The 125,209-nt window shown below is 37.6% G+C and overlaps 2 protein-coding genes across 7 annotated transcripts in view; both read left to right on the top strand.

The window, feature by feature from the left end:
• Positions 1 to 3,866: 3,866 nt before the first annotated feature.
• Bltp3b (bridge-like lipid transfer protein family member 3B) lies at positions 3,867 to 75,558 on the top strand. 2 transcript variants are annotated; one of them, XM_090328477.1, is made up of 22 exons: positions 3,867 to 4,095; positions 15,428 to 15,574; positions 30,443 to 30,605; positions 31,516 to 31,554; positions 35,179 to 35,270; positions 38,950 to 39,139; positions 40,174 to 40,314; positions 43,098 to 43,268; positions 45,297 to 45,477; positions 46,295 to 46,378; positions 49,039 to 49,221; positions 49,942 to 50,060; positions 53,345 to 53,486; positions 53,930 to 54,123; positions 58,230 to 59,728; positions 59,993 to 60,168; positions 64,607 to 64,749; positions 66,670 to 66,820; positions 70,090 to 70,343; positions 70,666 to 70,774; positions 72,140 to 72,306; positions 75,317 to 75,558. In XM_090328477.1, exons 3-22 carry the CDS (start codon positions 30,543 to 30,545, stop codon positions 75,434 to 75,436), a joined length of 4,218 nt encoding a protein of 1,405 aa, XP_090184603.1. In that variant the 5' UTR covers positions 3,867 to 4,095; positions 15,428 to 15,574; positions 30,443 to 30,542; the 3' UTR covers positions 75,437 to 75,558. The 2 variants fall into 2 exon arrangements, with proteins under 2 accessions (XP_090184603.1, XP_090184602.1); XM_090328476.1 differs by lacking the exon at positions 15,428 to 15,574.
• Positions 75,559 to 108,919: 33,361 nt separating this feature from the next.
• The window catches only part of Anks1b (ankyrin repeat and sterile alpha motif domain containing 1B), a 905,411-nt gene continuing 889,121 nt past the window's right edge, over positions 108,920 to 125,209 (top strand). For all 5 annotated transcript variants that reach the window (XM_090328468.1, XM_090328467.1, XM_090328466.1 and 2 more), the window contains exon 1: positions 108,920 to 109,107. In XM_090328468.1, coding sequence (XP_090184594.1) covers positions 108,974 to 109,107 — 134 coding nt within the window. In that variant the 5' untranslated portion in view covers positions 108,920 to 108,973. The remainder of the gene's footprint in view (positions 109,108 to 125,209) is intronic.

Raw genomic sequence — 125,209 nt, 5'->3', positions numbered from 1 at the left:
TTGTTTAGGCAACTGAAGACACCCAAGCAATGCCTGGTACATGTGTGAGTGGATAGTCATCCCCACACATTACCATCTCTATTCCCAAAGCATTGTCTTTCTTCCTTATGGGACAGAATTTCACAGTTTTGCCTAGGCTGTCCTTGAACTACAGTGGTCAAGAGTTTTCTTGCCTTACCCTCCTGAGTTGCTAGAACTCTAGGCACAAACATCCACGGTCTACTCCATACATTTCCATTCTTCAAGAGAAACAAAAACTATGGGCCAGGAGTTTGGCCTAGTGGTTAAAGTGCTTGCCTAGCATACATGAAGACCCGGGTTCGATTCCTTGGTACCACATACATAGAAAAAAGCCAGAAGTGGTGCTGAGGCTCAAGGGGTAGAGCTCTAGCCTTGAGAAAGTCCAAGGACAGTGCTCAGACCCTGAGCTCAAGCCCAGGACTGGCAAAAAAAAAAAAAAAAAAAAAAAAAAAAAAAAAAGATGGGCGCAATAGTAAAGGAGGGTGAAAGAGGAAATGAGATTAAATGGTACACATTGATACATGTATGAAAACGTCTCAATAAAACCCCACTTGTACAACTAATGTATGCTAACAAAAATTAAAAAAAAAGAAACAAAAACTAAACAACCCCCCACCCTTTTCTTATACATCCCTCAGCAAGTAATTTCTTTTCTTGCTTTAGACATCACTTTGTGGTCATTTTTAGCCTCTGAAATGTTTGTTTGAGCTGGTAGTGTGGAGGTGCAGAATTGTAACAGTTTTTCCTCTTTCAACAATTTCCTTTCTACAGAAAATTTCAAATAACACTGACATACCTATTTCTTTAGATACAATCTAGCCAAGTGGTAAGGCTAATATGGTTAACCTATTTTTATTTTACTTTATTTTATTCATAGTTTTTATATTTCACTTGTATTTTTATAACTCCTGTTTGCTTTTTTATTTAAAGAATTTATTAGCAGAGGTTTTTACATCATATTTCAAATGCCTTGTTTAACAAACAAGTATTCAAGAAACTCCCATTTACTTTTATTTTCTTTTTTGTTGATAGTTTTTCCAAGATTATTATTATTTTTTTTTTGCCAGTCCTGGGCTTGAACTCAGGGCCTGAGAACTGTCCTTGGGTTTTCCCTCAAGGCTAGTACTCTACCACTTGAGCTACAGCACCACTTCTGGCCTTTTCTATGTATGTGGTACTGAGGAATCGAACCAGGGTCTTCGTGCACATGAGGCAAGCATTCCATCACTAGGCCAAACTCCTGGCCCCACAAGATTATTTGGAAAACAATCTTTTAAAAAGATTAATAAGAGTATAAATCTATAACCTCAGCAATTGGATGTGGCTTAGATAGGATCATAAGTTTGAGGCCAGCTTTCAGACTACATTGGAAATGAGGTCTATTTCTCATTTCACTCTCTTCCCCAAAGAGATATTGTCTGGCCCAAGTGGCTCAGACCTGTAATTCTCCTGTTCAGCAAGCTGAGATCAAGGGAATTATGGTTCAAAGTCAGCCTGGGTAGGAAAGTCTTCAAGACTTTATTTCCAAAGAGATGAGCAAAAAAAAAAAGCAAGACTGACAATGTGGCTTCAGTAGCAGAGGGCCAGCCAAGCAATCAGAGCAAGTAAGAATCTCTGGATTCAAACCCCTGCACCAGTAAAAATTCTTTTGTGCTCAAGTGTGTACTAAGGGGCTGGCTGTGTGACCTAGAAGTTGTAGAATGCTTGCCTAGCATTCATGAAGTACTGAGTTTGATTCCTCAGTACCACATACATAGAAAAAGGGCAGAAGTGGTGCTGTGGCTGAAGTGGTAGAGTGCTAGCCTTTAGAAAACTCAAGGACAGTGCCCAGGCCTTGAGTTAAAGCCCCATGACTAGCAAAAAAAAAAAAAAAGTGCACTGAAATTGCCTATATGTGGCTATAATTATTAAATGCTGACTAAAGAATATTAACATATATTTTAAAATACTAATATAACAGAACTTTCTGCAACCTTTTGTTGTTATATTGAACCTAGAATATTGTCTATACTAGGCTAGTACACTTACTATTCATACCATTCATATCTCAGCCTACTCAGCCTCAAAAAGCTGAGATTGCAGATATGCATAGTCACTATAGAACCTTTTTTTTCCCCCTTTTTTTGATGGTACTGGGAACTCAGAGCCTTGTGTTTACTAGGCAGGAAGTCTACTGCTGCAGCCAGTTAGTATTTGCCATTTGGGCCACATGTGAGTATAAAACAGACATATATCCTTTAGTTGACCTTAAACTGCATACAAGTGCTCTTTCAGATACAACTTTTTAAGAGTGCAAATGGTTCAAATGGGAGCGAATAACGTAGTAAAAATTAAGGTACTAAAGATTACTTTTACCAGTCCCTTTCTCCTGTCTTTTCAATATATCATGAGTGTGTGTGAATTAAAACACTTTTAAACATAAGCCAAGAGTTACCATTGGCAAGGCTATTGTGAGATTTGGGGCAGAAAGATGCACTCTGGCAAGAGGTCACCTACTGTAGTTCACATGAATTTACTTGAGATAGACCAGTCTGTCCAGTTCATGTTGGGCTCAGCGACTGATATAAGCCTTCAGGCCATTTTCACCTTATTGTCTTCTGTTGTCCCACGGTTGGCTTGTTCTGCTGTTTGGTAATAGTCTAAGAATGTTTAGTGTATCCAATAAACTGGCTGAGTTAAACATTTTTTATTCTGTGCATGCAACTGATTTTTACCTACAGTTAACTTCAAGATAAGAAGCAGAAAGTCAGCTGATAAGACAGGTAGGGCCTGTGGGTAAGGAATGTTACCATACTTGAGCATAGGAACTGAGCAAACTGAAGCTTCAGCAAGACATGGGTAGCCCTTGTGGGCCTTTCCAGCAAGGTTTGTGTCAAGGCCCTTGGTTCTCAGTCACAGTGGTTCCCATGACAGGCATTTTCATAATGAGTGGATTCTAGGCCAAGTAGTTTAGCTTGGCAGTTTCTAACTTGATTACTTTTTTAAAATTCACATCACAGATTGCTTTAATTGACCCACAAATTATATAGTATGCATATAATTTATAAAATCATAAAACTCATGGGAATGCCATGCTAATCTTGCTACTCCATAATGGCTTATTTGACTATCTTCCAATTGTCTGAAACATTTTGATCAGTTATAGGTATTTAAAAAACAAAACAACTGCTACTGCAGTCATTGACCAGCAAATGCTGCTCAAACATATCTAAGCACCTGTTTGAGCTCCACTCCTGGGTGCGCACTAATCTTATTTTATAGATAATTAAAATAAAGTAAAAAGTAAAGAAATCCTATCTAGGTTAAAATAGCTAGAAAATATTCGAGCTACAACTTGTGTTTTGCTTTCTAATGAGTAGGTTTAGATTTTATTAAGACATATTTTCAACCCTCACTTCCTTTAGGATTAGAATAACCAAGGGAAACATAAATTATAGCATTTAGCTAAATGAAACATTATATTATAGCATTTAGCTAAGGGAAAGATCTTAGCAAAAGGGAGGAAAACTGGGAATCATGTGAATAAAGCTGAGTAGGTCTGGAAAACAAAGCAGACTGAGCAATTATGTCTGGAAGGCATGAAAAAAAAGAAGTAGGATATGGAAGGGAAACTCAGTGACACAAGCAGAAATAAGACCAAGAGGAAAGGCAGGGAGAATTCAAACCAAGCGGGTTCCGGGATCTGGAGTCAAAGGAGCCTGCTGAAGACCTTTCCAGGGAGAGAGGCCTGGCTTCCAAGGAGTCCGTGTTAGCCCCGCCTCCCCCGTGCTAGCCACGCCCCCTCCGCCTAGGCCCGCCCCCTCCCCGCCTTCCCTCTGGTCTCTTAGGTGATGCTGCAGCCAAGATGGCGCTGGCAGCAGCCGTGGCGGCCTGAGCGTCATGCTCCCGGTCCTCGCCGACAGCGGCGCCTGTGGCCTCGGCCAAGGCCTCGAGTCTCTTCCGGGAGAGAGCGCTCCGGCTCCTCTCCTCTGGCCCGGTTAGTCCGGACAGAGAGGAACAGCGAGCGAGCGGCTGCCCGCTCCCCGGCACCATGGCTGGGATCATCAAGAAACAGATCCTGAAGCACCTCTCCAGGTCAGTGAGCGAGCGCCTCGGCCTCGGGGTCCAGTCCGCCTGCGTCCTCGCCCGCCCGGAGGCAGCCAGCGGGCCTCGGGCACGGCCTGCCAGGTGTCTGGAAAGCGACCTTCAGGGATACTCGGCTCCGGAGCGGAGGTGGAGGCTCCCGGAGGCGCGGGGCGCTGGGCTTCCCGGGTCCGCCCGGGGGCGGCTTCCGCGGTGCCGGCGGGGGAGCGGCGGGCTGGGGGCGTCCCGGCGCGGGGGCTGGAGTTGACTCGGTGTCCCGCCGACGCCGGCCGACGGCGGCTCGGTGCTGGGCTCGGCGCACCGCGGTTCCGTTAACCGAGGGCGTGTGGCGTGGTGTGTGTACTCTTGGGGCCGAGGCTTGTCTTTCCCCGGGGAAACGTTCACCTTCGCCGTCCTCACCACCTGACGTTCCTGTTCGGATCCATTGAAGGGTGTGTGCTTGTTTGCACTGTTAGGATTTGTTTGAGATAAACAACCAGACTCCCGAGCTTTGGCTAAGTTCTTTCTGGGAGTCATTTTTTTTTTTTTTAAGTCCCTACATCGTTCTTAAAGAGTTTTTTTTTTTTCTTTCCCCTTTAGCATCGCGACCCTTTAATTCAGGTTAACATCTGTGGTGATTAAACTGAAGATATGTCATTCTTTCCATTTCATAACAGTTTTTAGTCAGAATCATGACTCAGTGAACTGGCAATTTATTACTGCTCTTGGCTTCTCCACATGTATCTCAAGACACAAGCTAAATGTAGGACCTTGTTCCAAGTAACAGGGGGATTCGAAGCTCTTCGTTGGATTCCTTTTCTCTTCTCTGTTGTTTGCAGGTTAATGATTGCTTTTCAGAAGGGTCCTGGGAATGATTGACTTGTATAGTAAGAATGATTGTTGATCCTTGATTCAGATTGTTTTATATCACAGGTGATATATTGGGGAAGGAAAACAGTACTGTAATTCAGCAAGTATTTCTGACTTGTAACACTGAATAAGGTACAGCAGATATATTTGGAGTAGCAAATTATAGTAATACTCTTGAATTTTTTTGTGGGTGCATGTACTTCAGTACTGAGACTTGAACTCAGAGCTTGTGTACTCTCCCTTACTTTTTTCACTCTAGGCTGGCACTCTACCACTTAATCCACAGCTCTACTTCTGGCTGTTTACTTAATTGGAGATAAGAGCCTTACTGGTCTTTTCTTACCTGGCCTGGCATCAAACCACAATCCTTAGATTTTAGCTAGGATTAGGATTAGGATTACAGTCCTGAGCCATTGGCACCTTTCTTCTTCGTCTTCTTTTTTTTTTTTTTTTGCCAGTCCTAGGCTTGAACTCAGGGTCTGAGTGCTGCCCTTGGGTTTTCTCAATGTTAGTACTCTACCACATGAGCCCCAGCACCATTTCCAGCTTTTTTTTTTTTTTTTCTTCCTGTGGTATTGAGGAATTGAACCTGAGTCTTTGTGCATGCTAGGCAAGCACTCTACCAATAGACCAAACTCCTGGCCTGGCTCTTCATTTTTTGATATCACTAAGTTTTGATATTATCACTAATTAGAGGGTTTGTTTTTGAGACAGTCTTGCTGTGTATCCCAGACTGGCCTGCAACTCATTGTGTAACCAAGCTGGCCTTGAACTCCCAATCCTCCTGCCTCGGTCTCCTAAGTACTGGGATTGTAAGCTTGCATGAACACCCCTGGGTGGAAGATTTCTTTTAAAATTGTACATGTAGTTCAATACTGAACTATCCCATGTGGAAGAAGGTTTTACCTGTTTATTTTTATTTGTTATCTAAGTAGTGTCTGACTCATAATATGTCTTCAATTCTCTCTTTTCAATTCCATAAGAAAATTCAAAACCACAATCTGAATAGCTTGTCATTCTCACAAGGATTGAAGAAAATTTAATTCAATTGATAAATATTTTAGTGCATACCCATTTCAGTTCTCTTGAAGTAATCCACTTGGGAAATACTGAAAATCAAAACCAGCAGAGCACTGATGTGTTTACCATTGTAATTCTGGCTAGTCAGGAGGCTGAAATTGGGAGGCTCAAAATTTGAAGCCAGTCTGGGGGAAAGAAAAGTCCTTGAGATTTAATCTCAGACCTCTACTCCTAGGTACTTATGAGGTGAGATATGACAATGGAGATTTGAAGCCACTCCAGCAGACAAATCCTTGAGATTTCTTCCTCTAAATAAACAAGAAAAAGCTGGAAGTAGAGCCTGGCTCATTTGACTCACACCTGTAATCCTAGTTATTCAGGAGGCTGAGAATTGAGGATTGCAATTCAAAGCCAGCCCACAGAGATAAATCTGTGAGACTCTTATCTCCAATTAAGCAAAAAAAAAAAAAAAAAAAAGGCCAGAAATGGAGCTATGGCTCAAGTGGTAGAGCACTAGGCTTGAGCAAAGAAGCTCAGGGACAGGACCCAGGCCATGAGTTCAAGCCCGATTACTTTTACCAAAAAAAAAAAAAAATATATATATATACATATATATATACATACAGACAGACACACATACACACACATATATATGCATATATATGTATATGAATGGAAGGGCATAGCTAAAGTGGTAGAACTTCAGCAAAGCAAGATCAAGTCCTTGAGTTCGAATCCCAGCAACAGAAAAAAAAAAGTTAAGAGCAAAGTATAATGGGTTAATATGTCAGATATACACTTTTTTTTTGTCTCAGTTCTGACCACTGTCCTTGTGTCAAGGCTATAGCTCTACCACTTGAGCCACAGCACCACTTCCAGATTTTTCTGTGTATGTGGTACCGAGGAGTCAAACCCAGCTCTTTGTGCATGCTAGGCAAGCACTCCACTGCTAAGCCAAACTACTGGCCCCAGATACACACTTTTTATACATTCCGAATTAAGTCTTTAGGGTTAGTATGATAGCTTTGTGGTAAATAATGATAAAATTTTTGGATGCCTTTTTTTTTTTAGTGGCACTGGGACTCAAACTGGGAGCCTTGTCCTTGAGCATGCTAGGCAAATACTGGGCCACTGGGACCATATCCTTGTCATTTTGTTTGTATTTTCTTTTGACCAGGCTGACCTCAAACTTGGCATTATCCTGCCTATGCCTACTGAGTGGCTGGGCACCACACACTTGACACAGTAATGTCTGTTAAAACTACAGTTTTCAATTATTTCATACTTCACCATGTCTTTAGGTTACCTTTAAAGGGTATCAGTTTTATAATTTGGTTTATATATTGTAATTATTGCTGACATCTTTCTAAGAAAATGATTATTCATTATAGACAAACAAGGTAGATGTTGTGATAAATTATACTGGTTCCAGTAGGAATGAACTTTTGAAAGTCAAGTTTAATTGTGTACGTTCCTTGTTGCAAAGCTGTCTCGGTATTAATCTGGTGGTCTGCAATACAGTTTACTATGCCTTAACAGAACATATGCAAAAGATGTTACTTTCTATTAACAGACATCTCATGTAACCCATGGCATCTACTCAAATGAAACTTTTCTAGATGTTCAGTTTACAATTGTGAACTCTGATACCCCTACTACCCAACTCTTTTAGGTACTGGGGTTTGAGCCCAGGGCTTTGTTCTGGAAAGGCAAGAGCTGTCTGCCACTTGAACCACTGCCCCTGCACCTCATCTTCCATCTCTCTTACTTGCTTTACTTTTTTCTGTAGCACTTATTTTCCTCTGTTGAAATACATTTTTATTTATATCCCACTCTCCACTTGAATGAATATAAACTTCATGGCAAGAGGTTTTTTTTTTTTTTGCTCTTTTGTAATTAATAGAAGGGTTACATTATATTCACAAGAGAGAAGGTGCATTATTTCACATACATTGATACCCTTGATATGGTCCCCATTTCCTTTCCCCCTCTCCCCTGCTCATCTTGATATGGCAAGAGTTTTTTTTCTTGAGGATACCATAGTCATTTAACAGCTATTAGTTGAATGAATAGCATAGATACTGACTTTCCTTTAAGTTGCTAAATCTTTTTAACTGAGACAAAATCATATGACACCAGTATTTTCATAGATTTGAGAATGAGTTGTTTTCTTGTAGTTTTCGTCAATCATTAAATAATATGGTACCTTTCATGTTCCACAAAGGAAGAGGTAGAAAAATAAGCTAGGATTTTATAAGGAGTCTTTTTAGCAAAAGCAAAGACTGTAAGAACCAAAAGGAGAAAAGAGAAAATTCATTCTGCGCCTGAGGTTGAAGTATAATGCAGCTAGTATTGTTTTGGATGTAGGGACTTGAGGAGTTGGTGGGTTAGAAAGGTGTGAAGGAGGAATTGTTCTTTAACAGATTAACAAATGCTTTAAGTAAATGCTAAACTACTCGAAAATAATAAACCTGTATGTTTGTTTCTTGTCTAATCATTGTTGTGTGTAATCTAAGAGTCTCTTTGATTAATGAAAGTTGTTTCTGTACTAATCTGAGTGGAAGGTTGTGCTTGTAGAGGAAATAGAGGAAGTCCTCCTGCCTCCCCAGTACCAGGGTTTCAATTTAGGGCCATCAACTTGCCAAGCAGGCACTCTAGCATTTGAGCCATATCCCCATTTCCAGTTACATTAAGTAATTAATGTTTGCCCGTCCTGGGGCTTGATCTTGCGCTTTCTCAAGGCTAGAGCTCTACCACTTCAGCCACATCACCACTTCCTGCTTTTTCTTGTATGTGGTACTGAGGAATTGAACCCAACTCTTCATGCATGCTAGGGAAGCACTCTACCACTAGGCCAAACTCCCAGCCCCCAGGAAAACACTTTGAAGAAGAAATTACCATAATCCTTCAGACAGGATATGTGTTGGAGGTGTTTGTAGGTGAATCTTTTTTCATCAGAGAATAAAACATTTAAAAAAATCATTAAAACCAAGTAAGAAAGGAAATAAAAGTCAGGGCTTTCATTTAGCTCACGGCTTTATCATACAGGTGTGTAAAGGTCCGTGTGCAGGGACAAAGACGATGTATTTAATTAAGCCAGGATCTGAAAAGGGGCAGAGAAGATTGACATACAGATACTTCCCTTTCTTCTCATTCTAAAGGTTATAATAATAAAGCTACTACACATAGGTTTTCTATGGGTAGCGAGATGGCCAGACCAACTTATGCCACAGTGGATGACTCTGTTTTAGAGCAATAATTTAAAGACATTTTTTATTGTTACGACTTGGGAGTTGTGCTACTGGTAACTGGTGGAATGGAGGGATACAGCTCAACATCCTGAAGTACACAGCATATTCTCCTAAAATTAAATGCGCGCACACACACACACGCGCGTGTGCATGTGTGTGGCCAAATATTAGTAGCTTTGAGATTGAGAAACTAGATGTGTATCAAATGATTGATGTAGGGCACTTTGCTGGTTAAGGTTATTTTGTCTACAAACACAGAAAACTTTTTCTAAGCAAAAAGGCATATGTAATAGGAAGCTATAGGGATGGGTCACAGAATCAGAAGATATGAAGAGCAAACTAAGGGAACAGGAACCAATCAGCAACTCAGATCTCATTGGAAGAGCTGCTGGATTTCCTCCTTAGAATGGAATTTTTCCTCCTCAGTACTACTGACATCTTGAACCTGCTAATAATTCTTTCTTGAGGAGGGCTGATCTGTACATTGTAGGATGTTTAATGCTTTCAGACAATGCCAAACATACTTGAAGGGACAGAATCACTCCTGGTCTACAGTTTTAGGGTACTGACCCATCTCTCTTGTCTGATTTCAGCTTCTTAGGAGGGTGAATCTGTATGACCCAGTTCTAGCTATTCATGGATCAATTAGCAGTAGTAAAGTTGTACAGTAAAGATATCATTTGAGGGAGAATTAGTTTGAGTCAAAGTTGCTGTTCTATTTAATGTCAGTAATAGGTCCTGAAGTAAATTAGATTTCCACAGCCCTCGTTTGCCACAATTAAAGAAATTGAATTTCATCTGTGGAATGGAGACTGACTACTTATAAAGAATTGAAGTCTGAATTTTGGAGGCTCAGGCTCAGGAGCAATAGCTAGTAACAAAAAGTTAATGATGGAAAGATATTGATATCTCTGAGAACTTCCCCCCCTTAGGGTTTAAACTCAAGACTTTAATTTGTTTGGCTTATTTCTCAAGGCTGTCATTCTACCACTTATTTGAGCCACATCTCCAGCCCAGCTATTTGCTGGTTAGTTAGAGATGAGTCTCTTAGACTTTTCTGCCTAGTTTGGCTTAGAGCCTCGATCCTTCAGGTCTTAGCCTGCTAAGTAGCGAGGAATTCAGGTATGAGTCTCGAGTGCTGGCTCCCCTCAGAACTTCTTTGTTACTGTGTGGTTAGAGAACCAGATTTAAGAAGAGACCGGATCCATACTTGCTCTTGTTATATAAAGGAGTAGAAACTGCTTGAAGCACTTAATATGACTTACTCCAAAAACCAAGGTGAAAGTATAATTAGTAAAGGTGAGTGGCCTGAGAAGATTGTTGAGTATTCAGAACATCCATTATGGAGGTCAAGAAGGAATGAGCACCTTCAGAATTTTGTGACTATGTGACAAAGTGATGTAAGGATGTAAGTTTGTAGTACTTCACAACTAACTGACTGAATGGACCTCTGAAGAAAGGAGAGAGCAACAGCAAGCAACCTGGATATAAAAAGAGGATTAGGAAGCTCTCTGGATGGAAGAGCAGTGGAGTAATAGAATGAATAAATTGGAAGAATTAAAAGTTTTGCTTGAGGGGCCCAGAGTTTGACCTAGTGGTAGAGCCCTTGCCTAGATGTACCAAGACCGGGTTTGATTCTTCGGTGTATCACATACACAGAAAAAGCCGAAAGTGGTGTTGTGACTCAGGTGAAAGATGACATTTAATATTAATATTTTGAATTAAGATTTTAGAAGTAGTAGAAGTAGATCTAGTTTAGCATAAAACTTTCAGATATGCCCATATAAATGAGTTGCTGAGGGAAAAGTAAGTTTTGTGTAATCAGAAATAAGTACTACTAGGTTTATAATCTTTATAAAATAGTCTGTCAAAATTATTTTCACAAATAATAACTTCATCATTCTTCAAAGACTAGTATCCATATATGTCACTCTGATGAAATTTTGTAGAGTGTGTGTGTGTGTGTGTGTGTGTGTGTGTGTCTGTCTGTCTGTCTGTCTGTCTGTCTTTGTGTCTTTGTCTTTGTCTGTGTTTGCTGGTACTGGTTTGTGAACTCAGGGCCTCATGCTCTCACTTGTCTTTTTCACTTAAGGCTGACATTCAACTATTTGAGCCAAGTCTCCACTTGGAATCTTTTTTTTTTTTTTTGCCAGTCCTGGGCTTGAGCACTGTCCTTGGACTTTCTCAAGGCTAGAGCTCTACCATTTGAGCCCTAGCACCACATCTGGCTTTTTTTTTTTTTTTTCTTATGTATGTGGTATCAAGGAATTGAACCCAGGTCTTCGAGCATGCTTGGCAAACACTACCACTAGGCCAAACTCCCAGCCCCCACTTGGAACCTTTTTGCTGGTTAATTGGAGATAATAGTGTTTCAGATATGTCTTCCTGGGCTGGCTTGGAACTGAGATTCAGCCCCCTCAGTAGATAGGATTACCAGCATGAACTATCAGTGCGCACCTATTTTTGTTAAGAAATATTTGAGTTCTCGTGTGTGTGTGTGTGTGTGTGTGTGTGTGTGTGTGTGTGTGTGAAATTAGAGATACAGAATTGGAAAACATGGTCAGAGATCTAGAGAAATTTCAGTGATTGTACTAACAAGAATCAATTAGCAATAATCACACCTTGAATTAACCTCAGAGGCTAGAACATTGCCACTCTGCTGAGCTGGCATTCTTCTTGATAGTACTGAGGTTTTGAAATCAGGAGTGGCACTGTCAGCCCTCAGTGATTCTATACTGACCTAAGCATGATAGGTTTGGGATTTCTTCCCCCCAGCCCCTTTTCTAAGTTTTGAGCTGGGAATTAGAGCTCAATCCTGTAACCCTATCTATTCAAGAGGCTGAGTTATGAGGATTGTGGTTCAAAGCCAGCTCAAACAGGAAACTATAAATGAGGCTTATCTCCAATTAACCACCAAAAAGTTGAAAGTGGAGGTGTAGCTCAAATGCCAGCTTTGAATGAAAGAGCAAAGGGAGTAAACTTAGGGTGCCCAGGCACTGCTTTTTTTCTTTTTAAGGTAAACTTTGGTTTCTTTACATTGACAGCATTCCGTTTTATATAATCTTTGTGTATTTTGACACTAGATATATTAGTTGTCAAATATACTAGTTAACAGATAAGTTACTACATACTACTTCACACCAAATACTGATCCATAATGCTGGATATGTAACAGTGGACAAAGCAGACAAAAATTCCTCCATTCACTGTGCTTACGTTTTAATCAGAGGAGGAAAATTTAGTAAGTAAATACATAATCTATCAGTACTGTTATGTTAAATAACAGAATGTTATTTAATGTTAGCATTAAATGCTATAGCAAAAACTAGCAAGGAAAGAGCATAGGAACTAGGACTAGTAGTTTTAAAATCAGGAACATTTAATTGAGGACAGTCTCTTTCTTTGAGAAGCTACCCAAGAGAGCAAAGGCAGAGTCCAGAGGTGGAAATTTGTCATTTTGAAAATATGTCAAGGCCTCTACTAGATGTAAAGTGGGTAAAGGAAGAAGAAACCAAAAAGAAAACACATGGCTGGCAACATAGACAAGCTCAGTGTGGTAAAACAACTTTGAGGCCTTGGGCTTGATCATAAGCACTACAAAAACAACAAAGGCGAGATCATTTGGAACTTTGTAATGATATTGGCTTTTATCCTGACATGAGTTGGAAGCTGTCTTTTAGCCAAAGTAATCTTCTAGCCACCTACTCTTAAGTAGCTGTGTGGGAAATGGGAAGGACAAAGGCAGAAGCAGAAAGCCAGTGAAGATAAAGAGATGGGAGACATTATCAACAGTTTCTAGATAGAGCCAGGATTAAATGACAAATGAATAGAGAGAAAACAGTAATGCATGTCTTCAAAATTTTTGACCTAGGTACCTGGTATGATGAAATTGCCATAAACTCAACTGGGAAAGACATTAGAAGGAGTAGGTTTATGGGAGATACTAATTTGGGTGAATCTTATCCAAAAGGAGATTCTCTGATTTAGACCACACATTTTAGTGGGCAACAATAATAAAATTATTTTTATGTGGATATCCTTTGGTTTATATAGTAAAGTGAATTGTGAGTTGAATTTTCTGAAAGCATGTAGGGTTGCTAATAAGAGTACTATATAGAAATGTCTGAAATAGAGCAAGTATTTCTTTCACTAGATATTGGTTCTTTTTTGGTAGGGGGAGAGGGAATACTGAGATTTGAACTTAGTCGTATACTTGCTACACTGTCATTTTACCATTGAGTCACATCTCCATTCCTTTTTTTGTTTTTTTGTTTTTTTGGTAATGGGGCTTGAACTCTCTGGACCTGGCATTGTCCCTGAGTTCCAGCTCAAGGCTAGTGCTCAACCACTTGAGCCATAATGCCACTTGCAGTTTTCTGGTAGTTAATTGGCAATAAGAGTCTTACAGACTTTAGTGCCTGGGTTGGCTCTGAACTGCGATCCTCAGATCTCAACCTCCTGAAGTAGCTAGGATTATAGGCATGAGCCACCGACACCTGGCTAAAACAGCACTTTTAATAAAATTTTTGCCTAAATATTTACTTCGGTTATATGTAACTTTATGTATAACTGAGATATACTATAAAAGGGCAATTATAAATGTGAGCTCTATTTCATCTTGAAGAAATGTTATTGTCTGATTATCCTCACTACTAGTTTATCCAGTTTGCTTAGGTTTTTGTTTTTTGTTTTGCCAGTCCCTGGGCTTGAAATCAGCATGGGCACTTGAGCTTTCTCAAGGCTAGAGCTCTACCACTTGAGCCACAGCATCTCTTCCAGCTTTTTCTATGTATGTGGTACCAAAGAATTGAACCCAGGTCTTTGTGCATGCTAGGCAAGCACTCTACCACTAGGCCACACTCCCAGCCTGTTTGGGTTTTTATTTTCTATTACTGTCTTTTCTTCCTTTTACTCCTTATCTGTATTAGGTTGTCTTACTCATACAGTCATGTTGTCTTCATATAGTCATGACAGCTTCATTTCCTCACTATATAGCAGTTTTAACTAAGCAACTATATTAAGTCTTTACTGAGCTTTGTTTTTAAGACCTTTAGGTATTCAAATATATATTATTTTATTTTAAAAATGAAATCAGACTTTTAGTTTATCATTTTTTTAGGGCTTCTCCATAGAACACATAAGGCATAAATTGGTTACATTGAATGCATGTTGTTAGGTTTAAGAAGTCTCGTGGGCCAAGAGTTTGTTTGGCCAAGTGGTAGGTAAAGTGCTTGCCTAGCATGCATGAAGTTCAGGGTTGGATTCCTCAGTACCACATATACAGAAAAAGCCACAAGTGGCGCTGTGGCTCAAGTGGCAGGGCGCTAGCTTTGAGCAAAAACTCTCCAAGGACAGTGCCCCAGCCCTGAGTTCAAGCCCCAGGACTGGCATAAAAAAAACATGCACTCAGATTCAGAGAATTGAAGTTAAGATTTTTATTCTGGACAAAACTATCCTTTAATATGTATTTTTTTGTGTTGGAATTTTTTTGGTGGGGACAGTACCATGGGCTTCATGCTCTCTTTCAGCTTGCTCACTCGTAGATAAGCTCTAGTATGTCTGAGTCAAGCTTTCAGCTTGGCTTTTTGCTAGTTAATTGAAGATGGAGTCTCACAAACATTTCTGCTTGAGCTGGCTTTGAACCTTGAGCTCTTGGGTCTCAGCTTTCCCAGTAGCTAGTATGACAAGAGTGAGCCATTTGCACCTAGCTTCTCATATGCTTTTGAATATATAGATATAGTCTCATTTGATTTTGGGTTTATATGAGTTTTCATAGGAAGTCTGTGAAGTACAGATTGTAGTTTTACTTGAGATTTTTGATGGTTTAACTAATTTATAACTTGTATTTGTTAGATGCTTGTTTTCTGCAGTTCCTTGATTGATTTAATGTTAAAAAGTTGAATTTTTATATATCTTGTATACAGAATAGCTATCTCGTAATCAGTCAACATTTTCATTTGGAGGTCTCTTTAAAATATGAATGTAATGTAGAAGTAGTAATACCAGTGGCAGAGAGAATGAAGAAAATTAAAAGACTAATTTATCTTAGAATTTAAACAGTGTTTTTCATTAACCCAGTGTAAAATACGACTGTATTTCTAAAGTGCATCACAGCTAAATATTTTTTTATCATATCATTCCTTTCCTCTTCCCTCCCTTAAACTTGCTCCCTTCTGTATTCCCTGTGTACCCATTCCCTGCAGCGTTCCCTGCTGGCTGTGGTGGAGATTGGTGTGCTGTGAATTGCATAACCACCTAAATGAGTACCTGAAGAGTCTAAGAAACACTGGCAACTGACTACTTGCTTTCATCAGGAATAGGGAGCTTTTGTCTGAATTTCCTGCCCTCAGGTAATACTTCTATTCCCCATTTTTTTCCTTTCTGTAAGTGCAAACACTAATCATGCCCCACAGAAGGTTACCTTGAGACTATTTCTGATTCTTAATGGCTTAGTCAGATACCTATTTCATTTTTCTACTAGGTAGGCAACAAGTTCATTTAATTCCTCTTTTAAGAGTCTTTTTTTTTTAAACAGATCAGATTTGGCAATAGAATTAAAAGTTGTAGAAAAAAATGTTGTAACTAGTTCTTTCTGATGTTGCAGGAGTTTTATAATTTATAGCCAGTCATTTGTAAATAGTAAGTAGTATGACATTTTACTCATTAACTAGATCAAATCCTCTATTGGTCACGAGAGTGTTTTGATCAGTTCTGTGATTCATCATTGAAGGACTTAATTTATTTTACATTTACTGTTAGTTATAATGTTTATATAAAAGAGACTAAAATAAGACTTACAATAACAGTGATAATAGAATTTAGTTTTTTGCAGTTTGTGCTTTCCACCGTTCTGTTCTTCTGGGTTCCTTTTAAAGATTCGTTGTTAGCTGGGACCTATAAGTGCATACCTATAGTCCCAGCTACTTGAGAGATGGCAAAAAGTTTCCTTGAGTTTAGGAGTTCAAGATCAGCCTGGATAACATAATAAAATACCATCTTAGAAACAAACAAAAAAGTAAATGAACTAAAAAGTAGCCTTGAGTGAATTTTGTTACTCATTAGTATACCTCAGTAGTAATGGAACCATTGTAATTTTGTTGTCCTATACTAGCTAGCAATTGTGTAGATAGATGACCTAAATACTAATTTTTTCATGCTTCCTCCCCCATGATTTCATGTTATCATTTGGGAACCTAGATATCAACAAAAACTACCAAAGGAAAGATTCTTGAAGGAAATGTTGACATTTACTTTACTTTTAGTATAATTTAGACAGTTAGGATATGGTTTCTCTCTGGAATATCCTCTCTTCAGAAAACCAAATCTTACATTATTTAAAATAGCATTCAAAGATGGCTCTGATTTTTTTGTATACATTTAGCAAATCCTCTGGGACAGTTAGCTCATAGCCATTATGCTTTGCATCATCCTGATTATATCTCCTTATATGTTTTTGGCACGATTATGGTTATGATTGTGTTCTATGTTTAAAATACAGCTGTCTAATATTTACTTATGTCAGTCAACATGTTTAACCACCCTGCTGTTTTGTTTTACCTTCCCACTTTAACCAGTCATAATTTTTTATGTTAGTAATTATTGAATTTATGTTTTTATCCTGAAGCTAGGATATAGCAGACTACTTGGCACAAATTTAAGTAGCTGTTGTCACTACCCAAATTAATCATTTGTTGCATCCGTTATTGTCACTGAATGTTCTCATTTCCTTCTGATCTCCTAGTTCTCTCTTTCTATTCTTGGCACTGTTACTGGAGAAATGTTTTGGAAACTCTTTATCCTATTAAGGTATTTCACTATTTTTTTTTTTTTGGTACCATTCTTGGGGCTTGAACTCATGGCCTAAGCACTGTCCTTGAGCTTCTTTGCACCACTTAAGCAACAGCTTCACTTCCAGCTTTTTGATAGTTAATTGAAGATCATCAGAGTTTCACGGACTTTGTTGCCCAAGGCTGACTTTGAACCATGATCCTCAGATCTCAGCCTCCTGAGTAGCTAGGATAAGGGGTGAGACACTGGTGTCTGGTGTTAACAACTGTTTTAATAGCTCCTATTTAAGCTTAATTTTTTTTGTTTGTTTTCTCAAAGAATTATGACAGGTGAAAGTAGACTCTTATTCTTTGAATTGGAAATGAGAGAAGAAAAGTCATCTGTCATGTTCTTTCCCTTTTTACTACTTCTTCTACGTGGGTTGAACCAAATTCAGCCAGTCTGCTGAGGGATAATACAGGAACAACATTGATTCATAGGATGAAACCCATTTTCCTTGTCACAGGAAACAAGAGTCCTTTCTGGCTAGTTCTCTAGTTACGTTGTCACAGTGAAAACACATAATACTACATTATAATATACTGCTGTACACACCTTACACTATGCACTGTGTATTTTTACCTACTCTATGTGATCTTGGAACAGGATACTGTTACTATCTGAAATGTCTCCTCTGTCTTATTCTCTAGGCAAAAACTTACTCCTAAAAGAGCTCAAAAACGTGCCAGGAGTTTGGCCTAGTAGTAGAATGCTTGCCTACCATGCATGAAGACCTGGGTTCAATTCCTCGGTACCTCACATACATAGCAAAAAAGCTGGAAGTGGTGCTGAGGCTCAAGTGGTAGAATGCTAGCCTTGAGAAAGTCCAAGGACAAGGTTCATGCTCTGAGCTCAAGCCCAGGACTGGAAAAAAAAAAAAAAAAGCTCAAAAACACAACTCCCTTACTTCCTAACATCCACCCCAACCCCCTCAAAAAACAACAACAACAAAAACATAAAAATCCCGAAGTAGTCTTCTTTACAGTTAAAAGAATTTGGGTGTCTCCATTTTGTTTTCTTTTCATTTTTATTGTTTTGATTTAGTGGCACTGTACTTGATGGAGCTTCTGTTTGTATTTTTATTGTAGTATCTATTGCACAGTACCTTCCATGTAATGTTCTACAATGCTTTATGTGTTTGTTCCTGGTAATAAACTGTGAGATTCCTGAAAGCAGTAGCTGTGTCTTGTCTCATTTCCCAAAGACCTAATAGTCCTTTGTTATGAAACATGCATGCTTAGTTTTGTCACACCTTGATATTTCAATAGATATATAATAGTTGATGAAGGGTCTACCCATTTGCTATTATCAACAAGCTGAGATTTTTACAAAGCATAGTACAGATCAGGGAAAACATATTTGTGGGCAGAACTTAGCTCAAGATCTGTTGGTAAATTTATCAGTGTTAGAATGGGAAATGCCTCTAAAATACCTTTAACTTTATATCAATTTGTTTGTAGTCCTGGATATGTTTCAGTGTGACTTGGAACAGTTAATATAGACCCTCAGGCCTTACACTCTCTATAAAATGAGGAAATTGTTGTAGAAGAACTTTTCAGAAACTAAAATTCTAAAATTATTTGATATTTTTTGCTAGTATGATGTCCTCCCGATTGCTCTTGTTTTGTTTTTTAGGTGTTTTTTTTTTTTTTTTTGTCATGAGGCTTGAACTCTGGACCTGGGCGCTGTCCCTAAACTCATCGGCTCAAGGTTACCACCCTATCCTTGGAGCCACAATGCACCTTCCTGTTTTCTAGTGGTTAGAGATAAGCAACTCATAGACTTTAATACCTGGGCTGGCTTTGAACTTCGATTCTCAGATCTCAGCTTCATGATTAGCTAAGAGTATAAGCATGAGCCACCAAGCCCAGCTTCTACTCATTTTTTAAAAATATAGCTTATAGTTGCTGCTAAGGTCTTCATTAGATGCCAAATTCAATAGAATGTTTTTTAAAAGCCATAAATACCATACATATTATTTTTTTCCTTGTATTTTATTAAATACTTTTTAATTAAGCTATGTATATAGTTGATTTAAACAGGTTATATGATTTCAACCTATATCTAAACTCTGAAACTACTACTATAGCAAAGAAAATGAACATTTTTACCATCTTCTAAAATTTCTTCATGCTCTTCTGTAATCTTCTACCTCTCTTGCCTCAACCCTGGCATTCACTGATCTTCTACTTGTGATAAACATGTTTTCCTAGAACCATTGAATTCACAACAGTAATCAAGAAAATAATTGTCTCAGTAATGCAAAATTTACTTCTGCAGAAAGGTACACCATCAGCCAAAAAATCAGGCAAGCAAGCAGGCTGCTTTTGTGTTTATGCTTAAGGTTGCACATCCTGCTCCTCTGCTCAAATTGGTTCGCAGTCTGCTTTTTTTTTTTCTTTTCTTTTCTTTTTTTTTTTTTTTTGCCAGTCCTGGGGCTTGAACTCAGGACCTGAGTACTGTCCTTGGGCTTTCTCAAGGATAGAGCTCTACCACTTGAGCGCATCACTTCTGGCTTTTTCTATGTATGTGGTACTGAGGAATTGAACCTGGGTCTTTGGTGCTTGCTAGGCGAGCACTGTACCAATAGGCCAAACTCCCAACCACCATAGTCTGCTTGTGACTGGCTAGTTTGTATTGGGTAAAATGTACATAAGAAATAATTCACCTGAAATAACTGTATACAAGTCATCTCAAAATATACCCATACTCTTGAACCATTTCTTGAACAATCTGAGGTTCCTCTTTAAAAGTTTGTGTTAATTCCATTTTGCAGTAACCAGTTAAGATAAAACCTTACATTTCAAAGATTCTTGCTTACCATCAAAGCAGTTCCTCTTTCAATTTCAGGCCAAAGTTAGAAGCAACATACTTTGGTAGAAAAGATAATTTTTTTTTTTTTGTAGGTTGAAGGACTTGAACTCTGTTCTTGGGTGCTATCCCTGAGTTCTTCAGCTCAAGGCTACCACCCTACCCTTTGAGCCACAGTGCCACTTCCTTTTTTCTAGTGGCTAGTTGGAGATGAGAGTCTCATGGTCTTTAGTGCTAGCTTTGAACTAGGATCCTCAGATCTCAGCCTCCTGAGTAGCTAGGATTACAGGTGTGAGCCACCATGCCTGGCAGAAAAAATAGTTTTTCTTGTAAACTTTACTTAGATTTATTAGTTTATAGTTCATAATATAGTTTGCCATATAATGTACATTGTTCTGACTTATTTTGCATAGTGTAATTACTTGAAGTTATTTTATTTTGCAGTTGTATGTGTACCTTTTTACTGCTGAGGGATATTATGAATATTCTACAGTTTATTAGTTTATCTGTTGGTGAATATTTGCGTTGTTTCTGGTTATGGTTATTATGAATAAAGCTGTCACAAACATTCCTGTATAAGAATTTGTAAGAGCATATTAAAATAACAAATAAAAAAAGCTAACATTCTTTTTCCTATGTTTTATTGTTGTTTCACATGTTATATGGCTATTGCCATATCGTTTGATGAAAAAAATGATCTTTTTCACATTGAATTGTTTTTGTTCCTTTTTTGGATCTATTTCTGGACTTTGTTCCATTGATCACTTACTTATATCAATATCAAACTGTCTTAATTACTGTAGCCTTTTGATAAATATTGCAATTAGTGTATAATGTCTTCAACTTCATTTATTTTTTTAAGTTATTGGATATTCTTTTTTATTGCAAGTTTTTATTTTTTTATTGTATTTTATTGTTGGGATTATGTATAGAGGGGTTATAGTTACATTTATCGGTTAGTGGGTATTTCTCAAACCTTGCTACCCCTTCTCGTGTTTTTGTCTCCCTTTCCCTCCCAGTCATCTTGTTTTTCCCCTTCCCTTCCCTATTTCAAATAAACAAGTGTATGTATATTATACAGTAACCTCAATCTTCTAAATTTCTCCTCCTTTCCTTCCTTCCTCTCTCCCTCTCTTCTTTTTGTTCTAGGCTAATGCTCTACAACTTTGAGCCACTTCCCATTTTCTGGTGATTAATTGGAAATAAGGGTTTCTTGAGCTAGTTTTCTTAGATCTTAGCCTCCTGAATAGCTAGGAGTATAGGCATTAGCCACCAGTGACTGGCTTATTATAAATTTTTTTTGGCCAGTCCTGCCCAGGGCTTGGGTTACTGTCCTTGAGCTTTTTCCAAGGCTAGCACTCTTATCACTTGAGCCACAGCACCACTTCCAGCCTTTTCTGTGTTTGTGGTAACAAGGAATCGAAACTAGAGCTTCATGACTGCTAGGCAAGCACTCTACCACTAGGCCATGCTCCTGGTCTATGAATTTTATTTTATTTTTATTTATTTATTTATTTATTATTTATTATTTTTGTGGGTCATGGGGCTTGAATTTGGCCTGGGTGTTGTCCCTGACCTCTTCAGCTCAAGGCTATTACCCTACCCTTGAGTCACAGCGCCACTTCAGGTTTTCTGGTGCTTAATTGGAGATAAGAGTCTCAGGTCCTTTTGTGCCCTGGCTGACTTTGAACCTTGATCCTCAGATTTTAGCCTCCTGAGTAGCTAGGATTACAGGTGTGAGCCACTATGCCACTGTGCCTGGCTATAAGAATTTCTTTTTTTTTGCTTGAACTCAGGGCCTGAGTGCTGTTCATGGGCTTTCCTCAAGACTAGCGTTCTACCACTTGAGCCATAGCACCACTTATGGGGCTTTTTCTGTGTATATAGTACTGAGGACTCGAATCCAGGGCTTTGTGTCTGCTAGGCAAGTACTCTACCGCTAGGCCACTCTCCCAGCCCCCAGCCTGTAAATTTTTATTGGATGAAATTTACATAAAACTATATAGAACTTCATCCCCCCCCCAAGGAAAAAAAAAGAAAAGCTTTTCATCTTGGTTTGATATTTACCAAAAAATTGTAAAGGGTATAAAGGGTATACAGAGTTCTCATTTTCTCTAAATATTCTTTTATTATTAACACATTTGTAGAGAATACTTGTCACATTGTCAGAACATATATTGATTAGTTAGCTGTATCAAGAGTTTTTAAAAATCTGTTTTTACTCGTTTCATATTCTAAATACTCTTATATTTAGTTATCATATCTTTTTAGGTTGCTCTTGAGTCTCACATTTTTCTCCAACTCACTTTGTTTTTTTATGCCAGTGAGAATTTCAGGTAGTTCTGCCAGATTTGTGTGTGTGATGTATGTGTGTGTGTGTGTGTGTGTGTGTGTGTGTGTGTGTGTGTGTACGTACGTGTGTGCACGTGTGTGCATGTGCCCACACTTGTGTGTATGTATGTGTATGTTCAAATGAGCTCTGGTACTGGGGCATGACCTCGGCCTCACACTGTTGTTTAGCTTTTTCACTGAAGACTGGTACTCTACTACTTTACCCACAGCTCCACTTACGGCTTTTTGGTGGTTAACTGAAGATTGAAGAATAGGTGTACAGGCTTGAACTCTGGTGCCAAGTTGTGATTTTTTTTTCCTGATGATCTGATAATTGAACTAGGTTATGAGTTTTTATAAGAAGATAACAGTGTCATAAAAAAGATAAGTTGTTTTTGTTTTGTTTTTTGAGCCACCATCTCTAGCCCAGTCTGGCCTCAAACTTATGATCCTCCTGAAGTGCTAGGATGACTAGTGTGTACTATCATGCTTGGCCATGATTTTTGTTTTCTTTTAGTGAATAATTTTTGTTAGCATAAATTAATTGTGTGAAGGAGTTTTATTGATAGTTATATACATGCATATTATATACTTTGCTCCCCAAATCTTTCTTTTAAAACAATGTTTTACTGGCCGGGAACATAGCCTAGTGGTAGAATGCTTCCCTAGCATGCACAAAGTCCTTGGTTCAATTCCTCAGTACCACATACACAGAAAAAGCCAGAAGTGGCACTGTGACTTAAGCAGCAGAACGCTAGTCTTGAGCAAAAAAAAGTGTTCAAGGACAGTGCCCAGATCCTGAGTTCAGGTCCCATGACTAGCAAACAAACAAATAACAAACAAACAAAACCAAAAACAGAAAAGCAGTATTTTGCTAAGTGTTGCATGAACTTTTGAGTTCAAGCTGTCCTTGGGCTCACCCACTAGCATAGCTAAGGTTATAGGCATGAGGGCCTGGTCTGAGTGCTATTTTTATGATATCAAGGGTATATATTATAACATGGTTTATCATTCTTGATGTTGATTTTGATCACTTGGCTGATAGCTTAGAGTCTCCATTCCAGAGTTACTGCCTTTTCCAGCTATTTTACTGTGTATTTTGAAAGAGATACCATGTGCAATACAAAGTACTTTGTGCAGCCTACATCATATAAGTAAGGAATTATATATCACTTCCTTGAGGTTAAAGTATCAATGTAAATTATTTTGTGTCAATGTGTACAATGCATATTTATTCTATAGTCTGGGCTAATATCCAGTACTGTCTTATTTATTTTGTTTTTCAAAATTGTTCCAGCTTTGGCTTTTGAGTGCTCTTTTATTTGGCTTTTCTGTTCTTTCAGCTTTGACTTCATGTCCTGCAATCTTGCTAAAATTCAGTTATTGGTTCTGGTAACATTTTCTAAAGATTATGTAAACTTTCTATGTTGGTGATCATGTTGTCTGGAAAAGAAAAAGACAGCTTTTGGGCTAGGATATAGCTCATTGGCAAAGCGCTTGCCTAGCAAGTGCAACATTCTGGGCTTAATCCCTAGCACAAAAAAACCAAAAAGACCAAAAAAATACAGTTAAAAAAAAAAGAAACCCAAATGAAAAAGACAGTTTTACCTGTCTTACCTTCTTTTACTCAGGGCTCAGGGTTAACACTTAGCTACTTGGGCCACTGCTCGGCTTCTAGCTTTCTAGTAGTTTATTGGAGATGAGAGTTTCATGACCTTTCCATCTTGGAAAGCTTTTAATCATGATCCTCAGATCTCAGTCTCCTGAGTAGCCAGGATTACAGTATTATTAAAATGAACATTATTATTATTATTATTATTATTTTTTTTTTGGTGGGTCGTGGGGCTTGAACTCAGCCTGGGCACTGTCACTGAACTCAGTTCAGGGCTATCACCGCCCGCTCCCCCCCCTCCCCCCCCCCCAGGCCTGGATCCTGGATGTTGTCCTTGAGCTCTTCAACTCAAGGCTACCTACCACCCTGCCCTTGAGCCAAGCCCCACTTCCCCTTTTTTTCTAGAAGTTACTTGGAGAAGAGTTTCAGGTCCTTTTGTGCCTGGCTGGCTTTGAACCTTGACTCTCAGATCTCAGCCTCCTGAGTAGCAAGGATTATAGGCGTGAGCCACCCTGCCCAGCTTTTTAAATTTAAATCTTTTTTTTTTTTGGCAAGTCCTGGGGCTTGAACTTGGGGCCTGGGTACAATCCTTGGATCTTCTCAAAGCTAGCCCTCTACCACTTGAGCCACAGCACCGCTTATAGCTTTTTCTGTGTATGTGGTACCGAGGAATTGAACCCATGCTAGACAAGCACTCTACCACTAGGCCATGCTCCTGGCAAGATGAACATTCTTGTACATATCCAGACCAGGTCCTGCCTGGTTTCTCCACTAACAATATTCCCTTGTCACTGACACACATATTGTCACCCAAGAATATAGTAAAATGTTACTACATTTGTGAGTTACTCAGATTAGTCTGTCTCTATCTCATTTTAACTCCTTCCCTCTCTTTTCTTTCTCCCTGCTCTTCCTTCTTTCTTTCCTTCCCTTGTCATTTTGTCACTGGAAAATAAATCACTGATGAGTCCATCTACTTTAGTTCTTAGGCAGGGTAAGAAAAGATTAAAGCAAGATGCGAAAGAATGAAAGTGATAGAAAAAAATTATTGAAAGTTTAAATGAGCCCTGCTAGAGCACAAGGGTGAGCTCCCTTGAGAGTGCTGGTGCAGCAGAGATAATACTGTTTTAGGAGGGAATCAACAAAGGCAAGTTGATCTGTCTTTGCCTGACCTTTGGGCAGTCCATTGTTTGGCAAGAAATGGAATTGGGCAGGTTGATTGACTGGGGGAGCTTATGTTCACAGATGTACATTTGTGCACTATCAGGTTTGTTATATGCTGGGATGACTGTGCCCAAGCTTCTCAGAGATTGTTTAATCTGTAATGGAGAACCTCTCCATTCTTCTCACTTAATTAACTTAATTAGTTACTTTGAGACAAAATCTTGCTGTGTTGCTCAGTATTTCAGAGCCAGTGATAGATTTGAACTTCCTGTGAAAAAGAAAAAAAGTTGAATAGTCAGGTCTCGAAAAGATAGACTATGCTGTGGAGGAGTGGGATGTTGAGAAGGCTGAAGAACTCAGCCACGAACTAGCCACCCCAAGCTCTATGTAAAAATTGCCAAAGCAATTGCATGCCACAGGTTTGTAGGAGCCAAAAAGGAAGCTGAAAATTCACAAGCTGCTCGAAAGAGGAAGCTGGCATGTGGGTTTAAAGCAAAGATGAAATGGGAAACCAAAAGCAGCATGGGCTATATATATATATATATATATATATATATATATATATATATATATACCCTTGCAGAGCTCAGAACACTTACTGTCTCACATGTTCACATTAACAAGACTTTCCTGCTGAAATATGTTGGAAATTGAAAGAAATAGGAAAAAAATGTGCATAAAATTTAGGATTATCAATTCTTGGGCTTTTTCTAAAGAGTTTGTTTTCCTTCCTTCCTTCTTTCCTCCCTCCTTCCCTCCCTCTCTCCCTCCCTTCTTTCCTTCCTTTTTTTCTTTGTTTTTTTTTTTTTTTTTTCTTTTCTTTTCCTTTGCCAGTTCTGGGGCTTGAATTCAGGGCCTTGGCACTGTCCTTGAGCTTCTTTTTATTCAGAGCTAGCACTCTACCACTTGAGCCACCCACTATTTCCAGCTTTTTCAGTTTATATGGTACTGAGGAATCAAATCCTAGGCTTCATGCATCCAAGCCAAGGAATTTATTGGGAAATGAATGTTTTTGTTATTTTATTTATTTATTTATTACTTATTTTTTGGTGGGTCATGGGGCCTGAACTCGGCCTGGGCACTGACCTTGAGCTCTTCAGCTCAAGGCTACCACCCTGTCCCTGGATCTGGGTGTTGTCCCTGAGCTCTTCAACTCAAGGCTACCTCCCTACCCTTGAGCTAAGCCCCACTTGCCATTTTCTAGAGATTAATTGGAGATTAAGAGTCTCAGGTCCTTTTGTCCTTTTGTGCCCGAGCTAGCTTTGAACCTTGGTCCTCAGATCTCAGCCTCCTAAGTAGTTAGGATTACAGGCATGAGCCACTGCACCCACTGTTTTTGTTACTTGTGTAAGAAATCTAGACATATGCAGAGGAAAAAAAGTATGGGATTTTTTTGTTACTTATTTATTGACATAGACCTACAGCCTAAAATCAATCTGCTTTTCATTTTTTTGGTATAGCAAAGCCCATTAGGTTCTTGGACCTTAAAAAAAATCTATTCTAGGCATGTCTACATGGATTCTGGAATTGTCATTTTAGGATTGAGACACTATTTACAAATTACTTTAATAAAAACTTTTTTTTTTTTTTGCCAGTCCTAGGGACTGAACTCAGGGCCTAAGAACTGCCCTTGGGTCTTTCCTCAAGGTTAGTGCTCTACCACTTGAGCCACAGAACCATTTCCAACTTTTCTAAGTATATGGTACTGAGGAATCGAACCCAGGTCTTAGTGCATGCTATGTAAACACTCTACCACTAGGGCAGTTTCCCAGCCCCCCAAATAATTATTGATCCCTTATTGGTGGCCATAGAATTTATATTTTTATTATCATATAGTAAAATAATTTTTGTATACTTTAGATGAGATAATTATAAAAGGAAGATAGAATGTAGTATGTGGGGGTGAGGAGGTTATTTTCAATTCTGTATAGAAATGACCCTCTGTCTCAGCTCTGTTCTTTAAATTATTAGATGGTATAGTTATATTAGATATATATATATATTAGATGTATAAACAGATGCATTAAACAGGTAATTATAATGATAAATAACAGAAAAATCAGCAGCATGGCCCAGTACTATACAAAATGTTACATGGTAGGAAATAGTAAGTGGACTATTATTTCTTGGAAATATTCTCCAGTGTAATCTCCCAGCTGAGCTATTTATTTGGCAGTTAAGAAATATTTTTTCTTAAAGTATAGGGAAAATATTTTCATGTCCTGGAGTGTGAAAATCACACTTGGACTCTGGGCCTGAGCGCTGTCCCTCAGCTCTTCAGCTCAAGGCTACCACCCTACTCCTTGAGATAAAATGCTACTTCCAGTTTTCTAGTGGTTAATTGGAGATAAGAATCTCATGGTCTTTAGTGCCTGAGATGGCTTTGAACTGCGAGCCTCAGATCTCAGCCTCTAGAGTAGGTAGGATTACAGGTGTGAACCACCGTGCCCAGCTCTCCTTTTCTTTCTACAAAGTGAAGTACACTGTATAAACTTTCTGTTAATGCCTCTACTTAACTGGCATTTCTTCAGTTTGCTAGCTATGACCATGAAAATGAGCCTATAAGAACCCTGCTTCATGTCTGGGCTCTTGGACTTGGGATTGCAGACTTGACAATGTTCCCAACAGTCTTTATTCTTTTATTCTGTGTCTAATGAGTTCTCAGTATACCTTCAGAGGACATACAGAGAGATGATCCTGGCCTCACAGAACTGGTAGGTTGGTTTCTTTCTTTCTTTCTTTCTTTCTTTCTTTCTTTCTTTCTTTCTTTCTTTCTTTCCTTCCTTCCTTCCTTCCTTCCTTCCTTCCTTCCTTCCTTCCTTCCTTCCTTCCTTCCTTCTTTCTCTCTTTCTCTCTTTTCTCTCTTTCTCTCTTCCTTTTTTTGTGCTGGTCTTGGGGCTTGAGCTCTGAGCCTGGACTCTGTCATTTAGCCACATAGTTTTACTTCTAGCTTTTGGGTGGTTAATTAGAGATTAAGAGTCTCATGGGCTTCCTGCCAGGGCTGGCTTGATCTTGACCCTCAGCTCTTAGCTTCCTGAGTAGCTAGGATTACTGGTGTGAGCCACCAGCTTCTAGCATGAAGGTAGATTTTTATCTGTTTTGTTCATATTAAAATCTCCAGTGCCTATTAAAAGGCAAAGGCACTGGAGAGTTTTCCTTTTTAAGAAAGTAACACTAAAACTCTGCATTAGGACGTATGTAATATTCTTTCTTATTCATGCTATTTGATATTTTGTCTCTGGAAACTGAGAACTCCATTAGTCCAAACAAGAACCTTAGTTGTACTGCTTATCAGTGCACATGTCTCAGTTGTGAATCCTCAATAAATACGTGTTGGTTGCTTCTTCCAAGCCAACTCAGTATTCAGCATTTAAGAATGTGTTTGTTGGGGCCGGGAGTTTGGCCTAGTGATAGAGTGCTTGCCTAGCATGCACGAAGACCCGGGTTCGATTCCTCCATACCACATACATAGAAAAAAGCCGGAAGTGGTGTTGAGGCTCAAGTGGTAGAGCTCTAGCCTTGAGAAAGTCCAAGGACAGTGCTCAGGCCCTGAGCTCAAGCCCAGTACTGGCAAAAAAAAAAAATGTGTTTGTTTTTAGTTTTTAAGTTATATTTAGAAATGGCAATCACTGAAACATCACTATATTGAGTCAAACATGATTTATTGGGAAGTAAAATGCAAGCTAACATTATTGGTCAAATCTAGCTTAAGAGTAAACTTTGTATGTCTAATTGGCATTCTGTGAGAAGATATAAATTCAGGTAGAATCTGTCTCAAGAAATTTTGGTTTTGAGTTGATGGATAAGCATGTATTGACTGGTATTCTTATAACCATGTAGAGCTTGCAGTGACCCCAGTGAGTTTCAGAACAAGTGAAAGATTTGGAACTCTTGTTAACCAATAATTAATTTTTATCATTCGCTTCATTTTGAAAAATCATAAAAACATTTTTTTCATTTTATAGGGGTGAATTCAATAACAGATTTAATAATGTACCTAAAAGTATTTCAAAGTGCATTTGTAGCTTATCCTTGTAGTTGCGGTATTAGACAAATGAATTTGTCATTACGTTTGCTCATTCAAAAGAGAGGATAAAATTAGTAAAGGTTCTAATAAATTACAAGTGGGAATTAGATGTTTTAGTAATACTAAGATCTTGGAATACCAGGGATGGGGAACCTTTATCTGTTTAGAAATTATAAGATCATTCTTGGGACATGTGAAATTAGCATGGCCAAGGGCCACGGGTAGCCAACAAGAAAGAAGCCTGTGAGCCTGTCCCTTCATGTACCAAATAATTTTGAAGGCCAGATGCTCTCCACTCCTGGAACCCTTGGAACAGGGTTCATTATGTTGATTGCTATTTTTCCCATTTTATATCATTATAAAAGATCTTAACTAGGGGTGGGGAGTTTGGCCTAGTGGTAGAGTGCTTGCCTAGCATGCACGAAGGCCTGGATTCGATTCCTAGGTACTCTATGTTTCTGTTTATCTTAACTCCTATAGTTAATCCTTTAAAAAGGATAATGGTATTTGCAAGCTAATTGAGATTTTTAATAATCGGTGTTTTAAAGAGACACAGATAACACTAAAATAAGCTATAAAAATGAGTCACATAATCCCTTTCCTCAGAGACTATAAAATAAGATATATGTTATATAATTTATTTTTTGAATGATTATGATCATTTTCTAACATTGGTAGTCACTGAATAATTTTGAAAGGGGATCTGATGTCCTTTAACAATCGTTCTTTGTATGGTGAATGACATCTGATGCTACCCTACTTCTGCTGAAGGGTCCTCTTGTTCACTTATCTTCTTTGTTGGAGATTTCTAGTCTGAAGTGAACTGACTATACTACTTTGAGATTGAGTATGTCTAAGCTATTCCCATTGTCTTGCATAGTCTCCAGGAAACAATGGTTTATATCCACTATTAGATAAATAATAATCTAGAGTAAAAAAGGCAGTCGTGACTGAAGCTTGATTGTTTATGGAAGTATGACATAAAAATTCATGTCCCTAAAATTCTAAGATTTGAGAAAGCTATGGATAAGATACTAAAACCACAAGATACTAAACATGTGTTAAATTAGAGCCTCTTACTGATTTTGTGCTTAGACCTTTTATTAATTTTTTTTTTTATCTTTCTTTGTGCTGGTACTAGAGCTTGAACTTAGGGCCTGCTCCTCTTGCTTAGTTTTTCACTAAGACTGGCTCTCTGCCACTTGAGCTACATCTCCAATTGTGGCTGGTTAATTGGAGAAAAGAATGTGGGGGATTTTTCTTCCTCAATGGCCATTGGCTTTAAACTGCTGTCTTCAGATCTCAGCCTTCTGAGGAGCAAGGATTTTAAGTATGAGCCACCAGCACTAGCTGCTGATAGATTTTTAATGATTATTTATATTTGCAAGGATGACTTAGAAGTATAGTTTTGATATAAAATTTAATGTAATACATATTGTCTTTCAGATTTACCAAAAATTTATCTCCTGACAAGATAAATCTAAGTACCCTTAAAGGAGAAGGTGAGCTGAAGAATTTGGAGTTAGATGAAGAGGTGCTACAGAATATGTTGGATTTGCCCACATGGCTTGCAATCAACAAAGTTTTTTGTAATAAAGCATCCATTAGGGTAAGACTTTAATATTTATGGAGGACCTTCCCTGTTTGTATTTTTTCTTTCATTTATCTCCTTTAAAATATTATGATAGATAATTCCATAAAGAAACATTCATGTAATTTAGGAGTAAATTTTTTTTGCTTAAATCATTTTTTGACTGTCTTAAAATATATTAAGTCAAATATAAAATTGTCTAATCGTTTAATCTGACTTTAACTTTGTTCAGACTTTATTTTTATTCAACATTTTGTAAGTTTAAAGTTTTCTGTTAATCATTGTTAACATCATCTTCCTTATTACCAACATCCCAGCTTACTATTTTACTTGTCTTTGATTATCTTGCTCTGAAAGACCAGACTTAAATTGAGTCTATTTAGTAGAAATACTGAATGATGATTTTCATAAAATTAAAAATTTGCTTCCTTAGGAAAAATTATAGAGGAGTTGATACTGTTTCCTTTTGGTGCTACTTTCCACAAACATATATCTATAAAATGGTTTAATGTGTATTTGAACTTTATTTTTTGATATTATTGCATTTTATATTAGTGATGTTGCTTTTGAATTTTTAAAATATCTACAAAGATATTGTTTAGAATTCTAGGATTAAACAAAATTTAATAAAAGAACAGCCTTCCTGAGAACTCTTAGTTAAAATTAAAATGTGTTTTTAGGACTGGCAATAGATTAAAAAAAATTGAAATTCTTATTTAAATAGCTGGATAGGGAAGGAGAGCTAATATTTCCTTCCACAAATAGATACATTTAATTTTAAAAGCACAAATAAGCTGCTCAGTATATTTTAGTCTATGAAAAAAGTCATTTAAGTTTGTATCTGTCACTGTATGTAGTAAACCTCTGTTGCTTATGTTTTACATTATTTCCTAATAATTCTTTTTAAATAAACATTTTCTATTTGTAGATCCCATGGACAAAACTGAAAACACATCCTATCTGTTTGGTGAGTTCCGAAACATACTAAAAAAAAAAAAAAACCAAGCACTTATATATACAAATTAGTTACTGTTGATATTAATCTTTTGTTTCATAAACTGTTTCCTGGATTTTATATCCATTAGCTTCTTTTTTTTTTTTTTTTTGGCTTTGCCATGGGGCTCAGACATTGGGCCTGGTCGCTGTCCCTGAGCTCTTCAGCTCAAGGCTACCACACCTACCCTTTGAGCCTTTTGGTTTTCTAGAGGTTAATTGGAGATAAGAGCCTCAAGGTCTTTAGTGCCTGGGCTGGCTTTGAGCCCAGCATTACTTCCGGCCTTTTCTATGTATGTGGTACTGAGTTGAACCCGGTTTTTGTGCATGTTAGGCAAGTACTGTTGAGTGCCAAACTCCTGGCTTGAAAAGTTCTTAGTAGCATACATTAACTGTATGAAAGGATTTAATTTGATATTTCTATACATGCATATGAAGTACTTTGATCACATTTATGTTCTCTTTGCACTTTCCCTACTTCTACATCACCCAGTTCTTGTTACTGCAGTTTGAACTGAAGGCCTTGCAATTGTTAGGCAGGTATTCTACTGCTAGAACCCATACCAGGCACTTTTAGATTTGGTTATTTTTGAGATAGAGTTTTTGTGGTTTTGCCTAGCTCAGATAGGGCAGCAGTCATATTTATACTCTGCCTATAGTGGGGATGACAGATGCAAATGATCACCCCCAGTTTTGTTGTTGTTGAGATGGGAACCTTGCTAATTTTCTTGGTCAGGCCAACCTTGAACATTGCTTTTCCTAGTCTGTTTCCTGAGTGGCCAGCAGGGATGATAGTCATGAACTTTTTCCAGCCCTCTAAATTTATAGGGAGTTTTATAATAAACATAGGCTCTTTTATACATTCATATAATGTAGAGAATTTTACATTTTAAAATAGAGGTTATTTAAAGCTTATCAGGTCTAGAAAGTCATGATCTAAGTTGGTAATCATTTAACTGTAAACCTGCTTTTTTAAAAATTTTTTCCAGTTCTGAGCCCTAAGCTTCTTCTTCTTTTTTTTTTTTTTGTGAGTTCTGGACCTTTAACTCAGGGCCTGAGCACTGTCCTCGGGCTTTTTCCTCAAGGCCAGAGCTCTGCCACTTGAGCCACAGCACCACTTCCGGCTTTTTCTATTCATGTAATATCAAGGAATTGAACCTGGGTCTTCATGCATGCTAGGCAAGCATGCTACCTCTAGGCCAAACTCTGGGCACCTAAGCTTCCTTTTAAAGCTCAAGGCTAGTACTCTACCACTTGAGCCACAGCACCACTTTCTGCTTTTTCTGTCTATATGAAGAATCAAACCCAAAGCTTCATTCATGCTAGGCAAGCACTTTACCACTAATCCACATTCCTAGCCCCAAATCGAAACCTTTTTTGGGGTGTGTATCAGAATTGAGTCTTTTAACTTAGTGCTTTGCACACACACACACACACACACACACACACACACACACACACTCTCTCTCTCTCTCTCTCTCTCTCTCTCTCTCTCTCTCTGTATCTCTCTCTCCCTCCCCTCCCCTTCCCTCTCCTCAACTTTTTTACTCAGACCAGAGACTCTATCTTTTGAATTATGCCTCCAGTTTCAACTTTTTGGTGTTTCAGATAAGAGTCTCCTAGGTTTATCTGCTTCAGTAGGCTTCAAACTGAGATCCTCAGTGTTATTTAACTCATAATTGATACATTGTGGAATTCTTTTACCAACATTTGCCTTTGCTGGTCTAACAAATTCAATAACATGTTCTTTAGTATAATTTGCTTTTTAGGGAAAGTTGAAGAGAATTAATTGTATCACTTATTGATTTATTTATTTCACAAAGGTTTTCTGTTTTTTTGGTGTTGAAGATTAAACCCAGATTCTAGCTGGGTTTAGTGCTAAACTGAACTACTCTATATATATCTATCTATCTGTCCATCTGTCTATTATTATTATTATTATTTTTGCCAGTCTTGGGGCTTAGACTCAGGGCCTGGGCACCATCCTTTTGCTCAAGGCTAGCGCTCTGCTATTTGAGCCATAGTTCCACTTCTGGTCTTTTCTGTGTATGTGGCACCAAGGAATCAAACCCAGGACTTCATGCACGCTAGGTGAGCATGCTACTATTAGGTTACACTCCCAGACTGTTCATATTTTTGAGTATTTGTTTTGAGGAAATTTACATTTTAATGGAGGACACTAGACATGTATATGAATAAAAATGAAACAATAATTTCAGATAGTGATAAATGCTCTGTGTAAGGAGATTGAGAAATGGCAGGAGTTACTAAGGACATTAGATATTGATTTAAAATTTTTTTTCTTTTTTTTTGAAGTCATGAGGCTTGAATTCAGAGCCTAGGCATTGTCCTTGGACACTTTTTGGTCAAGGCTAGCACTCTACCACTCGAGCCACAGCTCCTATTCTGGGTTTTTCTGAGTATGTGGTACCGAGGAATCAAACCCAGGGCTTCATGCATGGTAGACAAGCACTCTACCACTAGGCTATGCACCCAGCCCCTTAATTCTTTTTAATTGGTATTGGGGCTTGAACTCAGGGCCTCATTCTCTTGCTTGAAATTTTCTCTCAAGGCTGGTACTCTTCCACATGAACCATACCTACTTCCATAGTTCTTTCTTTAGAGTTTACCCTGAAAAGACACTTAGATTTTTTTTTTTTTTTTTTTTGCCAGTCCTGGGCCTTGATCAGGGCCTGAGCACTGTCCTTGGGCTTTCCTCAAGGCTAGTGCTCTACCACTTGAGCCACAGCACCAGTTCTTGCTTTTCTATGTATGTGGTACTGCCGGAGCCTACCGGCAGCAAATTGGGGTTCCTGAAATAGGGGGGCAGGTACTGGAAAAAATAGAGAGACAAACACATGGGGTCCGGGAGGTCTCCAGCCCAGGTAAAGACTGCAGCCCCGTTTATTGTCAACTCAAGGCTTATATCCCTTCTTGAAACCAGGGAACTTCCAGGTGTTACATTCATATGGTAAATCTCAGATCATTTAAACAGAATAAGGCCAGAAAACAATAAGACAATAAAGCAATTGTCTGATGCAAATCAAGGTACAGTTTGATTCCACTCTGGCTCCCAACATGGTACCAAGGAATTGAACCTGGGTCTTCGTGCATGTTAGGCAAGTACTCTACCACTAGGCCAAACTCCAGGCCCTGCTGACACTTAGATCTTAACCTGAGAAAGAACTTTTTCCTTTAGGGGAATTTTATATTTTCACATTTTCTGCATATCTAATAATTTTTCTTAGTTTTATGTCTTATATTTCAGGTCTCAGATTGGGATAAACTTTTTAGGAATGGTTCAGTTCTCTTACTATAATTAACTAATGATGTAATACATAATGGTATAAGAAATTTCATAAGATACAGTGATGTCATTTGTCAGTGGCACCTCTGGACTTTCCCCCCATACTGATATAATAAGTATGCACAGTTTTCCCATCAGATACTAAAGGCCTCGAGATAGGACTGAGTGTATTTTTTCCCTTTTTGCCATTTTTAGATTAGTTTACTCCTAAAGAAACAAAAGAGAAAATTGTCTGAATACTCTCAGTAATACACATACAATAGCCACTTATTATTAAAATTTTGTTATTAGTCTCTAGATAAAGTCATAATGGAAATGAGTACCTGTGAAGAGCCCCGTGCTCCAAATGGTCCATCACCAATTGCAACTGCTTCAGGACAAAGGTAAGGTATGTCCTTGAAACTGTGTGACTGCCAAAGAGTATAATTTCTGTAGTCAGCTCTATTATTAGCAGTGATACGGACATAAATAAAACATTTTAACTTCAGATTGCTTCTATTTCAGTTACTTGTGAGCCCTGTAAGGCTGCAGCTAATATTGTTTTGTTTCAGCTTCTTCCACATGAAATAAATATTTGTTGGATTGAATTGGAAAATGTATAGTTTTTCTGATTTTAAATTACGACATTACATTCCAGCTGAACTCTGTAGCCTTCTTTGTGTTATGAATTTAACTCTTGTTTACTTCATAGATGCTTATTGACTAAGGCTTTTTGAGAATGAATAATAGTATGTATTAATTATAGTAAATTTAAAAATCTTGTATGTTTTATCCAGAATTTTTTTTCATGTATTTTTTTATTGTAATTAATAAAAGGGTTACATGATATTTGCCAGATAGATGGTGCATTAATTCCCACACATTGATATTCTTTCACATGTCTTGGTCCCCATTTCCCTCCCCCCTACCCCCACCCCTCATCTTGTTTTCCCCTGTTCCCTATCCAATTTCAAATAACCAAATAAAATATAACCGATATATCAGGTAATAAAGTGAGATAGTGTAACAATATGAGATAACCAAGAGACAGCAAAAGTGATGAGTGATAACATAGTACCTTAAGAACAACAATCATTCATTATATGTCTTATGTTTATATCATATTTTAAATGACAAGTTTAACAAACAAGTGTTCAAGGAGGGAATCTCTGATTACAATCACTGGGACTTAGTATTTAGAACTTAATCAAAATTAGGCTAAGGGTTTGTATGTCATAGAAACATAGTAATTTATGAAATAAAACATGTCTGTAGAGTCATAGGTTTTTATGTCTATATAGTTATGTTTGTATTTCCATTACCATGTCCATAGCTTTGGGTATGCAGTGATTGAGACCTCACTCTTGTACTCTTTGGATTTAATAGCTGCATATTAAGGATACCATGCGCCTTTTGTTCCTTTGGTCTTGACTTGTCTCACTCAACATGATTCGCTCTAGATTCATCCACTTCCCTGCGAATGCCATTATTTTATCTTGTCTGTTGGCTATGTAGAATTCCTTTGTGTATATATACCACATTTTCTGTATCCATTCATCTGCAGTAGGGCATCTGGATTGTTTCTATCGCCTGGCTATTGTGAATAGTGCAGAGATGAACATAGCTGAGCAGGTGTCTTTATAATATCCTGGGTCATGCTGTTCAGGATAGATGCCCAGAAGTGGTATGGCGGGATCATAGGGAAGGTCTATTTTCAGTTCTTTAAGAAATCTCCACACTGCTTTCCAGAGTGGCTGGACTAGTCTGCATCCCTACCAGCAATGTAGTAGGGTTCCTTTTTCTCCACAACCCCGCCAGCAACTGTCATTGTCTGAGTTTAAGCTGGCCATTCTTGTTGGGGTAAGGTGGTATCTTAGGGTTGTTTTTATTTGCATTTCCTTTATGACCATAGATGATGAACATTTTCTCATATGTTTTTCTGCCATTTTAATGTCTTCTTCTGATAGGTCTCTCTTTAGTTCCCTTGTCCATTTAGTGAATGGTTTATTGGGTTTTCGGGGGATTAGTTTCTTGAGTTCCCTGTAGATACTAGATATTAAGCATTTGTCAGATGTATTGTTTGTGAATATCTTTTCCCAGTTGGTTGGCTGTCTCTCTACTTTTGCAACTATGATTTTATCTGTACGGAAAGTTTTTATTTTTAGGTAGTCCCATTTATTGAGTCTCTCTCCAATCTGTTGTGACCCTGGGATTCTGTTCAGGAATCTTTTGCCTGTGCCTATGAGTTCCAGTGTCTCTCCTACTTTATCATGTAGCAGTTTCACGGTTTCCGATCTGATGTTGAGGTCTTTGATCCACTTTGAGTTAATGCTTGTACATGGCGAAAGACTAGGGTCAATATTTAGTTTTCTGCATGTGGCTGCCCAGTTTTGCCAGCACCAATAATTGAATAGACTGTGTTTGTTCCACTGTATGTCTTTGGCTCCTTTGTCAAATACAAGTTGCCTATAGGTATGTGGTTCTATTTCTGGGTTTTCTATTGTGTTCCACTGATCTTCTGGTCTGTTTTTGTGCCAGTACCAAGCAGTTTTTGTTATTATGGCTCTATAGTAGAGTTTGAAGTCTGGTATTGTAATACCACCTGCATTGCTCTTTTTGCCTAGAATTGTTTTGTCCATTCTAGGTCTTTTCTTGTTCCATATGAATCTTTGGATTATATCTTCTGTTTCCGTAAAGAATGTCTTTGGGATTTTGATGGGGATTGCATTGAATTTGTATATCAATTTTAGCAGTATAGACAATTTCACTATGTTGGTTCTCCCTACCCTTGAGCATGGGATGCCTTTCCATTTTCTGGTGTCCTCTTTAATTTTGTTAGGATTTTATAGATTTCATTAAATAATTCCTTTACATCTTTGGTTAAGTTAATTCCCAAGTATTTTATTCTTTTGGGGGCTATTGCAAATGGGGTCGTTTTCTTAACTTGGCCTTCTGTTTGTATATTGTTGGTGTACAAGAAGGCTACTGACTTCTGAAGATTGATTTTGTATCCTGCCACTTTGCTAAAATGGTTTATTAATTCTAGAAGTTTGGGAGTGGAGTTTGTTGGGTCACTCAAGTAGAGGATCGTGTCGTCTGCGAATAGGGATAGTTTAATTTCTTCTTTCCCTATGTGGATCCCTTTGATGTCCTTTTCTTGCCTTATTGCTCTGGCTAAGGGTTACAGCACTATATTGAAGAGAAGTGGAGAGAGTGGGCATCCCTGTCTAGTTCCTGATTTTAAGGTGAATGGTTCCAGTCTTTCACCATTTAGTATAATACTGGCTGTAGTTTTTTCATATATGGCTTTCACTATTTTGAGGAATGTACCTCTTATTCCTATTTTTTCTAGTGCTTTCAACATGAATGGATGTTGTATTTTGTCAAATGCCTTCTCCGCATCCAGAGAAATTATCATATGATGCTTATCCTTAACTCTATTGATATGATGTATTACATTGATTGATTTGCGAATGTTAAACCAGCCTTGCATTTGTGGGATGAAGCCCACTTGATCATACTGTATAATTTTTTAAATTTGTTTCTGGATTCTGTTGGCTAATATTTTATTGAGGAGTTTTGCGTCTGTGTTCATTAGAGAGATAGGTCTGTAGTTTTCTTTTTATGTTGGGTCTTTCCCTGGTTTGGGGATGAGAGTAATATGAGCTTCATAAAATGAGTTTGGTATTGCTCCTTCTGTTTCTATTTCTCGGAAGAGTTTCAAGAGTATAGGTGTTATTTCATCTTTAAATGTCTTGTAGAATTCTGCAGTGAATCCATCTGGACCTTATCCAGAAATTTTTATTTGAAGCAATGTTGTAAGTCTAGATTGACCTCAAACAGGTGATTCTCCTGCCCTAAGCCTTCAAAGTGCAGGGATTTCATATCTCTAAGGCTGGCTTGAGAGGGACATTTTTATAATTTATATGTAACCACTTTATTGTTTTAATAACAAATTGTTCTTTTTTAAACAAATATGAATAATATACTACTAATATACATATATGAATTTATGTGAAAATGCTAGCAAATATTTTAATTTCTTAATGCATTACATTTTTTTCTTTTTTCTTTTTTTTTTAGTGAATATGGCTTCGCTGAAAAAGTGGTTGAGGGAATTACTGTTTCTGTAAATTCTATTGTCATCAGAATTGGAGCAAAAGCCTTCAATGCATCCTTTGAACTTTCTCAGCTAAGAATCTACAGTGTAAATGCAAATTGGGAACATGGAGATTTAAGATTTACTCGTATACAAGATCCACAGAGAGGAGAGGTAAAGATTCTTTTTCTTTAAAAACAATGTCTTAGTGGAGCCAGGAGTTTGGCGTAGTGGTAGAGTGCTTGCTTAGCATGAAGACCCGGATTCCATTCCTCCATACCACATATATAGAAAAGCTGGAAGTGGTGCTGTGGCTCAAGTAGTAGAGCTCTTGCCTTGCGGAAACCGTATGGACAGTCTCAGGCCCTGAGCTCAAGGTCCAGAACTGGCCAAAAAAAAAGTCTTAGTAATGAATTAAATAAAAATACTTAAAATAGTAGTTTATGTTTTAAGGCTGAGGGTTTTTAGTTCAGTGGTAAAGAACTTGCCTAGCATGTATGTACAAGGCCCTGGATTTGATTCCAGTACTGTAAAACAAAAGTGTTTTTTAATCAAATCATCATGTTGGGCATTGTTCATACCTATAATTCTGGCTACTCAGAAGGCTGAGATCTGAGGATCATGGTTCAAAGCCAAGCCTGGGCAGGAAAGTCCATGAGACTCATCTCTAGTTAACTACCAAGAAGCTAGAAGTAGAGCTGTAGCCCCAGTGGTAGAGCATCAGTCTTGAGTAAAAAAGCTCAGGAGCAATACCTAGGCCCTTAGTTCAAGCCCTAGGACTAGCACAATAAATAAAATAAATAGTCATATGCTTTCCTTTTATTACTCTTGATGGTTTAAATCTAAACTCTACATACTTTAAGATTTTTAATGTAATTCATTGTTGAATTAATGAACTCTTAACTTCACAGCTATTTGAATGAATTTTGAGTGTACAAAACTAAAGTACATTGCAATGCATTACAATACATTTTTGTCATAATTCATGTATGTCTTAGAAAAAAATGTACTAATGCATAGTTTTAAAATGATGAATATAATTATGAATATACTTTTGATGGAAGTATACAATTAGAAATAAAAGTAATTGGTTGGATATATCTCAAATATCATGAAAATCAGTGGGGAAGATTGTATTTTTTATGGATCTACATTTTTCTTATTTTTACTTTGTTTTCATGTGTGAAACTATTCTCTATTTTCTTTAGGTTTTGACATTCAAAGAAATGAATTGGCAGATGATTCGAATAGAGGCAGATGCTACCCAAAGTTCACATCTTGAAATTATGTGTGCTCCTGTTCGATTAATAACTAATCAATCAAAAATCAGAGTCACACTTAAAAGAAGAGTAAGTCAACCAAATTACCTTTCAGATTTATTTGTTGTCTATTAGAATTGGCCAAAAAATTGTAATGCTTTAGTATTGATAGAATATGAATGGTATATTAAAACAATGCCAAATAAACTATTTATGGAAAGCTCATAATTAATTACAACATTCTTCACGTCATATGTACATCTCCAAATAGTTTTATTCTTAATAAATTGAGTTGAATTTTCAGAGCCAAATAGCTGTTGTACATTTACCATCTTATGATTTTGTTTCCTGGACTGGGGAGTACAGCTTGTTGGCACAATATTTACTTAGCTATATGTATGATCTTGAGCTCAGTTATCACACAGCAAAAAAGCAGAAAGAAAAATAATTTTATTTCTCTTGCTTGTTCAGAAACAAACATCAAAGCCTTCATTATTGGTAACCAACATTCTTACTAAAGATGTAGCTATAATCTTAGCTATTCATGTTGAGATTTTAGGAGTTTGGTTCAAAGCCAGCCTGAGCAGGAAAAGTCCATGAGGCTATTCAATCTCCATTTAGCCACAAAATATTATAAGTGGAGCTGTGGCTCAAGTGGTAGAGCTCTAGCCTTGAGCAAAAGAGTTCAAGGACAGAAGCCAGGCCCCAACTTCAAACCTCAGTACTAGCACAAAAGAAAAGATGTAGCTAGTTACTTAGATAAATAGGGAAAATAGTATTTTAAGAAGTATCTGAAGTTGACAGTTTGCTCAGCTTGGCAATGAAATTTAATGTGGCGGTGATTAATAACTTTTTGAAAGCATGGCATCTTAAAGACTCAACAATAAACTTTGTATAACCAGGTGCAAATAATTGTATTCAGTTAGAACAAAAACATTTTTTTCCAGAGTTTAGTACTGAACATTGATGCTCTGAATGTGGATAAAAGAACATTTTAGTTTTTGTTTTTTTTTTTTGCCAGTCCTGGCTTGAGCTCAGGGCCTGAGCACTGTCCTTGGACTTTCTCAAGGCACCATTTCCAGCTTTTTTCTATGTATGTGGTTCCAAGGACTCGAACCAGGGTCTTCATGCATGCTAGGCAAGCACACTACCACTAGGCCAAACTCCCGGCCCAAGAACATTTTAGTTTTTAAGTAGTTTTTTTTTTATTTGTAGTATGATTCTTTAATATTTGAATACAACATCTATTGATTCAGAAGAGACCTTTTACCTGTTTCCATACATATACCAGGTATAAATCAAATTACGGAAGTTTTCCAAGGATATTACATGTAAGGAAATCAGAATAGTATATAGGAAATGAGTGATTAATTTTACTACTACTAACATAGTAACAAACCTCCTGACATGTCACAGTAAATCAAGGGATTTTAATGTGCTTTCAAGAGCTTTATCGTATGTGATTGTTGTTCTTAATGTACTATGTTATTTTTCTTCTCTTTGGTTGCCCTTTGGTTAGTCTCATATTGTTACTGTATCTGACTTTGTTACTTGACATATTGTATATACATTTATTTGTTTTTTTAATTTTTATTTTATTGTAATTAGTAAAAGGGTTACATGATATTTGCCAGATAGAAGGTACATTAATTCACATACATTGATACCCTTTCACATGTCTTGGTACCCATTACCCTCCCCCCCACACCCTCCACCCTACATTTATTTGTTTTAACTAGTTTTAATGCTTCTTTCTCTGGCAGAATTAATTAAAAACAGGTAATTAACTGATTTATCAAATATAAATGCAAAAATATATAAATGTTATATACACTGTACTGGTTAAGGCACAGGAATTTGTCATTCTATTATTATCACTGTTACATTTAGCACTAGGAGATGAAAAGTATTAAGTGAAAGAATTGTTCATATCTTGGAACCAACCCAGGTGCCCTTCAATTGATGAGTGGATCAACAAGATGTGGTATTTATACACAATGGAATTCTGTGCTGCAGTCAGAAAGAACGACATTGCCCCATTTGTAAAGAAATGGAAAGACTTAGAAAAAATTATGTTAAGTGAAGTAAGCCAGACTCAAAGGAACATAGGCTCAATAGTTTCCTTCATTTGTCATAATCTGTAGAAACCTTGGGCTCTCCTAGCAGAGATTTACAATAGAACAAAACAGATTCATAAAGTCATATAGAATGACACTAAATGAAAGGACCTCTAGGATATAGACACAAAAGCCATATAATAAATGATTGTTGTCCTTAATGTACTATGATATCTTTCATCTCTTTTGCTGTCCCTTGGTTATCTCATATTGTTACAATATTTCTCCTGGTTATCTGATATATTGTATATATGCGTATTTGGTTATTTGAAGTCAGATAGGGAAGGGAGGAAAATAAGATGAGGCGCTGGGGTGGGGGAGGGAAATGGGGACCAAGACACGAGAAAGGGTATCAGTGTATGTGAAGTAATGTACCGTCTATCTGGAGAATATAATGTAATCCTTCTATTAATTACAATAAAAACATGAAAAAAAGAATTGTTCATATCTTTTAAATTTTATTATAAACTTTAAGTTTTGGGTTTTTTTTTTGCCAGTCCTGGGCTTGGGCTCAGGGCCTGAGCACTGTCCTTGGACTTTTCTCAAGGCTTAGCACTCTACCACTTGAGCCTCAGCACCACTTCCAGCTTTTTTCAATGTATGTGGTTCCGAGGAATCAAACCCGGGTCTTTGTGCATGCTAGGCAAGCACTCTACCACTAGGCCAAACTCCCGGCCCCAAGCTTTAAGCTTTTTAAAAAATATAAGTACATTGTTTTAGTTTTGCTTTAACTTTGTCAATCTTTTTTTTTCACAGTTAAAGGACTGCAATGTTATAGCAACAAAGTTAGTTCTAATATTGGATGATTTATTATGGGTTTTAACGGATTCTCAGTTGAAGGCTATGGTACAATATGCAAAATCTCTTAGTGAAGCAATAGAAAGATCTACAGAACAGAGGAAAAGTATGGCTCCTGAACCTACACAGGTATGGTATAAATTTACATATATAATTTTTTTTTACATATAAGTGGTTTAAATTATGTGAAATTGATTGTAAGACTGAATTTTTTTTCCTTTTTTTTTTTTTTCTTTTGTTGGTCATGGGGCTTGAACTCAGCATCTGGGAAGTAGCCCTGAATTCTTTTTGCTCAAGGCTAGCATTCATCCACTTTGAGCCTTTTCTGGTGGTTAATTAGAGATCAGAGTCTCTAGGGGGCCAGGGGTGTAGCTTAGTGGTAAAATGCTCACCTAGCATATAGAAAGCTCTGGGTTTGATTCCTCAGTACCACGTATTCAGAGCAAGCCAGAAGTGGTGCTATGGGTCAAGTGGCTGGGCACTAGCCTTGTCCAAAGACAGTGCCTAGGTCCCGACATCAAGCCCCAGGACTGGGGGAAAAAACAGCTGGACACAGTGGTTCATGCCTGTAACCATAACTACCTGGGAGGCTGAGATCTGAGGACCATGGTTCAAAGCCAGCCTGGGCACTGAAGACCATGAGACCCTTATCTCCAGTTAACCACTAGAAAACCAGAAGTGGCATTGTGGCTCAAGGGGTAGGTGTGCCAGCCTTGAGCTGAAGAGCCCAGGGACAGTGCCCAGGCCCACAGTCCAAGCCCCACCACTACCACCACCAACAACAAAAAAATAAGAGTCTCTAGGATATGGAAAGAAGAGGTTTGTCTTTGTGATTGTTGTTCTTAATGTATAATGTATGTAAAGTTATTTCTTTTCTCTTTTTTTCCCCCCTTTATGGTTAATCTCATGTGGTTACTGTGTCTGACTTTGTTACCTGGTATAGTGTATATAAGTTTATTTGTTTTTATTTGAAATAGGGAAGGGAAAGGAAGGGGGAAAACAGATGATTGGGATAGGATGAGGGGAGAGAAAGGGGGACAGAAACACAAGAAGGGGTATCAAGGTTTGAGAAGTAATATATCATTACCTGATGAATGTAACTGTAACCCCCCCCTATACATTATCCTGACAATAAAATACAATAATTTTTTTTTAAATCATCTCAGGTCTTTCCTTCTCAGACTGGCTTCCAACTGTAATCTTTGGATCTCAGCCTTCTGAGCAGCTAGTATTAAGTATTACTCATGTGAGCCACTGGCACTCAGCTAAGACTAAATTTCTTATTATAAGATAAGAAATATAATTTTATATATGTTATCTCTAGGAGATATTAATATGTGTCTAATGCTTTTGTTTGGAATGTTTTTTGAAGCATCAAGAGTTATTGATGATATAAAAGCATCTGATACAGTGTGGTGCAGTGTGGCTCAAACCCATAATCCTAACCACTCAAGAGGCTGAGATCTGAGATTTGAAGCTACCCGGGCAGAAAAGTACATAAGACCCTTTCTTATCTCCAGGTAACCAGAAAAAGCCAGAAGTGAAATTGTGCCTCAAGTTGTAGAACACTAGCCTTGAACAAAAAAGCTAGGCCCTGAGTTCAGATCCCAGCATTGGCACAAAAAAATTAGAACTAAGCTACCCTAGTAGTTAATAACGGTATTTTGTTATGAGTCATAAATATATGAACAGGACTTAGAGCATTTACTGAAACCTACTTGGTTCATACTCAAGTTGCAAAGTTTAAATTTTTTTTTTTTTGTGCTGGTCCTGGAGTTGGAACTCAGAGCTGCTTGTTTTGCTTGGCCTTGTCACTCAGAGCTGATACTCTGCCACTTGAGCCATATCTTTGCTTCTAGCTTTTTTGTATTTGGCTAATTGGAAATAAGAGTCTTAACTTTCCTGGCGTGGTTGGCTTCTCTGAGGATCCTCAGATCTCTGCCTCTTTAGTTCAAAGGACTATGAGTATTAACTACAAGTACATAATTTTTAGTTTTCTTTTACTATAATTCAGAAAAAAATTAGGGGAACCAAATTACTGATACAAATGAAATTGTATTTTTTATGACTTTATAATTGCAAATCTTCATGTTTGCTTTTGTGTAAAATTTCTAGTGTGTAACTTGGCAGTGGTAATGCAGTCTTGAATCTCTCTAGAGCTCTACAGTAGCACCTTCTACTCAGCAAGTGAAGACACCACAGACTTCAAATGCTCCTGATTTGAATGATGCAATTGTGAAACTATTCAATGACTTTGATGTTAAAGAAACCTCCCATCATTTAGTTATTTCTCACCTAGATCTCCACATCTGTGATGATATTCATGCAAAAGAAAAAGGTAATATAATTTGCTCATTTCAAATATTTTGGCCTACATAGAATTAACTATAAAACTGAATTGTTGATTATATATTTTACATATAACATGTAATATGTAAATAAGGTAATTTTTTTGTATAGATTTTTTTTATATAGATTTTTAAGTGAAAGGCAAAACTTGTAGCTTTATATACTGTTATAAATTTTTATTTGGTCTTAGTAGTTTGTATTTAAAGCTTAAGTGTTAGTCTACCAATAGTTAGCTGTAAAATCAAGTTTAAAAAAATCTCAGAGGTTGTAAATAGATTACTGCTAGATAAAATATCTTGAATTTATCTTGGCATTGACTCTTTCTTTCTTTCTTTCTTTCTTTCTTTCTTTCTTTCTTTCTTTCTTTCTTTCTTTCTTTCTTTTTTTTTGTTGTTGTTGTTGGTAGTGGGGATTCATCTCTGGGCCTGAGTACTGTCCTTGGGCTTTCTCAAGGCTAGAGGTCTACCTCTTGAGCCACAGCACCACTTCTGGCTTTTTCTATGTATGTGATACTGAGGAATCAAACTTGGGTCGGTCTTCGTGCGTGCTAGGCAAGCACTCTTACCATTAGGCCAAACTCCCAGCCTGGATGGTGTATATTTTTTGTATCCTCTTCTTGTCTAGTACCTATCAAATGATAGGTACTCAGTGGATACAAATTAGATTGCATTATTCATGACAAAAGAGAATCACTACTACTTAGATCCCAATTATTTTAACAATTTTCATGGTATATTAAGTGCTTCTGATATTCACATAATACTTTCTTAATATTTCTTTCTCAGTCTCATTCTTTATTTTTTCAGAGTCAAACAGACGTATTACTGGAGGTGCTATGCAACTCTCTTTCACACAGCTGACCATTGATTATTATCCTTATCATAAAGCTGGTGTGTATAACTATTTCTTCAAATGTGTTAATCTTATTTTATAGTGACATTGTCAATTTATTATTCTTTTTAATTCTTTTGTTTTAATTTAATATGTTAAGAAGCAAAGAGGTCTTTATTGGTTTTCTTCTACAGTATTTTACCAGGAAAATAGAATTGTCTTAAAAATAGTCATATATTTTATGTTGGGATTCATTTAGATTATTAGAAACTAAATTTTTTAGAAATGGAAAATTTTAAGTGAATTCTATATATCTTCAGTGTCTATTGTAGTTCAGTACATTACTTTTTAATTGTATTGTATTTTCTTTCTATTTTTCTAGTACAGTCATTTTACTTTTTAATTTTCTGTCACTGGAGCTTGAACTCAGGGTCTTTGTGGTGTTGCTCAGCTTTTACAAGCATACCATTTGAGCCATACTTCCAGTCATACTTCCAATTAATTTCTAGTTAACTGGTGATAGAGTCTCATGGACTTTTTTGTATGGTCATGCTTTGAAGATTTATTTTCACATCTCACCCTCCTGAATAGTTGAGATTATAGATAGGAATGAGCCACTACATCATTCTTTTGAATTATGATTTAAAAAAAGGAAAAGGATGGAGGGAAGGAGGGAAAAGGACATAAATGGGAGGGAAAGAGGAGGGAGGGAAAGAAAGAAAGAGAAGGGGAGGAGAGGAGAGGGGAGGATAGGGAAGAAAAAATGGATTTTGTCTTAGAGTGTATTTCAGTAGTGGAGGGCATTTCTAGAATGCTCCAGGCCATGTTCAATTCCAAGCACCAAAAATATAAGGGAAGGAGTATGGGAAAAAAGGAAAGAGAGAGAGGGAAATTATTTTCTAAATAACTTATTTAAAACCTAAGATTTGTACTATTTTTTGTATATGACTAATATTTTGAGTTTTTCATGACATTTTGTAAGTATTATGAATTTAGGAACTTTTTCACTTACATATTTTCTAAATTTCATTGGTAAGATTTAGTTGTGCTGATGGTTCTTTAATCCCAAATATTAAAAACAGAAAATGTGTGAATATTTATAACCAAATTAAGTAATGTAACCTCAGTACCCATCTTTTTTAGATAGCCTTTTGATATAGTGTATGCTCTTATTGTTTTTAAAATTTTACGCAAATAGGAAAAGACTAAATAAAAAAACAAGACTTAAAACCAATGATTTTTTTCCATTACTTTGTAAAGACAGAAAAATTTTCAGATTCATATTTTCACCTCCAAAATTGGTTTATAATTTCTATAATGCCACCTTACGGAATGTAAAGGTTAGACGTAGGTACCAGAGGCTCACACCTATAGTACTAACTATTCAGAAGACCAAACAAAATTCAGATGAACAGCAAAGATAGAAAGAATTCTTAAGATTCCATCTCCAAAATAACCAATAAAATGCCAGTGTGGAGGCTTGACTGATGGGTAGAATGCTAGCAATGGACAAAACAACTGAGTAAGAACACAAGGCCCCGAGTTCAAATCCCTGTACTCAAATGCATACATGTGTGTGGACCTGCACCCACCCATGCATGTGCACGCGCACACATATACATACAAAGTTGTACTATTTATTTTGATTTCCTTTTATAAAAGTTTTGTAAGAAAGATGCTTATAGACTTTTATAATCTTACAGCTGTAGAGATTGTTAACATTTTGGAAGATAAGACTTAAAGTCTTATCTTTTTATAATCTCTTCATGAACACATTTTTAGTTGATGTGAAGAAGTCTAATGTTATTTTTGTATTTTCTTTTATTTATTTATTTTTTTGCCAGTCCTGGGCTTGGGCTCAGGGCTTGAGCACTGTCCTTGGACTCTCTCAAGGCTAGCACTCTACCACTTGAGCCTCAGCACCACTTCTGGCTTTTTGCTATGTATGTGGTACCAAGGAATCGAACCCGGGTCTTCGTGCATGCTAGGCAAGCACTCTACCACTAGGCCAAACTCCCGGCCCTGTATTTTCTTTTCTCAATATATATGACTGAGTTTATTTTGAGAAGTTCTGTTGGTTTCTTACTACATTTTATCAGGTTTTTTTTTTTTTTTTTTTGTCGGTCATGGGGCTTGAACTCTGGGCCTGGGTGCTGTCTCTGAGATCTTCAGCTCAATGCTAGTGCTCTGCCACTTGAGTCACAGTGCTACTTCCGGTTTTCAGGTAGTTAATTGGAGATAAGAGTCTCACAGACTGTAGGGACTTTAGTGCTGGGGCTGGCTTTGAACTGTTATCCTCAGATCTCAGCCTCCTGAGTAGCAAGGATTACAGGTGTGAGCCACCACACTGGCAACATTTTTTTAATCAGTTTTATAGATTAAATCTGTAAATTCTATATGTCTTTGATGAAAGGATTTCATGCCTTGTTATTTTCTGAGATTCTGTCCAGACAATTTAACAACTATTAAAGATTGACAGTCCAATGGGTTTGAATTAAAACTTTGAGTGCTATTCTATCAGAAATACTTCTAGATAGAAAGTCCTCTCTTCTTTCATTCTAAATGTCTTGCTCTGATTTGGAAAAGTAGTAGGTGAAGACTGTAAGCTTGCTACAAGATTAAAGATTACATTGGAAAAACTGACCACATCTCATTTAGAGCATGAGATAATAAATGGAAATTGTGTATTATTGGTGAAAAGATGTTATTCATTTTACAGGAGATAGTTGTAGTCACTGGATGTATTTTAGTGATGCAACCAAAACAAAAAACGGATGGGCCAATGAACTGTTACATGAATTTGAGTGCAACGTTGAAATGCTTAAACAGGCTGTGAAAGACCATAATATAGGTTCACCTCCCAAATCTCCCACACATGCCTCTCCCCAGCACACACAAACAGGTATTTTACCTATTAACATTATAGCATTTTCCTAATTATGTGTGTGTGTGTGTTCATAATGTATTTTTTATAAAGTAGGTTTATATACTTTTATAATTAATATAACCAGTCAGAGTAAAGAATTTTTCAGACTGATGGTAGATCTCTCATTTTTAACATTGTAGGAGAATAACTTCAATGTGTGAAAAATAAGATTCCTATTTACACAGGGGTAATTAGTCAGGTGCTAGTAGTTCACACCTGTCATCCTAAGATCTGAAGGATCAGGGTTCAAGGCCATCTGCCAAAAAAAAGAATGGTTATAAAAAGCATCATTTCTGTGTTGTTTTACAAAGAATTTTCAGATATATAATCTTGTTTGAGAAATTAATGTTCGCCTACATTTTCAGTGACTCTTTTTGTTTTTTTGGCAAGACTGAGATTTGAACCTTGAGCCTTGTACTCCACTCCTTTGACTTACCCATTTATTATAACATGGCTGACACTACTACTTGGGTCATGCTCTAGTTCAGCTTTTTGCTGGTTAATTGAAGGTGGAATTTTGAGTGTTTTTCTCCTGGGTTGGTTTAGAATTGTGATCTTCCAGAGCTTAGCCTCCTGAGTGGTTAGAATTATAGGTGTGAACAACTAGTACCAGGCTTCTATCAGCTTTCTGAATAACATAGAGAAACTATTAAAATGAATGTTGTTATAAATTAAAAAGAATTTTTTTCCTTGTAGAGAAGGATTCCACTCTGAAAAGCAGTTCTAGAACATCTTCAGTATTATCTCAACAATCAAAAGCCAAGCTTATGTCTAGTTCTGTTGTGGTTAGACTTGCAGATTTCAATGTATACCAGGTATGTTTTATTTTTTATCATTAATCTTCTCATGAACACTTTCAATGTCTTTTACAAGCAACTTAAATAACTAATTGCCACTGTTTTATTTTAAACACATTTGACCAGTTTTGTAAAAAGACTCAAGAAGGGGGCCGGGAGTTTGGCTTAGTGGTAAAGTGCTTGCCTAGCATGCACAAAGACCCAGGTTCGATTCCTTGGCACCACATACATAGAAAGAAAAAAGCCAGAATTGGTGCTGAAGCTCAAATGGTAGAGCTCTAGCCTTGAGAAAGTCCAAGGACAGTGCTCAGGCCCAGGACTGGCAAAAAAAAAAAAAAAAAAAAAAAAAAAACTCAAGAAGATAGAAAATATCAGCTCATAATCTTTGTTTAAATAGTTACTTAGAATTAGCCAAACTCTGATGACAAGGACACATTACTTGAAGCTGCCAACACTGTCTTAAGATGTCTCATATCACAAAATCTACCAACTCACTATTACTTTTATTATAAAGAAGTGGCAGAAATAAGAACCAACTGTAGGACAGAATGCATGAAGCAGAATCTGGAAGGGTTCCGAATGTTAAACTTTAGGCTGGGGATGTAGAGATAACTAATAACATTTATGAAGTCCTAGAGTCAAATCCCAACACCACATGTAGGTGTGTGACAATATACTTGAAATTTGTATTTGAATTCGGTGTAAGGATAGATTGATAGCAGATTACATGAAGCTTTCAGCCTCTATCAAACTGTCAAATGTGACCATCCTCACCGAAGTCATTTTGCTAGCAGAAATGACCAGTTGCACACATGAATAGGAAATGACAATGCCTAGTTAACTCAAAGTAGCAAGGACAAAGAGCTCCTCTTGTGACCAAATTTTTTATTGTATAGTTGTCTGTGTGGGAGAAACTAAAGTGCTTTTTCTATTTTATTAAACTAGTATGTATTGGCCAAAATATTCAACAGATAGAAGCATTACTTCACACACATTGATACCCCTTCTCATGTTTTTGTCCCCGTTTCCCTCCCCCATATCCCCTTTTTTTAAGCAAATAAAAGTTCATTTGATAATCAAATAAAGCCATGAAAGTAGCAAGACAAGAGCCCCCAAAAGCAATCCTGGTTTAGTTTTACTTATTTATTTTTTGACACAGTGTATTATGTAGTTCAGGTACTCCTCAAACTTGTGATTTTCCTCCCTCATCCTTCCATGTACTGATGTTGTAAGATACATGCCACCCTATCTGCCTTTGTGAACTATTTTTTTTTTAAATAACAGAGTTCAAGCCAGGTGCCAATATCTCATGCTATCTTAGAAGGCTGAGATCAGAGGATTATGCTTTAAACCCCAGAATGTCTTTGAGACTCTTCTGTAATTAACTACTCAATAACCACAAATACTACCCAATTAACCACCCAATAGCCATCCTGAGCAAAGAAGCTCAGGATGATGACTCAGGACCCGCATAAAACAACAACAAAGCCTAGCAAATTTCAGACATACCATTTCTAAATTGTTCCAATTTATGATGTCTGTGGCCTTATCTGAAAAGTATTCATTTAACTTTCATTGTCTCCCAGGTCACATTTGATAGTTACAAAACAGTATTGTCATACTTGAGAGGCGTGCTGCTGACATCTAGTGGGTAAAGACCAGCAATGCTGCAGGACAACCTCTCCATTAAAATAGTGCCAGTTTTGAGTAACCCCAATTTAAGTTATTTTCTCATTGTGCAATTCTATGTTGTAAGACAAGTAAAATCATAGAGTAATAGACAATGGGAATCACTCATAATAACTTAATTACTGAATAATGAAACCTCATAGGGGCTAGTGTTGTAGCTTAAATGGTAGAGTCTAACAGGGCAAGGTCCTTAGTTTAATCCTTAGAACATGAGAGAGGGAGAGAAAGGGAGAGAGAGAGAGAGGGGGGGGGGGGGAGGGAGGGAGGGAGGGAGGGAGGGAGGGAGGGAGAGAGAGAGAGCGAGCGAGCGAGCCCTCTATACACATACCATGCATGCACTAAAAAATAAAATAATAGTAAATAATAGATAATAAAATCTTAGACTGAGCTATATGTGGTGGCCTATAATACCAGTACTTGGGAGATAGGACAAAAAGATCATCAACTCCATGTCGGATTGCGTTATGTAGCAAATTCTGTGACATCCTGGGCTACGTAAGAAGGTTTGTCTCCCAAAATAATAGATAGACAGATAGAATATTCTTTCTAATTTGTATAACTTACTGAGGGAGAAATATATCTATTATAGTTTTTATATGTGATAAAAGTATTTCTAACTATGTAATGTAAGAATTTGATTTAATGTTATAAAATATACTGATAGAATGTTTAGCTATTACAGGATGAAACACTGTCCATGGAAAAAGTATTGTTCTCAATGTGAGAAATATATACATCTGTTGTGTTGGGTACAGGTGGCTTGTACCTGTAATTCTAGATACTCAGGAGGCTGAGATCTGAGGATGACAGTTCAGAGCCAGCCTAGACAGGAAGGTCTGTGAGACTGTTATCTGCAATTAACCACCAGAAAACTGAAGTGGAGCTTTGGCAAAAAGTGTTATCTTTGAGCAAAAGGGAAGAAATATGTACATTTGTTGAATTAATGGGAAAAAATAAAACAACTTTGAGGTCCATATAGGTCTAGTAAATTAGCATAAATAAATGTATATGGTACTGAGGAATTGAACTCTGGTGCTTAGGCAAGTACTCTACCACTATGCCAAACTCCCAGCCCTAGTTATGTTATTTTAAATTAATTATTTTGGTATATGGCAGTTTTCAATTCAGTAGAATTGAAATTCAGTGAATTCAGTATATTCAGGATGTGCAATCCATACTACCATTCATTTCATGAAACTCTTAGATACTTGTATTGGTTCTTATAATAATAGAGAAGTTATGGTGAAGAATTATTATGAAGAACATTCTAAAGAGGCATTTGGTCTTGAGGTCTACATCTTGACTCTGCCATTTATTATATCATCACTTATTTTCTTGTTATTTTACGGCTCAAAATAAACTTGTAAGGAATATTGTACAAAGCTAATTTTGTAATTGCTAAAGATTCAAAATAATTATAGTGTTTTCTGAATATTTTATTGGTATTATTTTAATATAATATGAAGTTAAATATAGAAGTTTACATTAGCAGTAAACCATTGACAAACGATTAAAAATAGTTTTACAAGACTTTGAAAATAATGTCTAAGATGAATAAATTCTTTGGAAAAAGCCTTTGTTCAGTACTACTGCAGCACATACATTTTTTCCAGGTCTCTACAGCAGAACAATGTCGTTCTTCCCCTAAAAGTATGATTTCCTGCAACAAAAAATCCTTGTATCTTCCACAAGAAATGTCAGCTGTCTACATAGAATTCACAGAATATTACTATCCAGATGGAAAGGATTTTCCAAGTAAGAGAGTTTACTGTTTTGCTATTAATTTGTCAGCTATTTGAATTTATTTTTGCTAAATTTTGGAGTTTTATAAGTATATGAAAGGCAGAAATTACTCTTACCACTGTTTATAGATCATAATTATAATATAGCATTTGTGCTGATATTATTTGTTCATGTTTTCTTTTCCCTCCTTGTTATGGCATTCTTTTTTGGTGCTGGTCTTGGTCACTGTTCCAGAGCTCTTTGGCTCAATGCTAGCACTTTTCCACTTGGGCCAGAATCCATTTCAGGTTTTTTGATGGATTAGTTGAGGACACGAGTCTCACAAACATCCTGCTCTGGCTGGCTTTGAATCTTGATCTTAGATCTCTGCCTCCTGAGTAGCTAGGGTTACAGGCACAAGCCATGGTACTTGGCTTTTTTGTTTATTAATACTTAAAAAAATTTTTTCTTCACAGTTCCATCTCCTAACCTATATAGCCAGCTGAATGCCCTGCAATTTACTGTGGATGAAAGAAGCATTCTATGGCTAAATCAATTTCTTCTGGACTTAAAACAGAGTCTTAATCAGTTCATGGCTGTGTATAAGTTGAATGACAACTCAAAATCTGACGAGCATGTTGATATTCGAGTGGATGGATTAATGCTAAAGGTATTACATAAACAAGTGGCTATGAGCACAGACCATTTTTATGGAAGATAACTTGAATGCATTATAATTTCTAGTCTATAAGATGAAGGTTCAAATAGGAATTTACTTCCTCAAAGTACTAATTTTTATTTTGAAATTTCAGATATAGTTTTGATTCTCAGTTATAGAAACTTTAAGAGACTGCTCCTTCCCCCTCCTATTTGTGTGTGTGTGTGTGTGTGTGTGTGTGTTCATTTGGAACAAAGCTATAGCCATAACATTTAAATATTGAGTAATTTTTTCTACTTGAGAAGTGGTAAAAATTTTTTTCTGAGAAAAGTATATAACAAAATTTTAAATAAGATGAGCTGTATTTCTTTTTCATTTATACCATATTCAGTGTTAGTTTCCAAGATAATGGAAAGCTTTCATTGTTGTTTGTTGTGGGGCTTAAACTCAGGACCTGGGCTTTTTTTTTTTTTTTTTTTTTGCCAGTCCTGGGGCTTATACTCAGGGCCTGAGCACTGTCCTTGGGCTTTCTCAAGACTAGCGCTCTGCCACTTGAGTCACAGCACCACTTCCGGCTTTTTTTCCCCCTATGTATGTGGTACCGAGGAATTGAGCCCAGGTCTTCATGCATGCTAGGCAAGCACTCCTGGCCACTAGGCCAAACTCCCGGCCCTCTCCGAGTTCTTTTGCTTAAGTTCTTTTGCTCTACCACTATGAGCCACAGCTTTACTTCTAGTCTTTGAGTGGTTAATTGGAGGTAAGAATCTCACAGGGACTTTTCTGTCCAGGCTGGTTTTGAACTGTGAAGCTCAGATCTCAGCCTCCAGTATCTCCTTTATAATTGTTCTTCATTCCTCCCAACTTCACTCATCCCCTTGATTTTGCTTTGATTGCATAGAATATAGGTTGAATATTATGATGACTTCTTTCCCCTCTTCCTGTCTTTATTTATCTTTTATTTATTCAATTTTTTAAACTAGTACTAGGGCTTGAACTCAGGGCGTGAGCACTGTCTTAGTTTGTTCACTCAAGACTGGCACTCTGCCACTTGAGCTACAACTCTACTTCCACCTTTTTAAATTAATTCAAAATAAAGGTTTCACAGAGTTTCCTGCTGGAATTTGCTTCAAACCTTGATCTCAGCCTTCTGAATAGCTGAAATTACAGGTGTGACTTACTGGTACCCAGAAAAATGCTGTTTTCTTTTTTATTTAAAGGGCTTATACTTGGGGCTTTGGCACTGTCTGTGATCTCTTTTGCTCAAGGCTAGTGCTCTACCACTTTGAGGCACAACAGTGCCACTTTTCTAGTGGTTAATTGTAGATAAGAATCTCCTAGACTTTCCCGCCTGTGATTCTTAGATCTCCTCCTTCTAAGTAGCTAGGTATGAGCCATCAGTGCCTAGGTCAAATTTTTTTTCATATATTTTTTTATTGTAATTAATAGAAGGGTTACATTATATTCACCAGATGGAAGGTGCATTACTTCACATACATTGATACCCTTTCTCATGTCATGGTCCCCATTTTACCACCCCCCCCATCGCTCATGTTGTTTACCCCCTTTCCTATCCAATTTCAAATAATCAATCAAGCATATATACAGTGTATCAGATAACAAGGTGAAATACTGTAACAATATGAAATAACCAAGGGACAGCAAAAGAGATGAAAGATAACAGTACATTAAGGCCACAATTACTCATTATATGGCGTTTGTTTCTATATCTGGAGGTCCTTTCATTTAGTATCATACTATCTAGGTTTTGTTCTATTGTAAATCTCTGCTAGGAGAGCCCAAGGTTTCTACTGATTATATCCAATGAGGGAAACCATTGAGCCTATGTTCTTTTGAGTCTGGCTTACTTCACTTAATATGATTTTTTCTAAGTCTTTCCATTTCCTTACAAATGGGGCAATGTCATTCTTTCTGACAGCAGCATAGAATTCCATTGTGTATAAATACCACATTTTGTTGATCCACTCATCAACTGAGGAACATCTGGGTTTATTCCATATCTTTGCTATGGTAAAAAGTGCTGCAGTGAACACCGTTGTGCTAGTGGCTTTAGTATGTCCTTGTTTCTGGACGGTTGGGTAAATGCCAAGTAGTGGAATTGCTGGGTCATAGGGGAGTTCTATGTTTAGTCTTTTGAGGAACTGCCATACTGTTTTCCATAGTGGTTGAATGAGTTTGCACTCCCACCAACAGTGTAGTAGTGATCCCTCCTGGCCACATCCCCTCTAGCATCTGTTGTTATTAGATTTCTTGATCCTGGCCATTCTAACTGGAGTGAGCTGGAATCTTAGAGTTGTTTTGATTTGCATGTCTTTTATGCTGGCTCAAAATTCTATAGATATTTATTTATTTATTTAGGTCAGTTGGTTGTGAGGCTTGGGCTCTGGGCCTGGGCACTTTCCCTGAGCTCTTCAGCTCAAAGCTATTGTCCTACCCTTGGGCTTGGGTGTTGTCCTTGAGCTCTTTAGCTCTAGGCTAGTGCTGTATTCCTGGAGCCTCAGTGCCACGTCCAGTTTTCTAGTGGTTAATTGGAGATAGCTTCATGAACTTTAGTGCCCAGGCTGGCTTTGAACCATGATCCTCAGATCTCAGCCTCCTGAGTAGCTAGGATTTACAGGTGTGAGCCACAGTGCCTAGCTAAAATTCTCATTATTAAAACAACAACAAAAAACCCCACCTCCCTTCCACTATTTTAGCAAGTAAAATAAAAATTGGAGATAGATGAAAATGTCAATTTCTAGGCCTATTATTGGTATATATACTATATGCCTTTAGTCTATTTTCTGTGAAATGATGTTAGTAAAACTCAAGAATTTTATGGCAGGAATTTTGGAAAGATTCAATCAAAGATTTTATAGAATTCTGTATTAAGTGGCATGTTTTCTAATGTATAGTTTGCCAGATTAGAATTACATAGTAATCTTCACATTTTTTTGGCCAGTCCTGGGGTTTGAACTCGGCCTGAACATTTTCCTTGATCTTCCTCAAGGCTAGAGCTCTACCACTTGAGCCACAGCACCATTTCTGGCTTTTTTTTCAATGTATGTGGTACCAAGGAATCGAACCCGGTCTTTGTGTATGCTAGGCAAGCACTCTACCACTAGGCAAAATGCCTGGTCCTACTCTCTTTGCTTTTTTTTTTTTTGCCAGTCCTGGGCCTTGAACTCAAGGCCTGACACTGTTCTTGGGCTTTCTTAGGGCTAGATCTCTACCACCTGTGCCACAGCACCACTAATGGCTTTTTTCTATGTATATGGTACCAAGGAACTGAACCAGGAGGCAAGCACTTTACCACTAGGCCAAACTCCTGGCCCCAAGTCTTTGCATTTTTGAGTATGAATAGTAATAAAACAAGTCACTGAACTCTTTGTTGTAAATATTTTTGAGGATTGGATCATCTCTTGAGAATTAGTATAGTAAGTAATTTGACCTATCATGTTAGGGTTATTTTCTTTCTTTTATTTTGAATGTAAGTTTATTGTAAAGGTGTTGTACAATTACATAAGTAAGGTAATGAGTACATTTCTTCTCAAACATTGTTAACCCCTCTCTCATTTTCCTTCTACATTCCCTTCCCACCCTGAGGTCCCCGGCAAGTTGTAAAGTTCATTTCCAACCTAGTGTCTTGTGAATATTGCTGTTGAATTGGTTCACCTTTTATCCCTTGTCTCTCACCATTTTGTTATTCCCCTACCCTTTCCCAAATTAGGTAAGTATAGAAATACTTGGAGCTAAAGTACTTTTTTATGAAATTTTCAAACTTGGCATTTTTTTGTGTGTGTACTTAAGAGCATAATACACATTAAGTAAAAACTCATTTAAATGTATTCTTTTTCTGATTTATCATACTTTGTATACATTTTACATGTTTTCTTTTTGAAGTTTATTTTTAGTTGTCAATCCTTTAGTTCTCTTATATTCAGTTTGTAAAAGATTTGAAAGAGAGGTAGTGTTTTATGCCTGGACAAGAAAATAATACTTGTGGAGAAAATGTCAAGAAAATCTTCCTAAGTTAAGTCATGTTCTTCTTTAATCTTCAAGATATGTGGGCTTATAAATTGGACTAGATTGTTATTATTATTTTTTTTTTTACTTTCTAGATTGTCATTCCCTCTGAAATGAAATCTGAATGTCATCAAGATCAACCACACACCATTTCTATCCAGAGTTCTGAAATGATTGCCACAAATACAAGGCACTGTCCAAACTGTCGGCATTCTGATCTAGAAGCTCTATTTCAAGACTTCAAGGATTGTGAATTTTTTAGTAAAACTTATACTAGCTTTCCTAAGTCTTCTGACAATTTTCATCTTCTACATCCAATTTTCCAGAGGCATGCCCATGAACAAGATACTAAAATGCATGAAATTTATAAAGGGAATATTACTCCTGAGTTGAATAAAAACACTCTTAAAACTTCTGCTGCCATGGATGTTTGGGCAGTGCACTTTTCTCAATTTTGGATAGATTATGAGGGCATGAAAAGTGGGAAAGGAAGACCAATAAGTTTTGTAGATTCATTCCCTCTATCTTTCTGGATATGTCAACCAACAAGATATACAGAGTCACAAAAAGAGCTGCATAATTGTAATCAAGTATCTCTAAATACATCCCAAAGTGAATCTAGTGATCTGGCTGGCCGACTAAAGCGTAAAAAGCTCTTGAAAGAGTATTATAGTACAGAATCTGAACCCTTGACAGATGGTGGTCAGAAACCTTCATCAGATACACTTACAAGCGTTTCCTCTTCAACTTCAGATGCAGATATTCATGTCCTGGTTCATGTTCATAAACATGTTAGTATGCAGATCAACCACTACCAATATTTGCTCTTGCTTTTCCTACACGATTCACTTATTCTTCTTTCAGATAATTTAAGAAAAGATGTGGAAGCTGTGACTGGAAGTCCTGCTAGTCAGACATCTATTTGTATTGGTGTTTTACTTAAAAGTGCAGAACTGGCTCTCTTGCTACATCCAGTGGATCATGTCAATACTCTTAAGTCACCTCTGTCTGAAAGTGTGAGCCCAATGGTTCCTGATTACTTGCCTACAGAAAATGGAGAATTTTTATCTTCAAAAAGAAAACAATTTAGTAGTGGTATAAATCAAATAAGAAGTGTAACTGTTAATCATATGTCAGACAACAGATCTATGAGTGTTGATCTTAGTCATGTCCCTTTGAAGGATTCTTTGCTTTTTAAATCAGCTAGTGATACAAATCTGCAAAAAGGTACTTCTTTTCTGGAGTATTTATCAGATAAGCATTTAGGGAAAATAAGTGAAGATGAAAGTAGTGGACTTACTTACAAGAGTGGCTCAGGAGAAATTGGATTACAAATAAGTGACAGAAAGGATTCATCTCACGCAGATTCAAATAGTGTCTTGAACTACAGAGAAGGCTCAAAAATGTCATCGTTTGGTAATGACAGTCATCAAAACACCTTTTCAAATAGTTTAACTAATAAAGGAAATGAAACCATAGAGTCCATCTTTAAGGCTGAAGATTTGCTTCCAGAAGCAGCTTCACTCCCTGAGAGCATGGAAATGAGTAAAGAAGGATCCACGGTTAAAACACTTAAGTCTCAGTCATCTTTAAGGTAACAACATGCTAGTAAAATTTGGCATTCCTTTGTTTCACTAAGTATTTGTGCATATGAATGTATGTGTTTTGGGGCAGATGACTCACGACCAAGAATATTTTTAGAGTTGCTGGAAGGGGTAGATTATTGGAAATTTGGGAATTCTTTGAACTTACACATGGAAATAAATTCAAAACCTTGTGGAAACTATGTATGTATTTAATAATTTGTAAGATAAATATATATCAATGTAACAATATTCTGTTAATTTTGTTTTAACAGTGGAAAGCCTAAGGAACGTTGTCTACCCAACCAGGTTCCACTCTGTGTTTCTTATAAGAACATGAAAAGAAGCTCCTCACAAATCTCATTGGATACCATTTCAATTGACAGCATGATACTAGAAGAACAGTTGTTAGAAAGTGATGGAAGTGATAGTCAGATGCTTTTGGAAAAAGGTAAAGCAGTACAGTTTAAACTTTCTTATTATACACTTAAATAGTTTTATTTATACATACTCCCCTAGACTACCTTTCTGACCGTTGTTCTCATGTTTCTTTTAGCCAGAAACTCCTGTCCGTTTATGACTGACATCCAGCAATTATTTGTACAGTCATTTAGATTATAAAGCAACCAACACCAAAGCTGTTAACCTCTATTACAGATATATATCTTCAGCAAATGGTTCTGGGAAAATAATTGGTTATCTGCACGTAGAATTCATGTAGACTAAAAGTAGGCCTTTATCTCTCACCCTGTACACAAATCATCTGCAAATAGATCAAATATCTGTAAGTAGGGCCTAAAACTTTGAAGCCTCCATGGTAGAACATAAGGACAATTCTGAAGAAACAGGCACAGTAATTATTTTCTGAGGGAAACTACAGTTGCTCAGAAAATAAGAGCAGGAATTGAAATAGGAACTCTCATACACTGCTGGTTGAAAGTTAGATAGCTAGGAAGCAGTAGAGACAGATTTATCAGCTAGTTGGACTGAAGAGTTCACACTTTTAGTTTTATGTTATACCCATTCCTCAGACTCAGGGAATGATTATTATCATATGTAAATTAAAAAAAATCCCTAATCTGACCTTAGTTCGAGTAATTCATGGCAATCTCCTTTCCAGCAAAGCATTGTAGTTGTATTTCTGTATTATAAGTTGTAAAAAGACTAGAGAGCTTTAGAATTGATAGCTGTAGTTGCTGCCTGTCCCCTTATGGCATCAAATCTTTCCTTAATGAGATTTTCATTCTATGATCTAAGTATATTTTTAAACTATACCAATGGCAAATATCCTTATTCTTCCACAGAAAGAATAGTGATTTCTTTATTTCTGTTAAGTAATAAAAATAACTACCAAGACTTAATGTGAGAAACCTAGGAAACACAACTATAATTTAGAAAATAAAGTCATACTAAATTTCACATTTAGGGATATCTTCAGTCTAAAAATTTGTATATATGTAATTATTGTTATGTTATAGACACTTTTAAAAATAATCTTTTTCACCTGTAAGCATTATCTAATATTATTTTGATTACTTTGGAGATGTTTTTCAGCCTTCATAAAGTTGACATAGGAATACTATGGTCTTTTAGTCATTTCCTTAATGTGAAGTTTTAAATTGCTTATAATTTCTGAGTTATAAAAATGCTATCAGTAATTTCCTTGTTTTATAAATTTTGCCTATAAATTTCTGGTTACTGTCTTAGAATAGATTCAAGGAATGTGTTATTTGCAGGATCTTGAAAAAAAATGACTATATAGAACATTTAAATGTTACACATTCCTGGTTCTCCTGAATTTTTAATTATTTTGTTATGTTAGAGGAATTTATAACTCATTGGGAGGAGTTTCTCACTTTTCTTTTGTTTAATTTTATAGGAAATCTATGAATACTCTCATTGTAAGAAAAACATCAGCTAATATGAACATACCTAGAATACAAAAATAGCATATTTTATTAAATAATTTATTAGTGTTGATTTTTACATCATATTTCAAATGATGTATTTAACAAACAAGTATTCAAGAAGGGAATCTCTATATGCAATCACTGGCACTTAGATTTTAGAACATAATTAAAATTAGGCTGAGGGTTTGTATGTCATAGACACATATTAATCTATGTAATAAAACATGTCTATTGAATAATAGATTTTTATGTCTATGTAGTTGTGTTTATATTTCCAATACCATGTCCATAGCATTAGGTATGCAAATATTGAGTTCTCGCTGTACTGTTTGGATCTAATAGCCACATATTAAGGATAGCATGTGCCTTTTGTTCCTTTGGTCTTGACTTGTCTCACTCAACATGATTCGCTCTAGATTCATCCATTTCCCTGCAAATGCCATTATTTTATCTTGTCTGTTGGCTATGTAGAATTCCATTGTATGTATGTATGTGTATATATATACATATATATATATATTCCACATTTTCTGTATCCAAAAAATAGCACATTTTTTGAAGAGAACAACATTTTTTTGGAGGGGGTTGGTTGTGGAACTTGAACTCTGGGCCTGGGTATTGTCCATGGGCACTTCTGGTTTTCTGGTGGTTAATTGGAGAAAAGAGTCTCACTTTAGTGCCTGGGCTAGCTTTGAATCTCAGTCCTCAGATCTCAGCCTGCTTAGTTAGCTAGGACTACAGGCATGAGCTATAGTGCCCGGCGAAAACAACATCTTAACATCATCTTTATTCTACCTTGATTCCATTCCCTACTCTAGAGGTAACTATCATCAGTTTTGGGCACATATATGTCTAGACCTTTAACCATGTATTTTTATATGTGTGTGTGTCATATATGTATGTCAGTGTGGAAACAGGTATGCATATATACATGCATACGTACTTATGAATATGAACACATTCCTATGAACACACACATAGTTAGGCGTCAGCTCCTATGTGGTCTCCTACATCTGTTCTTGTCCATCTGTTCTTATTCCATAGACGGAATACTTCTCTAAAAACATGTTATTTTCCCAGTTTAATCCTTATAAGTTCTTGTTACTATAAGGCTATTAAGTTTTAAATCCTTAATGTTATTTATAGTGTAACTATTTATGTAACATTACTTATAGTAGTGTAACATTGCTTACAGTGTAATACTAATTACAGTATTGTGAGTGATTTGATCCTGACTGACTTGTTCTGGTGTTTTTGTTTGTATTCACTACACTTCTTAGTTTCTGTACTGACAGTATTTTCCATCTCGAATTTTGTATCTGTGCTTGGAAAACTTTTTTCTTTCTTTCTAATTACTTTAGCAAAAAAGCTTTTATTACCTTATCAAAGAAGCCTTGGATGAGTCGGCCACGGTGTCTCACAACTGTAATCCTAACTACTCAGAAGGCTGAGAATTGAGAATCGAGGTTCAAAGCCAGCCTGGGCACTAAAGTCTGTGAGACTCTTATCTCCAGTTAACCACCAGAAAACCAGAAGTGCTCTGTGGCTCCAGAGGTAGGGCAGTACCTTGAGCTGGAAGAGCTCAGGAACAGCACCCAGACCCACAGTTCAAGTCCCATGACAAAAGAAAAAAAAAGAAAGAAAGAAAAAAAAAAGCCTTGGAAAACTCCCAACTAGAAGAAAGAAAGAGCTTTTAAGGTGTTTCCATTAGTTCTCTCATCTAAAAGTAGAAACTTTAGTAAAGCACCTGCTTGTTTGTAACGCCTGTGCTAAAGCTGGTTATATGGCTGTGAATAAAATAATGAACTTCTGGTTTTCTGGTGGTTAATTGGAGATGAGTCTCACATACCTTTTTTTTTTTTTTTGGTAGGTCATGGGGCTTGAACTCTGGGCCTAGGATTATCCCTGAGCTCTTCAGCTCAAGGCTCCTGCTTTACCCCTGGGCCACAGTGCTACTTCCAGTTTTCTAGCGATTAATTGAAGACAAGAGCCTCAAGGTCTTTAGTTCCCAGGCTGGCTTTGAATCACCATCCTCAAATCTCAGCTCTTGAGTAGCTAAGTTTATAGATGTGAGTTACTGTGCCCAGCTCTCATGGACTTATTGTGCTCCGGCTGGCTTTGAACCGCTGTCCTCAGATCTTAGCCCTCTGAGCAGCTAGGATTACAGGAGTAAGCCACCAGCGCCTGGCATAGGTTTTAATTTTTTTCTCCCTTGGGTCTTTTGGCTTTTCTAACAATTCTGCTTATAATAGATCACTTTAAAGGATTACTGTGTGTGATAAACACATGTTTTTTCCCTTTTTAGCTTGAGAAATACTGAAGTACAACAGAGATAGATAGAAATGAGAATAATCACATAAGTATAGAGTTAAGTTCTTATCATAGATAGTTAAGAGTTGTTGTAGGATGCTGTAGAGAAAAATGATGTGGTCACACTAAAACTTAGAACTGTTTAATGTGGACAGGTAGTGGGGTAGTAGTGAGGGTAGACTCTCAGCTGCCACAGTACTGTAGCTATAGCGGGAGAACCTATCTACATTGTGTTCAGCAATGTGAGATCTTTTCACACGAAGTTTATGGCTTACAGGAAATTATTTCTCATTATTTGATAGCTATCCATAATCTGACTCTTTGCCTACTGCTTTTAAATAATGAGTGGAAATGATAGTCTGTTTTGATTAAATAAACATAACATTGTTAGATCAGTATGAAACTCATTTCAGTCTGTTATTTTGTTCTGTGTGTGTGTGTACTCAGCACTTATGTGCTGTCCCTAAACTTTTATGCTCAAGTCTAGTACTCTACCACTTAAGCCACAGTTCTACTCCTATCATTTTTTGGTTGTTAATTGGAGTAGGTCTCATACATTTCCCTGCCTGGGCTGGCTTTGAACTATGATCCCCAGATCTCAGCCTCTTGATTAGGATTAGAGACATGAGCCATCAGTGCACTTGGCTTTACTTTACTTTTGTATTTCAGGAATTAAAAAGAGCTCAACTACAAATTATCAGAGCCCGGCAGAATGTATGAATGCCAGTGCAAGCGTGCAAAATTATGGGGAAAACTCTCCAGATGCCATTAGTACAAATTCAGAGGGTGCTCAAGAAGCCCGTGATGACCTGGTAATCATTTCAGGGGGAGTCGTGAAAAAAAAAAAAGCTATTTCATATGTGTATGTTTTAAGATACAAATATATAAAGTGAATTCAATATGGTAGATGAATTACTTTGTTCTTCCTATTCTAGCAAAAAATGTTTCCTTCTTGCCTGATGAAGTAATTTTTTCTATATTTTTGCTTTTCTAATTTGTTTTATGCGCAGAGAGAGAGGGTCTGTTTTTCTTTTATTTATTTTATTATTATTATTTTTTTTTTTTTGCCAGTCCTGGGGCTTGAACTCAGGGTCTGAGCACTGTCCTTGGGTTTTCTCAAGGCTAGGGCTCTACCACTTGAGCAATATCACTATTTTTGACTTTTTTCTATATATGTGGTACCAAGGAATCGAACCTGAGTCTTCATACATGCTAGGCATGCACTGTACCACTAGGCCAAACTCCCGGCCCCTTTCTTTTATGTTTAACTTAACATTTTTGTTCTTTAATGGAAAGGAAGAAGGAAAGGCAAATCTTTGTAAGAAGGAGATGAGATTATTATTATTATTATTTTTTTTTTTTTTGTAGTTTTGAGGCTTCACTCTGGGCCTGGGCACCATCCCTGATCTCTTCAGCTCAAGGCCGTACTCTTTCAGCCATATCACCACTTCCAGTTTTTCTAGTGGCTAATTGGTGATGAGAGTCTCACAGTCTTTGGTGCCTGGACTGGCTTTAAACCTCAGTCTTCAGATCTCAGCCTCTTAAGTAGCTATGATTACAAGAGAGAGCTACTGTGCTTGGCTTAGATTTTTAGTTTTTGAGACAGGGTCTCATTATGTAATGTAGGTTGGCCACAAACTTCTGATTCTGCTTCAGACTCCCAGGTGCTGAAATTATAGGCATGTACCACTATAACTAGATAATGAGGAGCTTTCTACAAAGGAAATAGGTTGCTAATTTCTTGTAAGCACTTAATTACCTAATGAAATATTCTTTTTAAAATTGTTATTATTGAAGAGTTGTACAAAGGGGTTATAATTCCATTAATCAGGTAATGAGTACAGTGCTTCTTGGACTACATTACTCTTTCCTTCATTCTCCCCCATTAAACCCCTCTTGTTCTTGCCCATAATTACATAGCATATATTGAATGTATAACTGCATTTGCTCACCCTCTATATCTGCACACTCATTTTGCCCCATATAGAAAGCAACAACAAAAGTATTCTTATGAGGTAACTAAAAATATATTATGATCTACTGTTAGTGAAAATCATTTGAAAATTAATATCATCTCTGTCATTTTCAAGAGAGATAAGTGAAAAAAAGAAGCTGAACTTGATCTCTCCAGGTTGAATATCCTTTATCCAAAATTCTATGATGAACTGTCTTGCATTTCAGATTTCTTAATTAATTAATTAATTAATTTTTTTTGCCAGTCCTGGGCTTGAGCTCAGGGTCTGAGCAATGTCCTTGGACTTTCTCAAGGCTAGAGCTCTACCACTTGAGCCTCAGCGCCACTTCCGGCTTTTTTCTGTGTATGTGGTACCAAGGAATCGAACCCGGGTCTTAATGCATGCTAGGCAAGCACTTTAACCACTAGGCCAAACTCCCAGCCCCAGATTTCTTAATTTATATATGTACATAATGAGATATCTTGGGAATAGGACCCAAGTCAAAATATGAAATTTATTTATATTTCATGTAGCTTGAAGAAATTTTTTTACAATATTTTTAATAATCTTTTGCATGAAACAGAATTTCATTATGTGGAATTTTCTACCTGTAGTAATATACTGTCATGTAAAACATTTCAAATTTATGATTTTTGAATTAGAGATGCAACAACCGTAGTCTGCAGGTCAGCAATTTGATAAGTCACAGTTGTATTTTTAGAGATTAATGGTTCTTTTATTTTTTTCTAAAACTTACATTTATGCAACCATTACTAGATGTCTGTTGTGGTGTTTAAAATTACTGGTGTGAATGGGGAAATTGACATTCGAGGAGAAGATACAGAGATATGTCTTCAGGTGAACCAGGTGACACCAAATCAGCTAGGCAATATCAGTCTTCGCCATTACCTTTGTAATCGTCCCACTGGTAAGAACTTTAAAAAAATACCTTTTTTTTACATGAAGTAACGTGATTTAGACTCATTTTATATATGACTCATCAGAGTTTTGTCTTTTATGTATCTGAACTCCAGTAAAATTTCTTTTAAGACTAAAAGTTGGTGGTGGGCAGGGGGTGGGGAGTAATGGGGGAGAAAAATGAAGGAATGGGTAACAATGTTTGATAAGAAATGTGCAGAGGGGTTGCCATTATGTAAGTAAGGAAATGAGTACATCACCTTTACAACAAAATAAAATATAATTTAGAAAGAAAAGACCAAAAGTCAATGAGCTATATTATTTTTGCTAGTCTCTTATCTCCAATTAACCACCAGAGCCACCCACCTCCCCCCAAAAAGCTGTAAACGGTGCCATGGTTAAAGTGGTAGAACCAGCCTTGATCACAGTTTTTAGTCAGTGCCCAGGCCCTGAGTTTATTAAGCTCTAGAACCAGTACTAAAAATATTATTTTTGTACATTTAATTCTATGTTTGGTACATAATATATAGAAATCAATATAGTCTTGTATCAGGTAAATATGTTACCTTGCAACTTGGAAATTGCAGATAAACATACCATTTGTTTATAAAGCCAACACCTTAGGTAAATTTACCTTGCATTTACCATATATCTGCTATCAAGAGATGTTTTTTTTTGGTGTGTGTAGTGGGGGGCGTAGAGGGATTGGTAGGGCTTGAACTCAGCTTAGGCACTGTCTCCAAGCTTTTGCTCAAGACTAGTCTTGTACTACTTTGAGCCACAAGTCTATTTCCAGTTTTCTAGTGGTTAATTAGAGATGAGAGTCTCATGAACTTTTTCTGGCCAGGCTGGCTTTGAACTGCACTCTTCAGATATTAGCCTTCTAAGTAGTTAGAATTATAGCTACCAGCACCCCAAAAAATTCAAGAATTTTATATTAGTAAGTAAAAATCTTAATAGCTTGCAAAATGAAAGAAGTTGAATTTATTTAAATTTATGTTTGTAAAGGATTCATATTTCATATGATTTAAAATAAAATTTCAAACTTGGACCCCATTTTTACCTAATGCCAGATTGTACTCAGATTATTTTCAGGTGCCTACCTTTTACCTTTTTTTCGTTTCTTTTTCTTTTTCTTTTTTTTTTTTGCCAGTCCTGGAGCTTGAACTCAGGACCTGGGCACTCTCCTTGGGATTTTTCAAGGCTAGTGCTCTGCCACTTGAGTCACACATGCTCCCGGCACCTTTTCTTTTTCTTTTTTTTCTTTTTCTTATTTATAGCTCACTTGTACCTTACTCTACGCTGAGTGTAGTGGCTCATACCTTCATTTCACCTAGTTGGGAAAAGAAGATGAGGAAGATTGTGGTTTGAAGCCTACCTGGAAAAATAGGCAGTGGTTATGGTGGGGCACATCTGTGATCTCAGCTGTGTGGGAGGCATATGTATTATAATTTAAGGCCAGCTCCAGAGAAAATGCAAGACCTCAACCTGAACAGTATCTTCAAAAAAAAAAAAAGGCAATATGGATTGCAGGCATACCTCACGTGAGTCTAGGTCCTGCATTAAAACATAATTATATGTGTTGTCGTTCCTTCCTTCCCCCTCCCCCCAGTTATGGTTCCTTTCTCCACCCCTTCCAGGGCATCATATCCTATTCAAAGTTATTATTTGCCAGTCCTGGGGCTTGAACTCCGGGCCTGGACACTATCCTTGAACTTTCTCAAGGTTAGAGCTGTACCCCTTTAAGCCACAGACCACTTCTGGCTTTTTCTGTGTAGGTGGTACGGAGGACTCGAACCCAGGGTTTCGTGCATACTAGGCAAGCACTCTCTCCGTAGGCCACACTCCTGGCTCCCTAAATTATGTTTATTTTTTAAATTTATTATTATTTTTTATTTTTCCCAGTCCTGGGCTTCAGCTTAGGGCCTGAGCACTGTCCTTGGACTTTCTCAAGTCTAGAGCTCTACCACTTGAGCCACAGCACCACTTCTGGCTTTTTTCGATGTATGTGGTGTCGAGGAATTGAATCTGGGTCTTCATGCATGCTAGGCAGGCACTCTACCACTAGGCCAAACTCCTGGCCCCCCCTAAATTATTTTTAAATACTTACATGTGAGGCTTAAAATATCAGTGCTAATACTTTATGGTTTTCAACTGTCCTTTTTTTTTTTTTTTCTCGCTCTGTAGCCCAGCCTAGCCTTGACCCTGGTGATTCTCCTGCATCAACCTCCTGCACATTGGGGTTATTAATGCACTACACAGATTATAACGCTCGGCTAGATTTGTTTTCTAAGAGAGACATTTTAAAAGGATACATTCTCTGTTTACTTTCCTGTTATTTTAAGACCACATTTAATAGGAAGGTGCCAAACCTCAAGTTTTGTTGTTGTTGTTGTTTGTTTCATCAGTTTTGGGGGCTTGAACTCTGGTCCTGGGCACTGTCCCTGAGACCTTCAGCTCAAGGCTAGTGCTCTAACCCTTTGAGCCACAGCACCATTTCTACTTTTCTAGTGGTTAATTGGAGATAAAAGTCTCATGAACTTTTGTGCCTGGGGCTGGCTTTGAATGGTGATCCTCAGATCTCAGCCTCATTAGTAGTTAGGACTATAGATGCGAGCCCTTGGTGCCTGGCTAAACTTTGTTTTAAATGCCACGATTTTCTTCATTACAGTCATCTATTTATTTATTTTTGCCAGTCCTGGGGTTTGAATTCAAGGCCTGCGCACTGTCCGTGAGCTTCTTTTTGTTCAAGGTCAGCACTCTACCACTTGAGCCATAGCGTCTTTTTCTGTTTATGTGGTACTGAGGAATTGAACCCAGGGTTTCATGCATGCCAGGCAAGCATTCTACCATAAGTCACATTCCTAGGTCCATAGTCGTCTAATATGCAATACTACAGATGTATAGATAGGTACTCACCTAAAAACATTATATATCTGATATGGGTCAGTCATATCAACACACTTAAATATCTGATATGTATTGTATAAGATTTATATCATGATGTGTTTTCCTGTTATCAAAAAAACCTAAAAATAAAGCTTAACATTATTACAGTAGAAAGTTACCAAGAAAAAAGATGGCATCATAGTATACACCGAATATGTTTTATATATACTATAGTTATCAGCTAAATTGGGGTAATTATTAAAATAATTTTTATTTCTTATTGCTTTAACATACAAAGCAACTAACCTCATTTTTAGCATAGCTTCTTTATACTAATAGTGATATTAGCTCTATAAAGCTATGATTTTTTTCCTATGATCATTTCCTTAGGTTCTGACCAGAAATCTACAATTCATTCCAAATCCTCTCCTGAGATTTCTCTGAGGTTTGAAAGTGGGCCTGGTGCTGTAATGCACTCTTTGCTTGCAGAAAAAAATGGGTTTCTGCAATGTCATATAGAAAACTTCAGCACCGAATTTCTTACATCTTCTCTTATGAACATTCAACATTTTTTGGAAGATGAAACTATTGCAACAGTAATGCCAATGAAGATACAAGTTTCTAACACAAAAATAAATTTGAAAGTATGTTAATGGATACTTTTATATTTTATAAATGTTCATAGTGTCTACATGGACTTTGATTCATGACTAATTATGCTTTCTGTATAATACTCCATTAAGATGAAATTTACTGGTCTTTATGGTATATAATATAGAGATCCTTAGAAATTAGAAAATATCAGAATAGAAGGCAATTTTCTTAATGTATCAACTCACACTTGTTATCCACATGTTTCTAACTCATTTAAAATAGTAATGATGGAAATGACTTATTTAAATTGATTTTTCTGATTTTGTCACCTACTTAGTACTAAGAAGATATAAATATTTCTTATACCTACAGGATGACAGTCCTCGGAGTAGTACAACATCCCTTGAACCAATGCCTGTAACTGTACATATTGATCATCTTGTGGTAGAGAGAAATGATGATGGCTCTTTTCATATCAGAGGTATGAATGAAAAATGAGGCAAATAACCATCTCAGATTTTGAAGTTAAATTACTTACCTTCAGATTGTTTCTGGTGTTTTGTTTTTTTTTACCCCCCACTCATTCTTTATATGTGTGTGTGCTTGCAGTAGAAGATGATTGAAGGATACTTTAGCTGTATTACAATAAAATGCCATTAGTACCTGAAAACATAGAACTTGGAAACAACTCATCTTTAGTTGTCTAAATACTTGTTTTGCAGATGTATCTTGAATGAAAATGAGAGAGATTTTTATGGTTCTTAGTCTGCCTCTATTTGAATTTTTTGCTTTGTTTCTCATTTGGTTCTCTCTCCCTCCTCCCCTCCTTTTTTTTTGGTGGTTGTGCTTGCTCTTGAACTCCAGGCCTTGAATCTTGTTCAGATTTTTCACACATAACTTGTTTTCTATCACCTCTACTTCTGTTTTTGTTTTTTTTTTTTGCTAGTTAACTAGAGTTAAGTAACTCTAGAATTAACTAGAGTTGTATTTATCTGCCTAACTGGTTTGAATTTTGATCCATAGATCTCAGCCTCCTGAGTAGCTAGGATTATAAGTGAGAGCCACAGATGCCTGGCCCCACTTTTTAGTTGTTGTTTTTTGATGATTGTGAAGATTGAACTTAGGGCCTGAGCACTGTCACTGAACCTCTTGAGACACAGAGCCAATTCCAGTTTTTGAATGGTTAATTAGAGATATGAGTCTCACAGGGACTTTTCTTCCTGGGCTGGCTTCAAACTGCAATCTACCCTGGTGTTCCCCTTGTAGTTGTGTGGAGTTTTTTTCTTTTTTTTTTTTTAATTGTATATTACTAGGCATTTAATTCATTAATGCTTTTATTTCTACCTTAATATGTAATTATTCCATTATACTTCTTTCTGTTCCTATAATGTTGGCAGTATTTTTTTTCTTGGTTCTAATTTCTTTTTTTTTTTCTTTTCTTGGTTAGTCTAAAGATTTGTCAGTTGTCCTGTTTTTTCAAAGAATGAGCTTTTGATTTTGCTGATTTTTCTATTTTTATATCATATTATACCCAAATATATTTATATATATATATATATATATATTTTTTTGCCAGTCCTGGAGCTTGAACTCAGGGCCTGAGCACTGTCCTCGGGCTTTCTCAAGGCTAACGCTCTACCACTTGAGCTACAGTTCCACTTCTAGCTTTTTCTATGTATGTGGTACCGAGGAATCGAACCTGGGTCTTTGTGTATGCTAGGCAAGCACTCTACCACTAGGCCAAACTCCCAGTCCTAGAGATACCATTTTTAAAATATTTTTTACAACAGTTTAAAGACATCAGATATTTGGAAATGTTACTTCAGTGTTTTATTTGTTTGATCAGATTCTCATATGTTTAACACCGAAAATGACTTGAAGGAAAATTTCAAAAGTGACTCAGTGTTGATGACTGATGAGAAGTATGATCTGAAGAAAAAATCTAGTGTCACTCAAGCCACTCAGACAAGCCCAGATGTTCCTGAGTGCTCATTTCACTTTACCAAGAAACAGGTAACAGGAAGCCTAATTTAGACTAACCAAATAATAATATATTAATAGTTAAAATGTTGATTTGCTTAAATAAAATATAGTGAATGCCTGTTGTGCACAAGCACTGTGCTAGAAACTCTTAGTGCTAAGATAAAACACTTGTACATTCTTGCAGTGTATTTGTTGTTTTTACTCTTGGAGTCTTTAAAAAAAAACAGATTCAAGTGTGTTTTTGTATATTCAGGATGCTTCTCATATGACTATATTTGCTTCATACAAATGATAATATATCCTCAGCCATTGTAATGGCTGCCATCCTCCTAAATTTAACAGCCTTTAGAATGGCTGAGAATATATTATCATTTCTGAACTCTCTTAACATTTGTTAACATTCACATTATTTATTTTCTGTCACTATAAACAAAAATGGTTAACAGAATTTTCTCTGTGGCAGAACCACATATTAAGTTCATTCATCTGCTAATTGCGGATTTGGTAGCTTCTTGATCAAACATTATGTAGTCCCTGTATTGAAAAACTGAAAATCTAATAGGAAAGGTAAGAGTTTACAATCACTGGTTAAGACATTTTGTCTCAGGGACTACACTTCTGATTAAGAGAATTATAAGGAATTATTCCCATTTAATTTGAGAGCTCTTTGAAATTAGAAGCTATGATTTAATACATCTCTGTTAATATAGGAAGACCATGGCTTTATCGTATCCTCATCCTTGGGGATTAGCAAATTGATCTAAGGAGACAAAATGCTTGAACTAAGTCTTAAGAAAGGAGGACAGAGCTATTGGTCCATCTGTAATAAAACACCTACTGGAATATATTCAGAATGTGAGTCTGGAACTCAAGAGAAAGGTTTGTGCTAGGTCAGGCTATATATAGATGAGATCATGCAAGAGAATGACTTAAGTGACAAAAGAAAACAACCAACCATTATATCTAATAGAATGAGAATATAAGCATTCTTAACAAATTTAAAAAAAAAGGGATGCATGGCAGCTGTGGTTCACTGTAATCTTAGCTCTTGGAGGCTGAGATCTGAGGATTTAGGTTCAAAGGCAGCCCAGGCAGGGAAAGTCTGTGAGACTCTTATCTCCAATTAACTATGAAACAGCTGGAAGTGGAGTTGTGGCTCAAGTAATAGAATGATAGCCTCGAGCAAAGAAAGCTTAGGAACAGTGCCAATCCTGAGTTCAAGCCCCAAAACTAGCAGAACTAGCAGGCATGTGTACGCACAGCACATGTGTACATGCATGCATTCGCACGCACGCGCGCGTGCGCACACACACACACACACACACACACACACACAGAAGATGAAAAGTGCGGGGGCCAGCTGGCAGCAAACCAGGGTTTGCAGACTGGGATTCCTGAAATAGGGGGCAGGGACTAGGAAAAAATAGAAGAGAGACAAACAGATGGGGTCCGGGAGGTCTGCAGCCCAGGTAAAGACTGCAGCCCAGTTTATTTCAAGTTCCGACCTTAAATACTCTTCTTAAAACTAGGGAACTGCCAGAGGCTACATTCATACAAAATAGTAAACAAGTCACATATAGGATAAAGAGAAAGGATTAACATTGCTTAAAGTCATCCTGATAAGAACTGATTGACATTGCTTAAAGTTATCCTGATAAGAGTTACTTCCTTGTGTATACAGTTGTGTAGGTCCAAGGTCAGGTCCAAGGTCATTGACCCCACAGTCGGTCCCCAACAGAAAAGTAGCATAGGTCAAAAGGAATAGACATGAAAGAACTATGGCATAAAAGCTGGAAGTGGGTCTAAGCATGGTGATTCACATCTATAATTCTAAGCAGCTTGGGGAGCTGATACTTGTAGGATGACAATTCTAAACCTTCCAGGCAAAAAGTTTATAAAATTCCTCAACCAATAGCTAGATGTGATAGCACTTGCCTGACTGTAACTGTGCAGGGGTCAAAGGTTGGAGAGCATTCTGTTCTAGGAGAGCCAGAGGAAAATGTTCAAGAGACGATCACCACAGAAAGAAGCTGGGAGTGTTAGTGTGCACCTGTTATCCTAGTTAAATGGAAAACATTATAAATAGGAAAATTGTGGTCCAGGCATGGACCCTATACTGCACAAAAGATCTTATTTCAAAATAGATGTTGTAAAAAAAAGAAATGGCTGGATTCATGGCTCTCTAGTAAGCACCTCCATAACAAATACAAAGGCCTCAGTTCAAATCCTTTTTTTTCTCCCATTTATTTATTTATTTATTTATTGCCAGTCCTGGGCTTGAGCTTAGGTCCTCAGCACTGTTCTTGGACTTTCTCAAGGCTAGAGCTCTACCACTTAAGCCTCAGCACCACTACTGGCTTTTTTCTATATATGTGGTACCGAGGAATCGAACCCGGGTCTTCCTGCATGGTAGGCAAGCACTCTACCCCTAGGCCAAACTCTCAGCCCTCAGTGCCATTCCTAATACCACCAATTAAAAACAAGCTCACAAACTGGAAAAGGTAAAGCTTAAGGAGAAAGAGGTCTGCAATGCCTAAGGCCACAGAGAAGTATAGAGATCCTATATTAAAATTGGAAATGAAGAGTTAGATTTTTAAATTGCTGGGTAAAAACTTAAAACATTTGTGGGCACAGTGGCTAATGCCTGTAAATCCTAACCACTCAGGAGGCTGAGATCTGAGGATCATTGTTCAAAGCCAGCCCGGGCACTAAAGACCGACTCTTACCTCTAATCAACCACTAGAAAACCGGAAGTGGCATTGTGGCTCAAGGGGTAGGGCGGTGGTAGCCTTGAGCTGAAGAGCTCAGGGACAGTGCCCAGGTCCAGAGTCCAAGCCCCAGAATCTACAAAACAAAACAAAAAGCAAAATATTTTTAATTGCATGTGTTTCCCTATAGCTTCTCAAAGCAGTTTTTAGCTCAAGTAGGTCCTTTACGATAGTGGATTTTTTTTTTTAAATCTCAAATGTCACACCTTTGGATAAGCTGTATTTCTTGGAAATGATAAAGTTTCTTCTATTTTCCAAATATATTATTTCAGCTCATGGAAGAGAATGAATCTCTTAAACAGGAACTGGCTAAAGCTAAAATGGCTCTTGCAGAGGCTCACTTGGAAAAAGATGCACTTCTTCATCATCTAAAGAAGATGACTGTTGAATAGCAGGAGGGGCTATCAAAACTCAGGTCACAGCTATGGAGTAGGAAAGTTATGTTTACAATTCAGATGTTACCAATTAATGGAAGACTTTCCTTATCTTGAAAATAAAATGAAATGGAATGTGATGATGTTGTGACTGTTCCAAAGCCATTTTTAGAAAGTTACTATGTATGAACTTTACAATCTTTCTGTTGTTTTATGTTTAGGGCTTAACTTTCTTCTCAAGTGGTATGAACTAGGGAAATCAGCACATACTGTAAAATAATTACATGCCTAGTGAAAAAAGATATTTCCTCATTTCAGTATCATATACATTTTTAAAAAGAAAATGGAAATTTATATTTATGCAGATTGCTGAATTTATTTCTATTTGTTAATAATTTACTGTTATTACAGAGTCAGATGCTTCTAGGGCTAATGTAGAATAAAGAGGCTTACATTTAAGTGTTATTAAAATTATGTACTTAAATCTATAATTCTTTAATTACTGTAAAATTTCTAAACAGAGTAATTATATAATTATTGAGTTTATGAACTCTGAATAATCTTCACCTTACTGGACTTACAAATTAACTTGAAAATGTGAAAAAAAAAACACTTTTTAAAATGATGGGTAGACTCTGTGGAAGCTATAATTTTCAATAAAAAGATGGTACAAATGTAAAAATAAAAAGCACAAATATTAGAGTATGCCAGGTAACTTACTTGTACATTCCTTTAAACATTATTATTAGAAGAGTAATTTAACTATCCTGCTAAATTTGACAGCATTTGTTACTATAAAATTTTTAATGATTACTATTTATATTATTTCTTTATCTTTTCTCTTTAAGAAAAGTGGTTTTGGAGAATTTGCTTTTCACATACATAAGACAATTTCATACCATTGTATCATTTTACATGGGTATTTGCACATTCTAAATTTATGAAGCGAGTTTTGATTAAAGCTCTATATGATATATATATGTGTGTGTGTGTATACACACATAAAATCTAATAAACGAGTCATTGGTAAATTTTGAGTTCTATTTTCTAGGGATTAATGTTGAAAGCATGAGAGAATCTCAACAATCAAGTTTTATGAGCTAGAAGTAGGAGAGTGTTTAAGAAAAGCAGGCTTTTGAAAAAAGATTTAAGGTATATTTCCAATAGAATGAAACTAAATGCTGTCTATTTTAAAATTGGCATTATTTTTTTCTTTTTAAAAATATTATATGTATATATATATATACTTAAGATATATGGTATAATGTTTTGGTACACAAAAACATAATAGAATGATTAGTATAGTCAAACAAATTAATGTACCTACCATCTCACAGTTAACTTCTTAAAAAGTTGGCATTCTTAAACATATACATATCTAAGTAGAACATGAAATAGTTGTAACAGCTTTCTTTAGGATACTTGAGAATTCTAAATCACATTGCAACACTTGATGGTGCTTTGCTTGTTTGGCATGACTTACATAGCTGTCCCTATACTGAGTGCTTGGGAGAAGTACCCATTTCATTTCTGTTAAGTTAAAGTGGGGAGTGATTTAAGTTGTACTGAAAACAACGGTGACTTCCTCACATTTTCTGTCATTTTAATTGACCTTACTTAGAAATACATGCACTGTTTGGGAAGCTGAGGCTCTATAGCTCAGCACATACTGTTAAAGTTTTACTTTGGGGTATTTAAAAAATTGTGTTAAACTGTATTAATCTAAAACTGTATTGTAGCCGTAGAGTCAATGCAAAGGTATAGTTAACAGTTTTAAATGTATAGCTTAGGTCCTTTTATTTGTATAGGTACATAAGCAGCAACAAAGGCCGCCACTCTCACTGAAAAGGAATGATGATACATGAACTTCTTTTAAGCCAATTGTGTTGATCTCAAGATTGACCTTTCTGTATAAATTTAAATTTTTTCTATGGAATATTATAATTGTTTGATATTATAGAAGCTAAATATTTCCTTATTCCTTTACAAGGTACATGGCTTTCCCAAGCATATCACAAACAACAGAAATGGTAATATTTGAGCATTATATATGCTTTGTTAGATTTCTTTTAATTTATAAGGAGTCCTATTTTTTATAGAACTTTAAACTTTATGAAGCACCTCCAAACTTTTACCCAGCGTAATTCCTACAACCAACCTGAGAAATAGGTTTTATTTGTTTTTGGAAGTTTGGGAAAAAACAACAATCCTCAAGACAGGAATACCAAGTGCGTCAGCTAGGCCTACAGTCAGGCTTTTGACATAAAGCCTATTATATGCCTTTATTTTAGCTTCATAATTAATTCACAGGTTTGCTGGGTCAGGAATAGGGGAAGAATCACTTTCTTATCTGTTTGCCTTTTGAAATGACTAATATTTTTAGTAGTATGTATTCAGACTACTTGAAAAGTAATGAAGGAAGTTAACTTCAAAGTATTTAACAGGGTGAGAAATACAAGACGTGACTATTAATTAGAAATAAAGCTGTCATATCTTAAATTGTGTTGGTTACATCTCAAACAAATAGATGCTAGTGAACAGAGATGGAAATGGTAAATGTGTTTTGCTTTTTTATTTTTCTTTAGGGGAGCTATGTTTTTTTAAAATTTTTAATTGGTAAGTAAAAGTGAAATCTTTATGATATATGATGTTTTTGCTATTGGTATTTATTGTGGAACGGCTAAATCAAGCTATTTAACATGCATATTACCTCACTTTTTTGTAATACTTAAAATCTACTCTCACCAGTTTTCAAATAAATAGCAGCATATTGTTATTGGCTATGGTCACCGTGATGTATATAGGTCTCCTGAATTTATTCCTCCCAATTGAAGTTGTATATCCTTTGACAAACATCTCCTTACTCCAAGCATTGATAACCACCATTTTTAGTATCTGTTCCTATATGAATACAACTTCTTTGCAATCCACATAAAAGTTAGATCATGCAGTGTTTATGTCTATGCCTGGCTTATTTCACTTAACATAATGCCCTCCAGGTTCATCCATGTTATCATAAATGGCAGGGTTTCCTTTTTACAAAAGACTGAGTATACCTATAATCCTAGCTGAACATTGATACTGAGGTTTGAAGCCTGCCCAGGAAAGCGTATGAGACACTATCTCCAGTTAACCAGCAAAAAGCCTGAAATAAGTGGTTCAAGTAAGAGTGCCATCAAAAAACAAAGCAAAACAAAAAAACCCAAAAGTATGAGCAGGAAGCCCTGAGTTAAAGCTACAGTATATAGCACAGTATATAGTATATAGTGCTGATATAATGAGTGTGTGTGTGCACGTATGCGCGCGCGCACACACACACACAGAGGCTGAGTAGTAGTTACTGTATTTATATTCTACAGTTCCTTCATTAGTTGGACATAGGATTGCTGATAGTTCTTTTTTTTTTTTTTTTGCCAGTCCTGGGCTTGAACTCAGGGCCTGAGCACTATCCTTGGGTTCTTTTTCTCAAGGCTAGAGCTCTACCATTTGAGCCGCAGCACCATTTCTGGCTTTTTTTCTATGTATGTGATACCAAGGAATCGAACTTGGGTCTTCATGCATGCTAGGCAGATTGCTGACAAGATCTAAAACATACTATTATATTTCATAGTCTTTGGATCTGTAGTAAGTAGGGTTACTGGATGATGTATTCTATTTCTGACTTTTTGAGGGGCTCTCACACTGTTTATCATAATGACTAATTTTTTTTGCTAGTGCTGGGGCTTGAACTCATGGCCAAGGCACTGTCCATGGACACTTTTTGCTTAAGGCTACTGCTCTGCCACTTGAGCTCAGCACAACTTCCAGCTTTTTTCTGTGTATATGGTACTGAGGAATCAAACCCAGGGCTTTGGGCATTGCTAGGCAAGCACTCTACCACTAGGCCACACTTCTGGCAATGACTATAATATTTTACATTTCTACCAACAATACACAGGGGTTTCCCTGTTTCCACAATCTTGTCAACACTTATCTGTTGTCTTTTTTTTTTAAATCATTCTAACAGGTATGAGGTGATATCTCATTATAATTCAGTTTGCACTCCCTAGTGATTAATGAAAGGAGTAGATTTTCCTTTCTTTCTTTCTTCTTTCTTTCTTTCTCTTTCTTTCTTTCTTTCTTTCTTTCTTTCTTTCTTTCTTTCTTTCTTTCTTTCTTTCTTTCTTTCTTTCTTTCGTTCTTTTGTCAGTTTTGGGGTTTGAACTCTGGGCCTGGGTACTGTCCCTGTGCTCTAGCTCAAGGCTAGTGCTGTACCACTTTGAGCCACAGTGTCACTTTGGTTTTCTGGTGGTTAATTGGAGATAAGATTCTCACGGACTTTTGTGCTCAGGCTGGCTTTGAACCATAATCCTCAGATCTTAGCCTCCTGAGTAGCTAGGATTACAGTTGTGAGCTTTGTGTATTTCATTTTAAAAATATTGCTCATTTTTATAATTAGATCATTTCTTTGCTATTGAGTTCTTTACATATTTCATGTAGTCACCCTTATCAGATATACAAATGGAGGTTGTACATTTCTTATCCTCTCTCCTGATCGTTGCTTTGTTGGCCAGAAGCTTTTTTTTTTTTTTTTATCAGTCCTGGGTTGGGCTCAGGGCCTGAGCACTGTCCTTGCCTTTTCTCAAAGCTAGAGCTCTACCACTTGAGCCACAGCACCACTTCTGGCTTTTTTTTTTCTATGTATGTGGTACCGAGGACTTGAACTCGGGTCTTCGTGCATGCTAGGCAAGCACTCTTATCACTAGGCCAAACTCCTGGCCCCCAAGCTTTTCTGTTTGATACAATCCTGTTGGATGTTGCTTTTGTTGTTTGTGCTTTGGGGTTATATTTAAAACAAACAAAAAGCAACCACTTCTCCAGCACCATTTGTTGAAGAGAGTATCTTTTCCTCATTGTGTGTTCTTAAAATTTTTGTGAAAGCCCAATTGATCCTAAATGCATGAGCTTATTTCTGGGCTGTGTATTGTGTTCATTGTTTGTTATAGTGTCCGTATTATTTTTTCCAGTCCTGGGCCTTAAACTCAAGTCCTGGGCACTGCCCTTGAGCTTTCTTAAGGATAGCGTTCTACCACGGGAGCCACAGCACCACCTGTGGCCTTTTCTGTGTATGTGATACCGAGGAATCAAACCCAAGACTTCTTGCATGCTAGGCAAGCACTAGGCCATGTCCCCAGCTGCCTCTCTGTATGTTTTTAATGCCAGTGCCACACTGTTTTGTTGATAGTGTAGCTTTGATGTAGATTTTGTTTTGCTTTTTAATAACATGTATGAGAAAAACTTTTTTTTGTCAGTCTTGGAACTTGAACTCTGGGCCTGGGCACTGTCCCTGAGCTCTTCAGCTCAAGACTACCGCCTTACCCCTTCCCCTTGAGCCACAGCACCACTTCTGGTTTTCTGGTGATTAATTGGAGGTAAGAATCTCACGGACTTTAGTGCCTGGGCTGGCTGTGCACTGTGATCCTCAGCTCTCAGCCTCCAGAATAGCTAGGATTACCAGCATGAGTCTGCTCCCAGCTTTTTTTTTTTTTTTTTGCCAGTCCTGGGGCTTGAACTCAGGGCATGAACACTGTCCTTGGACTTTCTCAGAGCTAGTGCTCTACCACTTGAGTCTCAGCACTGTTTCCAGCTTTTTCTGAGTATGTGGTACCAAGGAACGGAACCTGGGTCTTCATGCATGCTAGGCAAGCACTCTACCACTAGGCCAAACTCCCAGCTCCTGGAGAAACATTTTCGAGGGTATCCTTTCTCTTTTATCATATTACCCAAGAACCTCAAATTACTACCATATGCTAGTTCTTCCTTACTAGTCTGTGGATAATCACCGTCAAATACATATGGAAACATGTAACTGCAAAACTTTTTCTGTGTTTTATATTTTTATTGTTCAGTGCATGCCATTACAAAAGTTGCATTTACTCAAATAATTTTCTGTTTTTGTCTAGTCGAGGAATTTTTCTTGGTGTCTGCCATCATTAACCAGTCCTGGTTCCCAAACTGGTAGCCTATGACTTGTGTTGGGACATCTTTTACTTCCCAGCATGTCATCACCAAGTCCTATCATTCCACTTTATAAACATCTCTCCAGCTTGCTTCACTTCTCACCGCTCCAAATCTAGACCACCTCATCACTTTTGTCTGTAGCACTGCATTGTTTCCTCTTTGGTCTTCTTGCTGGTCCTCTTGGAACTCTCTCTCCCTTCTATACCAAGAATTTTTTTTTTTTGAGGTCCTGAGGCTTGAAGTCTGGGCCTAAGTGCTTACTCTGAGCTTTTTTTGCTCAGAGCTAGCACTCTACTACTTGAGCCACGGCACCACTTCTGGCTTCTCTGAGTAGTTAATTGGGAGTAAAATTCTTAACAGACTTTTCTGCTTGGGCTGGGTTCGAACCGTGGTCCTCAGATTTTTGCCTTCTGAATAGGTAGGATTACAGGCATGAGCTACTGGCGCCTGGCCCAGACTGCAATTTTTAAGGCAGTTCTGCTCCAACTTTAACCTGTATCTTAAAACCCTTTCATGATGATTTACCTGTATTAAAATAACTCAGCAAAGCATTTAGTATGAACGCATACTAAGTCACAGATATTGAAAATAAGTCGAATTTTGGAGATGAGCACTTGAATAAAGGATTAAATAAGAAAAGGAGAGGTCAAGGCAGGGCAAACACCTGTTCTTCCAGCTGTTGAGAAGGTAAGAGACAGGAGGATCTTGAGTCTGCCCTGAGCAGTTACACCTATCTTGAAAAGGGCTTGAAATAGGACTCAAGTAGTACAACACTTGCCTGACAAGGGCCTTGGGTTTAAGCTTCTGTACTGTCTAGGTGTATACTTTTTAAGAAGAATGAGAGGAAAAATGAAAAGATCAGAAGTATCCTTGAAGGGTATGGGTAAATTAAATCACAATGGTGTGATGAAATTCCATTGTTTACAATAGTCAAAATCATTTCCAACTAAAATAGATATATTTAAGAGCATGAGCTCTGTAAAGTAGTCAAGATGAACAAGTGTAAGGAGATATGTTGAACAAAATTCCAATAATTGCCAGATGCAAGTGGCTCATACTTGTAATCCTAGCTACTCAGATGTCTGAGATCTGAGATCAAAGCCAGTCTAGATGGGAAAATCTGTGAGATTTGTATCTCCAATTAACTGCCCCCCCCAAAAAAAACCCCCAAAACTTGGAAGTGGAGCTGTGGCTCAAGTGGTAGAGGGCTAGCCTTCAGTGAAGCTCAGGGATAGCACTCAGACCCTGATTTCAACTTAGGATCTATATACACACACACACAACATAAACTGCATACATGATCTATGATTAAGAATTCACTTGGGGTTGTCCTATTTGGATTAAAACCTAAAGCAAGAAAATTAATGTTTTGTAGTAAAACTTCATGTGAAAAAAATTGCTGCATGCAATTTAGTTTTCAGTGAATGATCCACACCATCTGTATATATGTGTATGTGTGTATATGTACATATATATGTATATATGGATACATGATACATAGATATATGATTTTTTTTTACTTTTCCCTCAGTCATTCCTTTGCATATTATAAAGCAAAAGAATAAAGTCATGGCATCTTTGGTGTGCATATGTGTGTGTATATGTATGTTTGTATATATGTATGTTTGTATATATATATATAAATGCATATTATTCTAATTTTACTGTGAAATGAGACTCAGGATCCTTGCTCCTATTGCAAACCATCTATGGTACCAGTAAAGTTGGAATCATTTGTTTGAATTCAATATATTTGTTATATAATTCTTATTAGCAAATTTGACACAGGTATGTATAATAATGTTTTTTGCTCTCTTTCCTTGGGTTACTTTTACTCTCCATTCTTTGGAATTGAATAAGATTTTCAATATTAAAAATTTAGAAATATGAAGGAAAAAGACGTTGGGGAGTGATGTATTGCAAGTTAATCAATCTTTAATATTTTGTTCCTATAAATTTCCAGAATTTATAACATTCTCATTAAGATAAAACCATGCTGGCCTGGGGGTTTGGCCTAGTGGTAAAGTGCTTGCCTACCATGCACAAAGACTGGGTTTGATTCCTCAATTCAGAAGATTTTATCTTCATATTTGATGTTAGGATTTATAGGCAGCGCCTAACAAAACTCCTTCAACAGGCCACGTTCAAAGGTAAGAAGGAAAAGTTGTTTTCCTCTGCACCTTTTTTTCTTTTGAAAGTCTTGCTAACACATTTGCTTGTTTTTGCCATTCCTGGGGCTTGAACTCAGGGACTGGGCACTGTCCTTGGGCTTTCTCAAGGCTAGAGCTCTACCACAGCACCACTTCCGGCTTTTTCTGTCTTTATGGTTCTGAGGAATTGAACCCAGGGCTTCATGTACGCTAGGTAAGCACTGTACCACTAGGCCATGCTCCTGGCCCAGAACACATTTTCTTTTTTTTTTTTTTTCTTTTTTTGTCAATTGTGGGGCTTAAACTCTGGGTCTGGGTGCTGTCCCTGAGCTCTTCAGCTCAAGGCTACAACCCTCCTAGTTGAGCCAGAGCGCCACTTCTGGCTTTCTAGTGGTTAATTGGAGATAATAGTCTCACAGACTTTAGTCCCTGGGCTGGCTTTGAATCAAAATCCTCTGATCTCAGCCTCTTGAGTAGCTAGGATTACAGACATGAGCCATTGCGCCCGGTGGCCAGCCCATTTCCTTTTTTCATATTTTTTTAATTGTAATTAATAGAAGAGTTACATTATATTCACCAGGTAGAGGGTGCATTACTTCACACACATTGATACCCTTTCTCATGTCTTGGTCCCCATTTCCCTCCCCCCACCTCTGCCCCTTATCTTATTTTCCCCCCTCCCTATCTGATTTCAAATAACCAAATACGCATATATCCAATATATTAGATAACAAGGTGAAATACTGCAACAATATGAGATAACCAAGGGACAGCAAAAGAGATGACAGACAACAGTACCTAAGGACAACAATCACTCATTATATGGCTTTTGATTCTATATCTTGGAGGTCCTTTCATTTAGTGTCATACTATATGGCCTTATGTATCTAGGTTTTGTTCTATTGTAAATCTCTGTAGGAGAGCTCTAGGTTTCTACTGATTATGTCAAATGAAGGAAATCATTGAGCCTATGTTCCTTTGAGTTTGGCTTCACTTAATATGATTTTTTTCTAAGTCTTCCATTTCCTTACAAATGGGGAGATGTCGTTCTTTCTGACAGCAGCATAGAATTCCATTGTGTATAAATACCACATCTTGTTGATCCATTCACCAACTGAGGGGCATCTGGGTTGGTTCCATATCTTTGCTATGGTAAATAGTGCTGCAATGAACATTGTTGTGCTGGTGGATTTAGTATGTCCTTGTTTTTGGATGATTGGGTAAATGCCAAGTAGTGGAATTGCTTGGCCAACCCATTTTTAAGTAAAATTTCTTCCCCAAAATGCCTAAGCAGACAGTCTTTTACATTCCATCTTACTTAAATGCATCTATTACATTCCTGTAAAAAAAATACTATTGGATCTGGGCACAGTGGCTCACATCTATAATCCTAGCTACACAGAAGGTTGAAATCTGAGGATCATGGTTCAAAGCCAGCCCGGGCACTAAAGAAGATGAGATGCTTATCTCCAATTAATCACTAGAAAACAGGAAGTGAGGCTGTGGCTTCCGAGTAGGGTGTAGCCTTGAGCTGAATTGCTCAAGGACAACACCCAGGCCCAGATTTCAATCCCCATGACTCACAAAACCCCCCCAAAACAAAAAACAAAATACTGTTGGTTAGGATGAACCTCCTCTAGAACTGAGGACTGATTCTACTCCAAATACATGGACACACTAAGGAGAGCACCCAGTTAAACTTTGTACTCTGCCTACAGGAATGAGATACATTTGAGTCTGGGAATCCCCAAAGCAGTGCTTATATCAGGCAAAATGATTCATGAGGAATATAATAGGGGTACTATTCATTTACTAAGCCAATAACTAAAATTTTTTTTATACTGAAGTTTAAACTGGACCTCATGCTTGCTAGGCCAGTTCTCTTACCAGAGTCATATTATTTTTTTTTTGCTTTTTTAAATATATTTTTATTGTAATTAATAAAAGGGTTACATGATATTTGCCAGATAGAAGGTGTATTAATTCACTTACATTGATACCCTTTCACATGTCTTGGTCCCCATTACCCTCCCCTCCACCCCCCACCCCCCATCTTGGTTTTCCACCCTTCCCTATCTAATTTCAAATAACCAAATACAAATAAATCCAGTATATCAGATAACAAAGTGAGATACTGTAACAATATGAGATAACCAAGGGACAGCAAAAGAGATGAGAGATAACCTAGTGCATTAAGGACAACAATCATTCATTATATGGCTTTTGTTTCAATATCCTGGAGGTCTTTTCAATTAGCTTCATACTATATGGCCTTATGTATCAAGGTTTTGCTCTATTGCAGATTTCTGCTAGTAGGGCCCAAGGTTTCTACTTATGACAAATGAGGGAAACCATTGAGCCTAAGTTCCTTTGAGTCAGCCATATTATTTTTGCACTAGTTGTTTTAGGGAAAGTCTTGTTCTTGTTTGGGCTTGTACCTAGACTATATTCCTCCTACCTTGAGCTTCCAGCTACTTCCCTTGAGAGGGTGTCTCCTATACTTTTTTCCCTACTGGCTGTGAACTGTAATCATGTTATCAATCTCAGCTTCCCAAGTAGCTAGGACTACAACTCTTGGACCAATAAATGTGTTTTTTAAAAAATTAATTACTGGACCAGACACGATGGTGTACACCTGTAATGTGAGCTACTCCACACCTAGAGACATGGATTGGGAGTTTGAGGCCAACCCAGGCAAAGTTAACAAGGCTATATTAAAACAGAAACCAAGGGCTATGCATGTGGCTTAGTGGTAGAGTGCTTGCCTAGCATGCATGAAGCCCTAGGTTCAATTCCTTGATACTACATACACCAAAAAAGCTGGAAGAAAGAATTCTCAGACAAGATGACATCTGAGCTAGTCTGAAAAAGTAACCATCACAGATTAGGTGTTAGACCAAGTGCTGAAAGTTTGGCCTAGAGGTAGAGTGCTTGTCTAGCATGCATGAAGACCAGGGTTTGATTCCTCAATACCACATACACAGGAAAAAGCCAGAAGTGGTGCTGTAGCTCAAGTGGTAGAGCTCAAGCCTTGAGAAAGCCCAAGGACATTGTTCAGGTCCTGAGTTCATGCACCAGGACAGACAAAAAAAAAAAAGAAAGAAAGAAAGAAAGAAAGGTGTTAGACCACGTGGCGAATAGTAAGGACTAGTCCAAATATTGTATTTATTAAAGGAAGTCTAAGATTATGTTGATTCAAATATTAAACCGTAACAGGTATTATTTGTGCTGGTTTTGTAACCATCAGGACTTTTTCATTCAAGCACATTCCTGCCTGTAATTTGTACACACACACACACACACACACACACACACACACACACACACACGGCTTGCTTCTACCACTTTGAGCCACAGTGCCACTTCTAATTTTCTAGTGGTTAAGTGGAAATAATTTCAAAACTGCCTTGGCTGGCTTTGAACTGTGATCCTCAGATCTCAGCCTCCTGAGTAGATAGGATTATAGACATGAGCCACTGGCATCAGAAAATCTATTTTACTTCATTTTTGTTTAGGCTCAACATTTATTAGGTGTGGAGTCAACAGTTGTTTTTTTCTGCAGTGGATCAGAGTATTTTGTGATCTTTTTTGCAGCTATTTTATTCTGCCTAACACAGATTCCTTATACTTCTTTTTTCCATTCAGGTTGGTTTTAGCATAATTGCTTTAATTGGCTACTTAGATCTAAAATATTAGTACATTTTTGGAGCAAACTAAGTATTTTTTAAGGTTACTGCTTTTATTCAGTTATGACATTTAAGCAACCATAGAATTTTTTTCTCTTCCATTATGGACATTTCCCTATGTGTTTATGAGTTTTTTATAAACAGTTTTAATCATTATATTTAATTATATTCATAAAGTAGCCATAGTAAAATTGATTGCCAGTCTATTATTAATCATGCGGGTTTTCTCTAACATCTCACAATTGTACATAACTTTTCACAAATGCTCAAGCCACATTCTCAGACCCTGTAATGAACATCTTTGTACCCAAAGGTTGTCTATACATTGAGTTAGTCTCCTAGGATTGATTTCCCAAAGTATAGCAACACAATTAAAGGGTATTAATTTTCTGATACAAAAATTGCTACCCAAGACAAAGTTTAACACTCTTCAGCCCATAGGGAACACATTAAAAACAAATATACTTTGTAAAACTGATAGGTAACTCTACATCTTAGTCTTTAAATTTATTTCCTATAATTACCAGTAAGGATAAACATTGTATTTAATTAAATGTAGCATATTCTGTGAATTATGTGTTTTTGTCTTTTGAGACCTCATTATTTACTTCCCAGTTATATGGTTTGTTTATATATACAGTACTGTAACTACTATCACATTTAATAGAAATTCTGCCCAACACATTTGGTTCTGCAGTCAAAACTTCACTGAAGGAAAAACAAAAGGGAAACAGGTTTTTTTTTTTTTTTTTGGTTGTTGTTTCTTGTTGTTTTTGTGGGTCATGGGGCTTGAACTCTGGGCCTGGATGCTCTCCCTGAGCTCTTCGGCTCAAGGATACCATGCTACCCCTTGAGTCACAGCCCCACTTCACATTTTCTAGAGGTTAATTGGAGATAAGAGTCTCACAGTCTTTAGTTCCTGGGCTGGCTTTGAACCACAATCCTCAGATCTCAGCCTCCTGAGTAGCTAGGATTACAGGCATGAGCAATCACGCCAGGCATTTTTATTCTTTAAAATTCTCATTTCTATTTTACTGTGAAAGACTGTTTCCTATGCAAAACTGGAAAGATTTATTGTTCTCCAATATTCCTTCTCACTTTCTTCTATGATAATGGCAAGTTTTTGGTTGATTGCCTAGAATACATGCTTGCTTATGAATTAGCATAGATTAGCATACTTCCCTTGACTGGATACTTAGGTGACATGTATATATGAATAATGAAATTCCAAGCTTCTTTTATAGGTAAGGTGGCCATGTGCCCAAGGAGAGAGATTTATGGGAATTTTCCTTAAAGGGAGGGACCTGATTTTCCATATTTTTTTTCATTTCTGTTGGTTAGAACACATTTCCTCCTGAAGTCAGGGAAAATTGGAAGTGTCATAGCTCTGAAAGCTAACTGAAGAAATACAGATTTAACAACATGCACTTGATAAATGACCCAGGAAATGATCTGAAAATAGCAGTTTCAATGGACTAGTGAAGGAAGACCTGTTTTTATTGGGGTCCAAGGGAGAGTCTAAAGTGAGAAATTGCAGCTAATGAACATAGAGAGCTTTCAGCAGTTTTTATATTGAAAGGGAAGTTAATCGCATAGACTACAGTTCAATTGAAACACATTTGAAAAGGGCACCATTAATAATTAAGCCAAGAGTTAATTAAGTATAATGTGGAATTGCCATGACAACTGGATTGTGCATCTCATTTTGTGAAGGAAAGGAAAGAGAACTAAAGAAGGTAAGTAGGATGTTGGTTGGTTTTTGTAATAAGGGAGAAATAAAAGTTGAAGGGAAGAGAAATTTTTATGGTAGCAGAAAGACTTTTTGGACAATGTCCATTTTTTTGGATTGATAGGAACTTTTTTTGAACAATGTCCATTTTAAATTTTTTTTCTCATTTTAGTAAATGGCATTATCACTCCTGGCCAAAAATCTGGACCTTTGATTTTATAATTTCCTTCAACTCATTCCTCTACACATGCCATCCTTCCTCCTGTCCTATTGAGTCTCCAATTTATCAACTTCTTTCTATTTTTATGTTCCCTTATAAAGACAAAAATCTCTTATCTTCCAACATCCCCCTCATCTGTCTTTTTAAAGAGCAACCTGTATGATCTTCTTAAAATAGATCCAGATATGTCATTCTTTTACTTAAAACATCAATTTTTAATATATTTAAAACTCCAGATTCCTAACAGAGAACACACAGTTCATTGCCTTCCCTATCTGTGTTTATCTCCACTCTAACCTTAAGGAAATGATCACCTCTGTGTAGAGTGCTCTCCTTCATTGCTATCTAAATATTTCTCCATTTTCAGGACCCAATTTAAGTGTCATGTTTTTAATGTAATTTATATCTGTTAAAAATAATTAGATTTGGGGCCAGGAGTTTGGCCTAGTGGTAGAGTGCTTGCCTAGCATACTTGGATTTGATACCATGGTACCACATACATAGAAAAGCTGGAAGTGGTGCTGTGGCTCAAGTGGTAGAGCTCTACTAGCCTTGAGAAAGCCCAGGGACAGTGCTCAGGCCCTGAGTTCAAGCCCCAGGGCTGGAAAAAAAAAATAGATTTAACTGTTTTATTGGGTTCATTGATTGTTACTCTTTCAAAACATGACTTTCCCTTTTTTAGTTGTTTTGATTTGTTTCTCAGCTATCTGTGATATCCTCAAAAATGTTCACTTAAAGTAGATGAGTGGCATATTTTCTAATATTTTATATGTGAGAATCTAACAGTATAATTATATGTTTTGGAGATTAGAATTTTTTCCCTTTAGAAAAGGTATACTGTGGTTTGTCTAACCAATCCTTCTTTCTTGCTTATAGGAACTGGTTTTATATGAACAATCTACCCTTCTCTACTCAGTATGCTATCTGCAATGTACTAGCCAGTGTTTTCTTTTTACAAGTGATTGGTTTAGGCATGTGATCTCAAAACTGTTCAGTGAGATCTTCATCTTCATTATTATCATTTCTGTGTGTAATGCCTGAAACTGCCTATGTTATGGACAGCAAGATGAGTAACTTTAGACAAAGCTGATCCTTTGCTGAGCAAAGCAGAAGGTTCAGAAAAACCTAGATCCATGAGCCACTACATTAACCAATATCAAGATAAGTTAGAAATTCTAATATGAGATATAAATGTCTTAATGTTTACTTTACTATTGTGTTTTCTATCTCTTGGGGCTTCAAAGTTTCCTCATAATCAAATTTTTTGTTGTTATTGATTGTAGGACTTGAACTCAAGGCCTGGGCTTGGTCCCTGAGCTCTTTTGCTCAAGGCTAGTGCTCTAACACTTTGAGCCACTGCTCCACTTGCTGTTTTATGGCAGTTAATTGGAGATAAGAGTCTCATGGTCGAACTCTATGTGATTCCCAGAGTGGCTTTGACTTACAATGCCCCTACCAGGAGTCGTGACTGATTTCATTTTTCTGCTTTTCAAGTCAACTTCTTAATGCTTCTTCCTCTTGTTGCAGAACTTAAACACTCCTTACTCTGTCTCTGAAGCTAGTGACTTTATTACTTCACTGTGAAGCTGAAAGTAATCAAAAGAAAATGTATACCTTTTCCTACCTGTGGAAGACAGGAAGAGTGCTTTACTGATAGCTTCTAGGTATTAATGCTTTCAGGGTGTAAACTAAGAACATAGGCTTCTCCCCTGATCCCCAGCCAATGACTGAGCAAGGCAGTATAGTATGCATGTGTATCAATTTTTATCCAATGTGGCACTCCTCTAATAAGAAGCCTTACATCTAGGATTGGATTGACAGAGACTTTAGGGACAATCCTGCACAAGTATAATGATGGTCTGATGGCTTGCCTGACCCATGTCCTTCATTTTACAGGAGTCATTCCCTTTTTTTTGTTTTTTTTTTTTTGCCAGACCTGGGCTTGAGCTCAGGGCCTGAGCACACTGTCCTTGGACTTTCTCAAGGCTAGAGCTCTACCACTTGAGCCTCAGCACCACTTCCGGCTTTTTTTTTTTCTATATGTGGTACGGAGGAATCGAACCCCGGTCTTCATGCATGCTAGGCAAGCACTTTAACCACTAGGCTAAACTCCCCGCCCCCGAGTCATTCCCTTTTATGTCCTAGATCTACTGGTTTGTCAATGTTTAGTTTGCATGTGTTTGTCATGTGGTCTTTCCTCTCTCATGAGATCTCTCCACTTTACATGCTTACCTACCACTGAAGGATCTTTCTCCTGAAACAGTTCCCTTTCAGTCTCACATAATCCTTTTTCCCCCTCTTTTTATCGGATTCTCTCCCCAGAACACACTGTTGCAAAATCCCTGATCCTGAATAATGAACAAAACCCTCCTTTTGCTCCCCATTTCCTTTCAGCTTCTACTACTCCTTTCTATAGAAAACTCTTCAAAGTATTGTTCCTTTTGTTTGTTTTATTTTAAACCACGTCTAATTAGGCTTTTTGTTCCTCATTTCAAAACAAAAGCCTAAAAATGACTAGGTACCATAATCTGTACTTTGTCTCAGTTTTTGATCCTCATCTGATCTCTCAACATCATTAGACTCAGTTCACTTTTTTTTTTTTGCCAATCCTGGGGCTTGAACTCAGGGTCTGAGCACTGTCCTGGAACTTCCTCAAGACTAGCACTCTACCATTTGAGCCACAATCGCACTTCCAGCTTTTTCTGTGTATATGGTATTGAGGAATTGAACCCAGGTCTTCATGCATGCTAAGCAAGCACTCTATCACTAAACCACATTCCCAGCCTTTCAGTTCACTTTCCTTTTTCATTTCACTTTCTCTTATTATTGAGATAGTTTCATTGGATAGCCAAAGCTTGCCTTGAACTATGTTGCTCATTTTCTTCCCTTTGAATTGCCTCTTTCACTTAGCTTTTGCGACCTACTCTCTTCCATGTCTTTTCTCCATCACTTTACTGGCTCTCCTTTTCAGTCTTTTCTATTGAGCCCTCCATATATTTCAGGCTGTTTCATGACTCAGTTCTTGTACTTCTGTTTCTCCATATGCATTTCCTAAGTGATCTCTTCTGGTCTCTTGGGTATAAATACATAAATGTCTTAACAGTTACCAAATTTATTTTTCTTGCTGATTTCTTTCCTATATACTAAACCCACATATTCTACTTAGATATTTCCCAGCTAGCTCATACACTCTGTCTTGGCTATTTCTTTATCATTGATGCTGCCATAGAGAATGGAGCATTGGTTTTGAGAATTTAAGATGAGTTCATTTTGTCAAGAAATGCTATTTTAAGATGTAGGATTATTACTGTTTTCTATATTTTCATATCCATTCTTTCTTTTTGTCATATGATTTACCAGAGAAAGTATTGGGATTGGATTGAGTTTGTTTTTGTTCATTTTGCTTTGTGACACTGAGTCACATTATGAAGATTAGGCTGATTTTGTCTCATCATCTTCTGTATATGTTATCTGAATGCTGAGATTATAAGAGTGTACAACCACAGTTGGACAGTTGGTATCACGCGCTATCCCTGTCCCGCAAGGAAGACACGTGAGACAATGCTAGCTTAAGCAGGATCCTTTATTCTTCTTCTCCTCCTCTCCTCCTTCCTCTCTCCAGGCCCCTATATACAGGCAGTGGGCCAATCAACTCATGCCAGCTCGCTCAGGCCCTCCAATCACGGCTTCACACGCTCCAGTCATGCACCCTTCATGCATCCGCCACGCAGAGACCAGGCTTCCGCTAACAATGGCAGCACTCCCCAAAATGGATGCCGGCCTTCATTCGGTCATGCGGTGGATATTCCTGAGTCACGCAGCCACCAGCACCGCAGATGGCCCCACAGTGAAAGGGGGACGCGCGCCTCCAGCTCCCGCCACTGCGCGGGAGGGGCCGGGCTCCCCACAAGTTGGTAGTTTGTTTTTTATAAAGGTATATTTACTGCATATTTTGGGGTCTACATTAGTTATTATCGGATATATAATTTTGGTAATTTAATGTGGTGAACAAGCAATTTCATTCTTTGATTATTTGCCAAGATATTGATAAACTATATATTTCATTTCCATGACAATTTCTGTCAGCTTTCAATATCATACTAAAAATTACTTTCTAGAATTAATTTTTCTTTGCTTTAAATTGGAAACAGCTGAGACCCTGAGTTTCCTGGCAACGCTTGCATACTGTTTCTCAAACTGTTGACAATGGTCAATACCATTGTCACACTTAGTTATGCCACCTAGACTTACATTCTATATGCGTGGATATAAATCGCTGCTGACTGAAGATTGGAACCAGTTTAAAGGAATAGTGCTTCTTGCTATGCTTTAGTTGTCCCACAATAATGCTAATTTGACCTCTCAGATTTGCAAATTACTCTCTTTGATGAATGTAAACAATGCACTAGTTATTAACAGTAGTAAATTTTTCAAGCAACAAGCATTTTTTTCTTCTAACATTTTCTAGATTTTTGGATTTTCTAAAAATCCAAAAAGAATATCACTTTTGTTTTACAACTTTTATGAAGATTGCCCTTATTTGTATATTATGATATTTGAATTATGACGTTTGTGTCCATGGAAGGTATTGAACATGCTTATTTTTTTCATATATTTTATTGTAATTAATAGCAGGGTTACATGATATTTGCCAGATAGAAGGTACATTAATTCACATACATTGATACCCCTTCTCATGTCTTGGTCCCATTTCCCTCCCCCCCCACCCCTCATCTTGTTTCCCCCGTTCCCTATCCAATTTCAAATAGCCAAATACAAATATATCCAATATATCAGAGAACAAAGTAAGACACTGTAACAATATGAGATAATCAAGGGATAGCAAAAGAGATGAGAGATAACATAGTACATTAAGGACAACAATCACCCATTATATGGCTTTTGTTTCTATTATCCTAGAGGTCCTTTCATTTAGCATCATACTATATGGCCTTATGTATCAAGGTTTTGCTCTATTGCAAATCTCTGCTAGGAGAGACCCAGGTTTCTATTGATTATGACAAATGAGGGAAACCATTGAGCCTATCTTCCTTTGAGTCTGGCTTACTTCACTTAATATGATCTTTTCTAAGTCTTTCCATTTCCTAACAAATGGGGCAAAGTCATTCTTTCTGACAGCAGCATAGAATTCCATTGTGTAAAAATACCACATCTTGTTGATCCACTCATCAACTGAGGGACATCTAGGTTGGTTCCATATCTTTGCTATGGAAAATAATGCTGCAACGAACATTGTTGTGCTAGTGGATTTAGTCTGTCCTTGTTTCTGGACAATTGGGTAAATGCCTAGTAGTGGAATTGCTGGGTCATAGGGGAGCTCTATGTTTAGTCTTTTGAGGAACTGCCATACTGCTTTCCATAGTGGTTGAACAAGTTTGCACTCCCACCAGCAGTGTAGTAGTGATCCCTCCTGGCCACATCCCCTCCAGCATCTGTTGTTACTAGATTTCTTGTTCCTGGCCATTCTAACTGGAGTGAGGTGGAGTCTTAGAGTTGTTTTTTTTTTTAATGTATTTTTTATTGTAATTAATAAAAGGGTTACATGATATTTGCCAGATAGAAGGTGCATTAATTCACTTACATTGACACCCTTTCACATGTCTTGGTACCCATTACCCTCCCCCACCCCCCATTCCCCCCCACCCCCGTCTTGTTTTTCCCGCCTTCCCTATCAAATTTCAAATAACCAAATACAAATAAATCTAATGTATCAGATAACAAAGTGAGATACTGTAACAATATGAGATACCCAAGGGACAGCAAAGGAGATGAGAGATAACATAGTAGATTAAGGACAACAATCATTCGTTATATGGCTTTTGTTTCAATATCCTGGAGGTCCTTTCAATTAGCTTCATACTATATGGCCTTATGTATCAAGATTTTGCTCTATTGCAGATCTCTGCTAGGAGAGCCCAAGGTTTCTATTGATTATGACAAATGAGGGAAACCATTGAGCTTAAGTTCCTTTGAGTCTGGCTTACTTCACTTAATAGGATTTTTTCTAAGTCTTTCCATTTCCTTACAAATGGGGCGATGTCATTCTTTCTGACAGCAGCATAGAATTCCATTGTGTACAAATACCACATCTTGTTGATCCACTCATCAACTGAGGGACATCTAGGTTGGTTCCATATCTTTGCTATGCTGAATAATGCTGCAATGAACATTGTTGTGCTAGTGGATTTAGTATGCCCTAGATTCTGGATGGTTGGGTAAATGCCAAGAAGTGGGATTGCTGGATCATAGGGGAGTTCTATGTTTAGCCTTTTGAGGCACTGCCATACTGCTTTCCATAGTGGTTGAATGAGTGTAGTAGTGATCCCTCCTGGCCACATCCCCTCCAGCATCTGTTATTATTCGTTTTCCTGATCCTGGCCATTCTAACTGGAGTGAGGTGGAATCTTAGAGTTGTTTTGATTTGCATTTCTTTTATGACCAGATATGTTGAGCATTTCTTCATGTGTCTATAGGCCATTTTTGTTTCATCTTCAGAGAAGACTCTCTAAGTCTTTGGCCCATCTTTTAAAGGGATTTTTGTTTCTTTGGAGATTAGTTTGGGGGTGATTCAATTTTTTGAGCTGTTGATATATTTTAGATATGAGGCCTTTATCCGTTGTGTGGTTGGTGAAGATCTTCTCCCATTCTGTAGGCTTCCTAATTAATTTACTAGCTATGTCCTTTGCCATACAAAAGCTCTGCAGTTTAATGCAGTCCCACTTATCCAGCCTTTCTCTGATTTGTTGTGATTCTTGGTCCTTATCAAGAAAGTTTCGACCTGTGCCACGGAGGCCTAGTGTATCTCCTATTCCTTCTTGTAAAGTTTTCAGTGTGTCGGCTTTTACTTCGAGGTCTTTGATCCATTTGGAGTTAATTCTAGTGCAGGGTGACAAAGAAGGATCCAACTTTAGTTTTCTGCAGGTGTTTATCCAGTTCTGCCAGCACCACTTGTTGAAGAGGCTGTCTTTCTTCCATTCTATTTTTTTGGCTCCCTTGTCAAAGATTAGGTGGCCGTAGGTCTGTGGGTTAATATCTGGGTCCTCAGTTCTATTCCATTGGTCTTCAGGCCTGTTCTTGTGCCAGTACCAAGCTGTTTTTATGGTTGTAGCTCTGTAATAGAGTCTAAAGTTTGGTATTGAAATTCCTCCTGTGCTGTTCTTTCTGCTAAGAAGTGTTTTTGCTATACGGGCTCTTTTATTATTCCATATGAAATTTTGGATTGCTTCTTCTATTTCTTTAAAGAATGACATTGGGATATTGATGGGAATTGCGTTTGTAGATAGCCCTTGGCAAGATTGTCATTTTCATGAAGTTGATTCTTCCAATCCAGGAGCATGGGAGGTTTTTCCATTTCCTCAGTTCTGTTTTAATTTCCTTTTTCAGGGTTTTAAAGTTTTCATCAAAAAGGTCCTTTACAACCTCCAGGATATTGAAACAAAAGCCATATAACGAATGATTGTTGTCTTTAATGTACTATGTTATCTCTCATCTTCTTTGCTGTCCCTTGGGTATCTCATATTGTTACAGTATCTCACTTTGTTATCTGATATATTGAATTTATTTGTATTTGGTTATTTGAAATTTGATAGGGAAGGGGGGAAAACCAAGATGGGGGGGAGTGGTGGGGGAGGGTAAAGGGTACCAAGACATGTGAAAGGGTATCAATGTATGTGAATTAATGCACCTTCTATATGGCAAATATCATGTAACCCTTATATTAATTACAATAAAATATAAAAAAAGAAATTAAAAAAAGGTCCTTTACATTCTTAGTTAAGCTAATTCCTAGGTATTTTATTTTCTTTAAAGTTATTGCAAAAGGAGTTGCTTTTCTGATTGTTGCCTCATTCCTCTCACTGTTGGTGTAGAGGAAGGCGGTTGATTTTTGAGGGTTAATTTTATACCCTGCTACCCTTCCAAAGTTTTGAATCAGTTCAAGGAGCTTGGGAGTGGAGTCCATAGGATTCTTTAAATACAGAATCATGTCATCTGCAAAGAGGGAAAGTTTTACTTCCTCTTTCCCTATTTGGATCCCCTTTATGCTTGCTTCTTGCCTTATTGCACTGGCTAGGAATTCTAAAACTATGTTAAAGAGGAGTGGAGAGAATGGGCATCCTTGTCTCGTTCCTGATTTTAGAGGGAATGGCTTTAGCTTTTCACATGCTTATTTTTTTTAAAGATTTCCCTTGTTTGTATATATATATGATATTTAAATTATGATGTTTGTGTCCATGGAAGGTATTGAGCGTGCTTATTTTTCTCTAAATATTATCCTGTATTGGAAGATTAAAAATGAAATGATTTGTAATTAGACACATACGTCAATGAGACAGAGCTAAAAACCCAAAAGTAAATTCATCCTTATGTAGGCAATTGATTTTCAGAGAAGTTATCAAAGGAATTCAGTGGAAAAGAACAGCCTTTTCAAATAACAGGTTTCAAATAATTGCATATCCACCTGGAAAAGAAATGAACTTTGATTTTCTCTCTATACCATATATTACAATTAATTGACGATCGATTGATGCATAGACAAAAACCCTATGCAACTTTAGGATAAATTATGCTCCTCTGTATATAGGAGGCTTGGTTACCAGCTGATGGGCCTTTGGGAAGTGATTGGCTTCTGAGGGCTCTAACCAAATCAACTAATAGCGCTTTGATGAACTTGTAATGTGGTGACATTATTGGCAGGTAGTGAAAAAGTAGGAGATGATTCCACATTGGAGGAAATAGGTCACTGGGGGTGTGTCCTTGGAGGCTATGTATTGCTCTGCCCCTTCTTATGTTCCATTTCTTGATTTCCTCACCACCACAAGGTGGAGAAGCTCCTCCACCACACAGCACTGCCACCATGATGTTCTTCCCGCGCATGGAGCTAAGCAGCCATGGATGGAGACTCTGAAACTGTGAGCCGAAGGAGATCTCTTATCTCCTTAAGTTGTGAATATCAAGCATTTTGTCATAGGATAAGGCACACACAGCAAAACATGAAACATGTTAAATGTACTTCAAAGAACTTAAATCTTTGCTTGTTAACACCATTACGAAAATGAAGTACAAACTACAGCTTAGGTGAAAATATTTGAAAGACTTCTGACTTCTGATCAAATTAAGAAATGTTACAATGTAGTAAAATGCATAACTCTCATCTCAGTAAGAAAGGCTATTGTACAGCAAACTAATGTTGGTATGAACCTGAGGGAAAAGGAACCTTTCTAATAGGCTGTTGATGTCAATGTGGAATTTTTTTTTCCACTTGAACTTTTATACGACCCAGCTATACCACTCCTGAGTATTTAGCCAAAGGAACGAATGCAGTGTTGTAGTTTATATATGAATGTGGAAATTGATCCACAGCTGTTGATACTATTTTAGGAGGAAGTGAATTGAACCCTCTGAAACTCTGAGCCAAAGGAAATCTTACCTCTCAAGTTGTTTATGTCAGATATTTTACCACAGTGGTGAGAACAGTTAACTGATACAATTGGTATTGAGAGTTCGATTATTGCCAGGCTCAAAGCTGACATGTGACTCTTAAGCCTTTTTTATCTGGATTGTGGAAGGAATTGGGAAAAGTTGAATATAGAGATGCCCTAGACTTTTATAAGCAGGTAACTATTATAAGGAGCTTCCTGAAGTATACAGCAAAATTATTTAGTGGTTCAAGAATTAGCTTTGTGGAAAAGAATGTCCTAGAATAAATATAACTCCTGTTGATACAGGTGGCCTCAGTCTTAGGACAGATGGATCTGAGCTAAATGGGAACAGGTGGTCACAGTTCACATGGAGTTGCTTTATTGCAGTTTTTCCCTTCTGTCCCATTGCTTTCCTTGAGCAATGGAACAAGATGACTTTCTTGAGGAAGGTGGGTGCTAAAGAAGAAGGCAAGGGGAACGAGGGATAAAAGATGAGGATTTAAAAAGAAGTTTATGTGATGTATATCTAGAAGAGAAAGTTATTGAGTAGAATGATTCTTAACCTTTTATTGGGGAGGTGTTTTTAATGTGCTGGTTTATTTCATGGTATTCAAAGAAAAGTTCACCAGGTTTCTACCTACCATAGCAATTTAAATGTTTCAAAAATTTCTCTCCTTACTCTTCCTTCACCCCCAAGATAGTAGAATTTTTTCTATGCTGCTCTACCAATTATTATATAATTAATTATTTTCCATTATTCAGGCTCTAGATAGTTAAATTCTCTTTTATTCTTCTATCCACTTGGTATATATTAATTTTAACACAATCTAACCAGGAAACAAATAATATTCTTATTTTATATGATAGGTTCTGCATGTGACTTCTTTGTTCTCTTAATTTTAAATCTTTTATCAAATTTATTATAGTCAAATAATTTCTATAATTCTCCACATGTAAATATGTTATTTATTAAATAGATACTTTATAGTTACTGGATATTATCCTGTTCATGTGAACTGAATAGTGTCTTTCCAAACTCATCTGTTGCAAGTCCAAACCTCTAATACCTCAGTATGTGATTTGGATATTGGGTCTCTGAAGAAGTAACTATGTTAATATGAGATTTTAGAATAGGCTCTAATCCAAAGTGATTGTTGTTTTTATAAGAATAGGAAATCAAAGCTGGGCACTGGTGGCTCATGCCTGTAAGCCTAGCTGTTCAGGAGGCTGAGATCTGAGGATGGCAGCTGAAAGCCAGCCTGGGCACTAAAGTCCATGAGACTCTTATCTCCAATTAACCACCAGAAAACCAGAAGTGGTGCTATGGTTCAAGAAGTAGGGTGGTAGCCTTGAACTGAAGAGCTCAGGGACAGCTTCCAGCAACAGAGTTTAAGTTCCATGACAGAAGAAGAAGGAGAAGGAGAAGAGGGAGAAGAAGAAGAGGAAAAGGAAGAGGAAGAGGAAGAAGAAGAGGAAGAGGAAGAAGAAGAAGAAGAAGAAGAAGAAGAAGAAGAAGAAGAAGAAGAAGAAGGAGGAGGAGGAGGAGGAGGAGGAGGAGGAGGAGGAGGAGGAGGGAGAGGAGGAGGGAGAGGGGGAGGGAGAGGGGGAGGAGGAGAAGGAGGAGGAGGAGAAGGAGAAGGAGGAGGAGGAGGAAGAAAAAGAGGAAAAAATCAGGACATGGAAGGAAGTAAAGTGAAGACACAAAAAGCAAGCCAAGGAGGAACACCTTGGAAGAAATAAATCCTGTTAAGACTTGATCTTAGACTTCTAACTCCAGAAGTGTGAGGAAGTACATTTCTGTTATTTACACTTTCTAGCCTGGGTTCTTTGCTATGACAATCAACAGTAAGTCAATAAACCCCCGGAAGAAGTAATACATATTTTTTTAACCAATCATGCCAGAAATGAAACTCATGTGTTCCAATTGAAACCCAGGTAGGTCTTCAGACCATATTTCTAGTGTTTTTTGATTGCCAAACCATAACTTGAAGCATAATGGAAAAAAGCATTGGAAAGAGTTTAGGTAACAGTATAGAAGAACATGCATATTCAGTCTGATGAGAGCTACTGAGTTCAGAAAAACCTCACTGTTTCTCCCTTCTATGCTTGGCTGCAGTCTGAGTCCAGCTTGTTCCCCATATTGGCAGGTTTGGGAATCAGCTGGGTAATAGGAGGAAGCTGCTGCATGAATATGGTAGATGGGAGGACTTTGGATTGTAGCAAATAAGGAATTGGTTGCACATGTCTCTTTGTTAGTGTATGAGAACTACAAAACATATATGCTGGACAATAATTATAGCTAGAATTATCTATTATTTTTTCATATTTAGCTGAGCTGTGTTTTCAGATAAACTGCTGGAAATATCCCCAGACTTATTCATGGATTCACAACGTACACAGTGACATTTAAAAAAAGTGTAAGCCATGATTTGCTTAGTTTCTTTATTTTTTAAATTTTATTAACATTGATTTTTACATCACATTTCAAATGTAATGTTTAACAAACAAGTATGCAAGAAATGAATCTCTATATACAATCACTGGCACATAGATTTTAGAACATAAAAATTAATCTAAGGGTTTGTATGTCAAAGATACATATTAATCTATGTAATAAAACATTATGAGTATATAGCCCATCACAGATATTTATGTTTTTGTAGTTATGTTTATATCTCCAAGACCATGTCAATAACTTTGGGTACCCAAATATTGAGTCATTGCTCTTATACTTTTTGGATCTAATATCCACATCAAGGAGACTATGTTCTTTTGTTCTTTTGGTCTTGACTTACCTCACGCAACATGATTTGCCACTTCCCAGCAAATGCCATTATTTTATCTTGTCTGTTGGCTATGAAAAATTCCGTTGTATATGTATACCATATTTTTTGTATCCATTCATCTGCAGTAGGGCATCTGGGTTGTTTCCATTGCTTGGCTATTGTGAATAGTGCAGAGATGAACATGGCTGAGCAGGTGTCCTTATCATATCCTTGGTTAGTTTCTTTTTCATATGAAGAACAAGGGAAGATTTTTTTTGAAGTAGGCAAACATCACTTATTAAAACAGAATCAGTGACTATACAGATGTATAAAATCATACTTATCTTATTTTTTAAAAAAGCATTAAATAATATCTTATATAATAAGAATAAACTTAAATTTAACAAATAATACCAATATGCTTGGAGATATGCATAAGAAAACAAGTTGGAGGCAGAATTAAAGAAAGGAGGCTAATCTGCAAATGTAACTCATAACTGTCTCCAATGAATCAGATGTCCCTGCTGTTCCCTACACAGCACTTGGGGAACTTTGTTTTTTTTTTTTTTTTTTGGTGGGTCATGGGGCTTGAACTCAGCCTGGGCACTGTCCCTGAGCTCTTCAGCTCAAGGCTACCACCCTACCACTTGGCCTGGGTGCAGTCCTTGAGCTCTTCAGTTCAAGGCTATCACCCTACCCTTGAGCCAACCCCTGTTTCCCCTTTTTTAGAAGTTAATTGGAGATAAGAGTCTCAGGTCCTTTGGTGCCTAGGCTAGCTTTGAACCATGATGCTCAGATCTCAGCCTCCTGAGTAGCTAGGATTACAGGTATGAGCCACCACCTCTGTCATGATTCATGGCATTTGGTTTATGCTTTTTTGTTGTTGTTGTGGGGCTCAAAGTCTGGGCTAGTGCTCTGCCACTTTGAGCCATAGCACCACTTCTGGTTTTCTGCTGGTTAATTGGAGATAAGAGTCTCATGGACTTTTGTGCCTGGGCTGGCTTTGAACTGCAGTTTTCAGATCTCAGCCTCCTGAATAGCTAGGATTGTTCTTCTTCTTGAATACAATGTGAGCGCTGTGAAGGCCATGATCATATTTGCTTTGTTTTCTTTTTTTTATTTTCTCCAGCATCTGATAGACTTTCTGCTACCAAGCAAGCACTCAATAAGTATTGAATGATGAAAAAAACAAAAACTATTTTGTTTCATCCTTAAAGTCAAATCAAATTTGTTTATTAAAGTATTTGTTTAAAGAGAAATTGAGTTCCAAGATCCTCCTTATGTTTATTTTCATATGTATATAAGACTTTTTTTCTGTTGTAAGAGTGTAGTCTACTATCTATTTTCTACTGAAGATAAAAATGCATTGAAGATGTAACAAAATTAAGAAATTTGGAGAACTCTAGGAGTGCCAAGGTAAGATGTCCCTGGCTTACCATGTAAGTAAACCCTGTATGTTGTGAAATATCACTACCTGTTCTGTAGAGTGGACAAAGCTTTAGCACTTATTTATGAGATCTACTTTGAAGTGTCTTCAAAGTCTTGTGTATGGATTAACACAGCAACCACAACAAAAACAAAAGCTTTGCATTTTAGAAAAGATCAACAAATAAATTTATTTTAATCCCACTTCCTGTTTAGGGAAATGCTATTTTTAAGCCAGTATCTGGGATGTAGTTGTGTGTCAAGAAAATTCTAGACAAGCAAGGCGCTGGTGTCTCAAGCTTGTAATCCTAGCTGCTCAGGAGACTGAGATCTGAGGACTGAAGTTCAAAGCTAGTCCTGGCATAGAGACGCTTATCTCCAGTAAACTACTCAGAAAAAACTACTCAGAAAAGGCCAGAAGTGGTGCCACTGATGCTTACCTTCAAACTCATGATAGCTATCATATTGATTATATTAACATATAAGTGTTATAATTGTAGTTTATACTAAATGAGAGGAAGAAAAAATTTGTAAACTTATACACAAATATATTCATCTCAGAAGAAAGAAGTCTTCACCATTATTATAGTCCTCATTTCTAAAACTGGTTATGTGGTCATAGGTGGCATTTTTAATTTTCTTTTTTATCATACACACTCCCTTTACCTGTAGTACATATTTCAGCTGGATATGGTTACTGGTCTGGTGGGGTAACCTAAGCATTTATTTTTGCAGTGTCTGGGCCATTAGTAGTGCTATATTAGACTCTGCAATATTCCATCGCCTTATATCACAGTATATAAGAGTACTAAGGAAGGCACCAGGGGTTCTCCAATATTACAAGCATATTCCTTCTTACCACAGTTGTGGTAATAGGAACATTTCTCTCTTAGTAGTCATGATTGAACCATTCCAGCTGGCATAATAACCCTGCTGTTTCATTGTCACGAGAAACCAGTGTATTAGGATCCTTCTTCAAGGTGACACACTGATTATTGGAAGGGCCATAAGACTATGGTCAAATTTCTGTACACCAGACCTACAGTTTTTCTGCTGGTTCAAACAAAGGAAGAGTTTTGCATGGCTGTTCTGTTCTATGGTGTTCTAAGGACACCATGACTCATCAACCAATGCCAAAGATCAAACCATAATAACCATAAAGATCAAACCATTCTGACTGGTGCTTCAGTTCTACTGACCAGTAGAGGAACCATATCTACCTTGTCTTTGGGAATTTAATGCCACCCCTTGATGTCTCCCTTCAGACAGATGGCAGTATATGCCCCTGTAATTTCTGATGTACAGGAATTCCTCTACATAATTTTCCATTGTTTCCCCAGTTTTGGTTTTGTTATTTTGTTCCAAACAGAAATTTATTGCCAGTCTTGGGGACTAAACTCAAGGCCTGGGTTTTCCTCTACCACTTGAACCACAGCACCACTTCCAGCTTTTCTATGTATTAGGTACCTTGGAATGGAGCCCGGGTCTTCATGCATACGAGGCAAACACGCTATCACTAGGCCAAACTCCTGCTCTGAAGACGTTAGTTTTTTTATCTGAGGCTTGTAAATCCATGAAAAGGTTCGACTCATACACTGACACATTGAATTGAAACTCTTTTGTAAAACTACTTTAAGAAAATAAAAAATGCATAAAGGAAAATATTTGAAGTGATTATATAAATTGTAGTTCAACCATATTATATACAGTGTTTTTTTATTTTAAAAAATTCTCTGAAGAAGAAACAAAAATGGCCTATAGACACATGAAGAAATGCTCAACATATCTGGTCATAAAAGAAATGCAAATCAAAACAACTCTAAGATTCCACCTCACTCCAGTTAGAATGGCCAGGATCAAGGAAACTAATAACAACAGATGCTGGTGGGGATGTGGCCAGGAGGGATCACTACTACACTGTTAGTGGGAGTGCAAACTCCTTCAACCACTATGGAAAGCAGTATGGCAGTTCCTCAAAAGACTAAACATTAAGCTCCCCTGTGACCCAGTAATTCCACTACTTGGCATTTACCCAATCATCCAGAAACAAGGACATACTAAATCCACCAGCACAACAATGTTCATTGCAGCACTATTCACCATAGCAAAGATATGGAACCAACCTAGATGTCCCTCAGTTGATGAGTGGATCAACAAGATGTGGTATTTGTACACAATGGAATTCTATGCTGCTGTCAGAAAGAACGACATTGCCCCATTTGTTAGGAAATGGAAAGACTTAGAAAAGATCATATTAAGTGAAGTAAGCCAGACTCAAAGGAAGATAGGCTCAATGGTTTCCCTCATTTGTCATAATCAGTAGAAACCTGGGTCTCTCCTAGCAGAGATTTGCAATAGAGCAAAACCTTGATACAAAAGGCCATATAGTAGGACCCTAAATGAAAAGATCTCTAGGATATAGAAACATAAGCCATATAATGCATGATTGTTGTTCTTAAGGTACTATGTTATCTCTCATCTCTTTTGTTGTCCCTTGGTTATCTCATATTGTTACAGTATCTCACTTTGTTACCTGATATATCGGATATATTTGTATTTGGTTATTTCAAACTGGATAGGGAACGGGGGAAAACAAGATGAGGGGTAGGGGTGGGGGGGAGGGAAATGGGGACCAAGACATGTGAAAGGATATCAATGTATGGGAATTAATGCACCATCTATCTGGCAAATATCATGTAACCCTTCTATTAATTACAATAACAATATATGAAAAAAATTCCAGAATATCAGGCCAGGAGATACATTTTCTTTTTCCACACAATACACAGACCCTAGTGCATAGTTCTTAAGATTTACCTGGATTCATGTTCCTTTGATATCTTTTGTTTCTAAAGGCTTTATTCTTCTGTAAACACTTATAAACTTGTTTGGCTTTTGTTTTTATCATTTCTAGTCTTAACCACCATTAATCAACTTATTAATTCTTTGTATCAAGTTGAATATGTATATATACATATATATATATATACATATTCAACACACACACACACACGTGCTGGTCCTGTGGCTTGAACTGAGGGCCTTGGCGCTGTCCCTTTTGTGGTCAAGATTAGTGCTCTGCCACTTGAGCCACAGCTCTACTTTTGGCTTTTTGGTAGTTAACTAGAGATAAGAGTCTCACGGAGTTTCCTTTCTAGGGCTGACTTTGAACTGTGAACTTTAGATCTTAGCCTCCTGAGTAGCTAGAATTAATAGATATGAGCCACTGATGCCTGGCTGACAGTTGGGTTTTTGCAGAATTATTCTGTTTTAATTTCCTTGCTATTTTTCATATAGTGTAAGGTATATTCTCTTCAACAAGAAGCCAGGAGGAGGTAACTACTAAAAAGTGTAGGGTTGTCAGATTGCCTCTGAGCACCATATGTCAGTGGAACTGATCCTTGGAATAAATCATTTCTAATGGGTTTCCCTTTGGAGGTTGCACGATTTTAATAATGATGACTCAGGAGTCTCTGATCACTAACTCATTCATGATTAAATACTGCTTGTGAAAAATTGGGTGCTTTAAAACTCTGTGTAATTGAATACTTATAGCACATCCAAGGACAGGTTTGTTTTGCTTCGGTGGCAAAGCAGAAGAATTTCCCTCTGCCATTTTCAAAATGAGTTTGATGGCTCCTTATCTCTTTGTTGCCTTAACTGCTCTGCTAGTCCCACTATGCCAGGAATCATATGTTATCATTAAAACAGATTCTAAAAGAAAACAACACAATAGTTCAAAATGTATATCTTCAGGAAACCTCCAACGACCAGCTATAATTTTTCCAATACTTTGAGTTATTCAAGTCAAAGCTCATAGCACTGAACTCTGTTTCCTTCCCCCGTGTGTGTGTGTGTGTGTGTGTGTGTGTGTGTGTGTGTGTGTGTGTGTGTTTGTGTTTGAAGTGAGGGCCCACTGCTTTGTGTTTTCCATTTGGGCCCCAACCTTTTGGAGGTTAATTTTCCAGGTAAGATGTATACTTTTTGCTTGGCAGGTCCCAGGACTGCATACGATCTTTCAACCACTATCTTCTTCTGGAGGTGGGGATAAAGGTGGGATTGCACTGTCAACTAGCATGCCAGACTTGTTGGTTGCTAACGTTTGCTTGGGCTGACTTCAAACTTAGATCTTCCTAATCTCTGCCTCTTGAGTAGTTGAGGAAACAAATTATTTCTGAAAGTGAAATGATACCTGATGAAAATGGTACCTATATCATAGGATGGTTAAGGTTGAGATAAAGATAAGGAAAACTCTTGGTGTGTTTTCTGGTACATAGTGATGGCTTATCAAAAGTCTGCAAACAATATTACCTGTCTGTTTTAAATGTTTTCCACAGGGGCAACAAAGTGGTATTGGTAAGAGTATGGGCTTGAGTCAGCCAGTTGCTCTATGAGGCATATTGAAAATTTCAATTAACTTTTTGAGCCACTGCTTCTGTATTTATGAAATGAATAAATAGTATCCAGTTCATTGGGTCGTTGTAAGCTTAGTGCCTATTATGTCTCTTTCCTACCAATTGATTATCAACAAGTTAACATTTATGAAGTCTACTCTGAGGACAAGGCAGAGCACAAAGTGCCACTGGAGGTTTCCAGAGAAAATAAGCATGTGTTCTCCAACATGGCTTGGGAGATCATCTAAACAAAATCAAGCCAACCACACACAATGAATTGCAGATAATATATGCAAATTAAGGTAGCTATCTCATCTGTACCCATTTATATTTTTCCTAGGGTGTATGTGGAAGGATTTTCAATGAGAACCCCTTTTCCTGGGGTTTAACAAAGTCAGCAGATCTCCAAAGCCTAACTAAAACAGACAATAAAACCCCTAAAGACAAGAAAAACAACCCAAAACAGGTGCAGTCACAGACTGCTCAATGACTTAGTAGCTAAAACCTCGTATTTGTAACCAAAGGCAGATACCAAATGGTGGGGACAGAAGCAGGTGCAGAGGGACCGGTTCTCAGCATCACAGCCTGCCCATCACTGTCACCGAGGACTTGCCTCGCGCATCTTGATGGACCCTGGGCGTGTCACCGGGCCATCAGGCCTGCAGAACTACAGTGCTCAAACAGTTAAAACTCTTCCATGGGGACCAAAGGAGAGGGGGGAGGAGGGGGAGGAGGGAAGAGTGAGAGGCCGCCTACGCAAAGGAAGTTAACGCAGTGTCGACACTCCGCCCCTCCAAGACCACGCCCCTCGGGAAGTCCCCGCCCCCTCGACAAAGCCCCGCCCTTCCCCGCCTCTCCCTCCGGACCGCAGGCGACCCCTGCCCGCGCGCGCGCGCGCGCACACGCCCCCCCCCCCCTCCGCTCCCCCTGTGCTCCAGGCCTCGGCGGCGCCGGCCGCGGCTGGTCCGCACCGCCCAGCTTCGGCGGGGGGCTACCGCTTCCCGAGCCTCCGCCGCCGCTGCCGCCACCGCCGCGCTCCTCCCTGCTGCGGGCCGCGGACGCCGCCGCCGCCGCCGCGTAACCGCCGATCCAGCGGGGCGCCGAAGCTGAGGCGAGCTCGGGCGCACGGGCCGCTGTCTACCACAGCCGCGGTCGTTCGTGGCGCTCGGGTTCCAGCGAGGACGGTCTCTGCCAGCTTCCTCCGCCCGCCTCCGTCCCCGGCCTTCCTCAGTCCTCGGACCGCCTCAATCCTCCTCCCGCCGCGACCCTCCTCAGCCCTCGGTCCACCTCAGTCCTCCTCAGTCTTCCGTCCACCTCAGTCCTCAGTCCTCCCGGGTCCTCGCAGTCCTCACCGCCCTCCTCTCCGCGCTCCTCCAAAGCACGCCCCCCCCCGCCCGGTCCCCACCCCCTGACGCCCCACCCGCGGGAACGAGGCCTGGGGAATTCAGGGGAGTGGCCGTGGGGACGCGTCGCGGCTCGGCCAGCCCCTCCTCAAAGCCATGGTCTGGTCCCCATTGTAAGAGCTGCGCCCCCCGCCCCGAAGAGGAGGAAGAGGAGAGCGAGGTGTTCCCTGCGTGGGGGCTGCGGGGACTCTCCGCGTGCGGAAGCTCGGGCATTATTTCGGGTGGGGCGGGGAGGGCCCTGGATTTTGAGGAGTGGAGTGTGTGTGGGGGGGGCGGGGAGCGGGCAGGGAGGACCCGTGGAGGGAAAGGACCCTGCTTTTGGTGGGGGAGTCGGTGAGAGACTATGGGGAAGGACCAGGAGCTGCTGGAAGCCGCTCGCACTGGAAATGTGGCTCTGGTGGAGAAACTCCTGTCTGGCAGGAAAGGAGGGATCCTGGGCGGTGGATCCGGCCCCCTGCCCCTGTCTAATCTGCTAAGGTAAGGACGGCCCCTGGCTTCAGCTCCGGGGGTGGCACACCTCGTCGTGCATTGTGATGGATACGTCCTCCTCCATCCCCTCACCTTATTGCACCTGGTGGAAAACAGACTGTGTAGGGAGAGGAGGCACGAGCCTCCAGGTTAGATGGATGCTTTAGATGTCCCCCCCCACCTTGAGTAATGTTAAAATAGCCTTCCATCAGTGCATCAGTCAGCTACTTTACTCCAAGCTGTGGTGCAGAACTTGGACATGTACTAGTGTTGATTGAAGAGAATCAGCATTCCAGCCCGCTTTCCATCACTGTTGATAGAGTTGCTGTTCCCAGGACTGCCTCCCTCCACTCTCCCACCCCTCACCCGTGTTGTTATTTAAATGAAATTGACAGAGGAGCTACTGCGTGCATGCAATTACTCTGCTAAAAAACCACAGCCTTGTCTTTTCTTGCAGAAGGTTTGTTCTGCTGTGTGGTTATGAGATTACAAAATGAAGAAAGAAAACCTTGTGAGGAGGTGTCAGTCAGGAAGAGGAGTGTGTAAAACTTGATGAGGCAGGTTAGGCAGCCCCAGCAGGACTTTCAGTCACCTGGATGAAGCTGAGAGACACCCAGGATGCAGGATGCAGGATAGGCATTGACATGGGGTGCCTGGAATCTGGTAGAGGCCTTTTAATGGGAAACATGTTGCAGGTGAGACGGATGTTGCTTGGAGAATCTAAGGTGACATTTAAGAAAAATGTCAAGGTCTTTATTCAGCAGGTAGTACCTCAGAAATAGCAGAGTTGGTTTGCATCATGGAGAAACTATTAACCTACAAGTCGAACTGGACAAATGAAATCAGTTGGGAGGGAGGAAGCTTGAAGAGCGTTCACTAGATAAAATCCAGGGAAAGCTCTATAGGGATATTAAGCTGTAGCTATTCAGTTTGTTAATATTTTTAGTATTTTTGAAGGCATCTAACCTCTTAAAAAGCACATTTTAAGATACCTATGCTCACAAAAAGATTTAAAAAGCCCAAGTGATTATGTTTGTTTAACTAAAAACATTCTGTGTTACTCTTGTTGAGTGTTTAATATGAACTTTTGAGTGATAATGCATTTTTTTTACACAAGGTCTAATAGGTTGTAGTGGTCTACCAGCAATGTGAATAATTACAATACTAAAAGGGAAAATAAATATCTTAAGTTACAGATAAATAAATTTAGGTGGAAAATAGTTGATGGGATTTAAAATAGCTCTGTATGTTATTCATACTAACAGTGGCATTTTATTAGAATGACAATTCACTTCAGAATTATGTTTTTTTTTTTAAAAAATGGGACATTTCCCCCAACATATTTCAGAAGTGCTGGCATTTATGTGAACTCACTTGTTAATTTTCATTTTTAAATACAATTAGGGCATGCATATTTCAGACTATGGCTCTCTCAGTTACTCTTAGTCACAGGTAAATTGTAGAAAAGCAGTTTATCTAGTTACAGTTTGGTGAAATATATTTTCCAGAGGATCCATCAGTTATGAAAATGATTGTGGTTATATGCTGAAAGTTTGTCAAAAATTGATTCCTTTGGAAAAACACCAAAGACTTCTTAGAGCCCAGTGATAAATTGTTAATTTCATTGAAATAAATGGTATTTTTAAAAAGACTGATAGGACTATGAGGAAAATTTTTCTTTTTTTCTTCTTTGCTAGTCCTGGTGCTTGAACTCAGAGCCTGAGCACAGTCCTTGGGCTTTCTCAAGGCTAGAGCTCTACTACTTGAGCCACAGCACCACTTTCGGCTTTCGTATAGATATGGTACTGAGGAATCGAACCTGGATTTTTGTGTATGCACTTTACCACTAGGTCAAACTCCCAGCTTGGCAAACTTCTTTTAAACACTTCTTTTCCAGCTGTATTTAAATATATATATATATATATGATATGTATATTTAAAGAGTAGATGTCAAATCTCAGAAGTCACACACAATTTAATGTTAGTAAATATTAAATAAACAACCAAAATTGTGACCTACATTGCACATCTCAATGTAGAGTTTTTCAAACTTCTTGTTGGTTTTGTTAGAAGCTGCTGAAGTAGCTCTAAAACAAGAATGCATATAGAAAACAAACTGAAAGACATGTGATGTAGAGTAGTTTGAAGCAACTTGTGAAAATCACAAAACCAATAAGCTTCAAACCTGTATTTATTTCATACTGAATAAACTTCTGAAACTATCTTTGAGGAAAACAAGGATTGAAATTATGTTCTTTGAATGGTCCTTCACACAAAATGACATTTCTAAGAAGCCACTTTTATTTAGCCGTCACTTTTTCACAAATTATTGTCATCAGAAACTTACGGGATAGGGAAAACATGTCCCTTGCCATGAAACATAATGACACTGAAATATATTAGTATTTTGTAGTGAATTCTTGAGTAAGTTTAGCATTTTTCCTACTTGCTTTAGTACTTACGTGGTGTAGTCCTAGTGTCAGTCTGTGGTAAATGTTTGCATGTGACATTTCATTCAGTGGTTATATCAACTTTAAGAGGCTGACCCTCTTCACATATGAATGACTAAAGAAATATGACGATTAGTAACATGTCAAAAGTCATATAATTAGTAATGCCACGGATTTGAAATTCAGTGATTCCAAGTTACTTTACTAGAGTTTACATCTTTTCACAAAGTTTAAGGTACATGGTTAATTTAGGTGGTCCAGTCTGAACCTTTTTGTTTTCTTGCAAATCGTGACAGTTGCATTAAAACACTTTTCGAATAAAGTTATCCCTTGAATAAAGTTATCTCTTGATTACTTTTGAAGGGCTTACTAGATAACAACTTTTCTGAAGAAGCTTTTAATTATTTATTATTGTGGCCAAGAACTATATGATTGTGGAATTAGGTATACCTAAGTGACAGTACACTTTTTAATCATAAATTTGAACACCTTTAAATAAATATAACAAGCTTCACTGTCCTTTTCTATAAAGTGGAAGTAATAGTACCTACCAAATGGATTATTAAAGTATAAGGTAAAATATATACAGAATGGAGCATATAGACATTCAACATCTTATGCAGCACAAAAGCACATGAATTATCTATCACTTTTTATGGTAATTCAGCTTCGTTTGTTCATTGTCCACTGTAGGTAGGTGGGAGTCAACCAAATCTGTTCAGATGCCTGTATATGTAGGCATGCACCTGCACATATAGACATTCACACTGAACAGGAAGAGCTTAGGCACACCTATACCTGGGGCCAGAGGCCAATTCCACAGCCTCTTATGCAGTTATTCCTGATTCCAATCTGCTTGTGACTCAATGGCTCTGAATCGCTTGGTGTAGTCCTTTATAGCTGTCGAGTCCTGGGCTCTGCTCCCAGGGAATCTGATGCAACTGGTCCTGGAAAGGCTAGGCTGACGCTTTCTTAAGGCCTTGATTACTAAAGATTTGCTTTATATTAGAATGGGAATGTTTCCTTAGTAAGTTTTCCATTATGATTCAGTTTTCAAATAGAAAGGGGCCTTTAATCCATCTTCTTACCTGGTACAAGAATTTTGTTAGTAGCCTTTTCCAGTTAGTTATTCCAAACCCTATTAAATGTTCCAGTGAGCAAATTCATTGCACTTTTGATAGCTCTGATTATTGAAAAATATTCTCTTTATCAAGTTGAAATGTGCCTTCTGCCATTTCCAGCACTTGGTATTGGATTGACTGTAGGTCAAGACAAAGTCCTCTAATTTACCTGCCAGGGGTGTTCTTCAAGTGCAGGCTTTTCAGTGTATTGCTTTGTCATAAATCTGTAGTTTTCATGGAAGAACTGCCATTTTCCATAATCATTATGTGGAACAGAACATAGGCATTAAGTCATTTTCATGGTTTCACAACTTTTCTTGTTTGCTTTCAGATTCACAATGACCTTTGTAGAATATAGCGACTAGAATATTTTTCCAATAGATGTCAACCAGCCAGTGTAGAACATAGTAGGACGTGATGTACTGTTGAATCAAACAGAACATTCGTAGTTGGATTCTATTTGGGCAGTGAGATTTTAGGTGATTTTTCATTTTTTTAAACCAGAATTTTTCAGTGATCTACAATGATCTTATATTAGTTAAAATAAATGACAGCTATTGAAAGAGGCTGCAATTAAATTATTACCACCTTATTATTGATTTAAGATTTTGATATAGGTCAAAATTTTTGATCCATGAAATAGTGTTGGTTATCACTGAGCATGTAGTCAGTAACAGCTTCCAGGTATTTTTTTCAATGACCTTTGAAGATGAAATTCCCCCACCTTGTAAAAGTGTTAGACTTAAATTATTCCTATTATCTTATTTCTGTCTATATTTGTAATATGTATATCTCCTTGACTTGAGTCTGTTTTTTAGCATATTAACATTTCTTCATCTGTAAATATAATAATCATGCTTTATAACTGAAATCCAATAACACCATAATATATCCCTAAAGAATCTCTTTTCAGTTTAGTATAAATTTAAAAGTGGCAATCTTTATGCTTGATAGTTCTCTCTGCTGAAGCCACTTAATAGACCTATCTGTCAATTGCTTCTCCATTATATACATGAGAATATTGTGAGGTATTTAAGCCATTGTTTTTGTTAAATCATACCATATTCTGTTCACAACAGTCCTTTGATTTAGCCTTTCACTTGCAAGTCTGTAAATTCTGCCCAAATCAAGCTGCTTTTCTTGCAGCTTGTTTCTGGAACTGAGTTACTGGTAATTCCTAATTTTGATGGAAATCTTTTCAATATCCTTTTGCATCTTAATTCTTCTGGGTCTAGATCCATTCATTTAAAAAGTTAAGTATCTCTTATGATTGCTCTGTTTGGAGCTTCAGTAGTCTCCTTATTTGTTTATCCTTAGTTTGAAAATGATTCCTGACAGGGAAGACATAAAGTAGAAATTGTGAAGAATCAGATTCCTTGCATCATTGATATAGAAAGTTCTTTTATTATCTAAAACTATCTGCAGTTTTATACAGTCAAACTGTTCTTTTTTTTCCCCCTGAGATGTATATATTTCACTTCTGTGTATTTTTTACTTCCTCACCATTCCTTTCCATCCATAAAGAAATTTGAGCTCTAGTTGGCTGTGCTAGTGCCTGTAATCCTAGATACTTAGGAGGCTGAGATCTGGCTGAAGTTCAGAGTCAGCCTGAGCAGGATAGTCCATGAAACTCTTATCAGCTAACCACAAAAAAGCCAGAAGTGGAGCTATGGCTCAAGTGGTTAGAAGGCTGGCCTTGAACAAAGAAGCTCAGGAGGAGAGTTCAGGTTCTGAGTCAATATCTTAAGATAGGCACCACAAAAAAAGAACAAAGCTCCAGAGAGCTCATCATACTCAAACTGAGTTTCCTCCATCCATTCTTCCCTTTTAACTTCATTAAACTGTTGCAAAACCTTTTAAAATCTTTCCTCCTTTGGCACAACTACTTTTTTTTTTTTTTGCCGGTCTTGGGCCTTGAACTCAGCTTGGCCACTGTCATTGAGCTTTCTCAAGGCTAAAGCTAGTGGTCTGCCACTTGAACCACAGCACCACCTCCAGCTTTTTTTATGTATATGATACTGAGGAATCGAACCTGGGTTTTCATGCGTGCTAGGCAAGCACTCTACCACCTAGGCCTCACTCCCAGGCCCTGGCACAACTACCTTTTATACAAAATGACATTTAAGATGAATATTATTTGTATTTCAATAATGCAATAAAAGTTTGTCAATACCTTAGATTTACTTGGTTTTCTTGATGTGTAAGAGTTGAGTACTATTTAAAGGATATTTGGTAAATTACTGTTGAACATAAATGTTTCACTCTTTTCTTTTTGTTGTTTTTGATGCTGGTTCTGGGGTTAGGGCTTGAACTCAGGGCCTGGATATTGTCTCTGAACTTTTTTGCGCAAGGCTAGTCTTCTACCAAGTAAGCCACTGCTTCATTTCCAGTTTTTTGGTAGTTAATGGGAGGTCTCACAGAGTTTCTTGTCTGGTCCGGCTTTGCACTATGACCCTCAAATCTCAGCCTTCTGAGTAGGTAGGGTTCCAACTATGAGTCACTAGCCCCTGCCAGGGGTTCATTCTTAAGATCCTCATGGTAAAGAGTGATTAATTAAAAGTGAATGGAAAAAATCTGGTCATCAAGATATATAGACCAGAGAGAGAGAGAGACCTTAGACTTTTTTTTTTTTTTTGCCAGTCCTGGGGCTTGAACTCAGGCTTGGGCACTGTCATTGGACACTTTTTGCTCAAGATTGGATCTCTGCCATTTGAGCCACAGTGCCACTTCTGGCTTTTTCTCTATATGTGGTACTGAGGAATCAAACCCAGGCCTTTGTGAATGCTAGACAAGCTTACTCTACCATAGGTCACACTCCTGGTGTGACTTTATACATTTTCAAGATTTATAATTTTTCCCCCTGAAATTGTGGTGCTTCAGATCTGGGCCTGGGCACTGTCCCTGAGCTCTTCAGCTCAAGGCTAGTGCTCTACTACTTAAGCCACAGCATCACTTCCGGTTTTCCTGTGGTTAATTGGAGATAAGTATCTCAGGACTTTGTGTTCCTCTGGCTGGATTTGATCTGTGATTCTCAGATCTCAGCCTCTTGAGTAGCTAAGACAGATTTAGAATTTAACTCGTGAAGTTTTCTGCCAAGTACAAGGAGATAACAAGCAACTAGAAATAGGAAGCATTGTAATTTTCAGAACTGTTTGGTCAATTGTGGTTATTGGGGCTCTGTCAGAAGAAATTCATTTTCATGGAAACTGCATTGATTAAATGGAATAAAATCACAAACAGAGTAGTTAGACCTCATGAAAATGTTGTATCTATAAAAATAGTCAAGTTGCAAGTGGGTTATCTATTTTAGATAGTAATGATGTTTGAGGCAGTGATTGCACCATTATGTTCAGGGAGCTGTGTCTGCCAGAGAACAGTGCCAGCTGCATGATGGGAAGCAAGGAAAAAGGAGCAGGAATTTTGGTACTGACCTCTTTCTCTGCTGAGCTGAGTTTTGAGCTCTGTTAAAAACTGTGAGAATGATAATGTCACAATGAAGTAGCACAGTCAGCTAGTTACTATTTATCTTGCTGATTCTTATACTTATTTATTTTTATACCTGTTCTAGGGCTTGAACTCAGGGCCTGGTCACTGCCCTTGAGCTTTTTGCTCAAGGCTGTCACTCTGTCATTTGAGCCACAGTTCCATTTCTGGCTTTTTTGGTGCTGGAGATAAGAGTCTCACAGACTTTTCTGTGTGGGTTGGCTTCAAACTGTGATCTGTGGTTCGAAGATCTCAATCTCCTGAGAACTGTGAGCCACTGGTTCCTGGCTTATCCTGCTGATTCTCTTCTTCTTCTTCTTCTTCTTCTTCTTCTTCTTCTTCTTCTTCTTCTTCTTCTTCTTCTTCTTCTTCTTCTTCCTTCTTCTCTTCCTCCTCCTCTTCCTCCTTCTCCTCCCCCCCCTCCTCCTCCTCCTCCTTCTTCTTTTTTTTCTTTTTTTTGATCCAGGTGGTTGCTAGGCAAGTGTCTTACTATTGAGCTTACACATTTCAGCTCCTTTCTAACTGTGCATTGCACATTTTATGTGTGCCTTTCACTGGATTTCCTTATCTTGCATGGAAAGGTGGAGCAAATTTTTCTGACATCAATGCAGAGGTATACAGTATTCAGTGTGTGTTTGCTGAATAATGCAATTAGCATTTCAGATGACAGTAAAAAATTTGATTTGTTCAACTGGACACTGAAATAATTTGTTATAGATTTTAGGTAATTTTGGAAAATTCTTTCAAAGAGCCTGTTATGGAACATTCTCCCTGAGTAACTAGAAATTGGAAATGACTATAATGTAAATCAAAGACTAATTTCAACCTATGGAACATGAAGGTATTTAACATTTTATACATATTTTTTGCCAGTCCTGGGGCTTGAAATCAGGGCCTGAGTACTGTCCTTGGGTTTTCTCAAGGTTAGTGCTCTGCCACTTGAGCCACAGCACCACTTCCAGCTTTTTCTATGTATGTGGTACCAAGGAATCAAACCCAGGTCTTCTTGTGTGCTAGGCAGGCACTCTACTGCTAGGCCAAACTCCCAGCCCATTTTATACATTTTTGTGTATCTTTGGTTTCCAGGTTAAACATATTGCAGGATGATTTTAGTTAATTAAGCTATAATGAGTTTGATTACTCATATATTGATATGAGAGAATATTATATTTGAAAAATTAGGACCTGAACTGAGGCATGGTTCAAGTGATAGCATCCTAGCAAGTCTAAGACCCTGAGTTTAAGCTCCATTACGACCCCCCCAACCTCCACATCCCCACATACAACAAACATGTAAAGACCCCCAAAAGACAGAGGCATAGTATTATAAACCACAGAGGCAGGTGAGACACAATGACAGTTGAAACCTAATGAATCTTTTGTGTGTAACATATAGTTAAACTTATGAATCTCAACTTTTTCTTTTGTATCAGGAGGAGAGCAAATGAATTTTACATTTCTGTTAACTTGGGTGAGGCTTGTTCTTGCCTTTTGAGAATGGATCAAAAAAATATACTCAGGAAGTTGGGATATAGCTCAGTGGCAAAGCACTTGCCTAGCAAGCATATTGTCCTGGGTTCAATCTCAAGAACCAAAAAAGAAAAGGCAAAAAAATACAGTCAAAAATATGCTCAAAGGTTAAATTTTGTTTTATTCAGTTATGATGGTATGCCAAGGAATATTCATCTCTGAATCTGATTCATAAGAACAGTGCTTTTCTAAATGAAATTACATATCTTTACAAATCTAACTATAAAATGGAACTTCAATATATGTATGTTGTAGAGTTATTTGAATTCTTTTATATTGTGAGAATACTTTTATTTAAAATGGTTAACCAGGCGTAGTTAAGTTAGCTAAAGTTAACAATCTGCCTAGGTTGTTTGATTGAATTGGATCACTAGATGTGGCCCTAAACAGATAGCTGCATTTCTTGATGTCTGTTGTATGTTTCTGTTCCTCATAACATGTTTTCCTTAGCATCCTGTGCCTTTTTAGATTAAAAAAAGGCTAGTCTATTTTAGTAACTATAAGTTCACAACTCTTCATAAGAGTACCAACTGACTTTCTTCAAAGAGAAGCAGATTTTGTGTGAGCAGTAGAGCTGGGATTATATGTATAATGAGTAGATTAAGAACAAATATGGGACCTTCAAAGTATGAGACCTTCAAAGTATAATATATAGAGTTTCCTTTAACAGCTGTAGTCTCCCCCTTGGTCATTGTTAATTGTTGACCTGACCTACTGGATCCATGCCTGCTATGCTTCCTGTCTTTACCACATCACCAAAAATTACTTGTGGGAGCTGACAGTTAAAGTCCTAGTGAAATATAATTGACTGGTAAAACTTTTAGGAACCTGTAAAGAGACAACAAACAGGCCCCAATAGGAAAGCTATAATATGAAGCTCTATAATATGAAGTCCTGCTGTAGCAGGACTAATTGTAAGAGGGGGCCAGATAAGGACATTTATCCATTTAACCTTATTTCTTATAACGCTGAGGTAGAAAGAGATTTAATTAATCTAGGCCTTTTCTTTTTTTTAAATTCTTACTATTTATTTATTTATTTGGTGGTGCTGGAGCTTAAACTCAGATACTCTACCACTGAGCTACATTTACAGATTTCTAGAACTTGCCATTAGATGTATTTACACTCATGCATAAACATTATTTCCCCATTTCTGGAAGTTATTTGCTAGGCAAATACACTTACACAATTACAGTTGGAATAGGATTATGTAGTAGCTTTAGTGTCTAATGTGGTTTTAGATTCAAGTTCAAAAATTTAAAATACTTCTTTATCCTTCAGCATTTAGGTGATTCCATAAACTTTTATTTTACTATACAGTAGGGTACAGTAAATACTGTACGGTATTTGAAGTTCTTGCCCTGAATCCCAATTAACATATTAAAAAATTTTTGGTTTATAGATTTTTTTGCCAGTCCTAGGGCTTGAACTCAGGGCCTGAGCATTGGCCTTGGGCTTCCTCAAGGCTGGAGCTCTACCACTTGAACTACAACACCACTTCTAGTCATTTCTTTATATATGGTACGGAAGAACTGAATGCAGGTCTTTGAGCATACTAGGCAAGCACTGTACCACTAGGCCAAACTCCTGGACCCTAATTATCATTACATTTTTTTCCTTTTTTCTTTTTTTTTCATATAAAAAGGTGAATTTATTGGGGAAGCAGATGGTGAACTGACCGGCCAGGGGAAATAGATGGTGAACTGACTGGCCAGGGACACAGTGCAGACTTGGGAGCTGACACTGTGACCTTGAGCAGCGCTCATGCTGGGTTTCTAAGGGCAAAACCCAAGCGGTCGAACCTGGCCACACAGGTGGCCAATGGGATAGTTACATACATAGAGGGACCATTGCCAGCTCCAGCCACACACAGGTAGCCAATAGGGTTACAGTCCAGTGTTTGAATTTACCTATCACCTTAGTTGGAGTTGGTGGGCAAATTGGGAAGGTCTCCACACAAAGCAGGCCCACCCCCACCCAAGCGGATATCCCTCCTCATAGGGGGTAGGGAGAAGGTCAAGGTTGTCCCTCCCTAGAAGGGCAAAGGTGTCTGGGCTGTACCATTGACCTTCCACAATAGGGCGGGGAACTCCTAGGCATTCCAGATGGCCAGTCCCTCCTCCCCTTAACACTCCCCGCTTTTCTTGACTAGTTTACTTTAGTACAAACGGGATTATACCAGGTGTGTAGGATCATTCCTTTTTGATTTTGGCTGAAATTACTCTTAGCTACTTGGTTTTGTTTTTGTTTTTGTTTTTGTTTTGCCAGTTCTAGGGCTTGAACTCAAGGTCTGTTCTTGAGCTTTCTCAAGGCTAGTGCTCTGACACTTGAGCCACAGCATCACTTCTGGCTTTTTCTGTGTATATGATACCAAAGAATTGAACCCAGGGCTTCATGCATGCTAGGCAAGCATTTTACCACTAGGCCACACTTCTATCCCCTTTGGGTTCTTTTGTGTTCTTAATACTCTGTATTGAAATATCTTGCCACATTTGTAGTACTTCAGATATGCACAAATACTGCTATATTTACTTACAGAAATATCTGTTTTGTGTAGATATTTTACTGGTAGTGTGGAGATACAGGACTGAGTAGGAGTATGTTTGTGGGAGCAGCAGGAATTATGTAGGGATATTTGTTGGCTTTGTAAACTTCAGCAGTAGAACAGATTGGTTTCTTTGGTTTGCTTTGACTGTTGACCAGAGTGGTTTGTCATTCTGACGGTTGAAAGGAACTACAGATATTATCAGAGGAAAAAAATGAAGACTTACAAATGCAGATTAAGCAATTTCTTAGAAAACTTTTCACTGATTTGTATTTCTTCATTGCTATGTATCAGGGTATATATAGACCAGACTTACTAATTAGCCAACAAAATACTAACCAAGTCAGAAAGGATTTTATAGAAACTGATAACGAAAAATAGTGCTAAAATTATTTTATTTATTTCAACAATTATTGAGTGTCTTATAGATTGTAAAATTGAATGAGATCACTTCTAACAACCCCAAGTGTTATTAGAATAATGAGATAGCTATATAAACAAGAGTTAAGCATTATGTGGTACATGTGGGGATTGAAATACTAAACAATGCTACAGAAATGCAAAAGGCAAGAAAGGCATTTTTAATTCTATATGGGTTGAGTACTTGAAAGGGAGGTGATGCTTAAATTTTGTAGGATGTCTAGGAGATTGCCAGGAAGACAAGTTGGAAGAAGTATTTTTCAGGTATTCAATTGCAGTATATTCAATTGCAGTGTGTGAAAATGTAGAATATGATTTGGGATATTATACATAGTTTAGTGTGGAGAATGCATAAAAGCTAAGTTTAGGTTGTTTGAATCACAATTTGGGACTCGATGCTTTCTGGTATTTTTTGTCTTCTTTAGCTTGATAAACTGGTCTATCTTATCCATATATCCAAATATCTGGGTTTTATTTCTCACATAAAGAAGGAAATTTCTGTTATGATTTATCGCAAACCACTGAACCTTTTTTTTTTTTTTTTTTTTTTTGCCAGTCCTGGGGCTTCTATTCAGGGCTTGGGTATTGTTCTTGGACATTTTTTGCTCAAGGCTAGTAGCCAGAGCACCACTTCCGGCTTTTTCTATGCATGTGGTACCAAGGAAATGAACCCAGGGCTGAGTGCATGCTAGGCAAGCATTCTACCACTAGGTCAAACTCCTGGCCCCACAGAACCATTTTTTAACTGTAGTTTTAAGCTGCAGAAAAACTAGGGAAACAGTGTGTCTCATTCCTCATTCCACTTTTTTGGTACCCTTTTGTACCTAGCCTTGAATTCAGGAACAAATGTTCTCACTTGGTTTTCTTGCTCATTGTTGTTGCTCAAGCATTTAAACCACAGCTCTTGCCCATCTTTTTGCTGGTTAATCAAAGATGGAGTTACAGATTTCTGCACAGGCTGGCTTTCAATCTCTACCTGCTAGGTCTCAGTTTTCTGAACGTCTAGGATTGCAGGCATGAGTCACTGGTTTCCAGCTTTCTGAATATTAAAAAAAAATTTTGGTTGTGTTTTTTGACTTCTTTTACCTGAAACCTGGAACTATAATTCAATTTTACGCTATGCCAATGAAAAGTTTTTAATACTATGCTTTTATTCTCCACATCAAATATCCTCATATTTCAGAAAATTAATTGATATAAATAAAAGAAATAGCAGAATGGAATGGGAGAAGTATGAGTTTGAATGGAAGCTCTGGCCTTCAATGGGCCTTAGGCCCTAGTGAGTTTATTTAACTTTTAGGCTTTAATTTACTTATAAGGAAAGGATAATAATTAGACTTTACTAAAATTAGATTTTACTATAGCTTTGTATATATAGGAAATATATGTTATATAATACTTACTATCATTGGAGGTTTTAGGCTTCTTCTGGAGGTCTTGGAATAGATCCCCTGTTGTTAAAGGAAGCCTGTTGTAATATATTTGAAGTTGCATAGTGCCTATCATGTAGAAGGGAATAAAGAATGTTTATTTTTGTTACTGCTTTTACTGAGGCATCAATGGCCAAGTGACATACAACAGTGAAGTATTAAGTGTAATTTTAAATGCTGATCATAAATTTCATGAATATATTTACTTGAATGGGACCTCCAGGACATTTGCTCTATATTAGGTTTTGCCTTTCAGTACATCATGTTATTTTAAATCTAAATCTATAGTAGTGTGACTGTAGGCACAAGAGCAGGACATTGGGGATGATATTTGCTTGGTCAGTTGTCTACTTTTTTTTTGTCGGTTGTTGGGCTTGAACTTTGGGTCTGGGTGCTATCTCTGAACTCTTCAGTTCATGCTTTGCCCTACCCATGGGCCTGGGCATTGTCCCTGAGCTACTCAGCTCAAGGCTACCACCCAATCCCTTGAACCACTTCCCATTTTCTAGTGGTTAATTGAAGATAAGAGTCTCACACACTTTTTATTGTGTGGGCTGGCTTTGAATTGTGATCCTCAGATCTCAGCCTCTTGAGTAGCTAGGATTACAGGCGTGAGCCACCATGCTCAGCTTCAATTGTCTTCATATTCCAAGGTAGCTGATTTTTTTTTCCCTATTTACTTTTAGTAGTAATAGTCAAGAACGATTTAATATGTGTGTGTGTGTGTGTGTGTCCAAGGGCTTGAACTCAGGGTCTGATCTTTTGTGTGATCAGTGCTAGCACTCTACTATTTGAGCCATAGTTCTACTTCTGGCCTTTTGGGAATTAATTAGAGAGGAGGGGTCCACAGAATTTGCTGCCCAGGATGGTTTGGGACTATGATCTTTAAATCTCAGTCTTCTAAGTAGCTAGGATTATAGGTGTGAGCCACTAGTGTCTGCGTTGGCTTTATTTGTTTGTTTTCAATTTTCTTCTTTCTCACAAAATTAATTTGAACAGAAAGCAATTGTATGACAGAGAATTTATGCTGTCCTGAAATCCATGAGGTTAATGGGTTCCTAATAAGTCTGTCATCATTTTTTTAAAGCATTATTGACAGATACTTTGAGGCTGTAGACAATGTATTTAGCATGCTGGGGCAATTTGGAGGATAGAAAATACTCTTTTTTCTCCAGGCCTTTAGAAAAATTATATGCAAGAAATAATAAATGACAATATAGTAGTATTTAAATTTACTATGGCACAAAAGCTTACAAATTCACCTTGTTCTTTTTGATTAATCTCATGTCTAGCTTTGGCTGCCATCTCCTATTTTAGATCACGATCTGAGCTAAATCTGACCATATTAAAGCCATTTTTTAGTAGTTGGGAATAGAACTGCATACTCAAATATTTTTCCTTTAAAATCTATACTTTTGTTTTGAAATTCAAATGCTGGAAAAAGAACCACTTTTTCACCTGTGAACTTGATTACCCACCAATTATTTATTTGTTTATTTAGTTCTAGGGATGAAACCCAAAACCTTGTACCTGTTTAGCCGGTTCTACTACTTGAGTGATGCATCCAGTACCCTAGAACTGTAAGAACAGTAATATTTTCTTTCTTTCTTTTTTTTTATGTCAGTTGGGAAGCTTGAACTCTGGGCCTGGGCATTGTCCCTGAGCTCTTCAACTCAAAGCTACTGCCCTACGCCTTGAGCCACGGTCCCACTTCCCATTTTCTAGTGGTTAATTGGCATTAAGAGTCTTACAGACTTTAGTGACTTGTAACTTTTAGTGCTGTAGCTGGCTTTGAACCATGATCCTCAGATCTCAGTCTCCTGAGTAGGTAGGATTACAGGCATGAACCACCGTGCCCAGCTTGTAATTATATTTCCTATAAACAAAGTAATTCTCTGTCATAGTGATACTGCAGCTACTAAAATCAGAAAATTAACTGTATTATGTTAGAACTATGTGTCCTCACAACCCATTCATTTTTTCCAATCATCACAATAATGCTCTTCATTAACATCTACTTCAGAATCATCCATAATATTTAAGACAGTAGTCCAGTAATAGCAGTCTTTCTTTGACTTTTATGATCAGTATACTTTTTGAGAACTATGTAGGATAGTTTCTTTGTAAAATGTCCCCCAGCTTGTGTTTGACTTGAGGTTTTTTTCTTGATTAGGTTTAGATTATGTATCTTTATCCTAATGGGATGTTGTGTTCATTGGTTCCTATGGGGTGGCATATACTTGATTAGCTTCACTGTTAATAATGTTTACATTAATCATTCGTTTATGATGGCTGCTGTGAAGCCTTTTTCTTTTTTTCTCTATAATAACTATTTGGTGAGGATGTATCTTTAGACTACGTAAATATCTCATTCCCTATCAGACTTTGGTTTATATTAAAATGGACACATAGCTTACTATTTTACTGAGTTTGTAATGTATTAATGTCACTAATTTTGGATCTTAAATTGTCCCAGATTATTAAGAGAATTCTTAGGCTAGCTTTTTCATACATTTGTATACTTTTGTCATTCTAAAATGTTCCAGGGCCTATCTTTCCCTGCCTTAATCCTAGAATCAGCCATCTCTTCCAGTGACCCTGCTCCTTTTATTGGAAAATGATAACTAGAAGCTAAGATATGTATACAAAGTATATTCATGGCTTTTGGGACATCATCTCCCTCATATTCTCTTAGCCAGGGAGTGAAAGTTACATGTATTTGTTCATATACAGAAGTATACATATTTACATATATATCTGTACTTATCAAAAACTTTTTAATGATTTCTCTAATTGAAGTTTAATTGTACAAACAGAATTCATCCTAGTAATTCCTAGATTTATAACTTTTATCTGTTTCCAACCCAAAGTTTATTTCTTTGTACATATACTTACTTTATTGAATTCCACTCTATGTACTCCCTCTACTGCCATCTCATTTCCTTTCTTAATTTGGCTTTTTGTTTTTGTGGGTCATAGGGCTTGATCTTGACCTGGGAGCTGTCCCTGAGCTCTTCAGCTCAACTCTTGCACCAAGACGCACTTCCCATTTTCTAGAGATTATTTGGAGATAAGAGACTCAGGTCCTTTTGTGCCCAGGCTGGCTTTGAACCTTGATTGTCAGATCTCAGC

This window comes from Megascapheus bottae, chromosome 2 (assembly GCF_031878675.1).
Source record: "Megascapheus bottae isolate mThoBot1 chromosome 2, mThoBot2.hap1, whole genome shotgun sequence".
NCBI classification, from domain to species: Eukaryota; Metazoa; Chordata; class Mammalia; order Rodentia; family Geomyidae; genus Megascapheus; species Megascapheus bottae.
Note: the sequence above shows the minus strand (reverse complement) of the source record. Positions and strands in the feature narration are given on the sequence as shown.

Excerpts from the sequence above, each read along its gene's own strand:
- Bltp3b (XM_090328476.1), top strand. The coding sequence starts at position 4,052 with ATGGCTGGGATCATCAAGAAACAGATCCTGAAGCACCTCTCCAG. Across the intron at positions 35,271-38,949 it reads GCAACTGCTTCAGGACAAAG|TGAATATGGCTTCGCTGAAA; the intron begins GTAAGGTATGTC and ends TTTTTTTTTTAG. Across the intron at positions 60,169-64,606 it reads TCAGATGCTTTTGGAAAAAG|GAATTAAAAAGAGCTCAACT; the intron begins GTAAAGCAGTAC and ends TTTGTATTTCAG.